General features: G+C 55.5%; 4 protein-coding genes and 1 long non-coding RNA gene across 7 annotated transcripts; 2 read left to right on the forward strand and 3 right to left on the reverse strand.

Annotated features, from left to right (window-relative positions):
* Positions 1-9287: 9287 nt before the first annotated feature.
* Positions 9288-33864, reverse strand: LOC142829269 (carnosine synthase 1-like). Of its 2 annotated transcripts, none has more exons than XM_075928523.1 (10): positions 33708-33864; positions 27758-27776; positions 26847-27099; positions 25997-26086; positions 21499-21986; positions 20957-21155; positions 20240-20325; positions 18367-18598; positions 15835-16106; positions 9288-13164 (listed from the first exon to the last, which is right to left on the reverse strand). In XM_075928523.1, the coding sequence occupies exons 1-10, from the start codon at positions 33824-33826 to the stop codon at positions 11929-11931; spliced, it is 2994 nt and encodes a 997-aa protein (XP_075784638.1). In that variant the 5' UTR covers positions 33827-33864; the 3' UTR covers positions 9288-11928. The 2 variants fall into 2 exon arrangements, with proteins under 2 accessions (XP_075784638.1, XP_075784639.1); XM_075928524.1 differs by having other exon boundaries at positions 33704-33825.
* Positions 33454-84380, forward strand: LOC142829270 (uncharacterized). Its single transcript, XR_012903710.1, has 4 exons — positions 33454-33754; positions 54655-54784; positions 72869-72963; positions 84066-84380. It is a non-coding gene; the product is annotated as an uncharacterized LOC142829270 (long non-coding RNA).
* Positions 59917-96568, reverse strand: TBC1D10C (TBC1 domain family member 10C). Of its 2 annotated transcripts, XM_075928527.1 has the most exons (11): positions 96214-96568; positions 94808-94823; positions 94086-94290; positions 84525-84624; positions 84044-84151; positions 70517-70623; positions 69735-69849; positions 68346-68411; positions 66820-67009; positions 65922-66076; positions 59917-64859 (listed from the first exon to the last, which is right to left on the reverse strand). In XM_075928527.1, the coding sequence occupies exons 1-11, from the start codon at positions 96397-96399 to the stop codon at positions 64344-64346; spliced, it is 1764 nt and encodes a 587-aa protein (XP_075784642.1). In that variant the 5' UTR covers positions 96400-96568; the 3' UTR covers positions 59917-64343. The 2 variants fall into 2 exon arrangements, with proteins under 2 accessions (XP_075784642.1, XP_075784641.1); XM_075928526.1 differs by lacking the exon at positions 94808-94823 and having other exon boundaries at positions 59933-64859; positions 94086-94299; positions 96208-96347.
* A 1288-nt stretch (positions 96569-97856) lies between these two features.
* On the forward strand, positions 97857-104580 carry PPP1CA (protein phosphatase 1 catalytic subunit alpha). Its single transcript, XM_075928529.1, has 7 exons — positions 97857-98068; positions 100239-100370; positions 100586-100816; positions 101268-101372; positions 102960-103183; positions 103556-103690; positions 104144-104580. Exons 1-7 carry the CDS (start codon positions 98014-98016, stop codon positions 104252-104254), a joined length of 993 nt encoding a protein of 330 aa, XP_075784644.1. The 5' UTR covers positions 97857-98013; the 3' UTR covers positions 104255-104580.
* Positions 104581-105639: 1059 nt separating this feature from the next.
* RAD9A (RAD9 checkpoint clamp component A) lies at positions 105640-113250 on the reverse strand. The gene is made up of 12 exons (XM_075928528.1): positions 113095-113250; positions 110586-110786; positions 110240-110310; positions 109829-109963; positions 109133-109247; positions 108665-108764; positions 107960-108069; positions 107095-107201; positions 106955-107019; positions 106569-106691; positions 106091-106310; positions 105640-105921 (listed from the first exon to the last, which is right to left on the reverse strand). The coding sequence occupies exons 2-12, from the start codon at positions 110617-110619 to the stop codon at positions 105817-105819; spliced, it is 1185 nt and encodes a 394-aa protein (XP_075784643.1). The 5' UTR covers positions 110620-110786; positions 113095-113250; the 3' UTR covers positions 105640-105816.
* Between the last annotated feature and the right edge of the window lie 9947 nt (positions 113251-123197).

The following is a 123197-nucleotide window of genomic DNA, read 5'->3' on the forward strand; positions in this document are numbered from 1 at the left end:
TTTCCACCACCCTATACCGGAAACCCACCGACTGCTCTTACCTTCATGCCTCCAGCTTCCATCCCAGACACATTTTTCAGTCTATTGTATACAGCCAAGCCCTAAGATACAACCGGATTTGCTCCGACCCCACACACAGAGACAGTCACCTACAGGATCTTTACAGAGCATTCCTGAAACTGAAATACCCACCTGGAGACATGAAAAAACAAATTGACAGAGCCTGTGATGGGGCAAGGCAACCCTGCACTGAACCCGAAGGGCCCAGCCAGGGTTACCTGGCTGCAGAGCCCCCCCCCCCCCCACACACACAGCCTCACCGAGCATGCCCAGGCTGTAGCTCCACTATAAAAGCCTGGGGAAGGACTCAGTCTGGGAAGTCAGCCAGAGGAGAAGGACCAGCGAAGGGAGCTCCTGCACAGCTGTTGCCAGAGACTCCAGGACACTTTAAAAGATCTCCGCACCACCCTCGGAGGGGCCCTCTTTGCCTGAGCCCATGTGGAGACCCACCATCCCTCTCCCCAGTCTCTGTTGGGCCTGCCCTGCCCCCCAGCTCTGTCCCAGCCCAGGGAGGGGCCGTCTCTGCCCCTCACTTAATTTCACAGCATCCATTTCGGCCCCTGCTCCCCACCTCTGTGCGGGAGGGGGCAGGCGGAGCCGGCGCGGACGGAGAGCCGCTTGCTCCGCGGCTCGGCTCCACTCCCGGCACGCGGGGCAGCTGCCGCCGCGTGGCCGCGCCCCATGTCACGTGCCGGGGCTGGAGCCGGGCCGTGGTGGAGCGTCGCCGGGGCCGGGGCCGGGGTACTAAAAATAGCACCGCGGCCCCCGCTCCAGTCGCAGCAGCCGCCGGCCATGCTGCCCCGCCCCAGCACCAGGGAGCTAAGGGGGGTGAGGGTGGCAGAAGGTGGGGAAAGGGGTGAGGAGAGAACTAAGGGGAAGGGGGTGAGGAGAGGAAGGGGCCAAGCCAAGAGAAGAAAGGGGCAGGGCGGAGGAGACACAAATGCCAGGGGGCCAAGATGAGATCATGAGGGGAAAGGGCAGGAGGAGGGTATTAGCCAGGGAATAAAATGGTGTCCTTGGCCTCTGTTTGTCAGAGGCTGGAGAGGGATGGCAGGAGACAAATCGCTTTATCATTGTCGTCGGTCCACCCCCTCTGGGGCACCTGGTGCTGGCCACTGTTGGCAGACAGGATACTGGGCTAGATGGACCTTTGGTCTGACCCAGTACAGCTGTTCTTATGAGGGGTGGGGGAGGATGGAAAGGTGTCTGTGGGGGTGGGAAAAGGGAGGGGATAGGGTGATGCTGGGAGAGGAAAGGGGAAGGGTAGAGAGGAGGGGCAATGGGGGCAAGAGGGGAGGAGTGGGTGCTGGGCGAATAGGGTGTGAAAGGACTCAGAGGGGTGGACATGAGGAAGGCAGAGGATTGAGCAAGTCATGTATGAGGGTGCAGAGAGTGGTGAGGGGGTCAGCACTAGGGAGGAAGAGGGCAAGGGAGGGCAGGAGCAGTGAGCAAAGGGGGAGGCATCAGGAGGGTGCAGGTGCCAGGAGGATTGGGGGGGTGAAGCAGAAGGGCAGTCACAGGGAGGGAAGTGGAGGGGAGGGACGTGCATAAGGGGGCAGAGGAGAGAGGCAGGGCAGGTGGGTAGAGGGAGGTGTTAGGAGAGGAGGACGGGCAACTACAGATGAGGAGGGGTGGGCATAGGGAGGAAGGGAAGAGTAGGTGCATGGGTCAGAGAGAATGGGGAGGTGGGACAAGTCCCAAGAGGGCTGAGGGGAGTGAGAAGGGCAGGAGCTAAGACAGTGGAGGACGGTGTGAGGGATGGGAGGAGGCACCAGGAGAGCAAATGGGGCGAAGAGGAGAAATGGTAGCAGAGGGGAAAAGGCAGAGATTTAAGAGATTTATAAAATATTTCTTAATAACTTGAGTGCCACAGTGGCACACATCCGTATAAGCACATGTGACCTCAATATTGGGGCACAAGACAAAATTCATTCTGCTTATGGATAGAATATCTTCATAGGAACACTGGGTGGGGGGCAGGCGGATTTGGTGCTTGTGGGGAGCCTGTTTAAAGCTGGCTTCCCACGGCCACCAGCACCCGCCTCTCCCCAACCCTTGCTGCCTCTTGTACAGAGGCAGCAAGGAGGTGCGGAATGCCTGTAGTCAACAGGATTAACAGATAAGCGATAGGCTTATTGGTTAATAGTGTAGTTAGTTGTCTACACGTTGACATCCCTACCCTGCGCACGGTCCCCCAGCACCCAATTCCCCACATGCAACAACAGCAGATGGCCTGAGCTCTCCTGCTATGTGGCTTTGCCAGCCTCAGAGTCTAGCCAGGCAAAGGCCAAGGTCCTTGGCTGTGTGATCCAGGGCATAACTGAGACTTTCCTCGCAGTACCATCTGGATAGTGAACAGCTGTGTCCTCTCATCAACTCTCCAACATGGGATGCCGTTGATACTGCTTGGCTATGAGAACAACCATTCCTGGCCTGCTCACACACTGCCTCTAGCCATGTAAAATCATTCCCCACTGAATAACAGGAGGGCTTCTAGCCAGCCACCCTGGAATTATAGTACAGATTGACACCAGTAAATTCCCAGTCCCAGATTTCTCCCTGGAAATGTACATCTTGTACTGTCCAGCTCTTTCTTCTGTGCAGTCAAGCTTGTAAAAGGTCTAAATTCTCAGGGGGTAGCTGTGTTAGTCTGTAACTTTAAAAGCAATGAGCAATCCTGTGGCACCTTAGACGTTAACAAGTATATCATGAGCTTTCATGGGTAAGTGGGTTTTACCCACAAAAGATCATGATATCATGTATTTGTTCATCTCTAAGGGGCCACAGGACTGCTCATTGCTTTCATAGAAAGTCTGACATTTCATTCATAGAAAGTGATACGTTCAAATCCTCTTATCTCAAATAGAGATCCCCAGACACTTCAAACACATGCTGATTTAGATAAAACAATAAAATAAGTTTATTCACTACGGGAAGATAGATTATCATTTACAAGCAATGAGGCATAAAGGTCAAAGCATGTCAAAAAATAATAAAAGGCAAAATACAAACTAATACCTAGCAAGCTACATGAATGTAAAGCAAAAGGTTTTTCTCACCATAGCATTACAGCAGTCTGGCTGGATGCCTTCAGCAGGGACCCTCCCCCAGTTCAGTGACACTTCTTTTCGTCTTATAGGTGATTGGGGCTTCTGTTCCTCATTTTTATATCTTTTCCTCCTCTTTGAGAATCATCCCCAGCTGTGGTTCAAATGACAGCCAGTTTGTCAGGATGTACATTTCTCTCCCACACCCTCCTTCCTACCAAAGAATGGCTGGTTTAACTAGGTGATACTCCATTTGACTATGCAGTCCCCTGGCTGAGCTGACAGTTTGCCTTTTGTCTCTGTAGAACTGGTCTGTGCCTATTTCTCTAACTTGGAGCATTCCTCAGCAGTGTCATACTGTAGAATCTTATAACTTTATATACAATGTATCAACTCTGGCACCTTTTACCAGAATAATGATCAGTGAATTATGAGTTTTCAAATTACACCTGTAATGCTCTGTATCTCAAAAGAGCACCCTGGAACCACCACATCTACCACTGGTTATGTCTAGAATGCAAGCTTCTGTCAGGGATGGTGTAGACGGAGCTTGATCCTGCCTTGAGGGCAGGGGGCTGGACTCGATGACCTCTCGAGGTCCCTTCCAGTCCTATTATTCTATGATTCTATGATTCTATGATTCTTTTGGAAGAAGCTTTTCTGGAAGAAATCTTCTGGAAAAACTTCTTTCAAAAGAGAGCATCTACACAGCAAAAGCACAACAAGAAAGCAATCTGCTTTTTCGAAAGATAGTGTCCACGTTGATAGTTGTGATTACTGTGAACGGAGTGGCCACTAGGGCACCTGTGCTTTTTCCTAGAGGCTCCTTGTTTTGAAAAAACACTCTTCCACACGCGCCTTTTTCCAAAAAAGCTTTTTCGGGGAAAGGCTTCTTCCTCATAGAAAGAGGTTTATTGCTGTTGGAAAAACCCCTCCATTCTTTCGACTGTCAGCTTTCTGGCGAAAGAACATAATAGCAATGTGGATATAAGTGTATTTTTTCCAGAAAAACTCTGCAGTGTGGACATATCCTATGATATGATTGTAATATGTTTTGTACAAAGTGTGCCTTATGAAGTATAATTTAAGCCTTGAATTTGTTGAGCATTACTAACCTTTTCAATCATGTCTACCATGACTGTATGTGGTGGTATGAAGTTTTGCTCTGTGTGTGCTACTGGAATATGTTGTGAGGCCAGGAGATGCCTAATACCAGCCTTTCAGTTGCAACAAATGAGCAGCTAGTAAGACAGATTTACATCAGGACCAACCAGACATGCTGATGCCTATCGAGAAGAATCCATTCTCCCAGAAGATCCTCAGAGGAGTATGTACACAATGTCTCAGTAAGGATCTTTCCAGTAAATAAATTATATCATCGCTTGGCCTCTGCCGTCCCCAATGAAGAGATGTGTCTGTTCCCTATTTTAACTAAAACAGTGTGGTTTTGGTTGAAGTGCTCCGAGAATCTCAGCTCAAGTTAACAAGAGCTGGTGCATGTCAACCAACCTTTGTGAAAATGGTGAACTAATTAATGAGCTCACACAGTCCAAGGGAGTGTTGAGCAGTGTAAAATGCTCTATTACTGGGGTGCAAGGCTGGGGTGACTAGTGATATCTCTCTCAGAGCAATTCGTGATTGGCTCGGACAGCCTCCATGCAATTTAGCTGGGTGTGGGTCTCCACATGGGGGTGACTGAGTAACCACAGTGCCTGGAGGGGTTTGCTGCTTCTCACTGGCAAAGCATTGTGAGAGACAGCCCAGACTGGGGAGTTAACGGGGCACCGTGGTGCCGCAGTCCCAGGTTGTACCACAAGGGTGCCATCCCAAGACCTCACAAGGTGTGCGTCATACAAGATTGATCATAGTCCTGTAACAGGGGTGAACAAAAGGGCGCAGACTGCCACAGTAAGACACCCAGCTTGGGGCTGCATGTGGCTTGGGGACTGACTTCCTCTATGAGCATCATGGATCTCCCAGCTCCACTTGACTCCCACTCTCTTTGACTGACTCTCAGAGCTGTGGAGAATGGGTCTGTCCGTCCAGCCCTCCCCATCGCCCCTACTACCCTCAGCTTTCCTTCGACCCCTGAGCATAGTCCCCTTGCTGCGGGGAGGGAGGAGCCTTTGGAAGGACTTTGTTCATTCCGCTGCCTGGGAACACAGAGTGGCCACGTGGAGGGCCATGCTGACACGAGGATAGACCCACAGGAACAATGGGTTGCTCATCCTGCCTTGCTGAGGCTGCACACATTACCCTACACTATTCCCTCGCCTCCAATTCCCTGGGGTCAAATTGCACCGTCCTCTGAACAGAGCCATGAGGTGGTAGTCCCCTGTACCAGCTTTGATTTCCCAGTAGGCCCAACTGGCTTCAGGCCTGTGTGATCTAACCCGGCCTTCTCGAAACACAGCACCACTTCATCTCAACAGCAGGAACCCTGCGTGACAAGAGAGAAGGGTTAAAGCTACGCACGCCCTCCCCATAGCCAGATGAAGGGCTTGTCTGTGGCATGAATCAGGAACAGGTCTGCCTTTGATGGACTCCATGTGTGAATGCTCATGTGCTGGAACAACTGAATTTGGTCCTGCTTGGTTCCCCCACGTGGGGAGTTGATCAGACATGGATATTGCACTTTACCGTCACACCTTACCTTAATCCAAGTCAGCTTTTTAGAGGAGACCAGCTTTATGAGGTTTAGCATCAGCAGACACCCCAACCTTAGACAGGGGGCAGTCCATTTCTCTGTCATCTCTTTCTCTTTTCCGGAGGCAGATTTGTCACCCCTTGCCAAGTTCCATTGTCTGTCCCAGGCATCCCAAACAATCAATCCCAGGGGGTTGGGCATGGGCTTCCCAGCAGCTGTACTCTGCATTGTCTTTTAAGTATTGGTAAATGAGGGGCTCTCTCCAGCTCAGAATTTACCTGCTGGGATGGGACATTGAGCAGGTAACAACTGACAAATACTTGGGCAGTGCCACGGCCAGTGCCGCACGATGCTCGAAAGACATGGCCGCCCACAGAATAGCAGCCACCTCCATGTTGCAGGCTCTTCAGTGGGACACCACGCTTGCTATAACGCTGTGGCTCTGTAGAACCCCAGCTATGCCAGCTCTGCTCTACGGCTGTGAAACGTGGGCACTGAGGAAGGCTGAAGAGCAGCAGGAGGGTTGGGGGTTTTCATTGTCTCCATCAGCTGCTCCATGTCAAGAGGCAGGACAACTGGGCAAGAAGGAGATTCATAATCAAACCCAGCAGCAGCTTTCCTTGTGTGGACATGTTACCAGGGCGGACAAACACATTACAAGGCGTGTTTACCACAGCGTGCTCCTATGATGCCAGTGATCTCATGGGTGCCAAAAACTTTGGAGGTATGACAGGATTGCCGGCGGTCACCAGAACTCCCATATCCAGCCAGACCATCTTAAGGAGCTGGCTAGAGATGCATCTGGGTGGCACGTGCTCTGCAAGGCAGCCACATTCCTGGCAATTCGCCAGGGTGATGATGCGCATTTGCTTCCCTTGGAATGAACCATCTCTGTGACCACAGCAAGTAACATGCAGCTGAGCGAGCAGGTGAACGTACAGTATTCATAAAATAACACATCTTCCCAGGGAGACCACAGCGCCCAAGAAATCTCCCGTCCCTCTTCCTGGCTCCAGAATGCATTGCTAATCCCAGGGCACCGTTAGCCATTTGTTGGCCAAGAATTTCACGGAGAATGATCAGAGCTCAGTTTGTTCTGTGCTGTTCTCTGTCCCTCCTCTGGCACCCTTCCTCACTGGCTCCTTCCTATCCCTGATCTTTAATCTGACCTATCTCCTCCTGCCTCTCCCTGCTGAGAGCCTGTAACTGGATCACAGCCTGGCAAGGGCACGGGAGAGCCAGCCACATGATACTGTGGGGCTGCTGGCAAGAAAAACTGGTGTCTGCAGGACAGGACAGTTCAGAGCAGAGGGTCCAGCTGCCTGTGGGGGCAGGGGGAATGTACTCCTCTCTTTAACCCTTCCCCTGGCACAGGAGGGATGTTTTCTAGAGAAGCTGGAGGATTTGCCCCCCTTTTAAAAGACTCGCAATCTATCTAAAAGGTATGTTGTAAACCAGCTTATACATGATCTAGAGACTGTTTTGGGGCGGGGGTGTTAAGCAAGATGGCCCATTCTGGCCTCAGTCTGTGGTTACCCCTACTCATCCCCTTCCCTTGTGGGCCATGGGGAGATTAGAATTACCAGCATGCTCATATCACTCACAGCTCTGCGTTATGACACTGACTCCGACCTGGCCTTGCTCTCCAGGACCAGACTTAAAGACTTCTTCAGCCGATGCCACCAGGTGGCACCATTCAGCATGCGAGCAAGTTTTGACTCTTGGGAAGACATTCTGGTTGGTAGGTCGTTCCAGGTTCTGTGATGCTCTGGTAGGCAGTGAGCCTAGGGATGAGGGAGCTGGCTTGGCAGTGGGAAAGTTTCCCGTCTGCCTTGGGCCTGGACTAGCGTGCCTTCTGGAGGCGGAGCTGGTCCTTGGGAACCAGGGGTTGTTGGGCTGAGCCACATGGAAGCAGGTTGCTGTGAGCCGATGCAGAACTCTCATATGCCAATAAAGAACGTTACCTTAGACTCTGTCCACAATCCAGCACCCATTTTCTTCAGCTGGGAAGATGAGCTGCAAGGTCCCAGAGGTTTGCTGCCCCTGGCAAGAGGGCTATGCTGGTGCCAGGGCTACAAGGTCACTGATGTCAGAAAGGGCAGAAATGCCACAGTAGCACTGTTGACCTTTAGAGGATTTGTGGCTGGGAAAGAGCAGTGCATGTTAGGGTGGGAACTAGCCTGAGCACTGACTAGTAGGGAAGAACATCCGGTGTTGAGCCCCCTCCCTCTCTCCGGAGCACCGTGCCGCCCCTCCCTGCCTGCAGTGCCACACGGGAGCATCGGGGTCAGCACATGCTGCTGGGGAGAACACCCCCTACGGCGCCCCCACCCTGCTCCCTGCATTGCAGTACCACACGGGAGCATCGGGGTCAGCACAGACTTTGGTGGACAGCGCCCCCCGCTGAGCCCTCCCTCCAGTGCAGTGCCCACTAGCACCATGCTTCAGCAGCAGAAGGTGGAGGGGGGGGGATCTGAGCTGAGATGGGAAGGAGCAATCTACAATTCACAGCCAAATCTCAGCCACACCTGCCTCTCCCCCACCAGGACTAGGGAGCCTCTGTTCCACAGCTCCCAAGCCTGGGTCCTGTTATCAGCAGTGTCACCAGCACGCTCTGTCATAGGCCCACAAAAACTTGCTTTGACCTGGGCTGATCACTGCAGAAAGGCGAGACTGTACTAGGCTCTGGCTGCACAGCCTCCTCTCCCAAGGGGCCAGATCTATCCTACTTGCCCCTTTGAGGGAAGCAGGGGACAGGGTGGCTGGGTGGTCCCCTGCTCCTGTCATGGCCCTGCTGGCTTGTGAAGGGCGTTCTCAAAGCAACAGGCTCTCATACATCCTTCCCCACCCGCTGGTCAGGGCTGGGGAGACAGCTGCCTAAGAGCTTCCCCTTCAAATGTGGTCGAGGCAGCCTGCCCTTAACACTCACCGGGGCAGGACACTAGTGCAGGAGGGGTCCAGGCTGGGGGGACCCCCAGAGCAGCAATCATGCAGGACGGGATTAGGTCAGGTTGGGATTCCCCACCCCGCACCTCCACTTCCATCCTGCTTGCGGGCGCTCCCCGGAGTTGAACTGACGGCATTGCAGACCCCATGCCCAGGGGAACCTGGCAATGCCTGGGTATGGAGATGGAACTGGCATGGTCTGGCCTCTCTGCCTGTGATTGGTGAAGGCCAAAAGTACGTGGGCAGAGCTGCTTGCTGGCCTGGGCCGCACAGAGATGTGGGGATTAGGTGCCATGCAGGCACTGGGGAGAAGGACACCAGAGCTAGCAGTAGCTCCCCATCCAAGGCCAGTGCTTGGGAGTTGAGACTAGCCCAGTTCTCCACTGCAAGACTTTGCACTGTCCTCCCACCCTGCCCCCATCAGAGCCAGGATATTGAGCTGCAGGGGCCCATCAGTCTGAGCTGGGGCAGCAACAGCTTGACTCCCAGCTGGGGCAGAACCCCAGTGCATTAGGCAGTTGAGTCAGAACCCCAAAGTCCTGCCTTAGTCCCCTCTGAGTAACAGCTTGGGGCCGGGGGGGGGGGGAGGGGTCTGGACAGGCTGAATGCTCCACTGGCCCCAAATGCTGTTTGTGCCTCCTGTGCCAAGGTCTTAGCCTCTGCAAAGGGAGCCGGGAAAGCCTGAGGGTAGAGAAGGGGCCTGGCGAAGGAGCCTAAGGCATCAGGTGACCTGCTCGTTGTCCAGAATGGCACTGGAGCTGGGGCATCCCAGGCTGCCCCCGATTTTGGAGTGGGCTCTGAGAGGAGTGCTGAGACAGAGGGGCGGCCCAGGAGGTGGAAGGGCACTATAGGCTCTGTCCAGCCCCAGAAGCTGCTGGAAATTCAGGGCCCTAGAGAAGGCCAAGCACGTGACCCTCGTGGCAGCGCTGGCCTGGAGAAGGCTGGCAATCCTCTTCTTTGCTGCAGCTCCTCCGGTTGAGGCCCAGGAAGAGGAGGCTCTGGGACGGAGGGAGCTGGGGCCCAGGTAGCCCCAGAGGAACTGTACCGTGGCTCCCATGGTGCAGGAGTTGCAGGAAGAGCACAGGGAGGCAGCTGGCGATTTCTTCTCATTTCTCTGCAGCTACTGGCTCGCTCTGCGTCCCATTCTTCTTTGGCTGCTGAATCTTCTTCCAACCCTGTTGTGGCTCAGGGTGCCAATAACGCCTCAGGGACCCACATATTTGCACATGGCATTTTATTGGGGTGGGACTACTTTCTCTGTCTGCTGCCAGTTACAGAGGCGGCAGAAAGACACATAGGTGGGGAGTGTCATGAGGCACTCCAGCCCATGTTGACAGGGGGACGGGCTTGCTTATGCCCCCATCCTTGGGTACCCTGACATGGGGTGCCATGGATACAGTCGCCATGGTGATGTCACTTCGTGTCTCCTACCTTCCTCCCTGGTTCAGGGCCTCTGCCCCTTTAAAACACCAACTTTCCAGATGCTCCTTCTCTCACTGATGATGTCATCACCTCAGTGACCTCACAATCTCTTGCTGTAACAGCAATGACATCAGTCAGGGAGGAAGCAGAAGGAATCCATGAGCCCTTAAAGAGGAAGAGAACTTGACCCACCATCCTTTACCTCTGAGTCTCGCTTCCTTCTACTTTTGCTAGTTTGTTAATAGTGGGTGACAGGGGCTGCACACACTGGTGTGTTATTATGGAAAGATCTCTCTGGTATTGTAGGATTACTCGGGGACACTAGCGCTATGCACACTGGTATATTATTGTAGGGTCTCTCATGGCGCTGCAGATTGATTTACTTATTACAGGGTCATTTCAGCTGTGCTTTCTGGTTTGTTACTGTAGGATCACTCTGGGACACTAGGACTATGTGCACTGGCTTGTTGTTATTGTGGAGTCTCTTAGGGCACTGGCTTGATTATTAGAGGGTCACTTAGGAGTGCTAAGGGCTAATTAGCCCAACGGTTAATTATTGTAGGATCACTCCCAGGCACTGGAGCTCCATGCTGGTTTGTTGTTGCAGGATCACTCAGAGGCACTGGGGTTGTGCATCAGCATCCTTCCAAGCTCCTGGGGGGTCAGGCTTGTTAGTATATGGTCTTTATCCTTCTCTGGGGCCAGGTCTGCTGGTTCATTAGCATAGGGCTACTTTGGAGCCCTGTTATTGCTCATTAGCATGGCTAGGACTCCCTTCACTCTGCAGGCAGTTCAAACACTGGGGCTGCAAATCAGTGTCGGATGCAGGGGGTTAGTAGGTTTCCTGAGGAGGAGTTTGCATCGGGTGTGTTATTACACGGTCAGGGCTAGGACTTTGCCCACAGTTGTTGGTTATTGTAGAGCTGCTGAGCATGGGCGGGGTTGCATGCGGTGGTTTGTAACCGGGTGGGTTGCTGACAAAGCAGGGGGGTTGCATGCTGAGCTTTTGTTAGGGTAGGATTGCTGACAAGCACATGGGCAGGCGGTATGGCAGTTGGGTTGCTGGTAAGCGCCAGAGGGATTGCGGAGAGTCGTTTGTTTCTGTAGGGTTACGGGTGAGCAGGGAGGGAGGGGGTAGCAAACAGTGCCTTGGTAAGGCAGGGCAGCTGCGGAGCATGCGGGGAGGGAGGAGAGAGCGCAAGGCAGGGAGCACGGAGCACGTGGACAGTGGAAGGCCCAGATCCTCAATCCTTCCACTCTGCCCCCTCCCTCCATGGCTGAACAGGCTCCCGAGCTGAGTTCATGCAGTTGCTGGGGATGCTTGGCTTGATTGCAGGAGCCAATGGGTGGGGGCGGGGGGACACCTTGCTGGGGCAGGAGTCGGGGAGGTCTGCTGCAAGGCCGGGAGACAAATGGAACAGATCCCAGGCAGGGAACGAGGCAGCTACGGGAGGGAACTGAAACGGGGGGGGGGGGGGAGCTTGAGGAGCCCCAAACGGAGTAGGACTCACCTCATGCTGATGAAATCCCACGTCACACATACACAGGCATGGATCCTACTAGAGAATGACACCGGGGGGCACCGAGCTCCCTTTTGGGGGGAAAGGGGCAAGCGCTGGAAAAGCCCCCAAAGCCACTGGGATACAGAGGAGCCACATAATGCAAAGGTCAGTGCCCCAGCTGATGGGGTCACACCCGGAAGGGGAGGCAGGGGGCCGGATCTGAGCCCAGCAGGCCCGAGGGGAAGTTGGGGGAACAGGACAGAGGCAGCGGGGGTGGCCCCCTCCCCGGGGGGCTCCCTGGGTGCTATTTGAAGTGGGAGAGGAAGTGGGAGACGGGGTAGTGGGGCGAGTCGATGCCCAGCACTTGGCAGACACCCAGCACCTTCAGGCAGGCCTCCTGGCGGCTGGCACTAGCACAGGCCACATTGCAGAAGGGCTCTTCGTACTCCCGGGCGACGAGCTTGTCCTCCAGCAGGTTGAGGCGGATGACGCCGCACTCGTGCAGCGCCTGCAGCGTCTCCACGCTGGCGGTGGACTTGAGGGCCTGCAGATGCTGCGACACCACACACATGACGCCCACCAGGTGGGTGTGGGGCTGGGTCCGGGCAGGCAGCCGCGGGGCCACCCCGCAGGCCACCATGACCGAGGCGAGCATGATGTCCACCCCGTAGATCGCCTGGATCCAGTCGCGCAGGTAGAAGCCGCCCATGCGGGGGTTGATCTCGATGAGCTTGGGCCCGGCCGCCGTCAGCTTGAGCTCCACGTTGAAGACGCCGTCGGTGAGGCCGCAGCCCAGGCAGCACTGGTAGGCAGCGCGCACGAGCTGGGCCTCGCGGTCGGGTGCCAGGCAGGTGGGCATGCTGGCCGCCGTCTCGGTGAAGCGGGGCACGCAGGTGGGCCCGTTGTCGGAGACGAAGGCGGCCAGCATGCGCCCGTCATAGATCACAATGTCCACGTCGTGCTCTGTGCCAGAGATGTACTCCATCAGCAGCATGGCGTTGCCCCAGCCCAGCCCAATGCCCGGGTGATCGGTGTCCTCCCGCAAGTCCTGGGAGATCTTCTCGAAGTGCAGGTGACACTGCTGCACGTCCTCCACCAGCTTCACCCCCACGGCGCCCGCCCCGTACTCCAGCTTCATGACCCCGGGGAAGGAGAGGTGGCGGGCGGCCCGCTCCACGTCCGCGTGGCTCTCCAGGTGGCAGCAGGGCACGGCATAGAGCGCCGCTGAGGCCCAGCCAGGTGGGACTTCCTTGCGTCGGCGCAGCAGGTGTTGGTGGGTGCGGCTCTTCTGCTTGGCCACCCGCATGGCGGCCACCGGGCTACAGCGCAGGCCCAGCTGCTCACATACCAGGGCAGTCAGCACCATGCAGTCGTCCCAATAGGAGAGGCAGCCGTCCAGGTGCAGGCCCCGCTCCCGCACCAGCGCCACCAGCCTCTGGGCATGCTCCTCGTCCCGCTTGTGGTCCTTGGTGTCGTAGTGGATGAAAGTCTGCACCAGCTGCGAGGCAAAGTGGTTGGGGTCCGACTCCACCAGGTGGATCTGGAGCAGAGGGAGGGGGACACAGAGAAGGGACAGGGGAAAAGATGTAGAGAGGAGAGAGAGACCAAACATGGGTTATTAAGGCCTGGGGCAGGAAGGGCTCCATGCCCCCCTCCAGGAGCTGCAAATATGGGATCGTCCTTGAGGATGGAGCCACAGCCTATAGCAGGATGCAAACGAACTGTGTCCAGAACTCAGGAATGGGGGAGAAGGAGGAAGGATCCACACATGTCTAAAGAGGGATGGGTCCGTGTGTGCCCCTGCCCCCGAAGGGCCTGGGGAGGTGATGGCGTGTCACGTGTCCAGGGAAGGAGATGGAATAGTTCACTCACACCCGTGCCATGTGTAGAGTGGGGAGGGGGGGCAGAAACAGAATGGTCCACTGACTTACAGCCAGGCCTCCTATGATAGAAGGCAGGAAATGGGACGATCCACTAATGCCCAGGCCCAGTTCAGTGGTGAGAAAATGGAACAGTCAATTGACACCCAGGAAGGGTGGGGGATGGAGAATGGGGAATGGTCCCCTTGTGTCATGGGGTGAGGTGAGAAGATGGAATGGTCTACTCGTGCCCAGGAGGGATGGAGTACACTGGGAATGGTCCACTTGCGCCCAGGCCCCATGGAAGCGGGGGGGGAGAGAAGATTGTGTGGTCATAGGCATTGTGGCAAGAAGATGGACTCGTGCCCCCCACATGGGGTATTCCTGGATCCCAAGGCAATAGGAGATGGGACGTTCCATTCAGGCCCCGGGGGGAGGGGGAAGCATGAGAAAGCCCCTGTTCATGTCTGCCTCTAGTTGTATGAGGAGCTTTGGGAAGGGGCCAGCACTGAGACAGACGGGTGCTCAACCTGGCTGCTGGGCACCACCCTGGCACAGGGGGTCAAACCCCACAGAAGCAGCTTGGGGCTGCTGCCAAGAGAGTAGATGGGTTGGGATAGTACACGGGAGTGCCTGCAGCCTAGCAAACCACACGCAGCATCAGTGCAGGGATGCGGGGCTGTGCCTTCCTCGCAGCCAGTGTGCCTGGGCTTTGGGGGAGTGGGCCGAGTCAGCTCTGCGCTGGCCTCAGGAGATCATTAACTTCAGGAGCTGTCAACATCAAGGCTTGAGCGTGTTGACTCTGGATCCTAATGATATCGGTGTGGACATTTAATTACCCTTGCACGAAGGGTCCACTCTGGAGCCCAAAGACAGCAACGCTATTAACTATTTCACTGCTGATCACTTTTGTAGGAATGTCCTACCATTCCAGGCTGTGGGCAGAATTTCCCACCTCCCCCCTCCTTCTCCTGCCACTAGGACTGAGGATGGGCCAAGCTACTTGCCCCTGGCTCCCACAGTGGCTTGGTGCTGGGCTGTGGGATACAGACTGTTCCATTACACCGACTGCAGCAACCATCCGACTGTACTTGCATCAGTTCAGTATTTGGGCTGGAACCTAATTTTTTTCTGTCTGGGATCAAGCACTTATCTCCTCTCCCCCAGCCCCTGCCCTAGTACTTCTTCCCTGGCTAACACTCAGTTCCACCCTTCCCTGTGCCCAGACTGCCTCCAAGCAGAGCAATGGGGGGTATGGTCTCAAAGGAAGTGACAGCGAGAGCTGCAGGCTGCATGAACGGTTCCGTTGATTTAAAACTGAGAGGGGTTTGTGCCTCTGAAAGACACACATGGCCCAGTGACCCTGGGGCTGCAGGCGAGGCTGATAATGGATCCGATGGTGGATGGACAGCCAGGGGTCAGAGTAAAGGTGATTTTCTCATCCAGAGACGTTATAGGGCTCCCCATTGTGCCCCATGATGCATTTCCACCCCCTCAGCAATGAGGGTCTGAACTGTAGCCCTAAGAAATAGAGCTGGAGCAGCCACCTGCATAAAAGTAACCATGGTTAATACTCTGGCTGATGTCCTTTCCAGTTCAGCACCCCACAGAGCCTGCCCCCAATTACTCTCCATATTGCACCACTGCCAGAGCCCCAGCACCTACCCTGCCAAGGGGTCAGCACAGATAATCCCTGGTTCACCATAGGCGAAGGACTTCATTACCTTTGGGGGTGGGATAGCTCAGTGGTTTGAGCATTGGCCTGCTAAATCTAGGGTTGTAAGTTCAATCCTTCCAGAGGCCATTTAGGGATTTGGAGCAAAAATTTGTCAGGGATGGTACTTGGTCCTGCTGTGAAGGCAGGGGACTGGACTCAAGGTTCCTTCCACCTCTAGGAGATAGGCAATCTCTATTATTATATAAGAATTTTCCCCTCCCCCTGGGCTGCGCTTGGACAGCCCCATCACAGAGGTTGGGTGCAGTTTCTTTTCAACTGGGATGCAGGGCCAGCCCCTTTGTGCTTGGAATGTGGGGGCAGGTAGTCAGGAGACATCCCCATGGCTGGTATGTCAGAAGGGGCTGGCTGAGATGCAGGGGGAAGCAATTCTGTGGTTGGGATGCTGGGAGCTAGCTAGGATGTCGGGGGAGGAGGCTGAGAGGACACCCACAGCGGCTGGAAAGTGTGTGCGGATGAATTCCCACTCTCCTCAGTTGGCTTTGTCTTTCCCAGTGCAGGCCATGCCTTGGTGGCTCAGACACATTGCTATGGAGAGCCATCTCCTTTAGCCTCGCTCCATGGCAGGGGGCGGGGGCTGCGCTGGGCAGCACAGGGCCCAGTTTCTGCATCTTACTTTTAGCCCGTAGGCCCTGGCAGCCTCCCAGACGAACTTTTTGCTGACTCCTCCGGCCCCGATCACCAACACATGCTTCCCCTCCATGATGTGGCACTGCGCACGTCGCAACATCGTCTCCACCAGGGGGCGCGAGGACTCGCCTGCCGGCATCCCCACTGCCTGGCCCATGGACTCTAAGAGAGCGCAGGTCTCCAGGCACAGCTGAGAATTCATCTCCAGGGCCACCAGCTGCAGCATCTGCTCTGATGAAGTCAGGAGGAAATCCACGCCTGCAATAGGAATAGCCAAATCCAGGGAATGGCCAGGATGGGCACACAATAGCAGCCAGGTCCAACTAGACAGCAAGACACAAATTCAGAGACCCTGACCATGGGAACTGCAGGAGGAGCTAGATCAAGCACATTTATGGATTCCAAGGTCAAAAGGGATCCCTGTGATCATCTAGTCTGACCACCAGTAGAGGAGAGGCCACAGAACTTCATAGAATATTAAAAACGTAGGGATGGAAGAGACCGCAGGAGGTCATCTAGTCCAACCCCCGCTCAAAGCAGGACCAACCCCAACTCAATCATCCCAGCCAGGGCTTTGTCAAGCCAGGACTTAAAAACCTCTAACAACGGAGATTCCACCACCTCCCTTGACAAGCCATTCCAATTTGTCCACATCCTTTCTGATGTGGGGGGTCTTAAACTGGATGAAACACTTCAGTTGTGGCCTCACCAGTGCCGAATAAAGGGGAATAGTCACTTCCCTCAACCTGCTGGCAACGTTCTTACTAATGGTCTTCATTACCCTTCTTGGCAACAAGGGCACATGGTCATATCCAGCTGCTCGTCCACTATAATCCCCAGGTCTTTTTCTGCACAACTGCTGCTAAGCCAGTCACTCCCCAGCCTGTAACAATGCTTGGGATTCTTCCAGCCTAAGGGCAGGACTCTGCACTTGTCCTTGTTGAACCTCATCATAAATCTTTTGACCCAATCCTCCACCTTGTCTATATCACTCTGGACCTTATCCCTACCCTCCAACATATCTACCTCGTGCCACAGTTTAGTGTCATCCACGAACTTGCTGAGGGTGCAAACCAACCCATCATCCAGGTCATTAATGGAGATGTTGAACAAAACTAGCCCCAGGACCAACCCAGGGACATTCCACTTGATACCAATTGCCAACTAGACATCAGGCTGTTGATCACTACCCATCGAGCCGACGATCCAGCCAGCTTTCCATCTATCATGTAATCCATTCATCCAATCCATACTTCTTATCAGCAAGTTAAAGAATACCATGGTATTCTTTAATCAAAAGCTTTACTAAAGTCAAGGTATATCATATCCACTGCTTATATATCCACTGCTTGTATATCCATCCTCAAAAAAGGGGGGTTTGCGCAAAAAGGAAAAGTCCACACTGCTTGGTTTTGCGCAAAAGCGGATCGGAAGAGAGTATGCAAATGAAGCACAAGAAAATGCTAATCCATTCTTCATTTACATTGCCTCTTCTGGCAAAACTCATATAGTGTAGACGTAGTCTCTCATAATACAGGAACAGGTCAGTGAACCTGAAAATTGGCAAATCCATAACTGATACAAGGAAATACTTATTCTCAGTTGCTCTGTGGAACTCACTGCCCCAAGATCTCAGTGAATCCAAAAGCTTAGCAGGAGCTTTTGAAAGAGGCCTGGACATTCACCCAGCTGAAGAAATTATTCCAAATTATGTTAGACTTTCCCCTGTCTAACACCTTAAAAAGATTCACATGGGTGATTTATTCCAGAACTACCAAGTAGGGGGCTCCTTGCCCAACTAGTTCATAATAAGGTGGGCGGTTACTGTCAGCAATGGGATACTGGGCTCTGGGCATGCCTGTGTAGCTATTAGGGTTGCCAGGTGTCCGGTGTTCAACCGGACAGTTCTTTTTTTGTGCCCTCTGTCCAGTAAAAAAAATGCAGAAAATACCGGACATGTGCAATACCCTGTATTTTCTGCTCTTCTGGCTGGGCGCCCGACGGAAGCCTGGTGGGGGCGGAGGGAGTGGCTGGGGAGGCGGGGCAGCAGTTGATTGTTTTATTATAAAGTCTCCATTCACTGTTAAGCATAGTTACGGTGGGTGAGGTTTTTTTTTAATTTTATTTTTGCTCTTCAAATTTTTAGCATGTGTGTTCGGTATTTTTTGGGAAACCATCTGACAACCCTAGTAGCTACAGGTCTTTCTGAGGAGCCCAGCTGGCCAGGGAAGCCCTCCCTGTGAAGGTGCCGTCCTTCCCTGTCTCTACCAAGGGCAGTAGCACCCTGATCCTTTACCAGACCACGTTGCCAAAAAACTAGGGCCAGGTCCTTTATGCTGGGCCAGCAGAGGGCTCCTTTCGCCTGTAGCAAGGGGTCTCTATGGGGCTGAGGCAACACAGCCAGTTCTGCCCCATCCCTCCCAGAGGACGAACAGGAGGAGCCTCTGCTCCGAATTCTCCCTGTGAATCTGTGACTTCCCCTAAATAGTTAATGGCAATGATTGACAGGGCAGCTCACCAATCATGTCAGTCTGGGCCTGGCGGCCTCCCCGCTGTTCCACTGACAGCCCCGCCTCCATCTCCAGGAAGGCCGTCATAGCGGCCTCAGCCTTATGCTTGACCTGGGCGTGGATGGCCGCAAGTTGGGCCTTATCTGTCATTCCCTGCTGCCGCAGGCTGCTCTCCAGACTCTGGGGCACCGTGGCCTGGTGCTTCAGGGGCTTATCAGCCCGCCCCACACTGCAAACCACCTGGGGGAGGGAGAAAAGCAGGCACCATGAAAACCCCCCACCTCCACACACACCCCTGCCACCACATGCACTTGGAACTGCCTATGAGGTCATCTAGTGAGCAAGCTTCATGCTAGCCAATCAGTCCTTCCCTTGCCACACTGTTCCACGAGCCCTGATTGGCTGAGGTTCTTACCTCCCGCTCAAGAAATGGAACGTACCATATGCAAAGGTGGACAGAGGGAAAACGTGCGACAAAAAATAACCCCAGCCTAAGGTCAGCGGCACACATTGCAGACAGAAGGGCAAAGGTGATTTTATGACCTTTGACCTCCACCTGGCCTGGGTTCAAAGGTCACAGGTAACAATGGTGATGAGGTTTTTCCATGATGACATTTTTGCTCATCATTCATTTGACATCCATAACTAATGTGGTACAAAAACCAATGTAAAGTTCGCTCTAACTACCCATTGCCCTGAGCCAGCCAGTCGCCCATCTGGGTCAGATCGGAGCCAGCACCCCCTAGAGAGGAAAGACCCCCATGTCCCACTCACTGCCTCCCTGAGCCAAACACTCCCCGCACCCTTGAACCCGACTCACAAAGAAGAAAAGTCTCACATCGCATTCCTGGCCCTCCTCAGCCAGCCAGTTGCACCCTGCTTGGCCAGAGCTGGCACCCAGTAGAGCAGTGGTGGGCAAAGCATGCGGCCCATGGGGTTCTACATGCAGCCCAGAAGACATTTTATTTACTCTTGCCTACGATTCTGCTGGTTTCCGTCTGCCTAGTTTTTTTCTTGACGAGCATTACTAAGGTGACACACACGTAAAGCAAGGGCACGTGAAGTGAGGTGCGTGCTGACTGCACACGACGACTGTGAGGGTACATCTAGACTATAGGCTTTTGTTGACAGAGGCTTTGTTGACAGATACTGTTGACAAAGAGCGTCTAGACTACATCCAGTTCTGTCAACAAAGCAAGCCACTTTGTCGACATGAGAGTGTAGACATAAAGGACAGTGTAGCTGCAATAACGCCGTCTGTCGACAGAACTCTGCTGACAAAAGGCGTTATTCCTCGTAGAATGAGGTTTACCGCTGTTGACAAAATTCGGCGGTAGTGTAGACGTAGGTATAATTTTGTCCCTCCACTTTTGTCGACAAAACCCTGTAGTCTAGACACCATCTGAGAGCTGTGCACTTCCTACATTCTCCATTCAAGGTGCTGCCTTGGTTCAGTTGGCCAGGCCGCCAACAGCCTCCACAGGCCCCTGGGCAAAGAGGGGGGCAGTGCCACATGTTTGCAAGGGGCGTGGCCTCAAGTGTAAGGGGTGGAGCCAGGGCGAGCCCCCACCCCCGGCCCTTAGAGCCTTCAGGTGGTGATTTAAAGGTCCCGGGCTCCAGTCACCACAGTAGCAGTTGGGAGCCCCAGGACCCTTTGAATTGCCAGGTCCTGGGGCAACTGCCCCATTTGTTCCCCCTGCTCCCCCACCCCCGTCAGCAGGCCCGCAGTTGGCGCATCCTACAAAATTCTAGGTATGCAAGCACCATTAGCAATACTACCCTATCCCCAGGAGACCACCTTGATTACAATGGGGCTTGGGGCCCAGCCAGCTGCATTGGCAGGGCGGGCTATGGGGCACGTATTCACGGGTGCCCCGTTACCTTGCTCAGCAGAGGCTGGTCACCCCAGGATCTGCAGACGACAGTGCAGATCCGGATCGCCAGGTCAGGCCTCGGAGATGTGCTGCCTGGGAGGGGCGAGGTGGGGAGGAAGGGTCAGAAGGACCGGAAAGGAAAGAGGGGGAAACGGGACAGAGAGAGCGCGAGGTGGAGGAGAAAAAGGGGAGGAGAAAAAGAGACAAGGTGGAGAAAACAAAGGGAAGGCATGGAAGGGAGAGATGAGTCACAAATGAGGGGTGGAGGAACGCAGCAGGGCAGAGGCGGGAAGCAGAAAGAGATGGAAAGCAGCAGCAAGGGGGGGCAGAGAAAGAAATGGCATCGGGATTCATGCAAATCAGCTGCACAGAGTGGTGCCCTCTGTCCTGAGGGATTCTGGTAGGGCCACCACTCCCTGAACACACGGCAGCTGTCCCCCACGGCCCCAGGGGACTCTGGGATTTCAGTACGACAGCTTGTGCCCCCCGGCGCAATAGGGCAGTGGCAGCCAGCCCAGGGGATTGTGGGGATTCCAATATGGCAGCCCCCCTTCCTTCCCCATGTCCCAGGCTAACACCAACTGCATCCTGATTTTTCCCTCCAGATCTCGACACGGCGCCATCTCCAAAGGCCAGGCCAGGGCGGGGGGGAGCGCCGTGCCTCGTGGCAGCTGCTGGGGCAGGTGACGAGGCAAGAGCCTCTCCAGCCAGGGGACTCCCTTACTTGGGGAGGAGCTGCCAGGGGACTCGAGTTGGGTGAGCCGGGCGGTGGGGATGAAGGCCTCCAGCAGGGCACTCTCCTCCTCTTCCAGGGTCTCCAGCAGCACCAGCATGGCCTGCAGCACAGCAGCCTCCTCCGTCTTGGGGTGGAAGGTCACGGCGTGGGCCCCGCTCCAGCGCCAGCCCGAAGGCTTCACCACTACCTGCAGGGGGTGACAGTGCACCGTTCAGTGGGGCCAACCATACCCAGCCCCACAATAGAGCCTCCCTGCCCCAGGGGACCCCTCCCATCCCGATCCCTACCCATAGGATTTCTCCTTTCCCCATGAAGCAAAATCCTTTCCCCATGGATCTTCCCTTCGAGAGGGGCCCCTTCCTCTGATGTAGGACCCCTTTTAATTCCCGCTGCTGGATGTGGGCCCCCCCTCCCCACCACAGGCTCACCTACTTCTCGGGGGTCCACTCCCATTGCTGGATCTACGCTCCACTCCAGCTGGTTCACCTGGCTGCAGGGCCCTGGCCCCCCCTTCTCCCCTGCAGGCTCACCCGGCTGTAGGGCTCCATGGCACGGCCCTGTAGGAAGCCCTCGATCTCCTCCTGGATGAGGTTCTCTTGGCCCTCCTTGCCACTGAGCTCCACCATGCGGACAGAGCGCTCGTCGGTCACGTCCCGCAGCGGGCGCGGCCGCTTGAAGGTGAAGGCCAGCGTGGGCGGCACCCCCACCCGGGCCCGCTGGTCCAGCAACTGGCGCGTCAGCAGCTTGTCCTCCAGCAGGCGGGCCAGCTCCCCCGAGCCCCCCGTGGGGCAGTCCAGGTCGCGAGCCAGCTCCCCCACCGACTGCCTGTGCTCCTTGCACAGCCCGAAGGAGCCCAGGAAGTAGGTGACGCGGCGCGGGGGCGAGAACTCGTCCAGGTAGGTGCGCCCGCCCAGCTCGAAGGAGACGGCCTTGGACACCAGCAGGGAGGACTCGCCGGGGTGCTGCTCTGAGGGCACCTTGGCCAGCCAGCTGGGCGACAGGCAGAGCAGCATGTTCCCTGGGGGGAGATGGGAAAGGGGGTGATGGTGAAGGATGGGGGAGCAGAGAGGAAGACAGCCTGTTCCATTACATCGCCAGCGGAAAGGCAGGGAGCTGCAATTTATACAGCTATGAATTGACCTTCCTTTACGCAGGGGTGGGGAACTTACGTCCCAGGGGCCAGATCCATCCCCCAACTCACCTGGATCCAGCCCCTGAGGCTAGGGGATGCCCCCCCCCCAGCATTGGGGAGCACGGGCTGGTGCTTAAGCCCTTTGTTCCCCCACCCCGGTGGACCTCCTCCGCAGGGCTGGAGCACCAGCCCCCTACTTCCTGCCCCGACCCCCCCAGAGTTCCCGCTAAGGTGTGCACCTGTGCAGCCACGCACAAAAAATTCTTCCCCTGCCCACCTCCTCTGGAGAGCTGAACAGCAGCACTCGCACGGCTGCTCCGGCGGGTGGGGCCGGCTGAGACAGCATGTGAGGGGGAGCCACTGGGACCTGCCGCAGCCACGTGGCTGGTGGGGAGGCCTGGTCTGGCTGCTACGTGACAGAGGAAGCCGGGGCCTGGTTTGGCAGCTGAGGGTGGGAATGGGACTTGCTGCATGACAGGGTGGGGGGAAGGAGTTCTGCTCCGGTGGCTAGGAAGGTGTGTGTGTTGATAAATTGGGTGCCACGGTGGCACGTATCCAAACCAGTGCACATGACCTCAATATTGGTGCGCAAGCCAAAACTCACACCGTTCATGGTTGGAAAATCTTAGAGGCAACACTTCCTCCATCCCACTCCACTCCTGTACCCTACCACCCTCCTGGACACACCAATCCCCCAACACGCTCCTGCACCGTCACTTCCGCCCACACCCACTTCCTGGCAGTTCCTCCCACACACTGAACCCCTCATTTTTTGCTGCACCCCAGATCCTAGGGGGTGCCTACAAAATCTACTCGCCCAGCCCCCCCTCTCCCAGCTCTGATGTGTGAGGGGAATGTGGGGAGTGTCTTTCTGCTTTTCAGTCAGGGGCCATGTCAGTGAGGGGGTTTTGTTTGGGGGGTTTTTTGTTTCTCACTTTTGTGCAACCCCCAAGTGATTTTTCTGTGGGTCAGCAGGCCCATAAAAAGTTCTCCATCCCTGCTGTCCTGGGTTTTCCTCTCCCCACACCTCACAAGGTAGGAAGGTGCCGGCCTGTTTTGTATTTGGGAGCTCAGTAGGGGGCGCTCTCCCCATGCCCTTACCGCTGCCCCATGCCCCAGCAGGACAGGACAGGGAACTGTGCTGCAGAGAGCAGAGTGGGGGAATCAGTAGGGGGCGCTCTGCCCTTGCACTCACTGCTGACCCCTATGCCCCAATGCAAAATAGGGGCGCCATGCTGCAAGGAGTGTGCTTGTGTTTGGAACTAGTCCCGCCCTTAGGGGGTGCTGTGCTCCTGGTGGTGGCGCCACCTTCCATAAGAGACACAGACAGAGATCTGTACCCACTTGCGGAGCTCCTACCCGCCGACTGGGCCAGCGCCCAGCAGAGGAGCCAAACTCCCTGCCTTGCACTCCAGGCTTTCCTTCCTGCTCATCAGCTGCCACACCCCAGAGGTAGCTGCACCGCTGGGCCAGGAGAGGGACCCTGGAGTGTGTCAAGCAGCGAGACTGAGGATGCTGGGTCTCTCCTTATCACCAAGAGGGACGATGGGGGCTGAGCTGCTAATTGCATTTCCCCGCAGAGCTCCCACCAGGGAGCTCGCTGCCAAGGGTAAGCGGCTTTAACAAAGGCAGGAGTCATCCCAGGGCTGAAGAGAAACCTGAGCCGCTCGGCTCCAGTTCCCAGCACCCCTGCAAGGGAGACGGGGCAGCCGCGTGCCAGGAATGTGGAACAACTGCTGGCAGCCCTCCACTGGCCCAGGCCGGAGTCCTTCAGCCCAAGGACCTTGCTAGGACAAAGTTATGGCTGAGAGGAGAGGCCGGGCAGCCCCGGAGCTGGGCAGGGGCATGACAATAATTCTCAGCTTGGGTCCTGCTCCCCTACTGCTCCTATCCACACCCCTATATGCTGTTTCATCTTCCCCCACATACCAGCCCCTCCCTCACATACCAGCCCTTTCCCATCCCCCCATACCAGCTCCTTCCCCTCACCTCCCCCCACATACCAACACCTCCCCCTCCCTCTGTCTGACCTGTCCCCATCACATACATACCAGCCTCTCCCCCACCCACTTCCCATATATCAAGCCCTCCCCCCACACATCCCAGCTCCTCCCTTTCCCCATACCACCAAATACATACTAGCCCCTTTCCCTCCCCTTGTCCCCCCCACACTCTGCTCCTCCCCACACCTGTTCCTCCCCTCCCCCTTCCCTTATCTACCTCCCACAGCACCTTCTCCCCCATCCAGCCACCCTGTCCCTCCCCGTCTACCTTTATCCAACCCTCTCCATATCCCTCCCCCACTGCTCTTTGTCTTATCCACCCTCCTCTGGCCTACATACCCTCCAGCCCCTCTGATCCTAGACACCCTCTGGTTCCTCAGGCCTCCTCCCCTCTCTGCTTGGGCCCGGGGGTAGGGAGGCAGGTCATTGAGAGCACAGGAGACCGAGTGCCCCTGCTCTCAGCACCGGTGCCTGGCACCACCGCAGCCAGGATCAGCCATGAGTGGGGAAGTCCTGTTCAGCCCCTGCAGTCCCAGGCTGGAGTATGTCCATCACTCTGTGGAGCTGGCACTTGGCAGAGGGGACGGGGCGCTCAGCGAGGGCAGAGCCCTCAGAGCACGTAGCTGCCCAAATCCTTCCTGAGTCTGTGCACAGTCCGATTTTTCAAAGGCTGACAACCTGACCAAATTTGGCTGCATTTCCATAGGGCCAGCAAAAGGCAAATCCCTGACGAATTGCAGTTAAGGGGCCAAGCATCTAACAAAGCCAAGATGCTCCTCAGCAGCAAATTTCCTGCCTGATGTTTTTGCATACCTCTCCTGCATGGATTTCCCTAAAACTCCTCCCCTCTCAAACACTCTGTACGTGGACGTTTTTCTAAACTGATTTTTGTACCTTACTCTGTGTGTGTGCGTACTTGTCCATATTGGTTTATGTGCAGAATCAAAAAGTGTAATATATGTAAGTGTTTCATTGGGCCCCAAACTCATTTTTTTTTACATTTTGGTTCCTTGAATGTGTTTTTCCAGAGCCAACAGCGAACAGAAACATTTGTTAGTCACACAGCTCTAATGAAGAGACTTATGTTTCCTTTTTGTAAACCAAAAAAAGGAAGGAAATTCCTAGATTAAAAATGTTGTTAACCCAGAATGTGGATGGTATAGAGCCACTTGAACGGGTGTTGTTAGAACACCATAAGTCATTTTTTTTTCTTCCAGTTGGAGTGAGGAATTGGAAGACTTAAGAAACACGTCAGAAAGTCAATTAATAAACGCTTGCATTTAGTCACTGCTCTGCTGCTGCCCAACCTTAACTCTGCTCCCAGTGAAGACTGGGGGTTGGCAGGCTGGCTTAACGATCAGAGGATGGTGGCCAGGGTGGAATGCTAAAACATATGCTGAATTCAAGTACATAAAAGGCTGCTGCAAGGAAGAGGGTGAAAAATTGTTCTTGGATAGAGCAAGACACGATAGCCTTAAATCACACTAACGGCAGTTTAGGTTGGACATTAGGAAAACTGTCTAATTGTCAGGGTGGCTAAGCACTGGAATAAATTGCCGAGGGAGAGCCTGGAATCTCCATCACTGGCAGTTTTTAGGCACAGTTTAGACAAACAGCTGTCAGTGATAGTCTAATTATGTCTTAGTCCTGCCTTGAGTGTCGGGGCCTGGGCTAGATGGCCTAGTAAGGTCCCGTCCCTTTGGGGGGTGGGGTGTCTGAGGTAACACTAACATTCTACATTTTATTACAGTCCCCTCAGCTGTCCCAGGGTGACCCCAACTGAGCCCGTCAGCCCAGGCATTCAGGGCAAGTGGCACCGAATTCCCAGCCATTCCTGGGCAGGAGAAACTTGCAGCCCATGGGCACTGCAGGGATACAGGCCGTGGCCCTCACCTGGGCACTGAGAGCTGCCCTCCAGCAGCACAGATAGATATGAGGTCGGGGATCCCAAGATGCAGATGGTCACGTCCACTGAGCTGAACCCTAAGAGAGACAGGGGAGGAATTAGCGTCCTGCCGCTCTACCCTGGCGCTAAGGGGTGCCATGTGATTGCCCTCCATAACCCAGCCCCATCTCCCAGCCTGGTGCTAAGGGATGTCATGCACCTGTCCTCCATAGCTCAGCTGTGCCCAGTCTACAAGCCCAGCACTAGGGGGCGCTATGCTTCTGCTCTCCTCACCTAGCTATGCCCCACCTCCCAGTCCAGCACTAGGGGGCGCTATGCTGCTGCTCTCCTCACCTAGACACGCCCCACCTCCCAGTCCAGCACTAGGGGGCGCTATGCTGCTGCTCTCCTCACCTAGACACGCCCCACCTCCCAGTCCAGCACTAGGGGGCGCTATGCTGCTGCTCTCCTCACCTAGACACGCCCCACCTCCCAGTCCAGCACTAGGGGGCGCTATGCTGCTGCTCGCCTCACCTAGCCATGCCCCACCTCCCAGCCCAGCACTAGGGGGCGCTATGCTGCTGCTCGCCTCACCTAGACACGCCCCACCTCCCAGTCCAGCACTAGGGGGCGCTATGCTGCTGCTCGCCTCACCTAGCCATGCCACACCTCCCAGCCCAGCACTAGGGGGCGCTATGCTACTGCTCTCCTCACCTAGACACGCCCCACCTCCCAGCCCAGCACTAGGGGCGCTGTGCTCCCAGATCCCCCGGGTTGGGGCCACAGGAGAGGGCTCTGCCCCCAGCCCTGTGGACCCCACCCAGGAATGGTGACACCCCTGGGAGAGCTGGCATGCACCTGTTCGGGGCTCCTTGGTGCGGTCGACTGTCTCTGGCAGCCCCTCCTGCTGCAGGGTGCATTGCAGCAGGTCGTAGTAGTAGGTGGTCCAGGCGTGCACCTGGGTGTCCTCCGGCGAGCACTTGCAGTTCAGAGACACATCCTGGCGCCAGGAGGGGCGTGGAAGGTTGAGTGACAGCAGGGAACCCTGCTCAGCCCAGTCCAGCTCCTTCAGGGTCAGGGGTTGATCCACATTGATCTGATCCAGAGACAGCTGCAACGGAGATGGGGGCTGGGAGGGCGAGCCCTGGTGCTTCAGGGCACGGCTCTCCCTGGGGGCAGTGCTGGGAGGGTAAGCGCTGGTGCCCAAGAAGTGGATCCAACTTGGGGGCACTATGGATCTGGCTGGGGGTAAATCCCCACAGGGTGAGGCATGTGCCAGCTGCCTGGGGGCAGCAGAGGCCAGGGCAGGAGCTGGTTTTCAAACAAAGCATCTCTTCTCCTCCCCAAAGGGGGCGGGTCACGTGGAGCCCGAGCTAAGCAGCTTGAGGAGCAAGGCTGTAAATAGAGCAATCCGCCAGGGTCAGTGAGCTGGGAGGGTAGGAACAGAAGTGAAGGTATGGGGGGGGGGGGGAGAGAGATTTTTGCCTCACGCTGGCACCCCCCACGCCCCTTCTTCTCCACCACACACCCAACGCAAGGCCTTGCCAGAGCTGTTGTGCAACAGCCCCCTGGCCCTGCACAGCTGGGGCTCCGGTGCTGTGAGCTTCCCCACAGCAGTGCCCTGGCAGCCCTAGGGCCAGAAGACTGATATTGCTCCTGGTGCTAAGGTTACTGGATCCCAGTCAGGACTAGAGGGCCCAGAGGGGGTGGCTGGTGACATGGGGCAGGGCAGGGAGGCTGGCTGGGGGAGACGAGTGGGACAAACTCACCATCTTGCCAGCAAAGAGGCTGCAAAAGAAAGAGAGAGAGAGAGATTGGGACCAGTCTCATGTTTCCATGGACAATGAGGTACAGCCTGTCACCCATTGCCAGCAGGCGCCAGCTGCATGCGCTGTTCACCGCTCCCCCAGCATTCACTGCAACTCACCCACTCAGCTGGGGCAAATCTAGCATCAGCCCCCGGCACCCACTGCTGAATTCTAGGACTGGGATAGCTGTGTCATGGATCAGGGAAGAGAGGCATTGGCAGAGCTGTGACCCTCCCCGCCAGCAATGCTCCCTCTCATTTTCATCCATGTGCGGAATAAATTTTATTGTGTGCACTGAGGCATGTGCGGATGTGCACCACCAGCAGAAACAAACCCCTAGCTGTGGGTGCTCTGCTAATCAGCCAGGCAGCATTTGAATCTTTCCCAAGAAACCGCACAAGCATACAGCTTACAGGGAACACTGCCCCATGGCATTTTGGGTACGTTGCCCCTGTTCTGAGGGTCAGTGATGGGGTATTTTGGCCAGGGGGCTGCTTTCCTGTCTGGGCCCATGTCCCAGCTGCTCCTCACAGCCACTGAGCTGCGACATCCCCAGCGCCTCAGGCAGAGGCGGATTAAGCTAATCCCCAACCCCCTCCCGCTGGCACAGCAGGGGCTGCAGGGCCCCTCCCCGCCCCACTGGCTCTGAACTCTCCCCGGGATGCAGCTGAGGAACCAGAGCTCCCCCAACCCCAGCATCCCAAGAACCCAGGAGTCTGAGGCTGGTGTCACACCCAGCTGGTGAAGCAGGATCATCCCTAGGGGGCAGGGCTGTGGCCTCTATCCTTGGAACAGGGTGAAGGAGCCTTGAGAGCAAGAGGCTGCATCTCTGGCACATTCCTCATTCCCTGAGCTGGGCACAGAACCCAGGAGTCCTGAGCCATGGCCACCAGCAGCTCCCTCCTGTCTGGTCTGTTCCCCGGCAGCTGCCGTGCCCAGCAGAGCGATGCCAGGCAAACGTCTCCCCACTCTCCTCCGCCCCCGCTGGTGAGAGTCAGGTGGGCTGCTCCTGGACCAGTTGTGGGGGGCTCTTCTCAGCTAGTCCCTGCCCTTCACCAGCCAGGCACCACGCCCAGGGCCTTTGGGCTGGAGCTGGGACGCTGTGGAGTGCTGTGCTCCAGAGAGCGAGGTGGGGAGCCCAGTAGGGGGCGCTCTCCCCTCGCAGTCAGTGCTACCCGCCACACCCCAGGGCAGCACTAGGAAGCGCCGTGCCACAAGATGCCACCTGTTGGACAGACACGGCAGCCCTGTCCCTTGGCGTCAAGGGTCCCATTTGGACAGGAGTTGAGGTGTCCTAGGCAATTCCATTCTGCCTCCTCAGTCGTCGTTCCCCCCTCGAATCAGTGCCAGGTGGTGTCTTCCCACTGCCTCTCCCGCACAGGCGTGCAGCCGCACGGCGAGGGGTTAATCCACTCCAGACCCCACCCCAGAAGCAGCAGCATCTTGGCACGGGGTGAGGAATTCCCTATATACACAAAGCCAGCCTCCACCCCAGAGATGGCTGCATCACAGCACCTAGTGAGAGACCCTTGCCATGCTCATAGCAGAACTCAGAGGGGGTTAGGCCTGAGCTTCCCAGAGGGGCACAGGGATAGGCATACTCGAGGTGACCCCCTCTCTTCTCTGCCCCCCTTCCCTGTGGGATTAACAGGGATGTGCAGCTCTGGCAGGGGAGGGTGGGAATCTCCTTACTGGGAGCCCTTCCCTCCCGCCCTCCATCTGTCTCATTCCTGGCTCCCAGCCCCCAAAAACAATCATTGGGCACAGGGATGAAAAACTGGATTAAGTGAAATTAAATGAGGGGCAGAGACAGTTCGTCCCCAGGGACAGGCTGGGGGCAGCCCCTTCCTGGTGGGACTGGACAGGAGAGGTCTGGGGAGAGAGATCGTCACTATAGGGCCCATGCAGCCAGTCAGCCAGCGCAGCAAAGACTGTGCGTCCCTAGCCAAGCCCTGCGTTCCTCTCCCCATCCCCTGGGGCCTGTGAGAGGCCAGGGCTGTGTGGCGAGCTTCAGGCAAAGTGCCCCATGAGCCAGGATTGCCCTCAGGCCACGGGAAGCAGCACGCACTGGCTCCACCCCGCCTGGCTTCCATCAGAGTAAAGGGCAGGGCCGTGGCACCTCCACACAGTGTCTGTGCAGGCAGGATGGGCACTGGACAGGGGCTGCTAAGCTGGAGAATTCCCATCAGCTGGTTGTTGTCTGCCCCTCTGCCGATGCCACCCCCTCGCGCTATGCGGTGCTTGTCCCTCCGTTCCGGCCGCTCCTATGCCAAGCGCCATGGTGCTGCCAGGAGGTCCCTGGCAGGCCAGTGAGTGGGTACCACCGCTAAGTGGATCACTGGGACCGGTGACGCCCCCTCCTGGGCACGTTGTGTCCTCCCCTGCGGGAGGGGGGCCTGACTGGGTGACACTTGGGTCCCGCATGGGGCTCTGCAGGAAGGTGCCTCTGGCGCTAGTATCAGAGTCCCGGGCAGCTTTGATTTCTGCCCTACCCCGTGAGCCAGTGATGGTCTGGTGCCAGCCCACATCAGTCCATGGGAGTCAATGGAGCCAGCCACCATGTCCCCGGCTGTAATCAAAACCAGCATCACTCCACTTGAGTCTGTGCCTGCTTGTAGCAGCTGTGACTCCAGCCCCACATGTTACAAACAAACCAACCCCTGGCCACCTGGGGTCACTGCCGGGGCGCAAGTGAGCAAGCCCCCCTCACCCATCCCCCAGTGCTGGGACAATGACATACAGCGAGCTCCCTTTCCCCTGTTTACAATCCCCCCCAGCGTCTCCACACGAGGGAGCAGATGGGCTGGGGTCCAGCTCACAGCACTGGCGGAACTGGAGTTCCCATTATTCCAGCGGGGCAGGAGGGGCTTGCGCTGAAGGGGTTCGGATGCAGGACACCTGGCTCCAATGCTGAGTTCTGCCACGCAGCCTCCCTGTATGACCCTGGGCAAGCCCCTTACATAGCCCTGCCTCAGTTTCCCGCAACAGAGCAATAATGAGCCTTTGGCCATTTTGATAGTAAACACTTCAGGGCAGGGACTGTCTCACTGTGTGTCTGGGCAGTGCCTGGTGTGGCAACGGGCCCTAGCCTTGGTGTGAGTCTGTGTCTGCAGCACTTGGTGTGACAGGGCCCTGATCTCAGCTGGAGCACACTAGGGATGTGAACGTCTAACCAGTTAACCATAAGCATCACCTTACCAGGTGATGTTGTCCAGTTCCAATTAACCAGTGGGGGCTGGAGCACCACCCTGATTGCCACTGGCAGGGGGCTGCTTCAGCCCCCCAGTGCCCAACGCTGGTGGAAGGCATACCAGCCCGGATGGAGCATCCCCTGTCCATGGTGGGCCTGGCCTACGCATGCCCCAGCTTGGCTGGAACACCCCCCCACCTGTCCCTCTTTAATCAGTTAACCATATACAGTAAACATTATGTTTAACCAGTTAACCAATTAAAAGGGATTTTACATCCCTAGAGCACATACATGCTCCCATCACACAACGCATACGTTGACCTAGAAGAGCGCTGTTTGTTCTGTAAAGAAAATTTACACTGGGAGGTGGGAAGGAGGAGGTGGGGGGGTGTGTGTGGAGAAGAGGAGAGGTGTCAAAATGGCACCAACACTTCACTTTAAAGAGAACCCAGTTTAGACTGGAGTTTGAGATATTCACACTCAAGCCAGGAATAAGTTTCATACAGGCCTGGCCAAAGAGTTTGCGGGGCCCAAGGCAGCATGCTGTGTTTGGCTGAGCCGCACGGCCCCCAGCCAGGCCAGCGAGTAAGCGGTTGGGTGAGCAAGGCTGGGATCTGGGCAGCGTGGGGCCCTGAATGTGGGGGGCCCAAGGCAACCGCCTTGCTCAAAGGCCAGGCTTGGTTCCATAACTTCTAATAGTTAGAGCCCTGCACAGATACAAAAATTGCATCTGCATCTGCAAACGGGAGCTACCAATATTCGCACTGACATCCACAGATGCGGATACCCACAGATATAAAGCAGATATACATGGATTTGCAGGACTCCATGGATATTTTCCTTAGGAGATGGATAGTTAAGAGGTATTAGTCAGCTTTGGAAATTACAACCTTGACTTCAAAACAGACTCAGTTATTAGCATAAACCTTGATGCCAAGGGCTAGGGAGAAATGGCTCATTCCATAATCCTAACGGGCGATAATAATTTCCCCAACTCCACCAGACGGGAGATTGCTTAGGGATCATAAAATAAAGCAGTATTTCTCAGACAGGAACTCACTCTATGGTGGCACAGAGAATCAACCAGGAATGTGGGATGGTTCCACAGTGTCCCAAAATTCATTGAGAAGATAAGTCTCCTGCTGGTAGGGTGAGGAGAAAGGCTCTAAAATGTGACCCAAAGGGTCACATCATCAACTACCTGAGTCTACACAGAGACTCAGATGGAAGAACTGGGAGCTGAAACCCACCTCCCCAGTGTGAGCAATGTTCCCTTTAATTTTTTCCATTTGTGTGAAGAATAAATGTTGTTCTGTGCACCGAGACACATGTAGATGTGCACCACCAATGGAAACACATGCTGCCAGCTGTGGGCACTCTGCTAATCAGCTGGGTGGCACCTGAATCTCTCCTGGGTGGCCATCCAAGTGCTCGGCTTACAAGGAACACAGCGTGACCAGTACAGCTGTGCCTCCCTGAGTCTGCAGAGAGCCTGAGACCACCGCCCTAAGCAGTGTGAACCGCCCCCAGCGTAACCAGCCTGGCAGACATGACCCGTCCCACTCATTTCATGGGGTGCTATCTGAGAAGACACAGCTCAGTGCTGGCACTTCTGTGGGACTCTGGGACACAGCTGGCAGCATCTGGGGAACGCTGGCTCAAGACAAGGGGCTGTGCTGGTAGCTCTGTTGATTTGTTTCCCACCCACGGCCCATCTGCCTTCCAGCCTCTCCGAGTGACTCCCTCATGAAGCCAATCCCTGGTCACTCTTCAGTCCAGCGAGGCCCTGGGGACCAGAGGGGCATTTACACTTAGCGGCCAAGGGCAATGCGGGGGGACTCGGTGACCCCAGAGCCGACACGCAGGTGTGCAGAGCGGGTTTACTCACCTATCCTGCCACTGCAATGGCCTCTTCCTGGGCAGAGCTCACATGCTCTCTCTGCCAGCCACCCCCCCCCCCATTCCAGTTCCAGCTGGGGATCACACCAGGGACCCCAGTGCAGTTATGGGCCTTCGCCTCCAGAGTGATCGGTGTCCAGGGGCACTTCCCACAGCCCCCCCAGCTGCGTCCTGGCCATGTTGGGGGGGGGGGGGAAGTGTTCCCCTCCGCCTCCCGGGAACAGCCTCCCCCCCTCCCCATCACCCTCTCCCCCCTCCCCCCCCCGCATCGTCTCCCCCCTGCGCGTCAGGCTGCGCTGGAGGGAGGGGGGAGGCATAGCATGGATTCTGCCTGAGACTGCGGCCCCCAGCAGGCCTCCCCCCCTCCCCACAGCCTGGCCAGGGGCGCAGCGCGGCGGGTTGTGGAAAGTGTGGAAACCCAACGCAGCATCTCCCGGCTCCGCACAGCCCCGACCCCCCAGTAGCTCCCCACCCCGCGTCCCCCCCCGGACCCCGCGTCCCCCCGGCCCTCACCCAGACCCCTCCCAGCGGCCCCCGCAGCTCCCACCCCGTGTAGGGACCCTCGACACTCCCCTCCCGGCAGCCCCCAGCCCCCAACCCCTCCAGCCAGGCGACTGGTGCCTGTGGGAGGGGGTCAGCGGGGCGGGGCGGCCCCCGAGAGCTACCACGAGCCACCTACGCCCCCAGCGGCTCCCCTGAACCTCCAGCCAACGCCCCCGCCCCCGCATCCCAGCGCCCCCCATCCCCTCCGCAACCCCCCGCCCAGCGCCCCCGCCTCGCCATCCGCGGACAAAGCGGGCCCGGCCGGAGGCTCAGACCTTCCCCGGTGCAGCAGCGGGTCCCGCTCGGTAGCTTCTGGCAGGCGCCGGGTAAGAAAGAGGCGGCCGGGAATGTCCCGGGATTAAGGCAGGCGGCTTTATATAGAAACCCAGCCGGGGCATGCCCAGTGCGCCGCGCCCGGCCGGGCTGGGGAACCAGTGTCCAGGGCCGCGGCTGCTAGTGCCAGGGAGCGGGGGCTGTGAGCCTGGGGGTGCGGGGCCGGCAGGGAACCGCGCGTGCAAGGGACAAAGTGTGAGTTCCTGGGAACACGTGTGCAAGGAGGCAGTGTGTGTTCCTGGGAACGAGTGTGCAAGGGGGCTGTGTGTGTTCCTGGGAACGAGTGTGCAAGGGGGCAGTGTGTGTTCCTGGGAACGAGTGTGCAAGGAGGCAGTGTGTGTTCCTGGGAACGAGTGTGCAAGGGGGCAGTGTGTGTTCCTCGGAATGAGTGTGCAAGGGGGCAGTGTGTGTTCCTGGGAATGAGTGTGCAAGGGGGCAGAGGGTGAGTCCCTCGAAATGAGTGTGCAAGGGGGCAGAGGGTGAGTCCCTGGAAATGAGTGTGCAAGGAAGCAGAGAGGGTGAGTCCCTGGAAAGGAGTGTGCAAGGGGGCAGCATGTGAGTCCCTGGGAACGAGTGCAAAAGGGAGGCAGGAGTCCTGGGCAGCACGTGGGTGAGGGACATGGATTCTGCACGTCTGGGGACTGCTGGGAGTGTGATCCCCAGGGAAGAAGAGTTGAGGGGCTTGCTGTGCCTTTCCCCTTCTTCTGTGCAAAATCCCCCTCCCCCCAGCTGGAAACAACCAGACTTGTCCTAAGCCCCTCTGTCCCCTGCTAGCACCAGGAGCCTCCAGGCACTGGGCACTGCATGCAGCTGCCAGCTGGGCATGGAGTGCTAGGGAAACAGGTGACTTTCCCCAGGGAGACAGCAGCAGAACAGGGAATTGAATCTCACAAATCCAGCCCCTTCCCCACCGGCCCAGGCCAAGGCGAGAGTAGCTCTCTGTGACTATGGAGCTTTCCCCCAGCATATCCCCCACTCTCCCCTTCCTGTGCTTTGCAAAGCATCAAACCCTCCCAGCCTTAATCCCAGGGCTCACTGCTGCAAGGGGCTGGGGCAGGGGGCAATCAGAGACCCAGATCCTCAGGAGAAAGACACCAGCAGTGGGAAGGCATCGGGACTGGAGGGGAGAGGCGTGGCTTTCAGAGCCAGGCAGGATACGCACCCTGGGGGTTTAGGGACTTCCCTCCCCTGAGCCATGCCTTACCCTCTGTACTGCTGTTCATACCCGTGACAGCCGGATGGGCAGCATCTGTATCAACACACTCTCGTAAATGGGACCTGCCCCGTGGCAGTGTGGTGGACAGCTAGGCCGGTCAGCAGAGCCTGACTTTGGGATTGGTTCGGTGGCGTGTCAGGCCAGTTAGATCATCCAGCCTGACTTAGCGGGTAACTCAGACCAGAGTCTGGCACCAAGTAATTCCAGCAGCCCACCATGGGGTACAGACTTCCACCAATGGAGGCTTCATTGTGTCCGTGGGCGAGTTGGACCACCCTTGCTGGGAGGGGACCGTTTTGAACCTTCTTCCCAGTTTGAACTTTGCTGCCTATCTCCTAGACCCGGGCTCTGGTGCTGCCTCTTCCTTGCCCAATGAAAGGGCCGTCTCCTGGCTGTGGTACCTAAAGTCTGGGATCACAGTTACCCTTTGACCTTCTCCTCATAGATTTACTCCCTAATGTGTAGGCTTCCAGCTCTCACCTCCTGCTTGAAGCCCGTCCAATCTGTGCAGTGTTCTTTCTGAAGTGGTGTCCCCAGATCTGGACACCCTATTCCAGGGATGCAGCGTGCAGGGTAACACCACCTCCTCACCGCTCCTGGCCAGGCATTTCTTTGGCCCAGGCTATTCGTTCACCCACCGGCTCCATAGTCGAACTGAGGGAACTTATCAAAGTGTGCTTACTGGGGAGCAATGCGGTCAGTGTGTTGTATATCGGTGTGTTCTGTGGGGATCTGGAATCCTATTTTCACCATCTCCACCTGAAGGAATATTTCCAACACGCCAGTATACAACATACTGACCTCACTCCCCCTCCGCCCCCACCAATCCCACAAGAGGAAGGCTTCTGTGTGGACCCCCACCAACAGACGTATCCCAAGTCTTGATTTCTACATTGCCTGCTTCTACAAACGTGCTCGACAGTATCAGCAAACAACAACATAGAACATACAACCTCAGTCATGCAGAATGAAATGCTATTCACAGCCTCAAAACCAATCCTAACATCATAACCAAAGAGGCTGACAAAGGAGGCGCTGTCGTCATGAACAGGACAGATTATGAACAGGAGGCAAACAGACAACTCATCAATACCAGATTCTACAGGCTTCTCTCCTGTGACCCCACTAAGGAATACCAAAAAAAAATGAAAAAACTGTTCATGAAACTCTCTGATGTTGCTCAGGAACAAATTTACACCCCCCTAATCCCCGACCAGGAACTTTCTATCTGCTACCCAAGAGACACAAACCTGGTAATCCCGGACGGCCCATCATCTCAAGCATTGGCACACTTACAACAGGATTATCTGGCTATATCGACTCTTTCCTCAGACCTTATGCTACCAGCATTCCTAGCTACCTCTGGGTATGTCTACACTAGAAAGTTAGTTCGAACTAACGGACGTTAGTTCGAACTAACTTTCCTATGCGCTACACTAGCGCTTCGCTAGTTCGAATTTGAATCAAACTAGCGGAGCGCTTAGTTCGAACTAGGTAAACCTCATTTTACGAGGACTAACGCCTAGTTCGAACTAGCTAGTTCGAACTAAGGGCTGTGTAGCCCTTTAGTTCGAACTAGTGGGAGGCTAGCCCTCCCCAGGTTTCCCTGGTGGCCACTCTGGCCAACACCAGGGAAACTCTATGCCCCCCTCCCGGCCCCGGACCCCTTAAAGGGGCACGGGCTGGCTACGGTGCCCGTGCCAGGTGCAAGCCTGCCAGCACCCAGCTAGCAGACCCTGCACCTGGCACGGCACAGAGCCACCCACCCGATGCCCCCCAGCCCACCCCCTCTTGCCGGGACCAGGCTGGCGGCTCCCGGGAGCTTGCCCTGGACCGCAAGAGGCGGGCACCTTCCTGGGCTAGTGCGGACATCGTGGACCTCGTCCACGATCTCCGCACTAGGCACAGGAAAGTGGCCGGCTAGGGCAGGAGAGCTGCCAGCCTGGCCACCCAGGACCAGGTGTGCATGAAAATCAAGGGGGCCCACTGAGACCCCCGACACTGAGCCCTGAGCTTACAATGGCCGTCCTGGGTCAGACCAAAGGTCCATCTAGCCCAGTAGCCTGTCTGCCAACAGCGGCCAACCCTAGGGACCCTGGAGGGGATGGACCGAAGACAATGACCAAGCCATTTGTCTCGTGCCATCCCTCTCCAGCCTTCCACAAACTTTGGGCAGGGACACCACTCCTACCCTCTGGCTAATAGGACTCCATGGACCCAACCTCCATGACTTGATCTCACTTCCCTTTCAACTCTGTTCTAGTTCTAGCCTTCACAGCCTCCTGCAGCAAGGAGTTCCACAGGTTAACTATTTGCTTTGTCAACAACAACAACTTTCTCTTACTAGTTTCAAGCCTGCTACCCAGTCCTTTCCTTTGGTGTCCTCTAGTCCTTCTTTATGGGAACTCATGAAGAACTTTTCTGAATGCACCCTCTCCACCCAACCCCTGCTTTTAGAGACCTCTATCCTGTCCCCCCTCCGTCTCCTCTTTTCTAAGCTGAACAGTCCCAGTCTCTGTAGCCTCTCTTCATCTGGGACCTGTTCCCAACCCCTGATCATGTTAGTTGCCCTCCCCTCTCCCAGCCTTTCTCTTCCCCTCTCCCACCTCCTTTTCCCAGTCTCCCCCAGTTTTTTTCAATAAAGACAGAGTCAATGTTGGAAGAAACGTTATCTTTATTTTGTACATCAATAAGAAGGGGGGCTAGGGAAGGGCAAGTGGAAGGAGGTGAGGGAGGAATGGGGTACGAGCCCCCGATGGGGAGGACTGGGCTGGCTCTGCGGGCTTCTGGGGGTGGAAGCTCTCCTGCAGCCCCCCAATTACTCCCTCTCCCCAGATGGCAGCCTGCGGCAAGTGCAGCCGGGCTGATGGCCGAGTGGTGTGATGTGCCCAGTGTGGGCACTCAGGGCACTCCAAGCCAGAACTTCTTTGCAAGCGGGGCACCCCTTAGAACTGTGTGTCCGGGGTGGGGGTCGGGACCCTTTAAGCGCAGCCCTCGGCTAGCCTGAGACAGTATCTCCATGCTCTAAGTCCTCCTTTTATGCCCTGCCGGCACTGCTTCCGGCCATCATTAAGCCCTGTTCAGAGTCCACTCAATGTGGACTTACTAGTTCGAACTAGCAAAACGCTAGTTCGAACTAGTTTTTAGTTCTAGATGCGTTAGTTCGAACTAGCTTAGTTCGAATTAACTAATTCGAACTAAGTTAGTTCGAACTAGCGCTGTAGTGTAGACGTACCCTCTGTGACACCATTGAGTCCCTGAGGAAACTTCAAAACATCAGTTATCTTCCTGAAAATACCATCCTGGCCACCATGAATGTAGAAGCCCTTTACACCAACATTCCACATGAAGATGGATTACAGACCATCAAGAACACCATCCCCGATAACAGCACTGCACACCTAGTTACAGAGCTCTGCGACTTTTCCTCACCCACAACTACTTCCGATTCGGAGACAATTTCTATCTCCAAGTCAGCAACACAGTCATGGGCACACGCATGGCACCACAATATGCCAACATCTTTATAGCTGACCTTGAACCACGTTTCCTCAGCTCTTGCCCCCAACACCCTTATTTTACTTACGCTACATCGATGACATCTTCATCATGAACTCACGGAAAAGAGACTCTTGAAGAATTCCACAAGGATTTCAACAACTTCCACCCCACCATCAACCTCAGCCTGGACCAGTCCACATGAGAAATCCACTTCCTGGACACTACAGTACAGTTAAATAATGGACAAATTTCCACCACCCTATACCGGAAACCCACCGACTGCTCTTACCTTCATGCCTCCAGCTTCCATCCCAGACACATTTTTCAGTCTATTGTATACAGCCAAGCCCTAAGATACAACCGGATTTGCTCCGACCCCACACACAGAGACAGTCACCTACAGGATCTTTACAGAGCATTCCTGAAACTGAAATACCCACCTGGAGACGTGAAAAAACAAATTGACAGAGCCTGTGACGGGGCAAGGCAACCCCGCACTGAACCCGAAGGGCCCAGCCAGGGTTACCTGGCTGCAGAAGCCCCCCCCCCCTCCCCCCACTCACAGCCTCACCGAGCATACCCGGGCTGTAGCTCCACTATAAAAGCTTGGGGAAGGACTCAGTCTGGGAAGTCAGCCAGAGGAGAAGGACCAGCGAAGGGAGCTCCTGCACAGCTGTTGCCAGAGACTCCAGGACACTTTAAAAGATCTCCAAGTAGCTGTGTGACGGACCCAGCGGGGTCCGCACTGGGAGCGGAGGAGGCCTCCCGAGCGGGAAGCGGCGGCTGTAGACGGCCGAAAGCCACTTGGCACTGCGCCGCCGGCCCCGCCGCAGCAGAAAGCGGGGGAGGGTGCGCGCCGGGGGAAGCGGGGGAAGCCCCGGGCAGCCGCAAAACGCCCGGTTAGGGCGCCGCGGTTTGCGCCCCAGGGCGGAGCCATGGGCACGCTCCGGCGGGAGCCGGACTGGAGAGCCCCAGAGGGGGCGGGGCTTACACCCCTGACGTCACCCTCCCGCGCCCATAACAGGGGCTCGGGGATGCTCAGAGGGGGGGGAGCGAGAGGGCAGCCACCCTGGCTTCCCGGCACCCCAAGCACCCGGCCTTCCGGGCAACGAAGGGAGACGACGCCGGCAGCTGGCAACTCGCCCTGGGACGGGCACGGCGTCTGCGACGGGGTAAGTGACTTAACCTTGCGCTGGCCCAGGGGGCCGGCGGCGCGGGAGTGGAAGGAGTCCAAGGCGGGACCGTTTTGGCGCCCGTGGGCAGGCGAGTTTCGGGCGGCTGCCCCGCCTGCTGTGGGGGGATCGCTTTAAGGCACCCGCCCCACTTAGGGCCTCGGGCTGGGACCCGGTGGCGGGGATGGGCCCGGGTCCCCCACTCCCCACACCCAGACCTCAGTGCAGGTCTTCCAGGCTATAATAGCCGAACACACTACCCAACCTCCCCCTGCCGAGAGGGTGCGAGAGGAAGGGATCAAGACTAGAGGGACGGCTCAAGAGCCCCGGCCGAGCCCCGGCCAGGGGCCGCCCAGGAAGGCACCGGACTGGGTCCGCCGAGCCCCCTCGGCCCCATACAGGGCGAGGGGTGATCGCACCCAGTCCCGGGCTCACTTACGGACCCCGGATATCGGGACTACGAGGCTCTCGAAGGCAGTGGGTTCGCGGAGCCCCACCCCACTCCGCCAGCCCCGGCCCGGGGCGCGGGCGGGAGTAGCGGGGTGTGGAGTTCGCACCCTTAAAACCTGCCACAAGCTGTCTTGTCACAAACCAGTTCTACAAGCCAGATCCACAGGGTACCACTAGAATTGGAGTTCATCCACAAATTCAGTTCACATGCTAATGGACTCAATTGTGATGAAAGTTGGTTGGGACACTACCAGTTTAACAACCATTGAAGGTGCAAACACCTTTTTATCCTTCCTGACATGGGAATCTATCTATTGACTTTGATTCTTATCTGCTTTGGTTTAACTACCCAATCTTTAGATACTTACTGATTCCGTCTGCTCTCTGTTTCCCACCCCCTCCCTTTTTCTTCTCTTCCCTTCCCCTCTCCTATTTATTTTGCGTGTACACATCCTAAACTCATAACTCCAGTCATCTGAAGAAGTGGGTTGTGCCCACAAAAGCTCATGATCCCATCTACATGTTTTGTTAGTCTAGAAAGTGCTACCAGACCATTTGTTGTTTTTTTTTCTGTAACAGACTAACTCGGCTACCCCCTGAAGCTTCTGTAATCCCACTTCCTCTCTTGGGTATTTGGCTAGTAGAATTGTTTTGTGACAAGACAGCCACCTGGAGATCTTTTAAAGAGTGATTAGGTAGATTGAAGTGTTCTCCAATAGGTTTCTGTATGTTCCCTTTATGTATATCTGAAATTCAGCACTGATAAGTGCAAAGTAATGCACACCGGAAAAAAAAAAAAGATGTGGGCTAAAGTAACAGTTATCACTCAGGAAAGAACTCTTGGAATCAGCATGGGGCATCCTCTGAAAATGTCAGCTCAATAGGCAGCGGGAGTCAAACAAGCTAACAGGGTGAGGAACCATTAGGAAAGGGTTGGATATTGAGACAGAAAAGATTATAATGTCACTGTGGTAATTTCTCTCCCCGCCCCCCACTTTATGAAATTGGCTTGAGTATAAATATGCAGAACTCCCAAGATGTTCCAGACAAAATACCTCCTGTAACCTATCAATTTTGATGTTACAATCTGCTGGATCCGTATGTCTTATTTGGGTGCATGGATCATTCTGGTACATAAAATTAGAAATATGAGGTAGGAGATTTTTTTCTTGGTTTTCAAGGTGCAAATGTGAGCCATCAATGGTGCACCTGGAAGCTTTAACGACTGGGTAATCAATGATTTGAGAACAGCCTTGTTTGTCCTTTAAGTCTATCCTAGGAAGACAGGTGACCATACCACCTGGTAGGCAGATACCAGCTTGACTAGGTAATTTTCCATGGAAGGTGCTGATTCCAGACCAGAGTGGAATCTATAAAAACAAGCTATCTGTCCCTTTGTCTTCCACTGGCTTAGAGAAGGACCTGGCAAATGGAAAGATACAAAAGAAACCACCAGAGACTGAAGTCAGAGTAAATTATTTTCTTTGACTTGAAGACTGACCTGAAATAAGAACAAGCTCTTAGGGTAAAGGACTGCATGCAATTAATTTTTCAGTGAATTAGCACTAGCTATGAGTTTTCTTTTCATTTTAACTTAGTAACTTACTTTGCTCTTAAAAAACAACCAATAGTCTGGTAGTTAGTTTAAAGACTAACAAAACATGTAGATGGTATCATGAGCTTTTGTGGGCACAGCCCACTTCTTCAGATGACCAGAGTGTTGGAAGTCCAGAACCATCTACCCAATATCCTCTTCCCCTGCTCCAATTTTTTTTCCTCCCCCCCCCCCCTTCCTCCTTCCCTTATTTATTCTTGGTTCTGGACTTCCAACACTCCGGTCATCTGAAGAAGTGGGCTGTGCCCACAAAAGCTCACGATACCATCTTAAAAAGCTCCCATCTACATGTTTTGTTAGTCTTTAGAGTGCTACCAGACTATTGGTTGTTTAAGTTTTTCCTGTTACAGACTAACTCGGCTACCCCTCTGATTACTTTGCTCTGTCCGTTTCCACTTGCGACCCCTTAAATCCCACTGTTTGTACTTAATAAAGTCTTTTGGGGGTGGGGTAGTTATCCCAACTCTGTGCCTTGTCTGGGGGAGACCAGAGAATCTGGCCCAACAGGACAGGGTGGTAGGGAGCCAGAGAGAGCAAGAAGGCAGGTGTTAGTGTCATAATCAGCACACCCGGGAACAGCCCCAAGGGATCATCTGTGACTGTCACCCTATAAATCTATGGTACCCCCACATCTCAAATTGTGTGTGCAGTTCTGGTCTCCCTCCACCCTTCAAAAACGTATAACAAAATTGGAAAAGGGCAATGAAAAATACAGAAGAGCTTCCATGCCAAGAGAGATTAAAAAGATTAGGACTTTCCTCTTAGAAACGAGACAGCATGATCGATGTCTATAAAATCATGACAGGGTGGACAAAGTGAATAAGGAAGTGTTATTCATATAACACATGAACCAGAGGCCACTCGATGAAATTAGTAGGTAGCTGATTTAAAACAAACAAACTTCTTCCTACAATACAATCAGCCCATGGAACAAAGTCCCACCGGATGTTGAGGTGGCCAAAAATATAACCAGGTTGAAAAAGGAATTAGAGAAATTCACAGAGGGCAAGTCCATCAAGGGCCATTAGCCAAGATGGTCAGAGATTTAATAATGGAGATTGCCTATCTCCTAGAACTGAAAGGGACCTTGCAAGGTCATTGAGTCCAGTCCGCTGCCTTCACAGCAGGACCAAGTACCATCCCTAATGAATTTTTGCCCCAAATGGCCTCTGCAAGGATTGAACTCACAACCCTGGGTTTAGCAGGCCAATGCTAAAATCACTGAGCTATCCCTCCCTGCCATGCTCTGTTTGTACCTAACCTTCTGACAGCCAGAAGCTGGACTGGCAAATGGGATGGGCCGCTTGATAATTGCCCTGTTCTGTTAATTCCCCCTCAACCACCTGGCTTTCCCCCACAGTCTACAGACAGGATATGGAGCTGGATGGGCCATTGGTCTGACCCAGCATGATATTTCTTATGAAAAGTAAGACAGCATTCACTGTGAGTAGAGCACTTAACTCTTTCATAGCCGAGTTGTGTAAAATCTACATATTTACGTGGTGGGTTTTATTACAGTCTGGGATAGAGTTAAGGATTCCAATCTGAGTGTGGAGCTTAAAAATCCCCTGTCCCCTAAAAATCACATAGCATTTTATAGAGACAGAATGGGTGAGGTAATATTGTTTATTGGCCCAACTTTTGTTGGTGGACAAGATGAATCCCTCCCCCCCTTTTGAGAGACCCTAGCACAGTACAGAGCAGCGGCAGTGCATGCAGATGAATGAGAGAATACAGTTTTCTGGAATGCAGGACATGACACAGACTATATTTCCTCAGCCATTCCTCCTGGATACATTATGCTGACCATCTATGTCCTGAGTATCACTGCACGAAGGGGCAGAGTTAAGGTTGTGGGGCAAGGCGAGGGGTTACCTTATTTCTGAATTTTCTGCTGTCAGTAGACTAAACATAGGTGCAGTCAGTGTTCTGTGAGGATATGAGATGTTTGCTCCATTCCTGCTCCTTTCCATCCATCCACGGGGAGGAGAACTCACTCGCAAAATCTGCAGGTGCAACCATGCTGGGAGGGGTTGCAAGCACTTTGGAGGGAAGAATTAGAATTCAATTAGAATTAGAATTGAAAAAGACCTTGACAAGTGGGAGAATTGGTTGGATATCAACAAAATGAAACCAAAAAGATAAGTGTGAGGTACATCACTATGTACAACTATGAACTGGGGAACAACGGGTTAGGACGGAGCTGCTGAGAAGGGTTACAGAGGATCACAGATCGACTAGGAGTCAAGGCTAATGTCATTCTGGCGTGTATTAAGAAGAACATTGCAAGTGGGACGTGGGAGGTAACCGTCTGTTGGAGCCCTGTGCCCAATTCTGAGCGCCACACTTTGGGAAAGATGTGGACAAACTGGGGAGTTGCCAGGGGAGAGCAACAAAAATGACTGAAGGTTTAGACAGGCTGACCTAGGAGGAAAGGTTCCAAAAAATGGGCATGTTGAGGAAAGAAAACTGTGGAGGGACACTCTAAGGGCTATAATAGAGTGGGGATCAGTGTTAAATGTTTTCCATCCATGTGCCGAATAAATGTTGCTATGTGCAGATGTGCACCACCAATAGAAACACATGTGCCAGCTGTGGGAGGCTGTGGGCAGTCTGCCAATCCACTGGGCGGCATCTGAATCTCTCTGGGATGACCACCCAAGCACTCATCTTACAGGGAACACGGCTGGGGATCAATTGTTCTCCATGCGCACTGAAGGTAGGACAAGCAGCAATGGGTTTAATCTGCAGTGAGGGAGAGTGAGGTTAGATTTAGGGAAAGCTATCACTAAGGGCATTTCAGCTCTGGAACAGGTTACCCAGAGAGGTGCTGGAATCCCAATCAATGGAGGGTTTCAAGAACAGGTCAGACAAAGACACCTCTGGGGAGATCTAGGTATACTTGGCCCTGCCTCAGCTAATGAGGCTGGACTTGATGACCTCTCAAAGTCCCTTCCAGCCCTACATTCCTGATTCTATGATCTCCATCCCTCCCTTGGTTTCTGTTTCCATCCACCCCGTGAGTAGCTCCATGATTTCATCCCTCCCTCCCCACTCTTCCTGCTTCTGTCCAGCCATCCCCAGATACGTGCATCTGTCCAGCAGGGTGCCCATCACCCTAGCCTTTGGCAGGAGGCAGAAGTATTTTGGGAAATTGGCAGGTGGGATGTTTTAGACCAGGGCTACTCAACATGCGGTCTGCGGTGCGGTTTGGGCTTATGCGGGGCTCAACACACGGCCCAGGGGTGAGAGCCAAACAAAAAAAGTAGCCAGTATAATGATGATCTGCTGCTATGCATTTTAATAGTTAAATTCCTGGACTGTCATTGCTCACTAAAAAGTGCTGTCATGTGGGTGGAAATCAGGTAACTATTGCATTGTATTAATATCAGCAGTACTGGCTTAAATGGGGCCCGCGTGTTGTGTATTCTTGCCTTCATCTTGCATTCACGCCCGTCAATGTGAAAGAAGCTATTTGCATAAATTTGCACATATATTTGCATGTCTATGCAACCACACTTAAGTTGCTACCCTGGGCATGTGCTGTGAGTAACATTGTGGCCGCCTACCCCTGATGTAGACAGAGATTTGCTGATGTTTCTGCCTTCATGTTCTCTGACCAGCAGGTGGCTTAGCCTAGTGGCTCTTTATCATAGACTGAAATTCTGCTATGGGGCCAGGCGCTGGGGCAGGGCTCAAGGCTGTGTAGTCGCTGTTACATTTCCTGCCTTCTGAGAAGTTGTGTTGCAAAGAGGAAAGCTATAGCCTGATTAGAAAGTGACGAGGGGCGGGGCCAGGCACAGCCTGGTGTGCAGGGAAATGGAGACGAAAGGGCAGCTGGGGGCCCCAGCAGTGGAGACCCGGGTGCTCTGCAGACCTTCTGCTCCTGGGCGGATGTCCAGCTTGGTTTAGCTGAGTCAGATACTTCTAAGTACAGCAGGCGAAGGCCTTAGAGGTGGGGTAGGAGGGTGGTCATTGAGACAGACCTCAGCTCTGTCCTCTCTTGGTACTTAGGGCCCTGCCACATAAGCAGAGTGAGAATCTCCATTAGGAGGTATAGGGACTATGAAACACTGTCCTCAGGGCTGGGCGAGGCATAGACATGCTTCCCCCTCTAGCAGCTCCCACCAGTAGTAACTGTGGCTAGGCCGGATGTGGTCTGCTGCTCCTCCGAGGCTTTCCTGGGAGAGTCCAACGTCCCAGACCCATCTGTGGGTCCTGAGGTCCTTCTGCCCCCTTACCAGAGGGCTTGTGCTACCCGTCTTCCTTTCCCAAAGGGGGCTCTGGGACTTTCTCCACCAGCTGGCCAGACCCTCGCTCTGCATGGGGTACTAGCCCAGGGACCACTCCCCATGGCCACTTCCCCCTTCTGCAGCAGGCTTTTCCACGCCTCTCTACATTCACCCCTTTCTGGGCTCTGGAGCTCAACCCTGCCAGGTTCTCCCCTTGCTACTGCCCAGCAGCCCCCCTTCAGCTCCCCATTTCCTTCATTCGTCACAACCCTCTGCTCCTGCCCATCTTTAATGAGGCTGGCCAATGTCCGTGCAGCCTAGTGGGTTAATTGGCCTCTCCGGCCCACAGTGGCCTGCAGCCCCCTCACGCTGTGTACCCAAACCAGCCTCATGACAGCCCCTGTAACTGTGTTTCCTTCACGCTCACCCTGCCACCCCAATAGCCACAGAGGACAGAGAGAAAAAAGCCAGCGCCAGCGGCGGCCAACAGGGCCCATCCTACCAATATGCAAAATATGCAGCTGTGTAGGGCACCGCACTGTTTGGAGCAAATGATGTGGTACCCAAGGCGGCTGCATATGCAGCAGTGTCAGCTCTGGTGGTCAGCCCCGGACCCTGGCTGGCCAAGGGCACCATTTCAGATTTTTAGTTGGGGAGCAGTGAATGCTGCAATAGTGGAGGGGGACAAAACGAGGGTATGGAGGTCAGACTGAGGACCTCTAGCATATCCCCCCACCCTTGAGTCATTTCATTGGCAAGCTGAAAAGACCCAGTCTTGTTAATCTCTCCTCCTATAGAAGCTGAAACAAAATACAGGGCTATGCAGCACTTTAAAGACTAACAAGATGGTTTATTAGGTGATGAGCTTTCGTGGGCCAGACCCACTTCCTCAGATCTTTAAAGTGCTGCATAGTCCTGTCTTTTGTTTCAGCAAAACCAGACTGACACGGCTACATCCCTATAGAAGCTGTTCCTTACCCCTAATCATTTCTGTTTCCTTTTCTGTACCTTTTCCTTTTCCAAATCCTATCTATCTATCTATCTATCTATCTATCTATCTATCTATCTATCTATCTATCTATCTATATACACACACACACCCAGGGCTCGACAAATAATACAATCTACTCGCCCATGGCGAGTAGATTGTAACCCGGAAGAGCTGGGTTCAAGCGATCTGCGCATGCACAGAACGCCGGACAGCGCGGCTGGTGAGCGGGGCTCGCCGCGGTTCGGCGAGCCCTGTGTGTGTGTGTGTGTGTGTGTGTGTGTGTATGGGGTGACCCAATCTGCATACAGTATTCAAGATTTGGGTGTGCCAGGACTTTATATAGAGGCGATATGATATTTTCTGTCTTATTATCTATTCCTTTCCTAATGATTCCCAATGTTCTGTTAACTTTTTAGAGTGTCACTACACATTGAGCAGATGTTTGCAGGGAACTGTCCCCAAGGATTGCCAAGATCCCTTTCTTGAGTGGGAGCAGCTATTTTGGACATCATTTTGTATGCTGTGTTGGGATTATATTTTGCCATGTGCATTACTGTGTATCTATCAGCACTGAATTCCACCTGAGGTTGTGTCACCCAATCACCCAGCTCTGTGAGCTCTCTTTGTAGCTCTTTGCAGTCAGCTTTGGACTTAATTGTTGGATCAGCTGCAAATTTTGCCACCTCTCTGTTACCCCTTTTTCAAGATCATTTAGGAACAAGTGGAACAGCAGGGGTCCCAGCACAGACCCCTGGAGCGCCCCACTGTTGATTTCTACTCTTTTTACCCTCTTCTAAGTGGACTGCCTTTTGTGATTGTAATCACCCTGCCTCCCTCTGTTCCTAAACAAACTCCCTCTCCCAAAGGCAAAGCCTGGAGCAAGCTCTTTAGCGATTACGAGCTGTGTCCGGGGCAAGGGAATGCACTTTAAGCAGACCTCAAGTGTGACATTCAGGGGTTCAAACTTCAGGGAGGCCACAACCCCCCCCTCCCAGCTCTGGGCCTGCCCCCCCACAGTGCCTGCCGCTGGGGCCCTGCAGCCCAGAGTGCTCCCAGTGGCTGCCCCCACCTTGCAGGGCATGTAGGTGCTTGAACTGAGTGGGCACCAAAACCACTAGGGACAGACCTGGATTTTTATCACTGTGTTTGGAGGTTTCCTGCTGTTCAGTGATTGCAGGAGAGCCTGCCCCATCCCGTTGAAATGAGTGAGGTTTGCCGACGGCGTGGCTGCGGAGGTGAGCAGGTGGCACGTGACCCCAAAGGCAAAGGCAAGAACCCACCGTTGATTAGGTTTTAATGTTGCCTGGTTTTTAAGCTGATTTGGGGATATTTGGGGCAGCCTGACTCCTAATTTTTAAGCCACAGGGCTCGGCCAGAGGGCTCCCGGTCAAAAGCATGTGTCCTTTTCTCATATCCGAACTCCTTAGTCTCCCCGCAGTTCTAACCACTAGCTCCTACTCCCTTCCCAGGACAGGTTATTGCTAGAATAGGAAGCCAATTGCTTGACTATTGCTTTTCCATATTATAAACATTCGTGAGACCAGCTAACCCAATGGATTGTCTTAGACAGTCAAAGCAAGCGAGAGAGAGTTAATACACATACCGCTTCTGGGAAGCTGCTCTCGCACCTTGCTTGGTTTCCCTGCCCCAGAACGTTGCACAACTGTCTGGTTTGTGTTTTTCCTTATCTCTTGTTTTGGGCGGCACCTTCCAGTGCTGGGGATCAGGAAGGCACCTCCCAAGCCCGTATCAGGGAGAACATCCATTTGTCTTCTTTCTGACAGGTTCTGCATCTGCCTGTGCCAAAGGCTGCGTGGGGCTTGGCATGAGTCAGGAGACGCGCACAGGGTTGTGGGAAGAGCAGAATACAAATAGTTAATCTCACTGCCCATGTGCTGAGAACAACAGCTGACATACAGGGGGCATAGAATGCAGGAATCCTGGCTCCCAGTGACCCACGGCTGTAACCACTAGACCTCACTCCTCTCCCACAGCTGGGGATGGAACCCAGAATTCCTCCCCAGCAATCACTAGATCTCACTCTCCTCTCACACCCCCGCAGTCCTGTGCTGTTCCCCTGGTGAGTCACTCCTATCCCAAGCCTCTCTCCCTAGCCAACCCTGCCAAGGGCCCACAGAGACTGCTCATGGCTGCCAGGCTTGTGCAGATAGATGGGTTCCTGGGGCCCTCAGGTTTGTCACTCAGGGGCTGTGTCTACATTGGCAGCTTCTTGCGCAAGAACTGTTTTGCGGAAGCGTTTTTGTGCAAAAAGTCTTCCACAAGAGCGCGTCTACACTGCCGTGTGCTTTTGCACAAGAGCGTCGATGGCCGTGTGGATGCTCTCTTGCTCTAGAAAGCTCTGATGGCCATTTTAGCCATAGGGGGGTTTTGCGCAAGAAATTCATGTTGCCTGTCTACACTGCCCTCTTGCGCAAGAGGGCTTTTTCCTCGTGGGGAGAGGAATAACGCTTCTGGAAGAAGCCCTGTTTTCCGATGCTAGACTGTAAATTGACTTACACAAGAACGCGAGGGCAGTGTAGACGCCCGGCAAGTTTTTGTGCAAGAACAGCTGTTCTTGTGCAAGAAGCTGCCAGTGTAGACGTAGCTGATGACAGTGCAGATGACAGATTAGAACCAGCTCGCAGGAGGCCGGGCCCAGACCTCACAGTGTAGAGAGATGGTGATGCACCCTCCGCACCGCCCCTGCACAGGGCCCGAGAGCACCAAAGCAGAGCGTTCTACAGCGTGGAGCTGCAAAGCACAGAAGGGCGGCAGGCTGGGAGCAGGTGTCAAATGGGGCAGAGATTCTGGTATTTAGGAGGTAACTGGAGTCAGTGGGCTGGTGTAACTCATTAGCTTGTGCAGAGCTAATGTTTATCCCTGGTGGAATATGAGGTTGGTCTTTGAGTGACTTTCAGGTGCTAGCTGTCTACCCCAAAACATAACTCTGGGTCGCTGGAGAGACAGGCCTGGAGGCGATGGATGGAGCCAAAGCTCCATTAGCCTCCGTGGCCCAGATCTCCAGCTGGACCTGACTCATCTCTCTGATTTGTCCTCCAAAGGGAATATCGGTCTCCAGGTCTGGCAAATTGCTCTGGCCACGGGGCAGCCTCAGCGAGTTCCCTCCGGGCTAGGATTAGGGTTCCCACCCCCAGCTGGAGCAGTGTGAGTGGGCAGAAAGCAGAGCACGGGATTCTCTGTAGAAGGGCATCACTCTATAGGGGGGATGGGTGGGGGGAGATATTTCCCAGGTAAAATCCCCCTGCGGCTCTGCAGAGTTGAGGCCTCCCTTCAGCCTTACACTGTGAGTGTCCAGACTTTGCCTCTGCAGTGGCCTGGGGAAACCCTAAGCACAGAAAGGAGAGGGGGTATGAGGCATCTTCGGGTAGCACCAGAGCCCTGGCTGAGATTGGTACCAGAACTGCTCATGCAGTCTCTGCTCCAGGGGAGTCAGGCACCTACACCCCTGTGAGGGTCTGGGTCTGGAAGTCAAAATGGGCAAAGGAAAGATTACTATTCCCCAAGGGAACTGAGGGGGAAGTGACTCGCCCAAGGTTCCACAGGAAGTCAGTGGCAGAGCTGACAGCCAAAACCAGCCATCAGGGGCCTTACCCACAGAATGGAGAGAGACCAAGTTTTGTTCTTAACATTGTCATAGCTTGTAACTCTTTTTCTCTGTGTGGGTGGCCACCAAACCTATTTTGTGCTTTGCAGGTCACCTGTAAGAGGGGTGCTATCTGGCTCTCTTTGTCAATTTGGTTCTAGTAACTGGGATCCCGCCCTGCCCTCACCCCACTAGGGCTGGGAGCTAAGGGTTGCTTGTTTGTGAAGTCTCTGTGGCTCTGGGGAAGCTGGGTTTATTAAGATAATTAGCACTTTGCTTCTTCCAGACTCTGCACAAACATTAGCTAATGAGTTATCACCAGGCCATGCAGCAAGGTAATGACATAGTCAGGAAGAGAACCAAGACGTCCTGGCTTCTATTTGTCTTCTGCTGCCCTCAGTTCTAACCACTAGACCACACTTCCCTTCCAGAGCTGGGCTAGAAACCAAGAGCCCCAACCCTCCCATGCTATTTGGCCTATTGGTATTACACAGTGCATGGAGGGGAGGTTCCCTGGTGGAATATGAGGTTGGTCTTTGAGTGACTTTCAGGTGCTGGCTGTCTACCCCAAAACATAACTCTGGGTCGCTGGAGAGACAGGCCTGGAGGCGATGGACAGTTGGAGGGAGCTCCAGCTCCAGCTCCCCACTACCAGCTCCCCTCTATCCATTAGACACCACTCCCTCCCAGAAGGGAATGCAGGAGTCCTGGCTACCAGCCTCCCCATTGCTCTAACCACTAGACCCCACTCCCCTCCAGAAGAGCTATAGAATCCAGGAGTCCTATGGGTTACTGCTGTAACCACTACCTCCTCCTCCCCGAGCCAGGAACAGAAACCAGCAGCCCTGGCTCCCAACCTATCTGATCTATCATTAGACAGCTCCCTAGCACTCCAGTGCCCTCGCATGCCTGGAAGTTTATCAGGTGCAGGGGGCACAGCAGGGAAAACATTCAGGCTGTGAAAAAGCGGGAACAACGCTGCCTCCCAGCCAAGGAGAAGGGAGTGGCCCTTTGACACTGGAACGGGCTGCCGCCTACATCCCGTTTCTCCCACCCCACCTCGCTGTGGGCTGCAGATCTGGAGAGGGACGTGGGGATCAGCAGAAGAAAGAAGGTGCTGGATTGCCATGGAGCTAGGCAGAGCAGGAGTCCTCCCTGACCCAGGGATGGCGATTCCTTGGAGATGTCACAGGCTTGGAAACAGCGTCATGACAACCACCGTCACCAGGAGCAACAGCCTCCGCAGCTGCCAGTGTAATGAACTCCCCTGGCACTGCGCAGGGCGGGGGTGTATGGGGCAGCCACCCACTGGGCTCCTGCTGCTTCTAGGTGAAGGAGCCCTTGGGAGCCCCTTCCCCCCCCACACCCCTCTGCCTCCAGGAGGCACTAGGCCTGTGCTGTCCAGATCCTGCGGTATGGCCTGACTGACTACGGGATGTAGGGTGGGCCGGACAATAACAGGAGAGCAGTCCCCCTACACAGACTACCCTGCAGGACCCCCTGGGGGTCGTGGGGAGTCGACCAGTCTAACCCAGGCAGCCCTATGTGGGACTGACAACCCCTCGCCCCCTCAGTCACATGCTGGGAGAGGCCCTCTCTCCCAGAGCCCCCGACCACTCTCAATCCCGCGCCACCCTCGGAGGGGCCCTCTTTGCCTGAGCCCACCTGGAGACCCACCGTCCCTCTCCCCAGTCTCTGTTGGGCCTGCCCTGCCCCCCAGCTCTGTCCCAGCCCAGGGAGGGGCTGTCTCTGCCCTTCACTTAATTTCACAGCATCCATTTCCCATCCTTTTCCCTGGCGACTGTTTCCTCTGCTCGGGTCTCCCCTCTCCCTGGGACTGAGCCATGTGTCCTCATTTGTCCTACCCAGGCAGCTGAGGTCACCTCAGTCCCTCACAGGGAGCTCCCCAGAGTCTCTCTCAGTGCCCCCACATCCTGCTCTGCCCCCACCATGGCCAGGTCTGGGGGCTAATAGCCGGCCTGAGAGAGTCGGGCCTGGCAGTGCCCAGCAATCCCACGCCCCTCTGCAGGGCCACATGGGACCCACGGCCTGGAACCCCACTGGCCATTTGTGCCAGGCAGGGCCACAGGGTGGCTGGGTAGGCCCAGGGTGACCCAGCAGTGTGGCCTCTGCTCTCCCTGGCGCCCTCTTTTCCCTCCCCCCAGGTCTGCAGCGCTGACTTCGCTCCCAGCAAGCCGTGCGGCGTGGGGGCACCTGAGGGCTTGCACACAAAGGCCCCTCTGTCGGCCCATTGCCCCATGCTCCCTTTATCCTTTGTTCCCGGGAAACACTCACAGTTTGTTCCGGCAGGTCCCTCCCGCCACCGGCCTGAGCCCCTGGGTGCCAGCGCCTCGCTCGCTCCCAGTGTTTGTAAACAAGAGAGTGTGGAGAGACGCCAACCCCCAGAACACAGACCCCCCCCCCCCCTCAGGCCCCAGTGAGACCCACCCCCAGTACACAGCTCTCCCCCAGGCTCCAGACCCACTCCCGGGACACAGAACTCCCCGAGCCCCAGGGAGACACCCCTCCCCAATACACCCCCTCCCAGCATCTCTTTGCAGATGTCATCCCTTCCCCAAGCCAGCCTGGCAGCTGCCCATTGCTCAACCCAGTAAGAACCAAACAGACCAGCTCTGCGTAGCCTCCAGACAGAGCCCCATTGCTCAGATCCTACCCCACATTTCTGGGGTGGGACCTCCGCACCCTGAGGCCTTCGCTCTCCCCACTCCTCACATGGCCCTAAGGGAGGGTCTCTGGGGGGACCCCATCTCCTATGAGTCCTGTTCCTGGGGCCAACACCCAACCCTTGGGGCCATGCCCCCCCGACTGGGCTGAATCAACACAGCTCCCCTGGAGCCAGGGGCTGGGGTGAATAGGCCATTGCTCCACTACAGCCACCAAACCCACTCTGGGGAAATGGGCCAAAGCAGCTGATTCCAAATTAAGCTGGTTTAGGCGTGTCTCGGAGGCAGGGTCTGTCCTGAGGCTTTGCCTTACCCCTCTGTGCCCCTCTCCCTGCAGCCTGGCGGCACAAAGGGGACCGTGTGCGAGGCGGCTCGTTGGGGTGTGCTTCGTACCCTCATTGCACAAAGCTAACCGCTTTATCCAGTGGCTAAGGCCCCCTTGCACTGTAGCCCTGTCAAGAGCCAGGGGCATGGGGTTGCCAGCTCCCCAGGAGTGTCCTGGAGACGCCAGGAATTAAAAATGAATTCATCATGCCATGTGATGAACCCTCCAGGGATACGTCCATCCAAACGGGCATCCCTGTTTGTACCAGGGGAGTTACCTAGGGAAGCCCAGTTCGTACGTGGCCAGTCCCCCTTTGGCCATCTCCTTAACCCAGTCATCAAGGGGAAAGCCAGGGGCTCTGGGGATTTAGGAACCCTGCCCCGAGATGATGACAACACTGAGGTTTCCAGCATGCACAGGATCTGAGGAACTGGGAACAGGGGCATGCCCAGTCTCTCCAGGGGAACCCACAGACAGCAGGGTAGTCGTCCCACATGAAAGGAGGCAGCCCTAGCACACTGGAGTGCCTCTGTGATGCCTGCACAGCCTCACTGAGCTCAACCCACCCTACAAGAACAAACCAGCAGCCCCAATGACCATACAACGAACCAGAACAGCCAGCCCCAGAACTCCCGTGATCCTCCAGTAACAAACCAGAGTGCCCAGGCCAGCCCCTCCTTGTATCTCTGCAACTGCATCCACGCTGGACCAGGGGACTGCACCACTATAACTAGGGGGCTACAAATTTCATGGCTGTGAGAAATGCATCATGGAACCATGAAATAAGCCCTTCCTGTGAAAGCTGTTCCTAGGATCACCCTATCAAAGGGGGCTTCCTAACTCCAACTAGGCAGTGGAGGGATTCTCTTGATAGCAATACCCTGTAAAGTCTTAAGAGATCAGGGGACAAACATGACTTCCCAATTGATGTCTGACTTCTATCCCCTTTTAGGCATTTGGGTCCTCAAGATGTGTCTGTACCGTCCCCAGATGGAGGGATTGGTGGGACATTTTAACAAGGCCTTGAAGAACATGCTGTTCTAATTCGTGGGAAAGGATTTGCAACAGTGGGATTCATTACTCCCTTGTTGTTTGCCATACAGGAGAAACCCCAAGCCTCCACCGGGTTCTCCTCCTTCAAATTCCTATATGGGAGAAAGCCCGAGGAATCCCGAAGGAAAGCTGGGAAGAGCAGGAGACCCAGCAAAGAGGATGATCCATCATGTGCTACAGGTATGGGAGAGGTGCCAGATCTTTGCTAGAGAGGATCTGGAGCAGGTGCAGCAGAGTCAGGCACAACACCGCTATAATAGAGAAGCCAGGTTATGTGTTTCAGTCAAACCCCCAACTGACTCACTGGCACATGTCCCGGCCACTTCCAGGGCTGTGCTCCAGTGAAGAGAGAGGGTCTGGATCCCCTACCAGGGCCATCATCCCCTCCTTGTGTGTGGTGGCCTCCATTCTGACTGACTCTCCACCCTCTGGTGTATTATTGTAGGATCTCTCAGGAGTACCAGCGTGGCCTGCTCTGGCTGGCGACGGAGGGTCCAGGATGGCTTCTCTCTGATTGGCTAATGACTCCTCACCTTTCAGGAGCCTAGAGGTCCCTTTGCTATAAATAATTCATCTCTTGATGATGTGTTCGCCCCAGAGGTTTCTGGGTAGTTATCCCGTCCTGCTGCAGCAGAGACCCAGTGGCGTCAGCTCCCTTGGGGGGACTCTCCTCCAGGGGAGAGTCGGGACCTTCAACCAGGCCTGGCGTAACCATGGACAGGGAACATCCCCGGAGGAGAATTGTAACTGGCCTCTTCTCCCACAGTCCCCCGGGTGTTCTCCCGCAGGCACCGCCCTGTCCCTGACAATTTCCTGCATTTGGGGATAGAGGGATGTGTCCCCAGAGGGCACTGCTGCTGGGCTGGGTTAGCATGGAGAGGGTGCAAGGTGGCCTGCCCGCTGCCCATGTGAGACAGGTTGTTTGAGGTCAAGATGTGCAGGGGAAGGTGGGGGGAAATCTTGTGATTCCCACACCCATCTTGCCCCTGTTCTTTGCCTCTTATATCTGGCTCTGGCTTATTCCCTCCCCCCCTCTGCCCACTTCTGCTCCCAAATAGGCTGTCACTGGCTGGGTAAACATATGGCAGAACCCATCACACCCTCTTCCCCTTTTCTCCTTCCTCAATGGATGGGAGCCATCCACGCCGACCTTCCCGCGATGGGGCCCACGCCCGCCATCAGGTCATAGCCATCCATCAGTGTCCTTCTGTTCCTTCTTCCCCAGCCTGGCCCCAGCGTTTGGAACAGATAAAAACCAGCGCTGATCTCACACCAAGAGCTCCCAAAGCTGTAACCACACTTGGGACAAAAAGGGCCATGCGCATCTTCATGAGTTCTCATGGGGCCAAGGAGCCAGTCAGTGGCAAAGCAGGGAATAGAATACAGGGGTCCTGTTTTCCAGCCCCCTACACAAGCCCCTTCCCTCCCAGAGCTGGAAACTGGCTCCCACTTCCCCTTACTCTGGTCACAAGCTCCTGCTCTCCTCTTAGGCTATGTCTAGACTGCAGGCTTCTTTCGAAAGAGGCTCTTTCGAAAGATCGCGTCTAGACTGCAGGCGGATCTTTCGAAAGAGAAATCCGCTTTTTCGAAAGAGAGCATCCAGCGAGTCTGGATGCTCTCTTTCGAAGACGGCCTCTTTACATTGAAGAACGCCTTCTTTCGAAAGAGGAACTTTCGAAGGAAGGCGTTCTTCCTCGTGAAATGAGGTTTACCGCCATCAAAAGAAAAGCCACGTTCTTTCGAAATAATTTCGAAAGAACGCGGCTTGAGTCTGGACACAGGGGAAGTTTTTTCGGGAAAAGGCTACTTTTCCCGAAAAAACCCCTGAGTCTGGACACGGCCTTAGAGCTGGGCAGAACCCAGGAGTCCTGTGCTGATGTCCCTGCAGCACAGTGAAGGGCGTCTCTCCGGTCACCTTATCCCAGCGTGGGACCAGCCTGCCTGTTTCCATGGAGACAGGCTGGGGTGGGTCTGATGGGACAGGCTATGCCACACGGAGTCATGCCAGGCTCCGGTGCCAGGCTGGTGCCAGCTGCCTCCCTGATGCATTGCGTGTTGCCACCCATAAGCCTCTGAGCATCTTTCCCCAGGCACCGGGATATTGCTCAGCCTATGAGAGCTCACCTGGGAACCGCATATGGCCTCCATTGTTGCCCTGGGTCACTTCATTATCACCACAATAGCCTGGCTCGGGTCCGGGGCGGGGCATTCAGAGACCCTCTCTGGACTGGTCTCTAATATGTGCATTTTAGCAGGGATCAGTTCCCAACTACATGCTCTGTGCCATGGGGAGAGAGCAGGTCCACTGCTCCCCATGCCAAGGGCCCTAGCTTTCCCCACACTAGGGCTGCGATATGTCCCCCATTCTCCTCTGCGTAGGCCCATGACCCCCATGCCAGGGGCTCTGTGTGCCCCCTTCTCCCCTTCCCCTCCTATGAGGACGTCCTAGTCTCCTCCAATGCCAGCACCTCTGTGCGCCACCTCCCTTCATATCAGGACCCCACATTTGCCCCATGCCAGAGGCTCTGTCTGACCCCTTTCTTCACTTTCTCCCCATGGAGGGACTCTGCGTATCCCCTTCTCTCCTCCCTCCATGCCAGGGCGATAAGCAAACCCCCATGCCCCACATACTTTCCTCTGCTCCTCCCTCTTATTCTTCTGGCAGGGAAACATTCATGGGGCAGAGGGGTGTTAAGTGGCACCATCAACCAGTTGCTTAACCGGCACTTGCCTAGGTGCTGGGCGGTGGCTAATCAGGCACTGGGGACTCTGAGGGTCTCTCTCCTGCTCAGGTTTTAGCTCTCCCCCAGCTCCCTAGAACTCTGCCCCTCTCTGCTGAGCTGCGATGCTGGTGGGAATTGGCTGCCGCCTCCCACAGTGTCCGCTTTGTGGCCAGAGCAATGCCCTGGCACTGCGGGTGAAGCCCGGGAGCTCAGCCAGTTCCTCTCCCCCTCACCGCTGGGTGAACCCTGCACCCGGCAGCACCAGCTCTACGTGTTTAACCCCGTGTGCCCAGTGCCTTTCAGTTCAACTGGGTCTGAGCCAGGGCAGGAGCTCCTGGGGCTTGGGAGGCCGGAGATCAAGGGAGGGAGACAGATGACTCCAGGAGGGGAAGAGGTTTCCTGGTAGTTCCTTCTTTATCCTTCTCATGGAAATTCCTTGCTGGCCCCTGTGTACCCCCAATCCCCCACACCTATGCCTATGCCCTGTCCCATTTCCCACCCCATCAGCCCTACACCTATGCCAGGCCTGTCCCCTCTCCCATCCCAGGTGCTGGCACCCTATGCCCCCTCCCCAGGTGCCTGCCCCTGTCCCTTCCTCCACCCCATCTTGGTGGCTGGCACACATGCTATTCCTGCATCTTCCCCAGGCCCTCTGTCTCCACTGGGCCCTGCGGTAGCTGGAGGGTGGGTCTGGCTCTCACCCCTGTGGGATATTGCGAGGGCAGCAAACATGGACCTGCTCCCCCACCCCAATATTTTCTTTTCCCTCCACCCCTGGGGGGCCCTTGGTTCTGGAGCTGGGATGGAGAGAGACTCCATGGCTGCTGATACAGGGCTGGGGCACTTGCCCTTTCCGCCGAGTCGGGCGAAAATGAAGCAGCTACTTCATGAGGGGCCCCCTTCGCGAGGTCAGAGCAGGTTTGGGAATGACACTGGGGTCCCAGAAACAGGGCCCACTCGGGCGGGTGTTGGGCTGGCCCCACCTCCCTCCAGCCCCCCGCCGAGAGGAAAGAGGGACAGCCTAGAGCCCGACAGCCCAGCTCACGCCCACCCACTCCTCAGGATTTATAGCTGGAACCCGACACTGGCGGCTGCTTCTCCAGCACTCCCAGTCAATCAAAGGCAGAGAGCAAGGTCAGGGCTTGGCTGCCCTTCCAGCCCTGCAGTGGGCGGCGCAGACCTGACTGGCGCTGCCAGGAGAGTGGGTCCTGTGGGCGTCGTCCACCCATCTCCCCAAGCGGCAGGAGCTCAGGCAGCCAGAGGACCCCAAGAGCCACATTTCGCCGGCTCGGCCAGGAGTTCCGTCCTCGCAACTGTGCCATTTGGGGGGGCGCGCCCCAGTTAACTCAGCTGGGCTGACTTAATCTTTAGTGTAGACCAAGGCTTGCTGTGTGCCTGGGCAGTGCCTGGCCCCACAGGGCCCTGATCTCAGCTGGGACAGGGCCTGTCTCTCGCTGTGTGTCTGCGTTAACACCCAGCCCCAACAGACTCTGATCTTAGCTATGCCAGGGCCTGTCTCTTGCTGTGTACCTGGGCAGTGTCTGGCACAACAGGGCCCTTATCTCAGCTCAGTCAGGGGCTGGCTCTCACTGTGTGTTTGTGCGGTGCCTGGCCTGCCTCTCCCTGGGTCTGTGCAGCACTTGGCACAACAGGGCCCTGATCTCAGCTAGGGCAGGTCTCTCCACATGGGTCTGTGCTCAACTGGGTCTCAACTGCGGCTACGGCTGTGAGGCTACCCATTAGGGAGTTTACTTTTAATGGGACTCCCTACTTTTCCCTAATAAAGCTGGATTTATCAGAGATCTCTGGCTTGGCATGCCCAGGGGAAGACTTCACTCAGCTCTCCTTGGTGTCTATGGAATTCCCCAGGGGATGAGACCAGCACAGGGGGTGAGATCAAGGACACCAGCCTGCAGAATGAATCTCTTTCTGGAGGCTTCTGGGTCCAGCCTATGGGTTTCTATAGGAGGCAGTGAATTCTCTAGGGTGACCCCCAAGGGAGGGGGAATGAACCTTCAGCCTGAGAGCAGCTACCCAAGGGAATCAGGACTCAGGAGCCTGTTCTATAAAGCAGAGCTGATCCCAGGGCTGGGGGCAGCCCTGGCCACAGGGATGAGCCCAGAGTGGGCCTAGGATCCCAGGTACATGGCTTCCGCTGTCTGCCTCAGTTTCCCAACCTGAGTCACCCACTCACCCAGCAAGACCCTGCTGTGGGCTCCCCCTTGGCTGCTATAACAGCCACCCTGCCTAGCTCGGACACCACAACTCCGTGGGCAGCTCAGAGACAGAGGCAGATGCATCCAAAGCTCTCTCTGCTCCGTTGCCTAGGGTCCTGATCTCTCCCTAGGGCTGGTGTGGCGACCGATAGGCCCGTTCCCTGCATCCCATGGGTTCCTGGATGGCGGGTGCCATGCCTACATGCAGCAATGCAGCTCCACAGACCAGTGTCTCCACCATAGATCAACACAGCTTGGAGGGTGTAGTGGGGCCTATTTGAAACCCAGGAAGTGGGCAGGCGAAGCCCCTCCCCCAGCCTTGAAGGAGGGACGACTGGACCTGGGGTTCAACTAAGTATTTGGGACAAATAATGAAAAACACGCTCGGGGGTGCGGGTCACAGGGTCAAAACAAGGGAACCGGATGGGGACACCGAGCAGAGAACCCCGGACAGCGCCCACTGCTCCTCGAAGCTGTCAAGGGAGCCAGCGGACGCTGCCCAGAGGAACTCTGCCCGGATTCGTGATATTAGGGAGGAGCGAAATAGGCTGCACAGTCGCAGGGAACCCCTTCGTCTAGTATCCTCTCCCCGGTGTTGTAGATGGTGGTTTTAGCCAAGGCCAGGAGGAGGTTGACGAGGAGGTCCTGCGACTTTGTGGGGCCATGGATAGGGTGCGCATAAATGAAAAGGTGAGGGGAAAAGTGCAGCCAGAACCTCAGTAAGAGGATCTGGAGGAGCCGGAATAGGGGCTGCAACCTGGCGCATTCGAGGTAGGCGCACGCCAGGTTTTCCCTCACGCCGCAGAAAGGGCAGGTGTCCGGGATGGGGGTGAACCGCGCCAGGTACACGCCCGTGCTCCACGGCTCCGTGAAGGAGCCGCTAACTGATGTCCCCGATGGGCCGCAGGATTAAGGTGGAATATACGCTGGCCCAACGGGGTTCCCCACCCTCAGCGGATCTTAAGTAGTCCCACCACTTGGTATCGGGGCGGGACACGAGGGTGGGGAAATGCTGAGTGTGGAGCATGAGCGTGTACAGATGCTCGATACCCGGCCGCTCGGCACCAGCCGTCACCCCGGAGAGCTCGGCAGCTTCATCTCCGGCGCCCGAGTCGGCAGGGCCAATTGGTAACACAAGGGGCGCCCCGAGAGTAAGGACGGGGTCGGCCACCTGGGACGTAGGGTTATCAGTAGGGGGAGGGTCAGGGAGAGGAGGGGGCGGCGCCATGGAGTCGCCGCCCAGACTGAGCCCCGCTGGCAAAGGGTCGTCCTCCCCGAGTGAGCGGGGTCAGACCCAGGGCCTCGATCTCCTCAAAGATGGAGCTGAGGTCCATCTTCTTGGAGCCTTCCCCGCCGGTCGCCGAGGCAACAATTGCCTCGGCGGTAACGGCGGGGGGCTCAGCTGGTATCAGGGCCGAGAGAGCTCCACCCGAGGCCTCCTCATGGATGGGCTCCACAGGCGGGTCGGCTTCGTCCCCCTTCGCCGCCACTGCTTCCTCGGCCGGCGCCTCCTGCTAGTGCTCGCCGGGGACGGACGGGGGCCTTCCCAGCCTCCTCATCAGAGGGGGGAGAGTGAGCCCGCGAACGGCGGGTTCTGCGCTTCCCCCAGACGAGCGTCCAGCCCCCCGAGGTGGAGGTGGAAGGCTGGTCAGCAGGGGCAAGGCCGGAGGGGCAGTTAGTTTTCGGGGGGGACGTTGAGGCATGGGAGGGAGAGAGGAGGATAGGGAACCTCCACCTGGAGGGAGCCTTCTCCCTCGCCCGGCAGCGACCGCGCCACCCTCTCCTCCTCGGGCCCCGCAGAGACAGATGGAGTGGAGGCGGGGCCCGTCTGCTCGCTCGGGCGTGCCAGAGGGGGTGCCTCCGGCTCCCGAGCAGAGCCATCGGTTGGAGGAGGGGCAGCTGCAGAGGCCGGATTACCAGGGGGAAGCACCGGGCCTCTCCTGTAGAATAGTGGACCTGGTAAAGGGCCCCTGGTAGGGAACTTGGAAGGACCCCTCGAGCGCCACCCCGCCACGCACCGCCGGCAGCATCTGGAGCTGCACGTGCCGGCGGAAGGGCAGGACGTGGCGGAGGGCAGGGTCCTTGCAGCTCAGCGGGAGAGGGCTGATAACAGAAATCGGCTTCCCCAACTGTGGAGAGGGAAGGCAGCAGGGCAGCATTGGGGAGGAAGGGCGGGACGGAAGTGAGAACCACCCGTACACCCAGGTCCTCCAGTGGTTCCGCTGTGGCGGAGGAGGAGGCCGCTACTGCGGGGGGGGGGGGGCACGCGAGAGAAGGGGGAACGCGATTGGGAAGAGAGGGGGGAAAGGGGAAAGCAATCACTCCTTCCCGTTAACGAATTGCAGGGAGGGAGGGCACTAGGAAGGGCAGGATGGAAACGGGGAACCGAGGGGCCAGCAACCACTCCTCCCTGCAAGGCTGGAGACAGAGGAGGAGGGCGCTGGCAGGATGGGACAAGGGACATGATAACGGGCGCAGGGCGGGGTACGGCTCCTCCAGCTGCACTGGGATACTGGGGGAGCTCTGGAGTCAGTGGGGGGCGGGGTGCAATGTGCAAGGGGGCTAACTAAAAAGGAGAGGGGGAAGGAAGAGGTACAAGCGCTCGGGGCGGGGACTGGAGTTCTGGGTGTGGCCAGAGGACTACTGGGAGGCTGGGGTCAGGCACTGGCTAAGCAAGGCGGGGCAGGGCAAAGCTAGGGCTGGGAAGTAGGGCACAAACTATTGTAAGCTAAAGGCAGGCGGGGCAGGTGAAAATAAACTGCGGCTGGGCGGGGCTGGTCAACAAACTGAGGGAGGGATGGAGGGGGAGACAGAACTGGCTAATGAGGCGGAGTAGGCAAGGCTTCTGCAGTGGGGACAGGGTGAGAAAAAAGGGGTGAAAGGGCCCCCCCAACCAAACACTACTGAGGGAGGGGGGCCGAGTCCAAGGGAGGGGGGTGGGAGCACACCCACGAACGCTTGTGGGAGGCTCGGTCCTCGCCCGCTGCTGCAGCAGAGCAGTCCTAGCTGGCAAAAGGACAAGGTTGGTAGCTTGCCCCACTGAGGGGCGAGTCCGGGGCGCAGTGGAGTGGGTGGGCCTGCGCCCCCCCCTGCCACCCACCTGTTGGGTGACAGTTTTCCCCCTCGCCACCGCCACAGGTGATCCGCCTGCACCGCTCCTGAACAAGGAGCTCCCTGATTGTGTGTTTGCTGCCACACCCCGAACTGAGGGCCTGGCCACCGTTTATAAACTGACTGTGTTGGTTTGCTGCCATGCCCTGCACCCAGAGCCTGGCCACCCCTTAGAAACTGAGGGGGGTGGTTTCTTGCGGTCACACCCTGAACTAAGGGTGGGACCGCTCCCTGTGAACTGGGCTGGCTTTAAAGGGGCGGTGCAGTGGGGCGGAGTGGCCGCCCACTGACCGGGAGGAGGAGGAACCCCTCCGGGCAGGCAAACCGACTACAGAGGGCAAGGTCCAGTCTTATCAGTGGAGAAGGAGGTGGCAGGGTACATGCTAGGTGTTTGGCGGGGGAAGGCTGGCCAATGGGATCTCAGCAGGATTCGCTCAGGCGCTCTCTCTGCCCTAGTGCAGGGCCAGCTGCTCCCCGCGCCGCCAGCCTCCTGCACCTGGCAGGGCTGGCGGCGAGTTAATGCCATCTGGGAGCTCAGGTGGGGAGGGCTGGCTCGCAGGCCCAGATTAGCACGGTGGCGGGGGGAGGGGGGAGAACTGCAGGTGTGTGGCTGCCTGTCTATATATGGCAGTGTAATCGGACCAGGGGGCTAAGCTGGTTACTGGCTGTGCTTTGTGGAAAAATTACCAGTCCTGCGGGGACTGGATCACCACACAGCCTGGGGCTGCTACCTCACAATGACCCCAGGGGAGGTCACCCCATCTCCGGGAGAAGGTCCTTTACCCAACCCCCATCTGACCACCACCTTCAGTGCTGCCTGTGGGATCCCGGGGGTGTGTGGAGGGGGCTTCCCTTTGATCCCTGATGCCTGCCCTGCAGTGTATGTCCTTCCCCACAGACATTTTTGTGGCTTGCCAGTGAGTCGCCCTGCCTGTGGGGCTATTTCTTTCTGGCTTCCGTTTCAACACCTTTTGCCGCAGGACAAACCTTTAATACCATCGGCACACAGAGAGGCTGCCAAGCAGAGGCTCTTCAGTCCGCCCCGCCAGCCTGGCCACAGCTTGGGGGGCTGGGAGAGGGGATCCCAGAAGGATGTTACATCTGTTTCATTTCCCTTTAAGTTTGTCTGCCTCCCCCCCCGCATGCTCTCACTCCCATCGCAGGCTTCAGTAGTCCCGGGTCGCTGCCATGGTACCCCTGGGCCTGACTCTCCAGCCATGAGCTGTGTGCCCGTGGGCACTGATTGCTTTGTCAGGTCTCCGATGGAGGGGCAGGCCCAGAGCCAAAGTGCAGGCTGTGTATGTGGGTGAACCAGGGCCACGCAGGGGACAGACTGTCCATGCCGCTGGAACCAGGGACCAGGTCGCCATGGGCAGGTTCTCCATGCACTGGGCCCCAGTGTGAATACAGACGGGGGAGGGAAGGACTGGGGGAAGAATCAGACCTTGGTGATCATTGCTAAGAGTCCCGTCCTTTAGCGCAACACCCCACACTGTCTCCATTCTGTCTGTTCAGCAGCCAGGGCGGAGTCTCTCTCGGTGGGGCAGGCTCCACCCCTGCCATTCACAACAGGATTACAGCTAGGGGCGGAGTCTCTCTCGGTGGGGCAGGCTCCGCCCCTGCCATTCACAACAGGATTACAGCTAGGGGCGGAGTCTCTCTCGGTGGGGCAGGCTCCGCCCCTGCCATTCAGAAATAGGTCTCCAGGTAGGGGGCAGAGTTTCTCTTGGCAGGGCCAGGCTCCTCCCCTTCCCTGCCCCCTTGCTCCCGGGTGAGCGTGGGGCGCTGGGCCACGTGGAAAGTCTTGCCACGTGTGTCCAGCTTCTTCTTGACTGGGAGCTTCTTCTTCCGCGCCTGCTTCTCAGCTGCCTCCTCCTGCTTCCGCCGCTCCTGCTCCTGCTTCCGCCGCTCCTGCTCCTGTCGCCGCTGCTCCTTTAGCCGCTCCCTCTCCAGCCGCCGCTGCTCCTTAGGGACCTGCGGGGGCGGGTCCACCACAATCTCGGGGATGAGAAAGGTGGGTGCTGCGTGCTTTTCCTTCCGAGATTGCTGCGCGTCCTCCAGTTGCTGGGCGTCGAAGATGGCCTTGGCGTTGGGCAGGCGCTGCTCCGGGCTGTACCTGAAGTCAGGCCGGACCTTGCGCAGCTTGGCCAGCTGGACCCGGCATTCGCGCGCCACGTCGCGGTCTGAGACAGCCACGTCGTTAACCTGTAGGAGATGGCGGTGGGAGGAGGGATGTCACTGAGTCTGCATCTTGGGGGAGGACCATGTGTGTGGGGGTGAGGGCCCTCCGCCAGGTGTGTGCAGGGAAGAGAAACCACAGAGGGTGCTGTGACCTCGTGAGGAAGGAGCCTGCAGTTGGCCAGCCCCGCCCTGTCTAGTAGGGGGCAGCGTGCAGCAAGAGAGGCGTGAGCCCCTCCGGGAGCTGAACTAGAGTAGGGGCAGGACAGGGCAAGGTCAGAGTCGGGAAGGCTGATGTGGGGAGGGAGCAGAACATAAGCACGGCCACACTGGGTCAGACCAAAGGTCCATTTAGCCCAGTGTCCCATCTTCCGACAGGGCCTGATGAATGACCAGAACAATCACCAACTGATCCAACCTGTCACCCATTCCCAGCTTCTGGCAAACAGAGTCCGGGGACACCCACTCAGGGACCTATCCTCCATGAATTTATCTAGCTCTTTTTTGCATCCTGTTATAGTCTTGGCCTTCACAATGTCCTCTGGCCAGGAGTTCCACAGGCTGACTGTGCGGTGTGTGAAGAAATACTTCCTTTTGTTTGTTTTAGACCTGCTGCCTGTTAATTTCATTGGGTGACCCCTAGTTCTTGTGTTATGGGAAAGAGTAAATAACTCTTCTTTATTCACTTTCTCCACACCATTCGTGATTTTATAGACCTCTATCACATTCCCCCTATAAGTCGTCTCTTTTCCAAGTTGAAAAGTCCCAGTCTCATTAATCTCTCCTCAGATGGCACTTGTTCCAAACCCCTAATCGTTTTTGTTGCCCTTTTCTGAACTTTTTCCAATGCCAAGATAACTTTTTTGAGATGAAGCGACCACATCTGCATGCAGTATTCAAGCTGTGGGCATGCCATGGATCTATACAGAGGCAATAATATATTCTGTGTCCTTTTCTCTGTCTCTTTCTTAATGACTCCTAACATTCGGCTTGGAGCAGGGGAGGACTGGCCAGGCGGAGGGCTTGCTGGAAGCTGGTGAGTGTTCCTATCTCTGTAGCAGAAGCCCAGGTCTGTGCCCCCCACCTCACCTCAGCCATAAGCGTGTCCTCCTGCAGCAGGCGGACCGGGATGCTGCGCAGCTTCTCCAGCGTCTCCACCACACCTGTGCAGTCTCGCAGCTTCTCCGAGGAGCCTAGCGCTAAGCGTACCAGTACCAGCCCCACCCGGAACAGCACCTTCACACCTGCAGGGAGACAGCAGCCATTAGGCCCCAAGCCAGCAGCAGGAGGTGTTGGCACAGCCCTGAAACAGCCAGGAGACTGGGGCAGAGCCCTGAAACAGCCAGGAAACTGCGGTGGGGCCCTAAAATAGCCAGGGGGACCTACGAGGGGGAACAATGAAATCGTCCAGGGAGCTGTGTGTGGGTGGAGGGGAAATGTGATACAGCCGGGGGAGGGGGGGAGCCTGTGTGGGGAGATATGAAACAGCCAGGTGCACTGGGTAGAGCCTTGAAACAATCAAAAGCCCCTAGGAGGGGGAGCCAAGAACAGAGTAGGGGCAGGATGAGACATGGTGGGTGCAGAGCCTGGGGAAGGGAGGGTAGACGGGCCCTGCACCCCCCAAGGGAGTCCCTGCATGAAATATCAAGGGAAGTTGGGAGGGGAGCCATGAAACAGCCAATCAAGGTGCATGCGGGAGTCATGAAACAGCCAGGGGAGCGGTGGGGAAGCCAAGAAACAGTCAGGGGACCTCTGAAGGAAGGAATGAAGCAGCCTTCAAAGCTGGGGAAGGTGGAGCCATGAAACAGCCAGCAGGCTTGTGGGAAGCTGTGAAACAACCAAGAAAACACGACCAGGGCATCCAGGTTGTCTCAGCCCTGGGGGAGCCACACATTGTTCAGGACCCGTGAGCTCATGCCCCCAACACAGCTCCGGCTGGGTGGCTGGCAGTGGGTGGAACTCTGGGCTGAGCCAGGGCCTCACGTACCCTCGCTGAGGAAGGCGTCCCAGATGCGCAGCACGGTGGGGAAGGGCAGGGTGCGGCTGTAGAGGCACAGGAACCACTCAGTGACATAGAGCAGTGGCCCCACCCCGTGCTTCTGCAAGTGCTTGTAGGCCTTGGGGCAGACACGCCGCAGCAGCGCCACAAAGACCTCGCCATCCAGCAGCACCGCCTCCTGTGGGGGCAACCAAGAGCCTGTCAGATCTGCCTGCTGCACCCACACCCCGCTGCCAAGCACACCCGCTCTAGCCCCACAGCTCTTTCTGGCTGTGGAGGGTGGGGCTGGGCAATGCAGGTTCCTCCCCTGCCCTGGTGTCCCAGGGCCCCCTGCTGGGGAGGGTGGGGTTAGGCAGTTCAGGCTCCTCCCCTTCCCTGGTGTCCCAAGGCCTCCTGCTGGGGAGGGTGGGGTTAGGCAGTTCAGGCTCCTCCCCTTCCCTGGTGTCCCAAGGCCCCCTGCTGGGGAGGGGGGGGGGTTAGGCAGTTCAGGCTCCTCCCCTTCCCTGGTGTCCCAAGGCCCCCTGCTGGGGAGAGAGGGGTTAGGCAGTTCAGGCTCCTCCCCTTCCCTGGTGTCCCAGCACCTCCTGTTGGAGAGGACAGGGCTGGGCAGTGCAAATTCCTCCCACCCCTTGCTCACTTCGTGGTACATCTCATAAGTCGGGTCCTACCAAAGTCATGGCCATGAAAAAATGCACCACAGACCATGAAATCTGGCCTCCCGCTGTGAAATCTGGTCTTTCGTGTGCTTTTACCTTTTACTATACAGATTTCTTGGAGGAGACCAGTGCTTCTCAAGCAGGGGGTCCTGCCCAAAAGGGATTTGCAGAGAGGTTGTAGTATTGCCACCCTCTCATTCTGCGCTGCTCTCAGAGCTTGGTGGCCAGAGAGTGAGAACTATTGGCTGGGCACCCAATTCGGAAGGCAGAGTCCTGCCAGCGGCAGTGAAGAAGGAAGGCAACACCCCACCAGATCATCCTTACTTCTGTGTTGCTGCTGGCGGTGGCTCTGCCTTCACAGCTGGGCTCCTGGCCAGCAGCTGTTGCTTGCCAACTGGCCAGCTCTGAAGGCAGCGCTGCCGTCATCATCAGCAGGGGCGGATGAGAGTGCCACGGGACCCAGGGCAGCACCGCGGGGCCCCGGGCAGTGAAATTTTGCGGGGCCCCGCCTTTGACACGGCGCATGCGCGGGGCCTCGGGAAGCACGGGGCCCGGGGCAGCCGCCCCGCTCGCCCTGCCCTAAATCCACCGCTGATCAGCAGTGGAGAAGTAAGAGTAGCAGTCCTGTCCCACCCCTCGCTGTAATTACCTTTGTGACCCCACCCCACAACTCCATTTTTGGGTCGGGACTCTTACAATTACAGCCCCGTGGCATTTCAGATCGAGATAGCCGACATCATGACATTTATGATTTTAAAAACCCTATGACCACAAAATTGACCAAAACGGACTGTGAATTTGGCAGACCATGATTGTGGAATTCCCACCCTGGGGGAGGGGCGCAGGGGGGTCTCTCACCATCTCAGGGCTGTAGTAGCCGGGCAGGTAGCGCTCACTGATCTGCACCAGGCACCAGAAGGCTTGCTGCAAAGGAGGGGGAGACGTTAGCCGGGGGGGCACATCGGGATCCCCAGAGCACAGGTGGTGGGGCAGTGAACAGAGAAAAGGTGCGGAGGCCAGACAGGGGAGGGGCACAGCGTTTATGCAAGGGAGGAGTGTTTTGTGCACAGGAAAGAGGCCAGAGGGTGGTGGCTAATGAGGACTGGTGACCCATGGGCGGGAGGGAGAGCAGCCTGTGAGGGGATGGCCAGTGGGGGCCAGAGCCCATGAGTGGATGTGGTTGCCTCACAGGGCAGAAGAGTGGGGGAGGTTGCATGGCTGGGTGGGGCAGGGCTGTGAGGGCAGGTGCCTGCTGTGGGTTCAGGAGAATAGGGACAGGGGCAGGGCAGTGGATGGGTGCCCCACAAGGCAGCACTGGGCATCAGAATAGGGTGGGATAAGACAACAGGGGCAGGGCAGTGAGAAGGGTGCCTGGTGTGGGCGGCAGGGCAGTGAGGAGGGCTATCTAGTGTAGGGGGCAGAGCAGTGGGGAGGGGTACCTGGTGTGGGGGACACGGCAGTGGGGAGGGGTATCTGGGCTGGAGGGAAGGGCAATAAGGAGGGTGCCTGGTATGGGGGACAGGGCAGTGAGGAGGGGTGCATGGTATGGGGGGCAGAGCAGTGGGGAGGAGTGTCTGGGGTTAGGGTTGCCAGATGGTTGAAACAAAAATACTGACTACCTCCCCCCCCCCCCCCCCCAAAAAAAAACCACCGGGAAAAAATTATTTTGAAGGGGAAAAAAAGGGGGGGGAGGGGCGGAGACCAAAGTTGTTGAGCCAAAAAAAAAGGGGGGACTCCAAGACTTATTAAGCTATTAAGAAAAAAAACCCAGCATTAAAACAGCATGTCCCCTTTAAGAGTGAGTGCAGGGATAGGAACAGGGGAGCGGTTGAGCACTAAGATGGAGGGAAGCATTGCTTCCCCTTGGTCATCAGCCATTTTGTGCCGGCAGCCTTGCAGAACCAGGTAAGCATGGGGGCTGCGGGTGTTGGGGGAGGCCGGGTGCTGAGTGTTTGTAGGGTTGCCAAGTGCCCGGCATTTTCACCTCCTGGCGGGGGAAAAATTCAGAAAATACTGGACATTTTAGGTGTCCGGTATTCTCTGAATTTTTTTTACCGGACAGGAGGCGAAAACACCAGACTGTCCGGGTGAATACCGGACACCTGGCAACCGTATCTGGGGTGGAGGGAAGGGCAGTGAGGAGGGAGCCTGGTGTGGGGGGCTGGGCAGTGGGGAGGGGTGCCAGAGCAGTGCAGTGGAGGGTGGTGCCCCATGCGGGGTTCCCAGTAGCCGTGGGGCACAACTCACCTCAGCAGGCATGTGCATGAGCAGCACTGCGGCCACGGGGCCCTGGGCCTGGCAGTAGCCCTCGTGGGGCCGGTACACGGTGTAGGCCTTCAGGAGCTGCAGGAGCCCTCGCTGCCTGCACAGATGGGGCCGGGTGTTAGAGCTGGGCTGGGATATGGGGTGGCCAGTGCCGAGCTCCCTCCTGCCCCCCGACTTGACCAGTGGGCCCGTTTAGCCCACCCATGTCATGCCCTCCCCGCACCCCAAGTGTTCCGAGGCCAGACGGCGACATAGAACCAGATACAGAGGGGAGGCTGTGGGGTGCGTGGACAGAGGGAGGGAGGCAGAGGAGTGCGGGTGGGGATTGATAGACAGATGGGCCACGCTCTCCCCCTCTCTCCAGGGCATGGGGGGGAACTGCTGCCCAGCAGGGCACTCCCTAGGGGGCGCCGTTCAGCTGCAGGTTGCCCCAGTGTCTCTGTGTGTGTGGTGGGGACTCTGGCTCACATGTCTGAGCGGTGCCACTCAAGGCCGCCGATCCCAGTCCAGTCCCCACTCCCCCTCGGACATTCCTTGCTCTCCAATTAGAGCCACAGGAAGCGGGTCTCAGTGGGGAGATAGCGCCACCCAGTGGCCAGTGCAGGCGCACAGGCCCACTCGGCCACTGCTGCCCAGCCAGGATTTGTACTGAGTTGGGGGGGGCAGGACTCAGCACCCCCTCCAGCTGCAGGGACATCTCAGGCGTCCGCCCTCGCAGGGCTTCCCCTCTGCTCCTGCAGCTCTTGGCCGCCCTGCTCTCTTACCCGTGCCCCTCAGGCGATAGGAACATCTCGTGGAAGGGGAACTGGCGATGGATGTCCTTCTCGATGGTCTCCAACCACTGTGGGTCGCCAGGTGACTCCTCCAGTTCCTATGGGGACACGTGACCATGGCAACGGGAAGCGGGGCCACATCACCCCATCTCCAGGGCAGAGGCTCAGGATTAGCGGGAGGAGATTGGGGCCTAGGGCAGGCGTTAGTGACTCCCAGCATCTTGGTTGTGTTTGCAGGTGTGTGGGCCAAGAAGGGGGGGGGTGCTGAGCAGGCCGGGGCCAGCTCAACTGGCTTTGGGTCCTTTGGTTCTGACTGGGCCCATCCCAGAGCAATGGAAACCCCAGTGACTGAACTGCCACCTATCCGCAAGGGCTCCCAGCAGGCTGAACATGTGAACTTAGCTGCCCTCTCTCACCTGAGGCTGAGGGACAAAGAGCGAGAGAAAGGAAACTTGGCGGGTTCTCACAGCAGGGGCATGGTTCACAGAGCCCTGGTGCTGGCCAGGACAGAGGATTTCTGAACATTTGTCCCTCTGTTCCTCCCCTCTGGACTCCCCGTGCCGGCGGGTAAACGACCCCTACTGTGGCTGGGAAAGCTGCCCAGTGTCATTGCAAACACAGTGTGGGGAACCCAGGGCCCTGGAGAGGGTGAAAGGCTCTAACCACGCATCCGAGCAGAGCTCCCAGCACAAAGCAAGAGGCCTGGCGCTCAGAAGCTCTAAGGCACGGTTTCTCAACCTTTTTTTTATAAAGTACCCCTTTAAAAAAATTGTAAGTACCTCCAGTACCTACAGTTTTCAGACACACAACATTTTTTTTCTACCGTTGCACCACATTTGTTTAAACAACTTAATTGTAGCCGGGTGGGTGATGAAATTTTGGGGTGTAAAAAGTACGAAAATAATAAAGCGCTGTAAAACTTAAAACAAAAATTCAGTTTTCTCCAAATTTCAGTTGTGTTGACGTACCGCCCAGACTTCACTGAAATATCCTTAAGGCAGCGGTTCCCAATCTTTTCCAGATGGGGACCCATTTTGACAATTCAGGAAGACCTGGTGACCTAGGGCAATTCAAAAAATGTGTGAATGGCTCCTTAAGAGCCACCTCGGGAGACATCTGGCGACCCTTTTGAAATGTAATGGCGACCCATATTTGGGTCCAGACCCATCGGTTGGGAAACCCTGCCCTAAGGGTACGCATACCACTGGTTGAGAAACACTGCTCTAGGGCACTGTTTGAAAACTGATTGTAGCTCCAGTCGATCTGAGACACCCCCCCATTGCCTCTGAGTTGTCACATCCTGCCACTGATGACTCATCCCTTGGTGAGATTCTGTTCCTCTGCCAGTCAGCAGGGGAAGGGAGAGCAAGATCGGGCCGTTTCACCCTATATCTTAACCCTATTTCCCTCTGGCCCTGGGGAGCTGAAAGCTCCCCTCCTGCTGCTGCAGCAACACAGGGGGACAGTGCAGGAGCTAAAGGAGCGCTCCCCTAGCTGCAGCAGTAGATGAGCTGTTATCCTCTCTGAACGCTAGCCATTTACAGGGTAGCCTTGTGCATAGCTAGTGCCTAGTGCCAGGGGTGCAGAAGTGTGGAAGGTAGCTGGCTCTGCACTTGAGGGGTGCAGAGTGGGCAGGTGGGGTGCGGAAGAGGCCAAGGGAAAGTGGGAGCGGGGGTGCGGCCACGTTATTGGATTCTAAAGATCACTGTTGCACCCATGGGGGGTGTTTGCCCCAAAGGTCTGAACAAGGGGGTCATTTGAGATGTTAAATGAAAGCATCTGTTCTACTGATTCTGTAGATGTATAATATCTGTACGTGGCGTTATAAACACGTCCTCTGTGTTGATGATGGAAAATTCTCTCTCTGAGGCAGAACAATGGGCCAGGAATGTTTGTTCAGTGTCTATGCTAATGAGCAAGGCTACAGGGACAATGGATCTCTAGGTGCCAACACACACCTGGGGAATGCCTCTGGAAATCTGGAACCTGCAGACCAGCCAGAATAATGATTGCTGACTTGGGACACAAGGATAGGTCACTGGGCCACATGACCTGTTCCAGCTTGGAAGAGACCAGGGATGGATATAAAATGCCATGAGGCAATTTCCATTTTGTCTTCAGTTCAGCTACTGATTCCAGATGCAGCCTTGTGAGGAATAGGGAGCCGGAAAGAACTGTGGAACCATCCTGACATAGGATGTACACCAGAGACTTTTAAGATAGCAGTTTATAACATCTCTGCTAAGAGCCTGTATCAAGAACTGGGGGATTCGATGCATGTAATGTATTCTCCTTAACAACCTTACTCTCAGGCTTTTCTTTCTTTTATGAATAAACCTTTAGGTTTTAGATTCTAAAGGATTGGCCCAGCGTGATCCAGAGTGTAAATAGACTGGGAACTGTGGCTCGTTTCTTGGGACCGGAAGAACCTGTTCGGGGTAGGTAAGATTGTATTCTATAACCCCTCACCTGTGTGTTAGGCCTGGGGCTGATTGTGGCACAGTGGGAGCTGGGTTGTTGGAGGGGTTTTGCTCATGAGGCCGGTCAGATAGGCAGCTGGAGTTCTCGGTGTGACTGGTTTCTGGCCTATCTGGAAAGGTCTCCAGTCTGGGGCTGTAAGGAGCCCCAAGTTTGAGCAATTCACCCTGAATGGACGCCCCCAGGTGTTCCCAGACCTGGCCCGGTCCGTCACAGTGGCGTAGTCGGCAGGATCCACAGATCTTGGTCAACTGAGCTTTGCATCAGGACCTCACACTGTTCTAAATTTGATTTCTGTGTGTTGAGAGTTTGGTTGGTTGAAGAGCCGCTGCAATGAGTCAGCAACTGTATGAGAGTCTGGACAGAAAGGCTCTGGAAGCCTTGATAGAAATGTAGCCGTGTTAGTCTGGTGTTGCTTAAACAAAATACAGGACTATGCAGCACTTTAAAGACTAACAAGATGGTTTATTAGGTGATGAGATTTCATGGGCCAGACCCACTTCCTCAGATCAAATAGTGGAAGAAAATTGTCACAACCATATATACCAAAGGATACAATTTAAAAAAATGAACACATATGAAAAGGACAAATCACATTTCAGAACAGAAGGGGGATGGGGGGGAGGTAAATGTCTGTGAGCTAATGATATTAGAGGTGATAATTGGGGAAGCTATCTTTGTAATGGGTAAGATAATTAGATTCTTTATTCAGACCTAGGTGTAAAGTGTCAAATTTAAGCATGAATAACAGTTCAGAGGATTCTCTTTCGAGTGCAGTCTTAAAAGGCTTTTGAAGCAGGATGCAGGTAATTAAGTTGTTGAGACAGTGTCCTTTCTGGTTGAAATGGCAAGAAACTGTTTTTTCTTTGTGATCCTGTCTAATATCTCTTTTGTGGGCATTGATCCTTTGGCAAAGTGTCTGAGACGTCTGTCCAATGTACAAAGCAGACGGTCACTTTCGGCACGATAGCATAAATTATATTTCTGGATGCGCAGGAATATGTATTCTTGATCTTATAACTCACTTGGTTAGGCCCAATAATGGTATCAGCAGAGTGAATATGTGGACAAAGCTGGCAACGGGGTTGGTATTAGTGTGGTATGTCCTGTGGTTGTTGGTAAGAATCATCTTGAGGTTAGATGGTTGTCTATAGGAGACTATCGGTCTGTCTCCCAGAGCCTCTTGGAGTTTAGTATCCTGTTCCAGTATAGGCTGTAATTTATTGATAATGTGGTGGACAGGTTTAAGTTGGGGGCTGTAGGTGATGACAAGTGGTGTTCTTTTGTTGGTTTTCTTGGGTCTGTCTTGAAGTAGATGATTTCTAGGTATTCATCTGGCTCTTTCAATTTGCTTTTTTATTTCTCCGAGTGGGTAGTTGAGGTTTATAAATGCTTGGTAGAGATCCTGAAGTTTCTGGTCTCTGTCAGTGGGATTAGAGCAGATGCGGTTGTATCGAAGGGCTTGGCTATAGATGATGGATCGTATGGTGTCATATTAGACAGGATCACAAAGAAAAAACAGTTTCTTGCCATTTCAACCAGAAAGGACACTGTCTCAACAACTTAATTACCTGTATCCCGCTTCAAAAGCCTTTTAAGACTGCACTCGAAAGAGAATCCTCTGAACTATTATTCATACTTAAATTCAACACTTTACACCTAGGTCTGAATAAAGAATCTAATTCTTACCCATTACAAAGATAGCTTCCCCAATTATCACCTCTAATATCATTGGCTCACAGACATTTACCTTCCCCCCCATCCCCCTTCTGTTCTGAAATTTGATTTGTCCTTTTCATATGTGTTCATTTTTTTAATTGATTCCTTTGGTATATATGATTGTGACAATTTTCTTCCACTATTTGATCTGAGGAAGTGGGTCTGGCCCACGAAAGCTCATCATCTAATAAACCATCTTGTTAGTCTGTAAAGTGCTACATAGTCCTGTATTTTGTTTCTGGAAGCTTGGAAAGAGGTATTGCTTTTAGTGAGGAAGCTTCTAAGCCAGAGCTGAGATCTTTGTTAGTGGCCAGAAATACTGCAGGGCTGTGTCTACACTGGGCCACTTATTCCGGAAAATCAGCCGCTTTTCCGGAATAAGCTGCGAGCTGTCTACGCTGGCCCTTGAATTTCTGGAAAAGCAACGATGTTCTACTGTACAAATCAACCGCTATTCCGGAAAAACTATTCTGCTCCCGCTCGGGCATAAGTCCTTATTCTGGAACACTGTTCCGGAAAAGGGCCAGTGTAGATAGCCCAGTAGTCTTTTCCGGAAAAAAGCCCCGATCGCGAAAATGGCGATCGGGGCTCTTTTCCGGAAAAGCGCGTCTACATTGGCCACAGACGCTTTTCCGGAAAAAAGGCTTTTCCGGAAAAGCATCCTGCCAATGTAGACGCTCCTTTTCCGGAAAAACTGAAAACGGAATAGTATTCCGTTTGAAGCATTTCCGGAAATTCATGCCAGTGTAGACACAGCCCAGAAGAAATGAGAGTGCAGGATCCAGTGAGGGGAATAAAACAAATATAAGTGAGAATTAGAGGAATTTCGTCTGCTAGCAGAACAGAGAAGACGGAAGCTAGACCAAGAAGCGGCTGAGAAAAGGCAGAAGCTGGAACGAGAACTTGCAAAGAGAAAGGCAGAACATGCAGAGAGAATGGCAGAGTCGGACAGAAGAGTCAGACTAGCCAAGGAGAATGCTGCCAGATTTGAATTTCAGCTTAAGAGAATAGAAGAACAAAAGACACTGTACCCTCCTGGGAGTTCACTGTTTAGCCATGTGGGTATGTGGTGTGACTATGACATGGCAGATGTGTTTAACCCAGCTGATGTTGTAACCCAGCCTCAAAGCATCTGTGAATGCAACTCTTCTGTGTTACCTATAGCTAACAGGGAGTTTTATCAAGGGGGTGCATGTGATTCTGAGCAGTTGTCTGTGGCTAGTGGGTCCTACTGTAACCAGGGGGAAAGTGTCTTTAAATGTTTGCCTGAGGGAGATAGCTGTGTGTCGGTGCAGGGGAGCAGTGTGCTTGTGAGTGAGGGTTCTAGGTGCCTGTCTGATGCCACAGAGATGAGGCTGGGATCAGAAGCAGGGCAGGGGGACCCCAGGGATCAGGGCAACACTTCTCTGGAGCAGGTTGCAAGGGATGGCCAGGGTAGATTCCTCACTGTGGAACAAGATAAAGTTCTGGGGAGTGATGGGTTGTTGGCTGGGGAGGCTTGTGAAACTGCACTTGCACAAGCTGGAAGTGAGTTGCGTGAAGAAGCACAGTGTGAGCAGCCACAGTGTGTGCAAGCTGGCAGTTTGGCTGCTGGGAGTGGCAGTGTGGCAGTGAAAGAAGCTGTCTCAGTCCCTAGCTGTGTGCCTGAGAATAGCCAGGGGTGCTGGGACATAGGAGAGACTGTCTCTAGTTGTCTGTCTGTGTGTGGCAGCAGCATGCCTGTGGGGGAAAGGTTTCCTCCCAGTCTTTTGTCTGAGGAAGGTGCCCCGCAGCCTGTAATGGCTGAGAGCAGTGCTGTTGTCCCAGAGTTGGGTCTGGATACAGCTAAAGCCCAGAAAAGGGATGTCCCTAGGTTCATGGATGCTGGGGAGAAGGATGCTGTGACTTGGGTAGATCCAGGCAGTGTTTTGCCAGGATCCCAGAGATCAGACAGTTGTGGCACTGATGTTTTGCTTGATGCTGGTGTGTTGCTGGGAGATGGTGAAGCGACTCTGTGGGATCAGGGTGACCCCTTAGCCAGGGCACAAAGAGAGAATGAGGACAAGTTAACTATGGTGCCTAATGACTATGTGGAAGCTTGCAGCCATCCTGGAAGCTGCAAAGAGAAGGGAAATGTCTCTGATCTTATATCTCTTGAGTCTGTCTGTGTGCCTAAAAGGGGATTGTCTAGGAATCCACCTGATGGGCCAGAGATGACTTAGGGAGTAAAGGAATTGCAGGAAGAGTTGGTTGTGGCTCAGCAGAGAGATGCTGCTGCAGGGCTAGGGAAAGGTGAACTGTTGTTTAAGGAAGTTCATGGGGAAGAGAGTCCTTGCAGTTGGCAGGGACTGAGAGAGGTGACAGGGCCTTGATTGGAGAAGAAACAAAAAACAGGACTATGTAGCACTTTAAAGACTAACAAGATGGTTTATTATGATTGGAGAAGGCATTCAAGGGAACGCTCTGCCTGTAAAAGGCAGCAGCTTGATGTGTGTGAGACTTATTTCAGTGCCTGATTCTAATGATCAGACTCTAATTATCTCACCCATTCCAAAGATAGCTTCCCCAATTATCACCTCTAATGTCATTACCTCACAGAAACTTCCCCTATTACCACCCCATGTCATTACCTCACAGAAACTTCCCCTATTATCACCCCTATGTCATTACCTCACAGACACTAACCTTCCCCCATCAGCCCCACTCTGTTCTAAAATTTGATTTGTCAGTTTCACACGCGTTCATTTTTTTGATTGTCTCACTTTGGTATATATGGTTGTGCCGATTTTCTTCCACATATTGATCTGAGGAAGTGGGTCTGGCCCATGAAAGCTCATCATCTAATAAACCATCTTGTTAGTCTTTAAAGTGCTACATAGTCCTGTCTTTTGTTTCTGATGGGCAGAATGTATCTGTTAACACTGACTTGAATTGAGAGAGATCCAATGTGGATGGTTGTGGAGAGGTCTCAGAGGGTCTGAGGATTGTTTCAGATGAGGCAGAAAAATCCAGAGAATTGGAGCAGTCTGATAACCAAGTGACTGTATGTGACCAACTTTCTGGGAAGTCAGTGTGTTTGGGACAGGACTGTTTCCAGGTTGATGATGAAAGTGGAAAGTGTGTGTCTCAGATTCAAGGGAAAGACTATGTAGCTAAGTATGCAGAGCAGAACAGCTGTGTGGTTACTCTCTCTAGTATGCAGGAGATGGCAGTTAAACTCCTATCTCTAGACACTGTGGACACTTGCAATCAATCAGGGAACTTAACATCTGATTTCATGTGGAAGCAGAGGTTGGAGGTGAAAGGAGAAGAGGTGTGGGAGTCTACTGCCTATTTTTGTTACCCCACGGATTGGGGGGAGATAGAGAATTCCATGGCCATTATGAACAAGGGAGACACACCCAGCCAGCCTTTTGTCTCTGCTAAGCCAGGTTTTGAGTCCACAGGACAAGGGGAAAGGGCAACACTTGCTTTGCCAAAGGAAAATTGCCGTTTCAATCTGAAGGGCCAAAACTACAATGGTGTGGAGTGCTCGGTGTGACTGGTTTGTGGCCCATTAGGGAAGGTCTCCAGTCTGGGGCTGTAAGGAGCCCTGAGGTTGAGCAATTTCGCCCTGAGCGGACGCTCTCAGCTGTGCCTAGACCCAGTCCGGTCTGTCACAGCGGCGTAGTCAGCAATTACGGGAATCTGGAACGAAAGGCTCAAGAAGATTTGTGTGCGGAGAGAGGCGTTGAATGTAGAGACAGGGCCGGCCCAAGCCCCTTTGGCGCCCTGGGCCCAGGCGCGCGGTGCTGCCCCAGGGCTCAGGGTGCATGTGCAGGCCCGTCCCCCCATGGTGCACGGGCCTGCCCTCCAGGGCGCACAGCGCATGTGTATGCTGGCCACGTTCGCTGGCGCGCTGCCCGGGCCCACCTCCGGGGTGCTCGGCGCATGTGCTGCCCAGCCTGGCCCGGCCAACGCTGCTCGCACGCGCGCTGGCCCGTGTAGGGCCCCGCAGCCAAGGGGGGAGAGCGCTGCTTGCCAGCGCCACGGGGATGCGGGCGTGCCGGTGCTGTGGGAGCCGGGTGCGCGGCTCCTGATGGCAGCTGTATGGGATGCCACACGCCCCTTATAGCTGCCATCAGGCGCCCCCCATCGGTTGGCACCCTGGGCACCTGCCTGGCTCGCCCATGCCTCCGTCCGGCCCTGTGTAGAGAGAAAGCTTCTAAGCCAAAACTGAGATCTTTGCTAATAAGAAATGACCAGCAAGGGTGCAATGCCCACCCAATGCCACGGATGCAGCAGATGAAGATGAAATTAGAAAGCAGCAGGCACTGAAGAGAATGGAGCTGGAACATGAGAGGGCCCTTGCTGACCTGCGTCGAAAGGAGAAGGAGGTGGATGCGGAGAAAGAGAGAGTGGCTCACGCATGGCAAATGGAAGAGCTGGCGGTGGAGGAGAGTTCCAAGTGACTCCAACTCCAGAAACTAGAGGCGCAACAAACGATACAGCGACCTGAGAGCCCATCCCCACTGGCCAGCAGGAGTTGGGAAAGGATCTGTCCCATCTACAAAGATAATGAGGATATTGAGGAGTTTTTGGCCACCTTTGAACGTATTTGCAATGTCAGCCGGATCCCAGATGACCAGGGCATGCCTGTCCTGATGACCAGACTGGCAAGGCCAGGGAGGTATTTAACGAACTGGGGGAGGAAGAAGTTTTAGATTATGGATGGTTTAAAGATTAGGCACCGAAACGGTTCAAGGTTACCCCCGAATCCCACCGGGTTAAATTTAAAAGCTTTAAAATGTCTAGTGATTGTACTTGTGTGGAATGTGCTCACAAGCTGATGGGCTTTGTTAAAAAGTGGGTTGTGGGGGCAAAAGTGGGAATTATGAGAAACTGCTGGATTTGATTACCCTGGAGCAGTTTCTGAATAGTGTGCCTGACCAAGTCAGGGCAGCTGTGTGTGATCAGGAGCTGGAGTTGGTCCTACGGGCTGCAGAGTTTGCAGATGCTCAAACCCAAAACAGGGTGTGGGAAGGGCACAGACCCGTTAGGAAGACTCAGCACCATTCCCCATAGTTTAGATGGAGGGAGGGGTTCAGAAGCAAACCCAGCCCCGAATCTAACAAGAGAGCTCAGAGAAGCCCCGAGAACAGGAGTGCTCACCCCAAGGATAAGCAGGCCAAATGCTACCACTGTGGCAGATCTGGCCATGTAAGGCCTAAGTGTCCAGACCTAAAGAGCAGCCCGAGGCCAGCAGCTCCTAGCCATTCGATAAGCATCAACTCTGTCACTGTGTGCACACAAGCAGATCATGCAGACCCCAGCGAGGCCTCTGATGCCAACCTGAGTCCAGGTCTGAGCACTGCAGTGGCTAATGTTAACCCAATAACCCAGGGGTTCTCAAACTTTGTTATACCATGACCCCTTTCTAAGTTGCTCACGACCCCCTGGCGAGTCGGGACCCACAGTTTGAGAAACGCGGCAGTAACCTATAGTGGTGTGCGGGAGGGCAGTGAGCTCACCCGGTATGTCAGGACTAAGGCACGGAAGGGCAGCGAAAAGTTTATGGGAGAGGCAAAGGTCAGTGGAGTCAAATGTAGGGGTTGGCGAGACACTGGCTCTGATATTACGATAGTTAAGGGGCACCTGGTGAAACCAGGGAATGTGTGACGATAATGGCATTGTTTGAGTACTCAGTGAGCCTGCCAGTGGCTAAAATCCATCTCGAGTGGGGAGCTTTAGGGGGCAGACGTGGGTGGCTGTTTGGGAGGTGATTCCAGCTGATGTCTTGGTGGGAAATAACATAGTGGATGTGCTTAGCCAGATTAATGTGGTAACCAGATCACGGAAGGAATATGGGTGTGAGGCAGACACCCCAGTGGGTAGCAGCAGGGGGGAAGGCGAACAGGCCCAGAGTGTGTCTCAGGCTGGGGGTGGAGAGGAATTGTTCGAGAGGTCGGATGTAGTTCTGGATCCGAGTGATGCTCGGCGGGAGTTCGTTAAGGCACAGCAGAGTGATGTGTCCCTGGAGAGAGCCAGGCATGATGCACGGAGTCAGGCCCCTGCTAGTGAGGAGAGAGGCAAGTTTCTCATGCAAGATGGGCTATTGTACAGGGAACCCCCACAGGGGAAGAAGGGTTCCCAGGCAGCGACTCGCAGGCAGCTGGTGGTGCCTGGAATGTAGCGTGAGGAATTGCTGAAGTTGGCGCATGACGGTCCGTTTGCAGGGCAACTGGGCATAGGCAAAACTTGTGACAGGCTAGCGCAGAACTTCTATTGCCCTCGCATGTTCAGGTCAGTGAGGGAATATTGCTGAAGCTGCGAGTTGTGTCAGAAGCTTAAAGGATACATAGGGCCTAGCAAGGCGCCCCTGCAGCCTCTACCTATCACTGGGGAGGCCTTTACCAGGGTGTCAGTGGATATTGTGGGACCACTCCCGAGGCCCTCCAAGAATGGGGAAAAAGTACATCCTGGCAGTGGTAGATTTTGCTACCAGATACTCTGAAGCAGGGGCTCTGTCCAATGTGGAGGCAGAGACGGTGGCAATGGCCTTGTTCACTGTTTTCAGCAGGGTGAGTTTCCCCAAGGGAATTCAGTCTGACCGTGGGTCGATCTTCATGTCTGTGGTTTTCATGCAGTGGTGGGAATTGTGGGGGGTGAAGCACCTGAAGGCTGCTCCCTACCACCCACAGACAAATGGGCTGGTAGAGAGGTTCAATGGAACTTTGAAATCCATGCTAAAGATGCATGTGGACAGGCGCCAGAACGACTGGAATGTGCTGCTGCCATATCTGTTGTATGCTTACAGGAGTGTGTCCCAGGACTCACGGGGTTTGCTCCCTTCGAACTGCTCTATGGGAGGCAGGTCAGAGGGCCTCTGGACTTGATTCGTGATGCCTGGGAGGCAATATCGAAGTGGCAGGGCAGCCAGTGACTGAGTATGTGACTCAGTTCAAGGACAGGCTGAAGGAGATGATGGAGTTAGTTCAGGCGAACCTGAGTGACAGCCAGTGGGCTCTGAAGGCCTGGTATGACAGGGATGCAGTGGAGAGAGCGTTTGAAATAGGTGACTTGGTGCTAAATCCAGTGAGAGAATAAAATGCAGGACATTTGGAACGGGCCCTATGAGGTGTTGGGAAGGGTGAATGAAGTGGCCTACGATGTGAGGAAGGCCCGTGGCCGGGGCAGGGTACAGACGGTGCACGTTAACAGGATGAAGACGTACCTAGAGAGGGAGGTCAACGTGAACATTATCTGTTGTGCGGAGGAGGCAGCCATGTCAGTCCCTTTGGTGGATATGGTGGCGGAGAGCCAGGAAGAGATACCTCTCAAGAGCATAGAGTTGGGAGAGGGCTTGACTCCCCCACAAAGGAAGAAGTTGCTGGCGCTGCTGAAGCATCACTGGAGAACATTCTCCATCAGGCCGGGGCTCACGGACAGAATATCGCATTCTAGCCTCACGACAGGGCCCCGCCAGCGCCTAGCAAAGCCTATAAGGCCAAGGGGGAGATACTGAGGCAGATTCAGGAGGAGGTGGAAAGCATGCTGGCAATGGGCATGATCACCATATCCCGAAGCCCCTGGGCATCCCCTATTGTGATGGTGCCTAAAAAGGACAGGACCATGAGGTTCTGTGTGAACGATAGGAAGCTGAATGCTAGCACGCAGCTTGACCCTTTCCCCACACCCAGAATAGAGGATCTGTTAGACATGCTGGGGGGGAGGGGGGGGGGGGCGAAGTTTATAAGTACTCTGGATCTGACATGGGGGTACTGGCAGATTCCCCTAGATGCTGATGCACAGGAAAAATCTGCGTTCATCGTGGAGTCTGGCCTGTATGAGTTCAAGGTGCTGCCCTTTGGCATGCAGAATTCCAGGGCCACCTTCATGAGGCTGATCAATGAGATCCTGTAGGGACTGGAGGGTTTTACGAGGGCTTATATTGACGACCTGGCCATCTTCAGCGACTCCTAGCGGGATCACCTCAATCACATAGGGGTGGTGCTGCAGCGACTCGGGGAGGCCAACCTGACTGTCAAGGTGTCCAAATGCAGGACGGGGGCTGCCGAAGTAACTTATCTGGGGCACAAGTTGGGCAGCGGGTCGGTGTGCCCCGAACCCCTGAAGGTGGAGGCCATTAAGAACTGGCCTATTTCCCCAATGAAAAAGCAGGTCCAGTCGTTTGTGGGCCTGGCCAACTACTACAGGAGGTTTGTGAGGGGGTTCAGTGATGTCATAGCTCCGATCACAGTTTCACAAAGAAGGAGAGGCCAGACCGGGTGGTGTGGTGAGAGGCCTGTGAACAGGGGTTCCAAAGCATAAAGAATGCCTTAGCCAGGGAACCTGTGCTGGCCAGCCTGGATTTCAACAAGCCCTTTTTGTTGTGCACCGATGCTTCCAACACTGGTTTGGGGGCGGTGCTGATACAGGACGGGGTGGGGGACAAAAGACACCCCGTGGCATACCCCATCAAAAAGCTGTCCCCTGCGGAGCGGAATTATGCCACAGTTGAGGAGTGTTATGCCATAGTGTGGGCTGTCAAGCAGCTCAAACCCTATCTGTACAACAGGCGGTTCACTGTGCTGAGTGACCGTGCCCCGCTGGTTTGGCTGCAAAAGGCCAAGGGCACCAACTCCAGATTGCTGCGCTGGAGTCTGGCCCTCCAAGATTACGACATGGACATCGTCCACATAAAGGGGAAGGAGAATATTATGGCGGATGCCTTATCTAGGGCAGGGGGACCTATGTGATGCTGTGCCCAGACCTGGCCCGGTCCGTCACAGTGGCATAGTTGGCAGGATCCTCCGATCTTGGTCATTTGAGCTTTCGATCATGACCCCACGCTGTTCTAAATTTGATTTCTGTGTGTTGAAAGTTTGGTTGATTAAATAGCCGCTGCAATGAGTCAGCAACAGTATGAGAGTCTGGACAGAAAGGCTCTGGAAGCCTTGTGCTTGGAAAGAGGCATTGCCTTTAGTGAGGAAGCTTCTAAGCCAGAGCTGAGATCTTTGTTAGTGGCCAGAAATGCTGCAGAAGAAATGAGAGTGCAGGATCCAGTGAGGAGAATGAAACTTAAATGTAAGCGAGAACAGAGAAGACAGAAGCTAGACCAAGAAGCGGCTGAGAAAAGGCAGAAGCTGGAACGAGAACTTGCAAAGAGAAAGGCAGAACATGCAGAGAGAATGGCAGAGTTGGACAGAAAAATCAGACTAGCCAAGGAGAAAGCTGCCAGACTTGAACTTCAGCTTAAGAGAATAGAAGAACCAAAGAGACTGTATCCTCCTGGGAGAGCAGTGTATAACCGTGTGGGCGTGTGGTGTGACTATGACATGTGTGTGGGGAGGAGCTGGTTACCTTGTATTTGTTTTGGTTGCAGTTCATGTTGGCCTGCCCTCCACACAGCAGGGGCCAGCAGCGGGCTCGCATGGATGAGGGGATCCCTTTACGGCATAGGACCTTCACCTGGAGCCAGAGAACTGCATCAATCACAGAGCGCCCCATAGGGAAATGGGGACACGTGGCCGAGGCCAGGGAGAGGGTACCCAGCATGGTGCGACGATGGATGGAGCTGGGGCCCTGGGACACAGGCTTTAGCGGTAGGAAACAGCTCCAGGGGGCCCAGCTGTGTGGCATGACACTGCCAGGAGAGTTACTGGGAGAAGTCCTGGCAGGTGCCAGTCCCCTGGGGGAGTGGAGGCATTCTGACTGGGGCACACTGGGGTGCCCTATGGGGGGTGGGTTGCTCCATGGGGGGATTAGCAAGGCCCTTTGGGGTGCCTCGGGGTGGCTGAGTGCCCCACAGGGCAATTGGGATTTCTCTGCAGCTTCTCCTCACCTTCTTATACCTCCTGGCCATGGTTTTCTCCCAGTGCGATGTCATCTCCAGCCATCTGGCCTCCCGGTGCCGGACAAGCTCTACTGGGGGCTGGGCCAGGCTGGATGAGGGAAGGAAAATGGGTATCAGGCCCAAGTCCATTTCCTCCTTGCCCTATAACCCCATTCCTCAAATCTCTTTGTCCCTCTGGTGCACTCCTTCTATCTCATTCCTTCTTTCCTCTTCACTTGTGCTCCCCTCCTCCCTCATTCAGTAGCTGCACTAAACTTCCTTCCAGGGCATTGTTCTGCAAGGAGAATACAGCCTCCTCTGTGCCCATACCCCATCCACCTCTTCCTCTGCCTCAGTTCCCGTATCCCTACCCCACCCTGGGGCTGGACCATGGGGAGTGACATTCTGGAATGTGGAAACAAAAGACTGGGCAAATCAGAATATTCCAACATCACCTTAACTCTGACCCCTCTCCTACCTAAATTCCAACTACAGGCTGGTGGCACCATCACCCTGCCAACTTGACCTGCATAGAAACCATAGACCTCCCCTCTCCGGCATCACCCCCACATTCTGTACGCTCAGCCGCATTGGCCTAACCCTCTGTCATTGTCTAGAGACCCAGACCATTGCTTTCCACCCTCCAAGTGCCCCAGAGACAGCCCACAACCTCAACCCTACCAACAGAAGCACAGATCTCTTGTTTATTGGGTTTGTAAATTCAAGGGGCACATTGTGAGCTCCCTGATCTGGAGGTATACCCTGTCCTGTGAAGACCATGAATTTAGGTAACAAGCAAAGAATAATGATTAACAACTAAACAGTGAGTAATGACTGAGTAATTGTCAAGTAATCCCTGAGTAACAACTGAATAAACACTGAGCACTTAGCAAGTAATCACCAAGGGTATGTCTACACTACCCTCCTAGTTCGAACTAGGAGGGTAATGTAGGCATACCGCACTTGCAAATGAAGCCTGGGATTTGAATTTCCCGGGCTTCATTTGCATAAGCGGGGAGCCGCCATTTTTAAATCCCCGCTTGTTCGAATCCCGTGTAGCGCGGCTACACGGGGCTCGAACTAGGTAGTTCGGACTAGGTTCCTATTCTGAACTACCGGTACACCTCGCTACACGGGGCTCGAACTAGGTAGTTCGGACTAGGTTCCTATTCCGAACTACCAGTACACCTCGTGGTTCCACGAGGTGTACCGGTAGTTTGGAATAGGAACCTAGTCCGAACTACCTAGTTCGAGCCCCGTGTAGCCGCGCTACACGGGGTTCGAACAAGCGGGGATTTAAAAATGGCGGCTCCCCGCTTATGCAAATGAAGCCCGGGAAATTCAAATCCCGGGCTTCATTTGCAAGTGCGGTATGCCTACATTACCCCGCTAGTTCGAACTAGCAGGGTAGTGTAGACATACCCTGAATAGGGCTGAGTAAATATCAAAGTAATGACTATATAAACCCTTCAGTAGCGACCAAGGAGTAACAAGTAACAAATGATTAAAAGTTTCAGAGGGGTAGCCATGTTAGACAGTAACTGGAAAGACTTTAAAAACCAACAGATAGTCTTGCAGCACCTTAGAAACTATTTGTTATTTTTTAAGTTTTTTCAAGTAACAACTGAATAAGCCATGAGTAATGACCAGGTAAAGACCAAATAATTACTCAATAAACACTTAATAACAATTGTGTCAATTCTGACTACTGAGTAATGACCAAATGAACACCATTCAGTGTCCTCAAAACCAGTGAGTAAACCCTGAATAAATACTGAGCAAACACCAGGTGACGTTTGAATAAAAACAAACTAAACATGCAGTGGGGACTGAGTAATGATCTAACTAACAAATACCAAGGGCTCAACTCCCAGTTGTCCTAGGGTGTTTTTGGACAGAGGCCTCTAAGTCCAGGAGCAAAGTTGGTTCTGCTGGTTCACGTGCCACCAGTTTGACAGGATGCTGGGGGCGGGCGGGGAGGGGGGTGCAGGGCAGGCCAGGCCAGAGCAGGGACACACTGGTGGGAGGTGCTGCACTCTTCTGTGCAGAGCCCCATCAGGACACCACAACAGAAGCACTAGTTGAGGCAGCTCCAAGAATTGTTGTAGCCTGTGAGGAGTTGGTACCTGCTGCAAACTCCCTTCCCTCCATCTGGTTTAGGTAAGGTGACTAGAATTTGAAAATGTGCGAGGAGGACATTGAGTTGACAACAAAAACATACTTGTATATTAGGGTTGCCAGATGATCTCCCAAAAAATACCGGACAGCCAGTATTTTTTGGTCGAGAAAAACAAAAAAAAGGAACACGGGATTTTTTTTGGCAAAGTAGGACAAGAAGGACAATTTTTTTCAAAGGAGGACAAAAAGAGGACATAATTATTGGGGAAGACAAGCCCCTCAAAAGGCCCCTCTGGTCACCGTAGTTTAGGTAACAACTGAATAACAAGTGAGTAAACATTGAGTAATGAGTGTGTAAGTGCCGAGGCCTCATCTATAGCTGACACTTAAGTCAACTTAGATACATCACTTTGGTCTTAAAAGCCATACCTATGCAATGTAACCCTCACGATATACACAGCTAAGTTGTTGGAAGAATTCTTCTGTTACCAGCTCTGGAGGGGGTGGGTTTACTATAGCCACAGAAAAACACTTTCCCTCACCTTAGGAAATGTCTACACTGCAACAGCTGTGCTACTATAGTGCTTCTTGTGTAGACAAACATTGAGTAATAAACTAGGAAATAGAGAAGCATGAGCAAGTCTCCCAAATTGAGTAATGAGTGTGCAAAACCAATATAATCAGTAAACAACACAGCGCAATGAGTAAATGCTGAGAACATAAGAGTGGTCATACTGGGTCACATCAATGGTCCCCTAGTCCAGTATCCTGTCTTCTCACAGTGGCCCATGCCAGAGTCTTCAGAGGGAATGAACAGAACAGGGCAATCATCAAGTCATTCATCCCATCGCCCATTCCCAGCTTCTGGCAGTCAGAGGTTTAGGGACTCCCGGAGAATGTGGTTGCATCCCTGATCATCTTGGACTAATGACTATTGATGGACCTATCCTCCCTGAACTTATCATTATTTTTTGAACCCAACTATAGTTTTGGCCTTCACAACATCCCCTGGCAATGAGCTCCACAGGCTGACTGTGCATTGTGTGAAGTACTTCCTTTTGTTTGTTTTAAATCTGCTGCCTAATAACTTCAGTGGGTAACCCCAGGTTCTGGTGTTACGTGAAGAGGTAAATAACACTTCCCTATTTGCTTTCTCTACACCAGTCATGAATTTATTCATCTCTATCTTATCACATCTTAGTTGTCTCTTTTCCAGCTGAATGGTCCCAACATGTGAAAGCTGTTCCATACCCCTAATCATTTTTGCTCTTCTGAGTAATGAGTGTGTAAACATTGAGTAATATGTGAGCAGACATTGAGTAATGACCACGTAAACACTGAGCAAGAAGTGAGTAAACATTGAGTAATGATTCTGTAAACACTGAGCAATAAGTGAGTAAACATTGAGTAATGACCCCATAAACACTGAGCAATAAGTGAGTAAACGTTGAGTAATGACCATTGTGTGTAAACACTGAGCAATAAGTGAGTAAACATTGAGTAATGACCCCATAAACACTGAGCAATTAGTGAGTAAATATTAAGTAATGACTATTGTGTGTGTGTGTGTGTGTGTAAACTGAGCAATAAGTGAGTAAACGTTGAGTAATGATCACATACACACTGATCAATAAGTGAGTAAATATTGAGTAATGACCATTGTGTGTAAACACTGAGCAATAAGTGAGTAAACATTGAGTAATGACCCCATAAACACTGAACAATTAGTGAGTAAATATTAAGTAATGACTATCGTGTGTGTAAACTGAGCAATAAGTGAGTAAACATTGAGTAATGATCACATAAACACTGATCAATAAGTGAGTAAACATTGAGTAATGACCCCATAAACACTGAGCAATTAGTGAGTAAATATTAAGTAATGACTGTGTGTGTAAACTGATCAATAAGTGAGTAAACATTGAGTAATGATTCCGTAAACACTGAGCAATAAGTGAGTAAACATTGAGTAATGACCCCATAAACACTGAGCAATAAGTGAGTAAACGTTGAGTAATGACCATTGTGTGTAAACACTGAGCAATAAGTGAGTAAACATTGAGTAATGACCCCATAAACACTGAACAATTAGTGAGTAAATATTAAGTAATGACTATCGTGTGTGTAAACTGAGCAATAAGTGAGTAAACATTGAGTAATGATCACATAAACACTGATCAATAAGTGAGTAAACATTGAGTAATGACCCCATAAACACTGAGCAATTAGTGAGTAAATATTAAGTAATGACTGTGTGTGTAAACTGATCAATAAGTGAGTAAACATTGAGTAAATGACCACATAAACACTGATCAATAAGTGAGTATACATTGAGTAATGACCCCATAAACACTGAGTAATTAATGAGTAAATATTAAGTAATGACTATTGTGGGTGTAAACTGAGCAATAAGTGAGTAAACATTGAGTAATGACCCCATAAACACTGAACAATTAGTGAGTAAATATTAAGTAATGACTATCGTGTGTGTAAACTGAGCAATAAGTGAGTAAACATTGAGTAATGATCACATAAACACTGATCAATAAGTGAGTAAACATTGAGTAATGACCCCATAAACACTGAGCAATTAGTGAGTAAATATTAAGTAATGACTGTGTGTGTAAACTGATCAATAAGTGAGTAAACATTGAGTAATGACCACATAAACACTGATCAATAAGTGAGTATACATTGAGTAATGACCCCATAAACACTGAGTAATTAATGAGTAAATATTAAGTAATGACTATTGTGGGTGTAAACTGAGCAATAAGTGAGTAAACATTGAGTAATGACCCCATAAACACTGAGCAATAAGTGAGTAAACCTTGAGTAAAGACCATGTAAATACTGAGTAATGAGCAAGCAAATACTGAGTAATGAGTGAATAAACATTGAGTAAAATGGGAGTAAGGCTGTCAGTGTTTTCATCTACAGTTTCCGTCTCATACTCTGTTATCAGGAGATGGATGTGGGCAGTGAGGGACCTGTTGCCCTGGGAAACTGCCTTCAGGGGCAGGTCGGCAGCCCCATCATGCATGATGTTTCCAGAGCAGATTCCTGAGATGAAGCCGTAGGAAAGGCTCCTGAGGAGCATGGGAGGTGGGGAAGGGGCTAAACATGTCTGTTCTCTCTCCTTTCTTGGGCCTGTTCGTAGCCTGAGTCGCTCAGTGGGGTGAGGTGGGGGTGGGGGCGGGGGCTGGCTGGTGTGCTGATGTCACAGACCACACACCGCTGCAAGCACGGTGTGCACATCACCATGGATACGGGGACAGGATGTGGTTGAACTGTGAGCTAGCGAAACAGGAAGTGTTCGTTCATGTGGGTGGAGGGGTGCAAGGTACTCCCTTTCCTTGGCCCAGCACCCATGGTGCTCAGAGCCCATCCCAGAGAAGCGAGAGGCTGTGGTTTTTCTCTGGGGCTGACCTGGGCTTCACACCCCTCAGTAACACATGTTCCCCTCTTGAACTCCAAGAACGACTAGGGCATGGATGGGTATGAGGAGCCAGGAAGGAACCCACAGCTTTGGAGTTCTCATCCTCTGCAGGGTCATAGTATGAGAACCAGGCAGAGTTCTTCAGCTTCCCTCCGTGCCAGGCAATCCAGAGGGGCCCTCTCTACAGACCAGCTCTAGATCAGTCACAGTCTCTGGGCTCAATGCAGGAGTCACCCCTGGGCTACACGGGAGGTCAGACTAGACCAGTGGTTTTCAACCTGTGGTCCGTGAACCCCTGGGTGTTTACAGATCATGTCTCCGATTCCCGAGGGGACCTGGCCCCATTTGAAATTTTTTAGGGGTCCACAAATGAAACAAGTTCGAAAGCCACTGGGCTAGACAATCAGACTAGCCCTTTCTGGCCTTCCAAGCTGGGACCCCAGGAGCCTTTCCATGCCTCTTCACGTTGCATTGACAGTGTGTGCGTTTCATTTTCTATGGTTTTTGTAACGAACAGTGAGGAAGGGGAGGGGAAACGGTTCTGGCATTCCCAAGCTCTGCTCCTTTGCAAATGCACCTTGCAGATTTCAGAACTGGGATCTGTTTGGTTAGACCCTACCTAAATGCCACCCCCTCTTCCTGCCCTGGGAGAATCTTGAAACTCTGACTGAGCCAGTAGCTAGAAAGACCCATCCTATAATTTGCCTTCAGCATACAGTGCATTGAAACAACCACACAGATCTTCCATGCTGGCTCATCAGCACTAACCCTTTGGCTCTCCTATTTGCTATCACCCCCAGGCTAGCCCAGGGTCCTGATGACGCCATGATAAGCCAGTGTAACTACCAGCATGAGGATCTGAACCTAGGACCTCTAGAGCAATGTTTCTTAATCAGTGGTATGAGTACTCTTAGGGCTGTGTCTAGACTGGCAAGTTTTTCCACAAAATCATCTGCTTTTGCGGAAAAACTTGCCAGCTGTCTACACTGGCCGCTTGAATTTCCGCAAGAACACTGACGATCTCATGTAAGATTGTCAGTGCTTTTCAGGAAATACTGTGCTGCTCCTGTTCGGGCAAAAGTCTTTTTCCGAAAGACTTTTGCGCAAAAGGGCCAGTGTAGACAGCACAGTAGTGTTTTCCGCAAAAAAGTCCCAATTGCGAAAATGGTGATCGGGGTTTTTTTGTGGAAAACCGCGTCTAGATTGGCCACGGACACTTTTCCTCAAAAAGTGTTTTTGCGGAAAAGCATCCTGCCAATCTAGACGCGCTTTTCCAAAAATGCTTTTAACGGAAAACTTTTCTGTTAAAAGCATTTTCGGAAAATCATGCCAGTGTAGACGTAGCCTTAGGGGTACTCGAGAGAAGTCTGGGGGGTATATCAACACAACTGAAATTTGGAGAGAACTGAATTTTTGTTTTGTTTACAGCGCTTTATTAGTTTTGTACTTTTTACACCCAAAAATTTCATCGCCCACCCGGCTACAATTAAGTTGTTTAAACAAATGTGTTGCAATGGTAGAGACAAAAGCTGTGTGTCTGAAAACTGTAGGTACCGGGGGTACTTATACTTTTTTTTGTTGAAAAAGGGGTACTTTATAAAAAAAAAGGTTGAGAAACACTGCTCTAGAGCTTAGTGAAGGCGCTTCTACAGCTTGAGCTATAAAGCCAGCTGGCTCTCAGCTCAGGTTGTAGAGCTCCCTTGGGGTATGTCTACACTGCAAGTTCATTTCAGAAAAAGCTATTCCGGAAGGTATCTTCTGGAATAACTTATTTCAAAATAGAGTGTCCACACGACAGGGAAACCTCAAAATTAGTCTGAGGCAGGCTCCTCTAATGTGCTGACGCTATCTCGATTTAGAGACCCAAGAGGCACTGGGGAAGAATGACTTAGAATGGCCCTGATGAGGAGCTATTTGGACATAGCAGCCCTGGGACGTCCACACACACCCTCTTCCAAAAGAGCTTTTTCAGAAGAGACATTATTCCTCGTGGAATGAGGTTTACCAACGTCAGAAAAAACCCTCCGTTATTTCGATTTTCTTTTGAAATAACGCAATTGCTGTGTGGACACTCATATTGTTTTTTCTGGAATAATGGCTGTTATTGCTGATTAACGGCGCAGTGTAGACGCACCCTTGTTCTTATCTCTTGCTGTAAGTGGTCTAAGTGCCACTACATGGGACAGGGAACCACAGTAGGTATGTGGGTTACACCAACTCCCAGGGAAGCAGGAGGGGATGTTATAGTAATATAGCTCCTTTTATTCTGCAGCACTTTGCAGTCAGTGCTGGCTTTGTGAGATAGGGCAGGTCATCTTCCTTACTGAGTGCCTCAGTTTCCCCACCTATGAAGCCAGGGATCAGGACATGGGCACTGCACCCCTCCCCATTGTACGTTCAATAGGGAATGGGATGGCAGGTGCTCTGGAAGCACTATGTGCTATGATCACACACTTAAACAGCTATGGGCTGCAGCTGCCTCTAGGGAGGAGAGCAGACAAGATGCTGTGCTGCAGTCTGGCACACTGGCACTAGGATGGTGTAGGCTAGTGGTCACCAACCAGTAGACTGGGAGCTACTGGTAGATCTTGGAGCCTTTGACAGGGGATCCTGACTGGTTTGACCAAGAGGCTCTCAAGTGCCGGCACTTCAGCTGCCCGTCCCCACACTGCTGTGCATCTCCTGCCCTTTGCCTTGGAACTGCCCCTCCGTGGGAGCCTCCTGCTTGCGGTGCATAGCAAAGAAGGGAGAGGAGGGGTGCTTATGTCAGGGTGCCCCCTCTCCTCCTGTGTTCTATCTCCACGGAGCAGAGAGGGGGCACAACAGAGCTTGGGATGGAGTTTGCTGGCTGCTTTTGGGAGTGGTGCAGGGCCAGGGCGGGGGGGGGGGGCTGCCTTAGCCCCACTGCACTACCCCCCAGGAGCCATCTGTGGTAAGCAGTGTCCAGCTGGAGCCAGCGCCGATCCCCTGCCCCAGTTAAGTACCCTCTCTTGCATCCCAAGCCCCTGCCCCAGTCTCAGCTCAGAGCCCCTCTCACACGCCAAATCCCTTAGTCCAAGACCAAAGCCTGCCTGGTGAAAGGGAGGGAGAAAAGGGGCAGGAGGAAGGGAGTGAGCAGGGGCGGGGCCTCGGAGAAGGGGCGGGAAGGAGGCAGGGAAAGGGTATTTGGGTTTGAGGTAGATCTTGGATTGCACTTAAATTCAAAAAGCGATCTTGGGCTTCAAAAGGTTGGAGACTATTGGTGCAGACTCTTCCGAACCCCACCCCAAAAGCTCCAGCAACCCCAACTTAGCCAGCCATGAGGCTGCTGAAGCCGACTCTGCCTGAATCCAGCCTTGGGACACTGCACCTCCTTGTGATTCCCAGCTGGGGGAAGGAACAGAGCGTGAGCCGGGGTGCCCTGGGCCATTGTGCCTTCCTGGCAGAACTGGCTCATTAGCAGCTTGGTGTAGGGACCCTCGGGGGCACCACTGGCAGGTCCCCTGGGCCAGGGCTCTCTTACATCAGGCTGTTAGGAAGAGGGGACTGGTGCACAGAGGCATGATGCAAGAATTGCAAACTGTCCCCCTCCTCAGTGCCCAAGACCCTCATTCCCCAAGCTCCACCCCTTCCCTGCTTTTGCCCCACCCCTAGGAGGAGCAAGACTCGGAAAGAGGCAGGGGGCAGGGCAACACCCACAAGCTGCTACTCTTAGCTTGGGGTGTGGCCTGACTCATCCCCAGGCCAGGGGCTCAGTTTCTCCGCGTATGTCCATTCTTTGGGCTTGAACACCCCATAGCCTCAGTGCACAGAAGGGGGGGATGCTGGATTCTGGCACAGAACCCAAGAGATTGTTCTGCGGGGCTGGCAATGGGGGTGTCAGTCCAGTACCCACAATGGCTCCAGGGTGCAAGAAATCAGGACTTGGAATAGAACCCGGCATCTGGGCCACCCCAGCAATGCCCTTCACAGCACCTCCCGCCCCCACAATGCCCCCCTTTTAGTGCTCCGATGCCCAGATGTGTCCCACTCACCCATCCTGGGCACTGTTGCCCCCTAGGAAGCCGTAACGGTCCGTCTGGCGATAGGGGGCAGCCCCATTCAGCTCAGAGTCGGAGCCCAACGAGCTGGAGTCATCATGGCGCCCCAGGGTGGAGTCAAAGGCATCGGACAGCTCCTCCAGGGTGCTGAGGCTGGAGGAGTCAGCGGAGGACATAGGGCCGGATGCCATGCCGTGATCTCAGCACCCTGCAGGGGAGGGAGGGCAGGGACAGGGGCCCGCAGTGAGTGCCCAGCAAGGCCAGCCCAGAAACGAACATCCCAGGAGACAACCCTGAAGTATAACTTGCCAGGCCCCTCTCCCCGTCCTCTCCAGGGGCTGCCCAGCCAAGGCCCCTCTTACTCATTCCTCCCAGGGTCTGCATCACACAGTCCCTGCTCCATCTCTGCCAGGTTCTGCCCAGCTCAGGGTCCCTCACCCTATCCCCCTCAGGGTCTGCCCAGCCCAGCCACTGAACCCCCATCCTACTCAGAGTCTTCCCAGCCCAGGGGCCTGCACCCCCATCTCCCTCTGGGTCTTCCCAGCCCAGCCACTGAACCCCCATCTCCCTCAGGGTCTGCCCAGCCCAGGGGCCCGCACCCCCATCCAGGTCTGCCAAGCCCAGGCCCTGAACCTCCATCTCCCTCAGGGTGTGTTCAGCCCAGCAGCCTGCACTCTCATCCCTCCCAAGGTCTTCCCAGCCCAGGGTCCCCTCACCCCCATGTCCCTGCACCTCCACCCCTCTCAAGGTTTGCTCCATTCAGGACCTGCTCCTCCATCTCCTCCAGGGTCTGCCCAGCCCAGGGCTCCGCATCCCCATCACCCCTATGGACTGCCCCACCCAAAGCCCCATCCTACCATCCCCGCCGGATCTGCACTGCCCAGAGTCCCACATCCCCATCTCCTCCATTGGGAATGGCCCAGGGCATGAGCTAAGGGGACTGGACACAGTGGAGGTGAGTGGGAATGCGGGTCTGCCACACACCCACATCCCCTCCAGGATCTGCCCTACCCAGCCCCACACCTCCATCTCCCCCAGGATCTGCCACACACCCACATCCCCTCCAGGATCTGTCCTACCCAGCCCCACACCTCCATCTCCCCCAGGATCTGCCACACACCCACATCCCCTCCAGGATCTGCCCTACCCAGCCCCACACCTCCATCTCCCCCAGGATCTGCCACACACCCACATCCCCTCCAGGATCTGCCCTACCCAGCCCCACACCTCCATCTCCCCCAGGATCTGCCACACACCCACATCCCCTCCAGGATCTGCCCTACCCAGCCCCACACCTCCATCTCCCCCAGGATCTGCCACACACCCACATCCCCTCCAGGATCTGCCCTACCCAGGCCCCACACCTCCATCTCCCCCAGGATCTGCCACACACCAACATCCCCTCCAGGATCTGCCCTACCCAGTCCCCACACCTCCATCTCCCCCAGGATCTGCCACACACCCACATCCCCTCCAGGATCTGCCCTACCCAGCCCCCACACCTCCATCTCCCCCGGGATCTGCCATACACCAACATCCCCTCCAGGATCTGCCCTACCCAGGCCCCACACCTCCATCTCCCCCAGGATCTGCCACGTACCCACATCCTCTCCAGGGTCTGCCCTACCCAGGCCCACACCTCCATCTCCCCCAGGATCTGCCACGTACCCACATCCCCTCCAGGATCTGCTCAACCCAGGACTCTTCCCCTCTAGGGTCTGCTCAGCTCAGGGCCCCTCACCCTCATCTCCCCTCAGTTCCAGTGGAGGGCCCTGTGCTCCCATCTTCCCCAGGGTCTACCTAGCCCAGGACCCCTCCCCCCCAGCATCTGCCCATCCCAGGGCTCTGAACCCCGACCCTTCCATCCTTGGTTCCAGCCCAGAGCCCCTGCATTCCCATCCCCTGGTCCTGAGGCCCAACCCCTCTAGCCCTATGTGTACTGGAAAGGGAACACGTGTAACATCCCTCTCCCACACTCACACAGAACCCTGCCCCCCCCTTCTCTTTTCTCTCCTGCCTCCAAGCCTGGCCCCAGTACAGCTCAGGGAGGTTCCTATCGCCTCCTATTGCCCCTCCAGGAGCCCTCCCACTGAGCTGCTCCCCCGTTCCCACTCACCTCCACTGTGTCCAGTCCCCTTAGCTCATGCCCTGGGCCATTCCCAACGGAGCAGTGCCCAGGCGGTGTGGCCCTGCATCTGTCCCGTGGCAGCACCTCAGTCTGGTGCACTCCCCGTGGGTGCTGCAAGCTTATTTCCTCCGCACTGTCATTTCCTTTTGCACCTGACAGGGCTGAGGCAGCAAGCAGCATGCGGGTGGGGGAGGGGGAAGTGTATGTGGGGCAGTGCTGCCACCCTGTTTCCTGTAGCAACCCCTGCTGGCAGAGGCTGGGACTGGAGTAGCCAGGCACTCCCCCTCGCTCCTAGCCAGTGCCTCCACTCTGCTCCCCACAGCGCCCCCTGCTCTCAGAGTGAGCATCCCTCCCCACAGTGCCCCCTGCTGGCAGAGGCTGGGACTGGAGTAGCCAGGCACTCCCTCTCGCCCCCAGCCAGTGCCTCCACTCTGCTCCCCACAGCGCCCCCTGCTCTCAGAGTGAGCATCCCTCCCCACAGTGCCCCCTGCTGGCAGAGGCCGGGCTAGTGTAGCTGGGAGCACCTTACAGCTAGTGCCCGCACCCCCACAGCGCCCCCTGCTGGCAGAGGCCGGGCTAGTGTAGCTGGGATCTCCTTACAGCTAGTGCCCCACCTCCACAGTGCCCCCTGCTGGCAGAGGCCGGGCTAGTGTAGCTGGGATCTCCTTACAGCTAGTGCCCCCACCTCCACAGCGCCCCCTGCTGGCAAAGGCCGGGCTAGTGTAGCTGGGATCTCCTTACAGCTAGTGCCCCCACCCCCCAGCACCCCCTGCTGGCAGAGGCCGGGCTAGTGTAGCTGGGAGCTCCTTACAGATAGTGCCCGCACCCCCCAGCACCCCCTGCTGGCAGAGGCCGGGCTAATGTAGCTGGGAGCTCCTTACAGCTAGTGCCCCCACCCCACAGCACCCCCTGCTGGCAGAGGCCAGGCTAGTGTAGCTGGGAGCTCCTTACAGATAGTGCCCCCACCCCCCAGCACCCCCTGCTGGCAGAGGCCGGGCTAGTGTAGCTGGGAGCTCCTTACAGCTAGTGCCCCCACCCCACAGCACCCCCTGCTGGCAGAGGCCGGGCTAGTGTAGCTGGGATCTCCTTACAGCTAGTGCCCCCACCCCCCAGCACCCCCTGCTGGCAGAGGCCGGGCTAGTGTAGCTGGGAGCTCCTTACAGCTAGTGCCCCCACCCCACAGCACCCCCTGCTGGCAGAAGCCGGGCTAGTGTAGCTGGGAGCTCCTTACAGATAGTGCCCGCACCCCCCAGCACCCCCTGCTGGCAGAAGCCGGGCTAGTGTAGCTGGGAGCTCCTTACAGATAGTGCCCCCACCCCCCAGCACCCCCTGCTGGCAGAAGCCGGGCTAGTGTAGATGGGAGCTCCTTACAGCTAGTGCCCCACCCCCACAGCGCCCCCTGCCGGCAGAGGCCGGGTCTAGACTAGCTCCGTGCTCCACCTGCAGCCTGCGCTCCCACCCCGCTCCCCATAACTCCCTGTGCTGGCCGAGGTCCGGCTGGTGTCGCTGGGAGCGCCCGGCAGCCAGCGCCCCCTGCTGGCAGGGGACGGGCTGCGGAACGGCGCCCCTCCCCCGGGGCTCTGGGCGGGTGGCTGCCAATGATCCCTCCGCTCCTCTAGGTGGGGCGGCAGGCCGCGCGCTCCCGACCCGCCTCCTGGCTGAAAGCGGCAGAGCCGGCAGGTTCTCGGCCCCAGCAGCCTCCAGTCGGCCCGGACCTAGCGCAGCCAGGCGGGTGGGGGGCGAGTGCAGCAGCAGGAAGCCAGGCGTCCGGGCCTGCCCCTCCGCAAAGCCGCCATGTCGGAGGGCGAGAAACTCAACTTGGACTCCATCATTGGGCGGCTGCTGGAAGGTGCGGGGGAGGCCCGAGCAGGGGGCTGCGGGCGTGGGGGGGGGGGCTGCCCGGTTGCATCCTGCCCCCCCCCCCCCCCGTGCATAGGCTGGGCCGCCGGCCGGGAAGGGCTGCGGGAAGCCCCGGGGCTGCAAAGACCCGGGCCGGGCGCTCCGGGAAGTTCCGCGTTCGCTCCTTTGTTTTCGCTCGGCTCTTCCTGCCGGCTGGGCGATCCCGGGCGGAGGGCGGCCCCACGCGGGGCTGGGCGCAGGGAGTGGGTGGGTGCAAGGAGGGCCGGGGCTGGCCCCTACGCGGGAAGGCGGCGTGGGGGTCGCGGAGCTCCAGTGGTCTCTTCCACGCTGCCCCGGGCCCCTGACGGGTCCGTTTCGCTGCAGCCCCGTGTGGGGCGCGCTGCCCATAGGCCCCATGGAGGAGCTAGAGACTCCTATTCCTGGAGGCGCGGTGGGGGCTTGATCTCAGATGGGGGGAAGAGTGTGGCTGTTGGTGGAGGAAGAGGGGGGCAGGGAGTGGGGTGTTCCTGGCCTTTCACCCTCCCCGCCACTTAATTCCACGCAAAGAATGGGGACTATCCCCCAGGCCGGCCCCCAGCAACATTAGTTATGGGGAGCGGGGGGGAATCGAGCTCCCTTCACCCCACCCGCCCCCAGAGCCCTGCTGTGTCTGACGTCAGTTTCCTTCTTCCTGAAAGCCCTGGGGGAGTGTGGGGAGGAGCCTGAGTTCTGGAGGGCTGGGACCGGCCTGAGCAGTCCTGGGGCCAGAGTAGGTGCGGGGAATGTTGAGTAACCCCTGCTTTCCTGGCCAGCCCCCCCCCCCCCCTTGTGTATATGTGAAACGGGGAGGGGGGAGGTGTTAACCAGTCTTCCTAGTGCTAACTTCTTTGTTCCAGTGCTGCCAACAAAATGTGTGGGGGAGATTAGCTGTTACTTCCCTGATCCTTTTAACACTAGGGGTGTTGGGGGGGGAGGGGACCCCAGCTACGTTGGCCAGATTGGCAGCAGACCACTGGGGCTAGACCCTGGGCTGAAGCAGGTGCTGAATGGCAGATTATGTGATCTCCCATTCTTGTCCATCACATATTGCAAAGCAGAGGCATCGGTTCCCTGTGTCATATAAGGAAACCGAGGCACGTAAGGAAACTGAGGCATGGGGGACGGAAGCAGCCTAAGATTAGAGCAATTCAGAGGTGGGGAAAGAACCCAGCATGCCAGTCCAGCATCAGTTGCTGGGCCACCTGCCTCTCGAAGCTTGTGTATTCTGCAGTGTGCGGTGGCGGAAAGCACTCCAGTGTGACCAGTAGGGCAAGTGTGGCCTGCCTGAGAAGGAGCCACAGTTTACCTATGTACATTGCCCAAGAGCTACAGTAATTTGTCAGCAGTCCCCATCAGGTGCCTCCTTTCCCGTCTCCATTATCTTTTCCCCACCAGATGCCCCACCGGTCAGCGCCTCCTTTTTCTTTCCCGTACCTCCTGCCCACTGCAATCAGCTGTTTCAAGGCACTTAGGAGGCTCTGTGGGGGAGGAAAGGAGGGAGGGTGCGATACACTTGGAGGAGGAGGTGGAGCCGAGTTGAGCACTGGAAGGTTGGCAGCTGGAGCTGCAGCCCCGGAGTCAGTGCCCTGAGCAAGGAGTCACATATTAACTTCAGAAGAGCCACAGGTTGGCCACTCCAGAGCTAGGGAGTAGGGAATAGGCTTCCCTCTAGCATGCACCAACTCCGATCCTACTCCATGGTGGGGGGCACTGGCTGACTCAGCAGGACGAGGGAGAGGGGCTCAGGGCCTCCCAGCTGTCCTAGTGTTTGAAGAGCCCATCTGGGTTCTGGCCAAGGGGCCTGTGTGATCCCAGCCTAACTGCGCCTCCTTGAGCTGCCTGCACAGATCAGTGAGGACCCAGGCTAGGCCAGGACTCTTGTGGTGCCTTCTTCCTTCCCCCTTTGTTGGTCTTGAGTCACCTGTTAACCTGGCCTTCAAGTGGAAGGGGCAGGGCAAACCCTTGGCCTTTGGCTGGGATGTGGTACACGGGCCTGTCCAGAAGAACCTCCGGGTTCAGCCCTGTGGCCCCCTGGATCATTCCAGCATCTGTGGAGTGGCCCTGGGATCTGTGGGAGTGTCTCTGAGCAGTGCAGGAGCTAGGACCTCGACCCAGCAGACACCCACTGTTCTATGTTGCAGTGCAAGGCTCGCGGCCTGGCAAAAATGTGCAGCTGACGGAGAACGAGATCCGGGGCCTCTGCCTCAAGTCGCGGGAGATCTTCCTGAGCCAGCCCATCCTGCTGGAGCTGGAAGCGCCGCTCAAGATCTGTGGTGAGTGAGGCTGGGGGGCGGGAGCTGCCGTGGGAGAGATGATGTGGGGATTCCCTGCACCCCTTGTTTGCTGTGGGTGGAGTCCCTGGCTCAGACCGGGCTGGGTGGGAGGTCAGGGGTGGAACTGTGGCCCCCTTGCTGGCCCTTTCCAGAGGTGACTCTTCGGGGGGGGGGATTTGGAGGGTGATCCTTATCTCACTTCCTGCCCTCCCCAGGTGACATCCACGGGCAGTACTATGACCTGCTGCGGCTCTTTGAATATGGGGGCTTTCCGCCTGAGAGCAACTACCTCTTTCTGGGCGACTATGTGGACCGGGGCAAGCAGTCATTGGAGACCATCTGCCTCCTGTTGGCCTACAAGATCAAGTACCCTGAGAACTTCTTCCTGCTGCGTGGCAACCACGAGTGCGCCAGCATCAACCGTATCTACGGCTTCTACGATGAGTGTGAGTGTGGCCCCTGCCCGAGTCCCCACCACCCTGCTCCCCACACGCCACCAGGAGTGCACCAGCATCGACTATACGGCATGTACCATGAGGGTGCACCCATTTCTCCTGCCCCCGTGCATTCCCTTACAGTCCCACGTCTGTACTCTTGTGCCTCCTCTGCCCTGACCACCATGACCCCCACACCTCCAACCACAAGTGCGCCAGCATCCATGGCAGAGGGCAGCCTCTGCCCAACCTCCCAGGTGCTGTCTAGCTAACCCTGGGGCTAGACTGGCATCCCCTGTAGAAGAAAGCCCTGTGCACCATCCCTGCATGGTTCACTTTGCTCCCTGTATGACCTGGGTCTTGCCCCGCAGACCAGGGCCCAGCCTTGGAAGGATTGGTGGGTCCGGCCCCCTCCCATGTCTGCCTCAGTGACTGGGCCCCCACCCGCCCTGTTGTCTCACAGGCAAGAGGCGCTACAACATCAAGCTGTGGAAGACGTTCACCGACTGCTTCAACTGCCTGCCCATTGCTGCCATTGTGGATGAGAAAATCTTCTGCTGCCATGGAGGTGGGTGAAAGGGCTGCGAGGCAAGGGGCGGGGTGGTGCCTCCTTGTCCCCAGTAGGGAGGGAGACGGCACAGCGGGGTGCTGCAGGAACTCCAAAGGGGCTTGGCCCAGCAGAGGGTGCTGCTAGGGATGGCAGGGGGAGCTAGGCACCAGGGGCTTTGGGCTGGGCAGGGCATTGCTGCGTGGGTGGGGTGGGTGCTAGGCAGGGCTAGAGGATGCTGGGTAGGGATGTAAAAGGTTAACCAGTTATGCAGTAAGCATTAGCCTGACCGGCATGCTTATCTGGTAACAGGTTAACCGGAGGGTCAGGCAGAGGGAGCAGCTTCCTGCCTGCTGCAGGACCCCATCTGGAGCGGAGTATGGGGCATATCTGGGGTGGGGTGCTGCAATGCAGATATGTGGGGGAGGGCAGTTGCTATGGGGCTGTGACTGGGCGTGGATATTATGTAAGCCCCTTCATATATTCAGTTTAAACAGGTTTTGATTAAAAAATCCCTGGATTTTACAAAAAGTATTCAATTTTTTTTCTAATTTTCACCTCATTTTTGTATCCTTTAAATATATAAAGATAATTTATTAGGAAAATACAGTGCATTGCAGTAATACAGGAGTCTGTGTGGTTATGCAAAGCTGCCTGATGCAAGCAGCCTTGTATTAGCCTAAAAGATGCACCCAATAAACAAGTGGGCATGCATGCAAGCTCTGAAGTACGTGAGCATCTGAATGTACTGATGAATCTCACGCCCACCACATACATGTTTCAAGTTTTTTAGCAGGTAATGGTTTAAAGCTCTGACTCACTAACGGGAGGAAATGATAATCTTTCTAAATACATTTCAGAATACAAGTATTGAAAAATTAAAAACAGAAACAGGCGAGAAAGATGAAATTGTCTGCTGCAAATGGTGTGGCCCAATTATTAAATGTAAATATTTATAGGCTAATAGTTCTAAGTCTACATCAGTAACATTTTTAGTCAAATGAAGGGGATTAAAGATACAGGTTGAACCTTTCTAGTATGGCACACTCTGCTCCAGCATCATCTGTGGTCTGGCATGATTTAGGCAGCTGGATGTCCACTTACCATGGGCGTGGCCAAGTTTCCCAGGGTCCCATAAAGTTGGTTTACAGCCACCGGTCCTGGTTCTGTGCTGTTGCTTTGCTCTGATTTACCCCTAAATGTCTTGTCACGAGCCCAGTAAGCAGTGGACGTGTTGGCGATGCTGCTAGACAATACTGACCTCCCGTGGTTCAGCACCAGCAACCTATACATTGTTTTCTGAAACTCAGAGGTGACATTATGTGTTGTTCTGTTTTAGTTCTGTAGCAAACCACACTGATGAACAGAATTCAAACCCTTAATCTACTGGACACTTTACTGTGTTTTCACCTACCAAAATAAATCCTGATATTTACACAGAAAAATGATTCCCCCTCCCCACCTCTTTTTGTGGTTGTAAGGTTAAATACTGATAAATTGCCGGGGGAAAAAATAAAAACTGAAAATGAAGGACCCTATTATGCTGCCAGAGTGGGCCAGGCTCCAGTGAGGGACAGAGTCTAACAGACCCATCTCCCCTCCCTTCAGGGCTGTCTCCAGACTTGCAGTCAATGGAGCAGATCCGCAGGATCATGCGCCCCACAGACGTGCCGGATCAGGGGCTGCTGTGCGACCTCCTGTGGTCTGACCCTGACAAGGATGTCCAGGGCTGGGGCGAGAATGATCGTGGTGTCTCCTTCACCTTTGGCTCCGAGGTGGTCGCCAAGTTCCTGCACAAACATGACCTGGACCTGATCTGTAGGGCACACCAGGTACCGGCTCAAAGGTGCTGTGGGGTGGGATTGAGGGGCATCAGAAGGGTTGGGATAGCAAGGCCCTGTGGGTTGCGGTGCAGAAGCCTTGGCAGAGCTGCATGGGGTGCTCTGCTGGAAAGATTTCCCCTGGCTGGGGTGCAGGAACCTGCTGGTGTGGGCTGGCTTGTATTGTTTGGAGGAGTCTGTTTCCTGCTCCTACCTCCTGCATGGGTGATGGAGAGGGGTTGGCCTATGGTGCCAGGCTGTGACTTTTGGGACATTCACTGTGACGTCAGGCAGAGCTGGGGGCACTGAGCAGAGGTCCCTGTGCCTGAGGTGGGTAGAGCGGTGCTCCAGGGCTGGGTATTACGCCATGTCTCCCTGCCCCAGGTAGTGGAAGATGGTTACGAGTTCTTTGCCAAGCGCCAGCTGGTGACACTTTTCTCCGCCCCCAATTACTGTGGCGAGTTTGACAACGCGGGTGCCATGATGAGCGTGGATGAGACACTCATGTGCTCCTTCCAGGTGAGCCAGGGAGGGGGCAGTGCCCTGCCCTGCCGGGGCAGGTGAAACCAGTTCCACGGGGGCAGCATTGGCCCTAAAGCCTGAGCTTTGTGCCAGGCAGATCCAGAGAGGATGTCGGGCAGCTCTAGCCCTCTGTGGGCAGGAAGTGGGAGGGGAGTCAGGCCTTGGTTGGTATAAGGGCGACTTGAGGAGGAAATCTGCAGAGGACGGGGGGGGGGGCGGGGGGGCGGGGGACAGCCCAGCTGGGGAAAGGTCTGGGCCTCATAGGAACCTGCATGCCGGGTGGCAGGTGGGTGTCTCCATGGCAGCCACTTCTTCAGCTAATTTCAAAAGCAGTAGATCCTGTGGGCTGTGGGGGCTGGCATGCGTCATGGACCAGCAGCTGTGCCAGCTCTCCGTGGGCAGGGCCCACCCCCCCCCGTCCCCACAGCCAACCCACCTTTCCTCCTGCAGATCCTGAAACCAGCTGACAAGAACAAGGGCAAGTACGGGCAGTTCAGCGGCCTGACCCCCGGCGGGCGCCCTGTCACGCCCCCGCGCAACTCGGCCAAAGCCAAGAAGTAACCGGCTGTTCCCCCCCACCCTGCCCCACGGACTGGGGGGCTGGGCCCACCCCCCCGGCTGCCCTGGCTCTCTGCACCGGGGCTCTGCTGTCCAGTGCCCACCCTGCCTGCCTGGGGCAGAGCTGAATTGTTATTTTTAAACTCCTGGAGTTTGCTACCAAAAATCCTGCTCCAGGGAGGGGGGGCTGGGGATGGCTCTTGATTTGGGGGGAGGGGGTTTCACTTTTCTTTTTTTTTTGGATCACGTCTATTTTGCCAGTTGAGCCCCTGCCCCTCCCCCCTGCTGCTGAGAATCTTTTTGAATAAATATTTACCAGAAATTCTTAACCCTGCTGCTTCCCCTTCCCTCTGTTCCTAGCCTGGGCCAGGGCTTCCCTGACAGGTTATAGACCCCAGCCAGCCCTGGGCTGAGGCTCTGCCCGTTCCAGGAACTGCCCCCTACCATTCTCCATGCCCTGGGGCATCTCCCCTCAGCACCTGCTTGCTGCCCCCAATCCCACAGGGGCTTCCTATCTCGCCTTCCTGGGGAGAGCCGTGCTGTCACTAACTGCATGGAGAGTTATGCTGGCGCTCTGATCTATCTTCCTGGTGGGGCAAAGGAGAGAGGGGCCCCTTGGCTGCTGAGGGGGGCAGAGGCAGCTGAGTCCAGGCTGGGTGGAGGAGGCATTGGGGGTTACACTATGGCAGAGGATCTCGGGCTGAACTTAGCTGCTCAGGGAAGGGGGGTTCAGAGCAGCCCTTCCCTTTCTTCCCTGGGCTCTGTTCTAAGGGGCTTTTGTGCATGTGGGGGGTGGGAGCACAGGACCACGCTTTCTGCCTCCATTGTGGCCAGGAAAGAGCACAGCTGGGATCAGCCATGTGCCCAGGAGTAGGACCCAGCCCAGCTGTGCCTAGTGTGTGCCCCCAGCAGAAGGGGGCCGGGCAGTTGCCATGGGCCACTGTAGGAGCCCATGGCACTGGCAGAGTTGGTGGCATCTAAGCAGAGGAAAGGGGGGTGGGTTACCAGGCCTGTGTCAGCTTATGCTTGTGGGGCAGTCAGAGGGGTACTGTGAGGTTCAGCTCAGCTCTGGCCCCCTTGGGACTGGCACCTGGGCTCTGCCAGAAATTTGCTCTGATTCAGGCTTCTTTCTGCGGGACAAGCTCAGGGAGATGGTATGGGATCTCCCCCCCGCCCCGCCTTACAAGAAGGGAGACTTAGCTTGGCTACAATAACCAGAGGCACAGGGTGGGCGTGGGGAATACCTTGCCTCCCCCTCCTGGCACAGCCTCTTCCAGGTACAGGAGCCTGCCTGCTATTCTCCCCCCTCCCCCCAAGCTGGTGCCAGTGTTTTTTTTGTGGGGGGTGGAGTGCAGGGGCCGAGCTCCTTCAGCAACAGCCCTGGAGGCAGCAGCCTGTTTTATTACAAAGGGTTTATTTACAGGGCATGGTCTGTTCAGTGGCTTGGAAGCAGCAGCCCCAGCCCAGACTTCCGGCTCCGCTCCAGCAGAGGTGCCAGGTCCTGCTTCTCCATCCAGGCTGCCGGGGGCTCTCTTGGGGAGGGGGCAAGGGCAGAACGGGACCTCTCAGGACTCTCCTTCGCTGTCCTCAGCCAGCACATCCTGGCTGGGCCCAGTGTGGGTGCCCGTCTGAGACTGGGACAGCACCGACCCAAAGAACAAGGAGCGGAACTGTAAGAGATCCAGCAGGATGTGAGTGGAGAACGTTGCAGCTTCCCCTCCTCCATACTCCCCCTCAGTGGTTCCCCTTCCACTGGCTCCAGTACACCAGGGGCAAGTCCACACAGCTCCCCTCCCCAGAACAGCCCAGGTGGCTCTGCCCACACTGCCCCCCCCATACCTTTTTCTGTGGGGGGGTCCCTGGCACAGCCCCCTCCTGGTCACTTTCCAGGGAGCTGCTCTCTGACTCCAGCGCAGCGCCTGGATGGGGGCGTCTCTGGGGAAAGGTGGGGCTGGAGGGTAGCCCAGGCCCCTCCTCACACGTGGTCTCCATAGCAATCATGTAGGAATCGATGTCATCACCACTGAAGTCATCATCAGGCACAGCCGGGGGGAAAGTGCTGTGGGGAGAGGGGAAGCAGGGCTGGGGCCAGACTCCAACCTTGCCTCTGGAGATGGGCTCTTCCCCCTGCCTCCAGTGATCAGCCCCGTAGCCCAGCTCTCCTACCCTTTGGCTGCCCCACGGCAGCTGTTGCTTGAGTCTGCAATAGCAGCCCTAAGAGGGAGGCACCAGCCAGACAGTTCACTGGGGTGGTTCACTCTGGACCCTAATGACAACTGGTTACATGCCACTGTCAAACCCTCAGGATCCTACTTACCCATTGGCTGGTCGGGCCCGCAAGGTTGTGGAGGGGACCTCTAAGCTGCTGTTAGGGTCTGACAGGGTGGCCAGGACGAGGTGCACTTCCAGCAGGGGGTCCGACAGGGTGAAGATGGCTGGCCTACAGGGATAGCAGAGTGGAATGAAACACATGGGGAAGGGATCAGGACCCTAGAGGGACAGCACTGGCTGTGTGTGTAGAGATCTGCAGCACGGGGGTGGGGAGGGCACAAGGGAGGCCCCCAACCCATCAAGAGGATCACAGACATGGACAGGAAATGACAGTGGCAATGAAAACATGACTCCAGCTGGGGAGAGCCGGCCCAGGGCACTGAGGTAGAGGGAGCATCCCCCTCCTCCCCTGCAAGGCCGGCCTGGACATACCTGCCAGGGCAGTCGAAGTAGATGTTGAGGGGCAGGTTGGAGGACTCAGCAAAACTCAGGAGACCCTGTGGGCAGACAGACAGATTCAGTGGGGTGGCCCCACCCTCTGGGGCTACAGCAGGGGGACCCTACTCACTCACCCGGAACTCCTTGAGGCAGAAGGTGACATGCGATTGCTGCTGTATCCGGACATCCTGGAACTCGTCCTCGGAGAGGCACAACTCTGTCACCATTGTCCTGCTGGGCTCTGAGAAGAGAGGGGGGGCTCAGCAGCAGCTCCCTGGGCGCCCAACACTGCCAAGCCATCCCCCAGGGCTATGTCCACACTCACAGCTTCTTGCTCGAGAAATATGCAAATGAGGCTAAGCGTGGACGATCGCCGTGCCTCATTTGCATCCCGAATGAGCCGTCATTTTTGCAAAAGAGGCTCTTGCGCAATGCCGTTATTCCTGAAAATAATCGGCTCATTAGGTATGCAAATGAGGCTTAGCTTCATTTGCTTATTTCTCACTCAAGAAGCTGCAAGTGTAGACATAGCCTAGGAGTGTTCCCTGTAAACTGGGTGCTTGTGTGGCTGCTCAGGACTGGGTCAAGCCAGCAAGCTGATTACCAGAGCCCCCCTGGCTAGGTTTTTGTTTCTACTGGTGGTGCACGTTCACGCATGCTTAGTGCCCATAACATTTATTCCACACCTTGTCAGAAAAAACATCTGCACATGGATAGCAAAGGTGAGAGGGAACACGGCCCACCACCCACTCGCCACTGTTCCATCTGCTGCCAAAGCTTCCTGCCCCAGAGATGCCAGCCAGTCCAAACCCTGGGACTCCTGCTGTGTGACGTGGAGCCCTTCCCCTTTAGCGAGTGCCACCTCCAATCCTGCCCCTGAGCAGGGGGACACAAAGCTTTTCCCTTCTAGGGAGTGCAGGGTACAGTCCTGAGCTGGGCCTGTGTCTGGGGGAGGGAGCCCATCCAAGCAGTAAACCACGGAGGGTGGCGATGGCTCACCTGTCTCCTCATCCAGGTAGTTGCGGAAGCTCACCTTCCCGGCAGGGCTGACCCCCAGCGTCACCTCGGCCAGCGTCACTGGGAAATGGACCACAGCATCCACCAGCACCCTGCCGCCAGAGGTGAACAAGCTGTGACCCTGCCCTACAGGCACAGCTGCCTAGTGCCCCCTTCTCCTACCCTCTGTGCCCACCTAGCACCCCAGAGAATCAGCCTCTGCCCCGCCCCCGATCCTCCCACACCATCCTTGCCAAGTCACCAGCCAAAGGAGACAGCACATACCCCCAGATCCCCCTCTCCAGTGGCTCTGACCCAGGAGTTTGCAAGCTGGTTTCAGGGTCAGTGGGGCCTGCAGCCAAAGCCCAGAACCCCTGCACCCTCACAGGGCTGGAGTTGTGGGGCTGAAACCTCGAGGGCCAAGCCCTGATGCTTGTGAACCCGAAGGCTCCAGTCCCACACAGCTAAAGCCCTGAACCCTCCCTATTGGCTCAAGCCCAGAGCCCCAAGGTCCCCCCGCTCTGTGGTGAATACTCTGAGCTCTGGTCCCACATGGCTAATGCCCCTGCCCCCCAGGAGCAGCCCCTGCTCCGACAGCTCCCCAGCGGGTGATGGGGTCCTCCTACCATGCTGGGGGCCTGAGAAAGGTGTCCGAGAACCCCTCGTCCTTACGGCAGGCTCTGGCCAGACTCAGCAGAGCCCACTCACCGGGCAGGGGCGTGCAGGGCGTTGGCGCACAGCTCCTTGTCGAAAACGGCCTGCAGCAACTCGCACTCTTGGAACGACAGGTTGTGGGTCTTGGTGACGCCTGCCAAGGGCACAGGGACAACGGCTCAGGGATCCCCCATCATGGCCATCAGCAGACCCGGAGCCTGCGCAATGCGCCTCCCCAGCCCGGCCTTGTGTTCAGTAGGGAACCAGGCCAGGGGTCTGCCCCTCCTCCACACCCTCCAAGCTTCACTCATCCCTAGCCACCTGCACGCGTCCCTTCTGCTCCCTGGTACCTCGCACTGGGAGCTAGGTGGGTAGAGGTCCGCTGGCCCCAGGCCTCAATCCAGGCTCCCTTGCTTGACTATTGAGATGATCCCTCCCAGTGGAGGGCTCCCCAATCACCACCCCCCTCCACTAATGGGGCTTCCTAGATGCCTCTTCTTGCCCCCACAGGGCGGCACTCACCATATTTGCAGTGCAGCTGCACGACCAGTCGGCTGGCCCGGGGCTTCAGGGATATCAGACACTTCTCGACCGTCTTCTCCAGCGAGGGCAATGAGCGGAACACACCCAGGAAGGACTGGGAGGAGAGAGACACACCCCCAACCCTGTCACTACCCTCACTGCCTGCCACACAGCTGGGGAAACAGCCTCATGGAGCAGCTCCACCCAGCATAGCCGGGGACAGAATCCAGGAGCCCTGGCTCCCGGCTCCCCTGCTGTAACCACAAGACACCGATTCCCCTCCCAGAGTCAGGGAAAGAACCTAGGAATCCTGCCTCCCAGCCCTCCTGCTGTAACCCAGGAAAGAACCCAGAAGTCCCAGTTCCCACCAGGATTCTTTTCCATGGAACAGGGTGGTCACAAGCCCCTGATACCTGCTCCCCCCTCCTCGTGCCAGCTACACTCACTGCCAAGGGTGAAGAGAGTCACCACTCCTGATCCCTGCAGGGCACCCCACGGAGAGTCCCACATCATTGACACAGAGACCAGGGACAAACTGCTAGGAGAAAGCTCTCCCTGGGCAACTGAGCCCAGCCCCACACACAGACAATCGAGCCAGGGCCCTCTGCAGGACTCCCCACATCCCAGTTACTCCTGTGCCTTGCCCCCGGGCACCCCAATGAAACCTGTCCTGGATGCCCCACACAGCAGCCTCACCTTCATGAGGACCTTACAGCGGAAGGTCTCCCCATCGGGGTCTGGGCTCCCCTCCTCGTAAAGCTGGAAAAAGAGCGGGGCAAACAGGAAGCAGGCGTAGGCCGAGCGGGAGGAGTTGACAGCACGTAGAGAGAGCTGTGGAAGGGAGAGCCAACCCCTTCATTAAACAGTCTCTCCCCCCGACCCTTACCAGGAGAGAGCCTGCCCTGTCACCACCCAGCACCTCATCCCCAGCAGCTCCTCAGGGAAGAGCCAGCTCCATCACCAACCAGGGTGACCCAACTTACTCCCCTAGGAGCCCTGCGATAAATAACCCCCAAACCCTGATGGAAGCTCTCTCCCTTCAGTTCTCCCCTCCCCCTCGGATCAGAACAGTGCCCCCACCCCCACTGGTTAGAGCTGCACCCTTACCCCGTCCTCCGTGGGCTCTACGTAGAGCTCGTCTCCGATGCGGGACAGAGAATGCACAGCTTTCCCGAGGACTGAGGGGGAAAGAGAGAGACTGTGACCCAGGGCCTGTCTCCACCTAGTATCCCCAGGTCCAGCCCCATCTTGTCCTCACTCCCCTTAACTCCAGCTCTCTGAGGCAGGAAACACAGCCATTTGCAGCCAGTGCCTCCTAGAGGGAAAGGCCCCTGATCCGTTCCCCCCCCTGCTGAGCCAGCCACTCCCCCCCCGCCTTGGGGCCAGATGGGAGCTGGTACCTGCCACATGCCCCATTCCCCACCCCATGCCCAGATGGTAGCCCGGCACTCACCTTTGACATTGCCCCCGGTAACAAGGCACCTCATGGCAACAGAGTGATGCAGATGGGCTCTCCCCACCCTTGCAGGCGGGTTTCAAACCCCCATTCCAATCACAGCGCCCTGAACCCTGAGATAATCCAGCCCGGTGATGGAGAGAGTCTACCTCCGGCGCTGCACAGGGACCTCTTCCAGGGACAAATAAGTAGAAAATGCTGGAGAGAGACCACATCCTAAATCAGTCATGAAGATCCTACCACCCGCAGGCTAGATTTGGTCCCTGGCTTACTTGGATCCAGCCTGCAGGGCTGCAGTGTGAGCCCCAAACCTGCTGGGAGTCAGGTCAGTGAGGTGGGTTTTTGGGGTTTTGTTTTGCTTCTCAGGTATGTGTGGCCCTCACTGATTTTTTTGTGGGCCAGTGGCCCACCCCACCCCTAAATAATCAACTCAGTACATTCCTAGCTCTTTTCCCCTGAAGGCTACCAAAGCATTTCCCCATACCCAGCACCAACCTGCAGCCACCTCTGAGGGGAAGGAGGACAGCTGTTTAACAGCCACACAGGAGTGCCAAGCAGGAACCCCTGTCAGACTGAAGCTCCAGGAGGAATCAAGAGAGGTAGATGCACCTTCTTAGCCCCTTGCTGCAGCTCTTAATCTTACCCCTCTCCCTTCTTGGGGCTCACTCCTTTGCCCTCAGGCCAACTGTCCCTTCCAACTCCCTGTACAGTTTTGTGGCTATTCTCAACCTTGGGGTTTGTCAATCCCTGTCTGGTATCAAGAGCCCCAGCTTCTAACACAACATCCAACTGCCTCAGCTCTGCATAGAATAGGGCTCGTTCCTGCTGTGGGAGATGCACACTGAGTCTCAACCAGCACCGGCCTGTCCTGCATCCTCATCCCATCACAGACCCAGGTGGTCTCCTTTGCCACCTGCCCTGCTCCCAGATCCTTCTGGCCACTCCAGCTGCCCCAGGTTCTGGCTGCCAGATCATCCCTCCCACATGTCCTGGCTACACTTAATCATAGAATCATAGGACTGGAAGGGACCTCAAGAGGTCATCGAGTCCAGCCCCCCGCCCTCAAGGCAGGACCAAGCTCCATCTACACCATCCCTGACAGATGTCTATCTAACCTGTTCTTAAATATCTCCAGAGAGGGAGATTCCACCACCTCTCTTGGCAATTTATTCCAATGTTTGACCACCCTGACAGTTAGAAATTTTTTCCTAATGTCCAATCTAAACCTCCCCTGCTGCACTTTAAGCCCATTACTCCTTGTCCTGTCCTCAGAAACCAAGAGGAACAAATTTTCTCCTTCCTCCTTGTGACACCCTTTTAGATATTTGAAAACCGCTATCATGTCCCCCCTTAATCTTCTTTTTTCCAAACTAAACAAGCCCAGTTCATGAAGCCTGGCTTCATAGGTCATGTTCTCTAAACCTTTAATCATTCTTGTCGCTCTTCTCTGTACCCTTTCCAATTTCTCCACATCTTTCTTGAAATGTGGCGCCCAGAACTGGACACAGTACTCCAGCTGAGGCCTAACTAGTGCAGAGTAGAGCGGCAGAATGACTTCACGAGTTTTGCTTACAACACACCTGTTGATACAACCTAGAATCATATTTGCTTTTTTTGCAACAGCATCATACTGTTGACTCATATTCAACTTGTGGTCCACTATGACCCCTAGATCCCTGTGCTTCTGATTTTGCAACTTGCAGCCCAGAGCCTTTCTTTTAACCAGTCTCTCTTCTCTCCCCAGTTCCATTTCTATGTCCTGTGCTGATTACAATGGCTTATCATTTTCACAGTGTCTCCTTAGTGAGCTGGGCATGCCCTCTTCCAGGGCACCAGCCACCCTGGGGTGGGAAGATGCATTAGTCACTGTGATGTGGCTGTCTAAACAGGATGTTAAGGATGTGCTGAGCCAATCAATCTATTGCTTGGGTTAGTGAGACTGAACATCTCGTGCTGTTTTGCCCACCTCTCCCCTAAGTCCTCAGCTGGACACGGATCACTGACCACACTGGGAACCAAGGCCAGACACAGCTGGGATGCCCAGGCGATAGCTCTTTTTGTTAGTCCGGTGCCTGCAGCCCTAAAAGCCAGTTTCTGCTACTCTCCCTGTGCATTCCCATCCAAAGGGCTCGGAAGGGCTTATTGATGCCGCTCCAGCCTTAGAGCTGCTCTCCGGCATAGGAAACAGAAATCCAAGGGAAGATGCTGCTGCCAATGGAGTTGTGCAGCTACTGGGAGCATCAACACACTCTGCAGCACCGAGTCCTCCCCACCACCCACTGCCTCCCTGGTACCTGTCAGGCCCTATTCCCACAAGCTGCACCCCTGCCACGTGTCCGGCACCCCGTCCTGGCCCACCCCACACATTGCCCCCCGGCACCCCGTCCCACCCCACATGCTGCCCCCTGGCACCCCGTCCCGTCCCACCCCACGCAAGGTCCCTGCCGTGGCCCCGCCCATCCACTACAGCCCCGCCCATTTCCACCGTGGCCCCGCCCCCTCACACCTGGCCCGGGGGTCGCTCCTCGCCCCTGATGCACGCGGGGGATCCTGCAGAGACAGCACTTGTGCCTGATGGTCTCGCCCAGCACCCCCCACAATTGCCGCGCCCGGCCGCCACTCGCCTCCTCTCCTCCAGCCGTCTTCCCATTGGCCGAGCCCTGCCTTGCGTCGCCTTTTAGCGCATCCTATTGGTTCTCGGGTCACGTGGCGGGGGAAAGCCAGCTCTTCTCGTCATGTGACAAAGTCTCCGGGGAGGAGCCGCGCCGGTTTAGCGAGCATTGGAACTCCCGGGGTGGAGCCTCTTTGTGGCTGTCCCCGCGTCACCTAGGCCGCTGCGCCGGGTGGACCCGTCCCCAGCTGCCATTGGAGGAGCCGCACGCCGCTGATTGGCTGGGCCGATAGAGGGACAGAACTACCAGCCAATGGGGCTTCGAATGTGGGAGGTAACGTAGCGGGGTCCATCCAGAGCCTCAGCTCGGCCTAGGCGCCTTCGTCTCCCCTCAGACACCCCCAGCCCAGGCCTGCCTCTGCCACCCCCGCAGGGCAGGTCTTGCCCTGCTCACCTGGGATCCCCTCAGGGACCCCCTGCCCCGCCTAGGCCCTGCCCCTGCCCCATGGGACCCCCCCCCCAGCCCAGGTCCTGCCCCTGCCCCATGGTCCCCCCCCAGCCCAGGTCCTGCCCCTGCCCCATGCCCCCTCCCCCAGCCCAGGTCCTGCCCCTACCCCATGGTCCCCCCTCCCCCAGCCCAGGTCCTGCCCCTACCCCATGGTCCCCCCTCCCCCAGCCCAGGTCCTGCCCCTGCCCCCCCCCCCCAGCCCAGGTCCTGCCCCTGCCAGCCCTCACAGCTCTTTCACTAGAGTCTGTATCCTCCCCCCCCCCCAAGCTCAGCCCCCCCCTTCCCCCAGACACCCCCTTCCAAGGCCACAGACAGCTCACACTAGGCCCAGGCTCCTTTCCTGCCCCATATCAGAGTCACCCCCACACACCCCATGGCCTGGGCTGTCTTCCCAAAACCACACTTGCCCCCCCCACCAGAGTACCCTCCCTGCTTCCTGAGTCTGTTCCCTTGGGCCCCCCCCCCCATCCTGCGCTTGGAGACTCAGGACTCAGATTCCCTCCCCAGGCCCCCAGACTTGCTACCCTAGTTTGCTGGAGGCTGTGATCGCCAAGAGCAACCGCAGTCTGCCTCTTTGTGGCGGCGCTCAGCCATTCCCTGACACTGGCACCCCGTCCGGATATAAGGATGAGGCCAGGGAGCATCAGGCCAAGAGGAACCTTTGCAAGGGCTTTCCTAGCACCTTCCCAGCTCGGGATGCTCTGCCAGGCTGCAGCGCCCTCCCTGTGCCCCAGCTGAGCAGAATCGTGGAGCCTCCCCCAACCCAGCACAGGTGAATTATGTTTAGTTGAGCAGCTCTGTTCTGGTGCGTGGCTGTCAAACCCGCCTTGTGGGGCCCTGTACTCATCTCAGTGACACAAAAGCCTCGTATGTCCCAGGAACATGCTTGAAGACTTCCCAGCCTTGTAGCACCACCAGCAAGAATGATTTGGCTGGCCACAGCCTGACCTATGTGCAGTCCACACCCCATCTGTCCTGTGACCTTCCCCTTCCTCACCTTTGAGTCCTGCCCCTGGGTGAGTCCCACACAACCCTAACCCCTTTGCCTTCATTAGTTTGCCCAAGTGTAACCAAGAGCCCTTGGGCAGAGCTAACCATCCTGCTGATGTTGTGTGAGCCAGATTAGCAGCTGGTTCTCTAACCCGTCACTGGGCTGAATCTATGGGGCAAACCAGAAGTTTTGTTTCCCTGAGAAATGGGAGTTCTGACTGTTTCTCCAAGGGGCATTCTGTGCAGCACAAAAGGGCTTTTATGCTACAGGTACTTCTTGCTGCTAACTGCAACTCTGTCCCCTCCCTTCTGTGACTCCAGGCATTGGGAGCATATGGCCCTGGTAGCCTCATATCCCCTTGCAGCAGCTGTACATGAAAGTTCCTTTTAGTGTGAGCAGACCTCTGAGAGTGCTTTTATAGGGGAGGGAAACTGAGTCCAGGCTGGGAGAGATGTATAGCTTGTTATCTTAGGGGTTTGCCTAAGCTTATCAGTTAATCGTATAGTCCACTACAAGTTGACATCCCTACTTATTCCAAGAAGAAAATGGTAGCATTAGGTCCCACAATCCATTGAGTCATAAATATGTGTCTGTGAAGCATTTACCCTCCTTTCTCTCCCACCTTGTTTCATTTCCTTTCTTTTTTAAAATGTCTCTCTCTGGTTAATATGTTTAGGGTGTGTTGCTTAAGTGTGTGGGACATGAGGGATGGTGGAGGAGATGAACCGTAGAAGTGAGAGCCCTGGGCTGTGTCTACATTGGCCCCTATTCCGTAATAGGGATGCAAATGTAGCACTTTGGAATAGGCAAATCCGTGGGGGATTTAAATATCCCCCGTGGCATTTGCATTAACATGGCTGCCGCTTTTTTCTGGCTTGGAGATAAGCCGGAGAAAAGCGCCAGTCTGGACGCGATCCTCCGGAAAATAAGCTCTTTTTCAGAGGATCTCTTATTCCTACTTCCAAGCCGGAAAAAAGCGGCAGCCATGTTAATGCAAATGCCGTGGGGGATATTTAAATCCCCCACGGATTTGCCTATTCCAAAGTGCTACATTTGCATCCCTATTACGGAATAGGGGCCAATGTAGACACAGCCCTGGAGTCTAGAGCCCTCTCTGAATCTCCTAGAACAGGTACAGCCAGAGAAGCTGGAGGATTAAGTCCCCACCATCCCTGAATTAGCCTAATGACTGTCTGGAACAGTAACTTTTTGGCTTTTCTGTTGAGGCTGCTGCAAGCTCTTTAGGTGGTACCCATTAGGATTGTGGATGTTGGGGACTGGTTATGTATGGGATTTCTGTGCCTACTGTAGAATGGGCTCTGGGTGCAGTCCTGCAGAGAGGAAAAGAATGAGAATTGCATCGCTATGCTTATGAAGTGGGCTCTTGGTTTAGCCTTCAGAAGGAAGAGAAGAATTGGACATTAGTGGCCCCTGGAAGGGACTCTTGGCACAGCCCCTCTTCCTCCCAGAAGAACTAGATTTGGTGTTTAGAGTGTCCGTTCCAGCTCTTGAAAAGCAGCCGGGCTCCTATGGAGCAAGCATCCCCTGAGGATCTCTGGCCTCGGGGCTCAGAGTTTTATGGGGCTGTGGATAGGACACAGCTGGCTGGGATCGTGACACACACACCTCTGCAGTGTCCAAAGCCATGTGCACCCCTCCCCTCCTCTCTCCTGACCTCCCAGATCCTGTGTTGGAGAAGACACATGGGAAGCTTGCACTAGGCGAGGGGGCGGGTGGGGGGGGGGGGGACATAAGTCTGTGGAGCCCTTAAATTAGGTCAAGGAGAATCTATAACCCCTCTGAGGAAGACTGACCCTGTGTGAATATGGGAATGTCAACATACTGCAGCGCTCCCAACCAACCAAGCCACTCGCACGGAGTCAGATCTCTCAAGTGCCACCATCATTGCTCCCCCAGTCCTCATTCATACAAGGTCAGCCCTGCTTATTCCCCAGCCCTTCCCTGTCCCGGCAGTCACACAGGATCAGCACCCCCTGCTCCCTAGCACTGCTCCCCCCTCTCATTCATGCAGGGTGTGACGTAGTGGGGGTACCTGGCTGGTTTCTATGCTGCTGGCTCTGGGGGAACCCCCACTGGCTGCCGTGGGTACCACGACCCAGCAAAACAGGATGAGTCACTATGCAAACCAGTGGCCAGACACCCCCCATGGAGAGGAACAAAGGAAGGTGGAATGCTGCCTTGGCTGGGGGGCAGGGCTGGAAGTTAGTGAGTTGGTTGCTGGCTGTCGGAGGGCATGGAGGAGAGCCTAGGGGAAGGGGCTGGAGTTTAGGGGCCCAGTCTCCCCCATCTCAAGGGGGCCTGAGGCATCCTAGCCCAGTTCCTGTAACCAGATTACATCTGTGCTGCGCTGTGCTGGAGGAGCAATAAACCACCCTCAATTCCACTGGCTGGTGCAGTCTGTTTGTGCCATTTCGGGGTGCAGGAGACGGGGAACCCCCAACGCGCCGTCACACTGGTGTCAGAAGTGGGATGCACTGCACCCCGTGGATGGAGCTTCCAGCGGCAAGCGACAAGGCGCAGTAGAAGCAAGAGCCCTGGAGCCAGGCGTGCTGGAGACAGAGCGAAGCGGTTCCTGGGAATCGTGGGGCGCTGCAGCACTAGACTGGTGAGTCTGCACCGAGGGGCCCAGCGGGCAGATGGCCTACGCCCGACTCTTGAAGGCAGAGCTGGTGGGGCTGTGCAGAGAGAGGGGCTTGCCTGTGCAGAAAGCAACCAAGGCCCAGCTGATTGCTCAGCTAGAAGAGAACGACCAGCCACAGGGCCAGGATCTTGTCCCCATGGGAAGCAGCCAGACCCCCCCTGAGAGTGTGTCAGGCTCAGAGAGGGGGAGGAGCGCTGGAACCCACAGGAGAGATGAGACAGCTTCCCCCAGGAGGCCTGCAAGCTGCAGCCCATCTAGGGCAGGGGCCAGCCAAGCAGAGCTGCGGCGGCTGGAGATCCAGCTGCGGATCAAGGAATTGGAAGTAGAGGACCGAGAGAGGGACCGCCAGGACCGAGAAAGGGATCGCCAAGATCGAGAGAGGCAGCGGCAGCATGAGCTGGCCATGGCAGAGCGGAGAACCGGCGGGGCACCGGCTGCGCCAAGTGCGGATGGGCCCCAGGGTCCCAGGACTGCCAGATGCTTGGAGAGGCCCGTGGTGGCCCAATTGAAGGACATGGGTGACATAGACGGGTTCCTCAGTGCCTTTGAGAGGGCCTGTGGACTGCAACGGGTTCCCCCAGCTGACTGGCTGCAGGAGCTCATCCCCGCACTGAGCCAGGAGGCGGCCGGAGTGCTCAGTCAGCTGGAGGACCTACAGCCCGGGGATTACAACCGAGTCAAGGAGGCCCTGCTGCACAAGTTCGGGCTGACCCCCGAGATGTACAGGAAGAAGTTCCGGGGGGTACAGAAAGGGCCACGGGAGACCTATGTGGATCTGGCCTCCCGCCTGGCGCAATACGGCCGCAAGTGGGTGTCTGGAGTCGGAGCCCAGACTGCAGAGGAGCTGCTCAAGCTGGTCATGATGGAGCAGTTCTATGCAGCGTGCCCACCCAAACTGAGGCTGTGGCTCAAGGACCGGAGACCAGAGAACCCCCAGGAGGCCGGGAGACTGGCGGATGAGTTCACGGAGAGCCGGTCCGGGTGTGAACGGGAGTCCCGGAGAGAAAGGGAACCGCGCAGAGACCGGATCTCGGCTGAGCGACGGAGGGAGTCAACTACGGGGCGAGACCAAGGAACAGGTCGTCTGCGCCCCAGAGAACCAGCCAGGGCCTGGACAGAGACAGCCCAAAGCCTAACTTGCCAGCGCTGTGGGCAAAAAGGCCACAAGAGGGCTCAGTGCACCAGGTCCCAGGACCGGGGACTTTCCAGGGTTAACTGGCTGGGGCGGGAGGAAGGGCAGGCTGCCCCAGAGGCAGGGGCTGGCAGGCAAACCTCAGCTCAGAGAGAGGGGAAGGATGCTCAGTGCACCTCCCCTGGGAGGTCTGACCCTCGGGAGGCGGATTTCTCCGTGTACCGGGTGGGGGCAGGACGGCCCCTGCGGAGCGAGTGCCTCATACCCCTGGAGGTGGATGGGAGGAAGGTGACGGGCTTCTGGGACACGGGGGCGGAGGTGACTCTGGCCCGATCCGACATAGTGGCCCCGGAGCGGATACTACCCCACGCGCAGCTGACCCTGAAGGGCATAGACGGGTCCCCGTTTAAGGTGCCTGTAGCCAGGGTGCATCTGAAATGGGGGGCCAAAGAGGGCCTCAAGGAAGTGGGGGTGCACCCGCACTTGCCCACCGAGGTGCTGATGGGGAACGACCTAGAGGAGTGGCCCCATGAATCCCAGCGGGCTCTAGTCACTACCCGGAGCCAGAGCCAGCGGGGGGCTGACAACGTGGGTCCAGGGAAGGACTCCTGGCAGCGTCCTCAGGGTCCCATCCCAGTGGACACGGGGTCCAGCCAGGCTGGGACTCCGGACCTAGGCAGAGGTGGGGGACAGGTCCCGATCCCTGCCTCAGCAGCTGAATTCCAGGCTGAGGTGCAGGCAGACCCCTCCTTGCAGAGGCTGAGGGACCAGGCTGGCCTCCGTGCAGCTCAGCCCCGGGGGAGAGGTGGCCAGGAGAGATTCCTGCGGGAGCGTGGGCTCCTGTTCCGTGAGTGGCTCCCCCCCAGGAAGGCGAGGGCATGGAGGGTAGAGCGGCAGCTGGTCGTCCCCCGAAAGTATCGCCTCAAGCTGCTGTATTTGGCCCACGACGTCCCCGTTGGGGGCCACCGGGGGATCCGGAGCACCCGGCTGAAGCTGCTCCAGCACTTCTATTGGCCGGGAATCTTTACAGCCGTGCAGCGGTACTGCCGGTCCTGTGACTCCTGCCAGAGGGGCGGGAAGGCCCAAGACAGGAGGAAAGCGGCTTGGGGGTCTCTACCCCAGATAGACCCTCTGGGCTGGCTGAGAGAGTTATGGGAGGGGAAGTCCTCCCTGGATGGAGCATCGGGGGTGGAAGCCGCCCTGGCTGTCCAGAGAAGGCCCGCTGGGCTCATGGCCCCAGCCCGAGAGACCCCGGCCAGAGATCAAGGCCAGCGGAAGGGTGGGTGTGACCCCCGAGGACAGGCCTCTGCCAGTCGCCCTGGAGCGGGGCGGCGAGTGGACAGAGGGAAGCCAATTCATGTGGGGCCTTGCCACGGTCGGCCCGAGTCAAGGGGAGCACCCATGGCCCCGGGGCGGGTTCCCACGCAGAGGACCCGAACTTCCCCAGGTCACGAGCGGAGTGACCCTGCTCAGTTCGCTCTCGGAGGGGGGAGAACTGTGACGTAGTGGGGGTACCTGGCTGGTTTCTATGCTGCTGGCTCTGGGGGAACCCCCACTGGCTGCCGTGGGTACCACGACCCAGCAAAACAGGATGAGTCACTATGCAAACCAGTGGCCAGACACCCCCCATGGAGAGGAACAAAGGAAGGTGGAATGCTGCCTTGGCTGGGGGGCAGGGCTGGAAGTTAGTGAGTTGGTTGCTGGCTGTCGGAGGGCATGGAGGAGAGCCTAGGGGAAGGGGCTGGAGTTTAGGGGCCCAGTCTCCCCCATCTCAAGGGGGCCTGAGGCATCCTAGCCCAGTTCCTGTAACCAGATTACATCTGTGCTGCGCTGTGCTGGAGGAGCAATAAACCACCCTCAATTCCACTGGCTGGTGCAGTCTGTTTGTGCCATTTCGGGGTGCAGGAGACGGGGAACCCCCAACGCGCCGTCACACAGGGTTAGAGCCTGTTGCGTCACAGCACTGATTTTCCTCCTCCCCCCCCCCCCCCACATTCATATAAGGTTGTCTCCCCCAAACACCATCAGCCAAACTCTCAAAGGTCAGCTTTTGTACTGCTGCTTCCTGGTACTGCATCCCCACACTCAAGCAAGGTCATGTATCCCACCACTCTACATTACTGCTTCCCCCCTCCCTCTCACAAGCTCTACCATCACTGATCATCAGGTCATATACACTCCAGAACCACTGTCTCTGCAGAGACTGTCTTGACCAATACAGCAGTCAATCCATATAGATCTTTGTTTATTTTCTGTGGGCTTTGGTTTGAGAGACTTCTGGCAAATTGTTGCATTTAATACACCTCAGAGCGTAGCTGTGTTAGTCTGTAACTTTAAAAACAAGTAGCCCTGTGGCACTTTAGAGACTAACCAAAATAAATAGAATAATGAGATTTCGTGGGTAAAACCCACTTCATCAGATTAATTGAAGCAGAAATAACAGAAACCAAGATATATATAACACAGTAGAAGAAATACCTGTAGGACTTGTGTTTAATGAGGCTAAGTAAGTGGGCTGGCTGTGTCCCATACATACCTTCTGTTGTGGAAGTGCACTGTACATATTTCTTGGTTTCTGTTATTTCCACTCGAATTCATCTGATGAAGTGGGTTTTACCCACAAAAGCTCATAATTCTATTTATTTTGGTTATTTGCTAAGGTGCCACAGATTTGTTGTCAGATTTAATATTTTGCCCAGCAGGGGGTGACAGGTGCTTATCACTGCACTGAGCAATGGGGAAGCCAAGTGTCTGCTCTGTGTGTGGAGAAATCCCCTGGCTGGCTCCCAGTGGAGTCATACGGAATCCCCTTGGAAGTGGGAGGGGACATAGTTGCAGGCTGGGCCCCAGAGATCCCAGCTTCAGACTCTCACTTGGAGGGGACATTTTAGAGGCTTCGGGAGAATTTAAAGGAGGAAATAGAAGGGTCACCAGAGTGCCAAATTTCCCCTCTGTAGAGGTTCCAGTGTCTGGCTCTCTGGTGTCAGGGCCAGGGTGTCTGCAGTTTGCTGTTCCATATGTCTCTCTCTATGTGTCTCCGTATGAGGCCACTCTATTCTTTGATTCCCATCTCCAAAGGGACCTCCAGACTCAACTTCCACTCCTGCAGGGGTGGGGATAACACCATAGAAGAACATGGGTAGGTGGTGGGAGGGGAGGACTGATGAAAAGGAAGGAGAGTTGGGCAGAAGAGGGGCACAGGCTAGACAGGAGGAGGGGCAAAGGGAAGGGGAGGGAAAGTGGAGTGAGCAGGAATGGGAGTGAGTCCAAAAGAAAGGTCAGTAGTGGGAGGCTTGGCTGCTGATGGCGCCGCTGGAGGGTGAATGTGCGACTCACGATCTGCAGAAGGTGAGGTCAGCCGCCCACAGTGCTTCCTGTGACGTCGCCCAGGAACAGGGCGCCTGGGGGGCAGGCAAGAGGAGCTCAGTTTGCCTGCCAAGGGAATAAGAGAGCTCGGAAGCTTGCCAGGGCATGAGTTACCCACTGAGCAGAGCTAGCCAGGTGGAGCCCTTCTCTCTTTGAGTATCCCCTCCCACACAGAGGACGTCCCAGTCCAGTGCCATGGAGACAACGAATGTCCTAAACAGCGTGGCTGCCAAGCAGAGGAGGCAGGCTAGACTGGGAGCAGGCTGCTCAGACTCGCATGCTGAGGGAACTGCCTTCTGTCACAGGGCTGTCTCATCCCTGCTTCTAAGAGCCCCATCCACTCCCGGCCCTAGAGGATCCTTGGACATTCTGTCTGCATTTAAGAGCAGCCCATGGCTGGTCTAGAACCCACAGGCAGGGCCTGGTATGGCTTTGGCAGCCCTGGTTCTTGTGCTGTGTCTCTGTCTCCTTGAAACAACCATCAACATGGCACACAAGCTCCATCTTCATGGCTGGCCTGGAACTCATGGGCAGGACCTGAGGCCATCCTTGAGATATTGAAATTTACTGATTTCTCTGTTTTTTGTGGTGTGTTTGGTACAAATTGCCTCCCAAAGTGCTTCGCAATAAAAGACTCTACCTGTGATATTCCCAAGTGAGGAAAAAGGGAACCTAGTAGTCTGAAGACAGTGTGAGAAGGCTGGTAATAGGGCTATGCCAGGACTAGGGATGTAAGAATTACTGTTTAAACGGTTAACCGATAAGCTCATGCTTATCAGTTACTGTAACTGTTACACACTGGCTCCTGGTCTCGCTTCCAGGAAGCTGGCTCGCTGGGAAAGGGGCTGGGAACTGGCTCCTGGTGTGCACTGGCTCCTGGTGTGCACTGGCTCCTGGTGTGCACTGGCTCCTGGTGTGCACTGGTTCCTGGGGAGCCAGCTGCCATCCTGCGCTGCAGGCTCTGCAGCTTAAAGCTTATACAGCAGAACCTGCAGCTTAGCTGGTTCCCTAGGAGTGGGGCCTATGATCACTGGCTGCAGGTCCTTCTGCTGGGGAGCCAGCTGCACTGCAGGCTCTGTAGTATAACCTTTATACTGCAGAGCCCGCAGTGTGTAACTACTGAGATCTTTTTCAGTGGTTACACTTTACTTAACCGCTTTTTAATATCCCTAGACAGGACACTTGGGCTGTGTCTAGACTGGCAAGTTTTTCCGCAAAAGCAGGTGCTTTTGTGGAAAAACTTGCTAGCTGTCTACACTGGCCGCTTGAATTTCCGCGAGAACACTGATGATCTCTTGTAAGAAATCAGTGCTTCTTGCAGAAATACTATGCTGCTCCC

The sequence above is a fragment of the Pelodiscus sinensis genome, chromosome 4 (genome assembly GCF_049634645.1).
Source record: "Pelodiscus sinensis isolate JC-2024 chromosome 4, ASM4963464v1, whole genome shotgun sequence".
NCBI classification, from domain to species: Eukaryota; Metazoa; Chordata; order Testudines; family Trionychidae; genus Pelodiscus; species Pelodiscus sinensis.

Coding starts and splice junctions, on each gene's coding strand:
- LOC142829269 (XM_075928523.1), bottom strand. CDS start 33,826: ATGCCCCGGCTGGGTTTCTATATAAAGCCGCCTGCCTTAATCCCGGGA. Junction 21,156..21,498: donor CCATGGAGCCCTACAGCCGG/GTGAGCCTGCAG, acceptor CACCCCCTGCAG/GTAGTGGTGAAGCCTTCGGG. Junction 16,107..18,366: donor GGCCCAGACTGACATGATTG/GTGAGCTGCCCT, acceptor TTCCTATTGCAG/GCGTGGATTTCCTCCTGACT.
- PPP1CA (XM_075928529.1), top strand. CDS start 98,014: ATGTCGGAGGGCGAGAAACTCAACTTGGACTCCATCATTGGGCGGCTG. Junction 98,069..100,238: donor CATTGGGCGGCTGCTGGAAG/GTGCGGGGGAGG, acceptor TCTATGTTGCAG/TGCAAGGCTCGCGGCCTGGC. Junction 101,373..102,959: donor AATCTTCTGCTGCCATGGAG/GTGGGTGAAAGG, acceptor CCCTCCCTTCAG/GGCTGTCTCCAGACTTGCAG.
- RAD9A (XM_075928528.1), bottom strand. CDS start 110,619: ATGAGGTGCCTTGTTACCGGGGGCAATGTCAAAG. Junction 109,248..109,828: donor GCTGTAAGGTCCTCATGAAG/GTGAGGCTGCTG, acceptor CTCTCCTCCCAG/TCCTTCCTGGGTGTGTTCCG. Junction 108,765..109,132: donor GCAGCTGCACTGCAAATATG/GTGAGTGCCGCC, acceptor TGCCCTTGGCAG/GCGTCACCAAGACCCACAAC.
- TBC1D10C (XM_075928527.1), bottom strand. CDS start 96,399: ATGCTGCTTGCTGCCTCAGCCCTGTCAGGTGCAAAAGGAAATGACAGT. Junction 69,850..70,516: donor CTATCGCCTGAGGGGCACGG/GTAAGAGAGCAG, acceptor CCATCTGTGCAG/GCAGCGAGGGCTCCTGCAGC. Junction 64,860..65,921: donor AGGACACGCTTATGGCTGAG/GTGAGGTGGGGG, acceptor CATCTCCTACAG/GTTAACGACGTGGCTGTCTC.